The 144,179-nt window shown below is 41.7% G+C and overlaps 1 protein-coding gene and 1 pseudogene across 2 annotated transcripts; both read right to left on the bottom strand.

Moving 5' to 3' along the window:
* Positions 1–29,871: 29,871 nt before the first annotated feature.
* LOC147640196 (plasma membrane ATPase 4-like) lies at positions 29,872–34,542 on the bottom strand (annotated as a pseudogene). The gene is made up of 10 exons (XR_015269920.1): positions 34,497–34,542; positions 33,860–34,395; positions 33,700–33,759; positions 33,132–33,634; positions 32,730–32,930; positions 32,242–32,642; positions 31,690–31,809; positions 30,731–30,987; positions 30,449–30,638; positions 29,872–30,284 (listed from the first exon to the last, which is right to left on the bottom strand). The product of XR_015269920.1 is annotated as a plasma membrane ATPase 4-like (transcript).
* Positions 34,543–49,088: 14,546 nt separating this feature from the next.
* Positions 49,089–106,490, bottom strand: LOC147640195 (uncharacterized). The gene is made up of 8 exons (XM_086778244.1): positions 105,171–106,490; positions 67,217–69,086; positions 66,922–67,057; positions 66,734–66,837; positions 51,260–51,325; positions 50,021–50,110; positions 49,716–49,892; positions 49,089–49,607 (listed from the first exon to the last, which is right to left on the bottom strand). Exons 1-8 carry the CDS (start codon positions 105,956–105,958, stop codon positions 49,569–49,571), a joined length of 3,270 nt encoding a protein of 1,089 aa, XP_086634370.1. The 5' UTR covers positions 105,959–106,490; the 3' UTR covers positions 49,089–49,568.
* Positions 106,491–144,179: the final 37,689 nt, after the last annotated feature.

Genomic DNA, 144,179 nt, shown 5'->3' with positions numbered 1-144,179 from the left:
TAAGAGATATTTTTCTATCCAAAAATATTCAAAATCTGAATATTCTCTCTCTAGAATATTTTTCTCTCTCTAGGCTAAAACAGATAGAAACAAGGTCTTTATATTTCTGAAGAGGGTTGATTACAGGGGAAGATACTAGACATCAAAAAGGGGTTGGGGGAGGAATCTTACATTCTACCCCACTTAAAAAACGCGAGATGTCCTCATCTCGCAACTTGTGATAATTTCGCAAGATTCACGAATATGAGACTTAGAGAAAAATTTTAATCAAGATTAACCACCAAGAAACGTCTTAAAGAGAGCAAGATTCAAAATAAGAACAAGATTTAAACTTTATTCATTCTCGGAACTTATACAGTAAAGATAGAAGAACTCTTTACACTTCCATAAGCCCGTCCATCATATGATCACAAAAGCAGTCCTCACAAGCTGCACAAGTATAAGGTAACTCATCTATGGGAATGATTCTGTGGGTTATTGCTGCGCCTATCTCAGTGGTATGAGGTGTTCTAACAAAAGGACCTCTGAGAGGCAAGCCAAAAATGGGGTAAAGGCATATCTTCTCATGAGGAAGAAAACACGCCAGTAAGAAGACCCGCTCAGAAAACCCAGGATGCCTTGATCTCATGACGCAGTAGTATCGGGGACCCAAACCCAAGGCTTCAATAACCATGGCCAAGCGGACATTGTTGCGAAAGTGCTGCTGACCCCAGGGTGTTACCCTAGTTATGTCTTGATAGGTCCGCCATTTGGTCTGCGCTACAGAAGTTCCCAAGTGAGGGAAAAGTGAGCGCTCATACTGTTGTATAAAATCCTTCTTCACAGACTCACTTGCGTCTTGAAGGTGAGGAATCATTATGGATAAAACTAATTCTTGTTGCCAAGCCATGAAGGAGATTAGGAAGAAAGGAGATCGATGGGAGTAAGATTACTGTGAGCGACAAGTAAAAGTTACGACTTTTATAAAGGAAGGAGCTAGCGTAACTTAGAAGCCAACGGTAGCTTGCCACTGAAGTTTTACCGTCTTTCCATGATTTGGGTTTGGCACAATTTTCTATAGAAGGAAGAACTTTGAGATGAGGAGATAAAAGAAGTTCGTAAGTTAAATCACCTACTTTCTTTGTTCCACAATATCTGGGAGATAACTTCTTATACTTCCCAAGAGATAAAGAACTTCTTTTGGGTCATACTCGAGACCAAAACCTTGATATCCAAAACATCGATTCTCACTTCTAAACTCGTTGTTCTGAATCCTTAAAACAGGTGGGACTCTTGAGAAGTATTCAGGAAAAAGGTTCTTCCTTTTTTAAACAGAATCTTTCTTTTATTTTAGAGAGGGAATAATTATAAGATCAAAAAGGGAAATTCTTACTCCTGTATACCTCGAAGGCTGGGGGAGAATCTTACATTCTACCCCACTTAAAAAGTGCGAGATGTCCTCATCTCATAAAGTAGAGGACAACTCTTTTTCTTAAGATCCAATTTTATTCTGGGGTTCCTTATATTCTGGTCAACCCAACAGAATACTGGGATAAATATCCCTTAGAACTCATCATTAAATAACAATTCATTCAGATCATATCATTCATATCTTTAACATGATAAAGGTTCATTAGACCGAAAAATTTCCTTCTGAGCATTCCTCCACGGGAATTTCAGACAAGTAAGTTCTCAATTTGTCATCCCTTAACTTGATCTAACGGTCAAGTGTTAACAGTAGCAATTTGACAACACAATCCACTAATCTCATAGTGATTTGCTGAATCATTTTCATCATTTATCATTACAGGGACTCGTCCCAATCATCCACCTTGTGGTTTCGCTCAGCTTATTACATTTCAATCCATTTTCAGGGATCATCATTTTTCAATCAGAATCCAAATCAATTCATCGGTTTCCAAACAGAACTAAAAATCATATCAACCACATTCGAAATCATCATCTGGATAGCATTAACGCTTATAATTTCAAGTCTTAGATTTACTCGTATATACTGTCAGTAAAGAGCTGCAGTTATACTCTCGGTATATACGGTAGTCACGGCCCTTGGAATTATAAGGTAAATACCATCATGTCTAGGCCTCAAGCAAGTCAGGGATTCTATATAATTGCGGTACTTCCATCTGAAGACCCAATTACCAAATTATGAATTTCAGTTTGAATATCAAATTGTATGAATTATATCACACAATTACAACCTTTTTGTGTTTTTTGATAAATTTCTGACCTATTTGTCTTCTCAGTTGATCTTTATTAACCAAAGGCTCTGATACCAACTGTGAGATCCCTGTTCCCACCGCGCAACGGATTCGGGGTACTAGCAGCGGAAGTAGCACTTCTTGCGCGAGGCAGGGTCCCACACTCGGGGCCTCGTCCAACGGATATCCGGACAAAAGACTAATCCGTCGGTTTTTCCAAAACCAGACCCGGAAAAACTTCCCTTATCCGGAAAGCACGGGCGATTCCACCAGGATAATTTTTACTCTAACGTAGTCAAAACTCTTACTGATCAAACAGATCCGATTGCATCTATAAAGATACTTGGTCAGATCAAGGAAGAAACTTGCACTTGGATCATTGGGATCAACGCTTTTTTCCCCACCAAGGAGGCACAGCCGTTGATTCCTATCCATAGAACAATTACTATCCGGGATTTACTTTATCTATCGTAATAACAGAAATTGAGTCTCGATTTACGGATCCATCAGTCCAGCCTAACCCCATCCGATCCCATGGGTTAGCCAACCGCCCAACCACTGTAGTGATGGGATCCAATTTGGAATTTGGTTAGGTTTTGTCCCGGGTACCAAGGAAAAGAGTTCCAAGGCCCCCTAGCCGGAATTTCATGCAAACATAAAACTAGCCACACCACTTACACACCCAATATGAAAATTGCCTTTTTCTTAGCATCAGCTAACTTTAAAACAATCCTTTAATGAAACCATAGTACCACTGATCACAATCTCCCAATTTATCCAGTTGATTCATAATTTTCCATCATTCCTTCATCAGAGTATCTATGGCATCATTGGCAACTAGAACGCTCACCACCTGTCCACACAGGGGCCGTTTCAATAGTTCCTAGCCCATAATACTCAACAATATAATCACTTATCAAGATGGACTCTCGTTGAAGATCAGCAAGATCAACCAACAGATCCATATAAAAGAGCCATGGACTCATCCGTTGAGGACCAGCAAGGTCAGTCAACCAGATCCATGCCCGGTTCCAGAAAACAACTCTTACTCCTTGTTCCAATATCTTCCTCGACGCACGCGTGGGTATCCTGGGCGACCCAGAGCCCGAGCACCGTATGGTCAGCACCCTCTAGGATCCTTCGCAGGTGACCTAGCGCTTCACTCATAGGCCGCTTCCTTGGTCCCTCATCCACCGTACCGGAAGCTCACCATTTTAATCGAACCGAGGCTGGTCAAGACCTCGGCCGACCTTGCTACGCGAGACGTCCTCCATTGACTCTCCGTCAGCAGTTGCAACTTTATCAGTTAGGTCTCCACGACCTTAATCACAAGACGGTCAAAATGCTTTCCCAGCATTCTTGACATAAAACAGCCATTTACAAACAGCATTTACAAACAGTTTACAAATACAATTTCTATATTAACTCTCATTTTTCCACATTATCCCTCATGCAATCCACATTACTTATTCCACATTTCATTTATATGTGTACTCATCCAATCATATCATTTTCCATCTCTTCACTTCAGATTCCTTCACATCACATATCATATATTCACATCCATATCCACATCCATACATCCACATCCACATCCACATTCACATCCATACATCCACATCTACATGCTTATCTCCATTTTCACATCCTCATTTATACATTCACATCCCATATCCACATTCATACATACACATCCATATCCACATCCATACATACATCCACATCCACATTCCACATTCACATCTATACATCCACATCTACATCCACATTCACATACATCCACATCCACATTTCCATTCACATCTATACATCCACATCCATTCACATCTATACATCCACATCTACATCCACATTTACATCTATGCATATACATCTTCATGCATATATCCATTTTCATGTTCATACATCCACACTCCCATCTCCATATCCACACATCCACATACATACATCCATTTTCACATTCCCATTTATATAACCCCATATACCTTCACATCTAATCTTTTACATCACATCCATTCTCGCCCTATCACAACCCATATACATCTTATCCTATCACATACACTTCTTACCTCATCCCCCCATACACATCTTAATTCATCTTATCACATCCTAACTTATTTCATAAGCATCTTATCACCTCTTATCACACCTCTTATCACATCCTATCACTTTCCATACGCATCTTATCAATTCTTATCACATCTCATACACCTCTTATCACATCTTATCACATTTCATATCTTTTTTTTTTTAAAAGAGAATTCTTTTATTTGATATAAGATTTCTCTACACATTTATTTATACATAAATTCCATTTAAGGAGACTAACACTTTCGAAATTAAATTCAATCTTTTATGCATCTTCTTATGCATGATTTCAATTTGGTAGGGAATTATACTTTTAGAATAAAAGAATTTCTCTTATGCATCTAAGTTAAGCATAAAATCTATTTATGAGGAAAATCATACTTTTAGTATAAAAAGAATATCTTTTATGCATACCTATATGCATGAAATCCAATATGATAAAAGTAACACTTTTGATATAAAAATTTTTCCTTTATGCATACTTCTATGCATGAAAATTAAAAATGATAAAAGTAACACTTTTGATATAAAAATTTTCCTTTATGCATACTTCTATGCATGAAAATTAAAAATGATAAAAGTAACACTTTTGATATAAAAAATTTCTTTTATGCATACTTTTATGTATGAAATAAAAATGATAAAAGTAACACTTTTGATATAAAAATTTATCCATTATGCATACTTCTATGCATGAAAATAAAAATGGTAAAAATAACACTTTTGATATAAAAATTTATCCTTTATGTATAATATTAAAATTCAATTTCTCCATGATTATAATGAAATTCTTTCAATTAATCTAGGATGATGATTCCTAGAATATGGTAGGAAGTCCTCTTTTTATTCTTTGAATGAAAATTTTTTATGCATAATTTTTATAAAAATTTTGCCATAGCTCCGCTGCTATGACTGATAAATCTCAATTTTTCTAAGGGATAAAGCTTATCATTAAGGAAATAATTAAAATGATTCTCTAATTGGATCCTTAATCCATAATGGATTGAATCATCAATATACATAAACTAAAAGCATAAGAAAAAGCCATTAATTTGGCCTCAAGCATAGCTTAATCTTGGGTTAAGGAAAAGCTTTATGAAAAGCTTGATTTGGATTGAGAATGGGTCATGAGTATGACCATTTCTTGAGTGAGAGAGAGAATTTACATAAGAATCATTAGAATTTAAACATAAATGAAAATTAACTTCAATAGCATTTATTAAATTATGTAACTCTTCACTACTATTCAAACTTCAATAGCATTTAAAAAAAAAACCATACCAATTAAACTTCTCAAGCTTGAGAGGGGTTGAGAAGAGAGAAACATTGAGAAATTATAGAAAGATGAATATTCACTAATTACCTTACAACTTGCTTGATTCTTTGTTCACGGTAGAGGCCCCCAACCAATCAATTGGTTAAGTATGTTGATGGAGCCACTAATGGGGATTGAAGAAAGAGGGAGGCTCCAAAAACTAGTGAATTATTAAATGAATTCACAGTTCTTGGCTTAGGTGGAGTAGAGTAACGATGCATAAACACTAACTATTTTTCAACAAGGGGGAGGCTTCTATTTATAGGAAAAATTGAGCTCCTAACCAAACAAACTGATTCTAGAATTTTCTAAATCAGTTTGGTCAATATTTGACCATTTTTAGGTCAGTTAAGCTAACTTTTTGGAACTAGACTTGAATGAGGAGAGAGGAGAGATGAAATATCTCAATTTTTATGAGTTTAAAACTCATTCAAGCATGTGAAATATGCACCTCCTTTAAAGAACTCCCCTTCCTTACATATGTGTCATAATGGAATCATTTTAATATTGCTCATAGTTTTTTTTTACTAATAAACCTTGTACATTTTCAACTCTTCATCTTATGTGAAATATGCACCTCCTTTAAAGAATTCCCCTTCCTTACATATGTGTCATAATGGAATCATTTTAATATTGCTCATAGGTTTTTACTAATAAACCTTGTACATTTTCAACTCTTCATCTTATGTGAAATATGCACCTCCTTTAAAGAATTCCCCAATGGCATCATTTTAATATTGCTCATAGTTTTTTACTAATAAACCTTGTACATTTTCAACTCTTCATCTTATGTGAGCATTTACTCATTTTTGGATACCCAAAATATCTCATATTTTTAATATTGCTCATAGTTTTTTACTAATAAACCTTGTACATTTTCAACTCTTCACCTTATGTGAGCATTTACTCATTTTTGGGTATCTTCTTTTTTACAAATTTGGATTTATCTCTTCCCTACACATGGATTGATGCTATTGGTCCATAGGAACCTTAATTGGACCATAGTCTAAAGATTTCTGAAAATCTAGACCCTTAGACTAAGGTTCTTTATACCTATTTCTAATTAATTCCAATTGCACATTGGAAAATTCTTTTTGAATTTCTATTTCAGGGGAACTCATCTGAATTATAAGAGATATTTTTCTATCCAAAAATATTCAAAATCTGAATATTCTCTCTCTAGAATATTTTTCTCTCTCTAGGCTAAAACAGATAGAAACAAGGTCTTTATATTTCTGAAGAGGGTTGATTACAGGGGAAGATACTAGACATCAAAAAGGGGTTGGGGGAGGAATCTTACAAAAATTCATTTATGCATCACTTTATGTATAAAAATTAATATTGATGGAAGTAACACTTTTATAATAAAATTATTTCCAATATGCATCTTTCTATGCATAAAATCAAATTTGAGGAGAATATCACTTTTGAAATAAAAATAAATTTCTTTATGCACCTTTCTATGCATAAAATCAATTTTGATGAAAGTAACACTTTTATAATAAAAAAATTCTTTTATGCATCACTTTATGCATAAAAATCAATATTGGTGAAAGTAACACTTTTTTAATTAAAAAAATTCTTTTATGCATCACTTTATGTATAAAAATTAATATTGATGAAAGTAACACTTTTATAATAATTCTTTTATGCATCACTTTATGCATAAAAATCAATATTGATGAAAGTAACACTTTTAAAATAAAAATATTTCCAATATGTATCTATGCATAGAAATTAATTCTAATGAAAATAACGCTTTTATAATAAAAATATTTCCAATATGCATCTTTCTATGCATAGAATGAAAATAACACTTTTAGAATACACAAACGGAGGTGATTACTCTTTTTGAATAACATAAAGATAAAACTTATTTCCACAAAATTTAAGAAAATTTTGCCATAACCTCCTTTGTATGGCTGACCATTTCTCAATTTTTACATTCTAAATCTACTTAGAATTTACCCCAAGATGACTTTAGCACTCTAATGTAATCAATTCTCATTTTTTTAAGAGTAAACAATATGAAAAGTGTAACTCTATTTATTTGATTACACATCTTGGATAAAGAAGGGCTGAATTCACAATGAAGAGAAGGGGGAAGCCTTTCCATCAAGGCATAACATCCAATTTCAAATTAAAAGAAGCAAGAAATCTAAAAACCATAGAATAGAATTTAAAAAAAAAGAAGAATTTCTAACTAACATGGAGTTTTGTGAGCTTTCCTTTGGCTTGAGAGATTGAGGGTTCTACTCTTGCTTGGATCAAGAGTGGCACCGATTCTTTGTAGAGGAAATACTCAAAAACAACTGAATTATCAATGAATTCAATGTTTTTGGCTCTGGGGAGGAGTAGAGTAACAGTGCATAGAACACTATTAACCTTTTACAAGGGGGGATGCTTCCATTTATAGGAAAAAGTGAGCCTTTAACCAAGCAAACTGATTCTAGAATTTTCCAGATCAGTTTGGTCACTTTTTGACCATTTTTAGTTGAGTTTAGCTTACTTTTTTGGATCTAGATGAAACAAGAGAGAGGAGAGATGAAAATATCTCATTATTTGTGAGTTTAAAACTCATCCACACATGTGAAATAGGCGCCTCCTTCATGAGGGGAATATCAAAATGGACTCTCCGTTGAAGATCAGCAAGATCAACCAACGGATCCATATAAAAGGGCTATGGACTTATCCGTTGAGGACCAGCAAGGTCAATCAATCAGATCCATACCCAAATTTAGAAAACAACTCTTAGTCCTTGTTCCAATATCTTCCACGACGTACGTGTAGGTATCTTCGGCGACCCAAAGCCTGAGCACTAAATGGTTAGCACCCTCTAGGATCCTTCGCAGGTCACCTAACGCTTCACTCATAGGCCGCTTCCTTGGTCCCTTATCCACCGTATCGAAAGCTCACCATTTAAATCGAACCAATGCTGGTCAAGCCCTCCAACCTTGCTACACGAGACATCCTCCGTTAACTCTCTGTCAGCTGTTGCAACTTTATCAACTAGGTCTCCAGGACCCTAATCACAAGATGGTCAAAATGCTTCCCCATCATATTTGACATAAAACAGTCATTTAAAAACATGCCATAAATACAATTTCTATAACGAACTCTCGTCTTTCCACATTAATCAACATTACTTAGTCCACATTCATTTCATATAAATTCCCATTCTCATCCAATCACATCAGTTTCCATCTCATCACTTCTTTCCTCAAATATCCTCATCCACTCATCCACTCGCATTTACCCATATCCACATCTCATGTGACATCACATTCATTCACATCTCATCCATTCATATTTACCCGATTCGCATCACATGACATCACATTCATTCACATCCGGATTCACATGACATCACATCCATTCTCATCCATATCATTCATTCCATCCCAATTCATATGACATCACATCCATTCACATCCCATATCATTCATTCACATCCCGATTCACATGACATCACATCCATTCACATCCCATATCATTCATTCACGTCTCGATTCACATGACATCACATCCATTCACATCTCGATTCACATGACATCACATCCATTCACATCCCGATTCACATGACATCAAAGTATTTTTCTAAATTGGTCACACCTTCTTTCCTTAAAAGAGTTTGTTCTTGGTCAAAGTTTGATTCAAGGTTCGAGTCTGATAAGGTTTTTCGTGAACTAACTTCCTCGGAAAGGCTTGATAATCCAGTTACTATTTTATCGAATTTCTTTATTTGAATATTCACTTAATTGATTTCCAAATTAATTACAAATTCCAATGAGGAATAAATTTATCATTTATCTGAATATTTCAATCTCGATACATCTCCTACATTTTCTTTTTACAATCTCGATGAATATAAAACGATAGAAATCTCTTTCTTTTAATAAAAAAAATCCTTTATGCATCTTTCTATGCATAAAATCAAAATTAATGAGAATAACACTTTTGAGATAGAAACAAATTCTTTTATGCATCTTTCGATGCATAAAATAAAAATTAATGAGAATAACACTTTTGAATTTAAAATAAATTCCTTTATGCATCTTTCTATGCATAATATTAAAATTAATGAGAATAACTCTTTTGAAATAAAAAATAAATTTCTTAATGCATCTTTTTGTGCATAAAATCAAAATTAATGAGAATAACACTTTTATAATAAAAAAAATTCTTTTATGCATCACTTTATGCATAAAAATCAATATTAGTGAAAGTAACACTTTTATGATAAAAATTCATTTATGCATCACTTTATGTATAAAAATTAATATTGATGAAAGTAACACTTTTATATTTCCAGTATGCATCTTTCTATGCATAAAATCAAATTTGAGGAGAATACCACTTTTGAAATAAAAATAAAATTCTTTATGCATCTTTCTATGCATAAAATCAATTTTGATGAAAGTAACACTTTTATAATAAAAAAATTCTTTTATGCATCACTTTATGCATAAAAATCAATATTGGTGAAAGTAACACTTTTATAATAATAAAAAATCTTTTATGCATCACTTTATGTATAAAAATTAATATTGATGAAAGTAACACTTTTATAATAAAAAATTTCTTTTATGCATCACTTTATGCATAAAAATCAATCTTGATGAAAGTAACACTTTTAAAATAAAAATATTTTCAATATGCATCTTTCTATGCAAAGAAATTAGTTCTAATGAAAATAATGCTTTTATAATAAAAATATTTCCAATATGCATCTTTCTATGCATAGAATGAAAATAACACTTTTAGAATACGCAAACGGAGGTGATTACTCTTTTTGACTAACATAAAGATAAAACTTATTTCCACAAAATTTAAGAAAATTTTACCATAACCTCCTTTGTATGGCTGACCATTTCTCAATTTTTACATTCTAAATCTACTTAGAATTTACCCCAAGATGACTTTAACACTCTAATCTAATCAATCCTCATTTTTTTAAGAGTAAACAATATGAAAAGTGTAACTCTATTTATTTGATTACACATCTTGGATAAAGAAGGGCTGAATTCACAATGAAGAGAAGGGGGAAGCCTTTCCATCAAGGCATAACATCCAATTTCAAATTAAAAGAAGCAAGAAATTAGAAAACCATAGAATAGAATTAAAAAAAAGAAGAATTTCTAACTCACATGGAGTTTTGTGAGCTTTCCTTTGGCTTGAGGGATTGAGGGTTCTACTCTTGCTTGGATCAAGAGTGGCACCAATTCTTTATAGAGAAAATAGTCAAAAACAAGTGAATGAATTCAATGTTTTTGGCTCTGGGAATGAGTAGAGTAACAGTGCATAAAACACTATTAACCTTTTACAAGGGGGGAGGCTTCTATTTATACGAAAAAGTGAGCCTCTAACCAAGCAAACTGATTCTAGAATTTTCCAAATCAGTTTGGTCACTTTTTGACCATTTTTAGGTCAGTTTAGCTTACTTTTTGGATATAGTTGAAATAAGAGAGAGGAGAGATAAAAATATCTCATTATTTGTGAGTTTAAAACTCATCCACACATGTGAAATAGGTGCCTCCCTCATGAGGGAAATTCCCCACACTGAGGTGTAAAAAATGCATCATTTTCTCTAAATATCTCTTCTTTTTTAACTAATAACCTTGTCCTTAGTTAACTCTTCATCTTATGTGAGTATTTACTCATTTTTGGGGGATTTTTCTTTTATTTTTCAATTTATCTCCTCCCTACATTTTGATTAATCTTATTGATCCATAGGAACCTTAATCAAAAATTTTGAAAAAATCTCAACCCTTAGGCTAAGGCCTTTTGAACAGATTATAATTTATTTCTAATGCACCTTTTGAAATTCTTTTTGAACTTCTATTTTGGAGGAATTTATTTTAATAAGAAGAGATATTTTTCCATCCAAAAATATCTAAAAATTGAATAATCTCTCTCTATAATAATTTCTCTCTCTAAGTCAAAATAGGTAGAAACAAGATCTTTTATTATTCTGAAGAGGGGATTGATTGCAGGAGAAGATACTGGACATCTTGAGGGGCTGGGGGAGGAATATTACATCCTACCCCACTTAAAAAACGCGAGATGTCCTCATCTCGCAGGAGGTGGAGCATCTAAAAAACGCAAGATGTCCTCATCTCGCAGGTGGAGCATCTAAAAAACGCGAGATGTCCTCATCTCGCAGGTGGAGCATGATCTCTTTCATCTTCTTCTTCTTCTTGAATCACTTCCAACGTTACTGCCTTGAAAGTGGACACCGATTTGGGAACAACTCTCTTTGACTTCCCTATTCTGAGGTAGAGGTCTTGCATTACTTTGGATTGAATTTGCGGGTTGGTTAGAGGGTCTACCTCTGGGATTCCCCTGATTTTGGTGGATAGAAACCTGATTACTTTGGAAGGAAGGAGCTGGAGTCTAGAATCTTAATCCTTATTTTCCTGCCCTGAAAAGCTTGATCCAAAAGGAGTTGGGCAATCCATACTGCAATGTCCAAATCCTTGATAGTTATAGCATTTCACTCCCTTATTCAAGGGTGGAACCTCTGAAGTTGAATTCCAGGGGATTGAGTTTCGGGAAAAGGATATTTCTTTCATTCTAGAACTTCCCATATCCTGGGCTTGACCTTGATATCTCTTAGGTGGTGGAAGGTTGGAATCACCTTTTGGAACTAAAAACCTTTTGAAAGGTGATGGTACTGACTTTGGTGGGACCTTGACATCAAAGGCCTTGGAGAAATCCTTCGCCATCCGCACTGCTTCAGCCATGGAAACTGGCTTCGCGTTCTTCACAAAAATATTCAAAGGTTTGTTCAGTCCCCGAATGAACCTGGCCATCAGCTGTTCTTCATTCAGCAGTGGCGAGTATTTGAGGAGGAGAGCAAACGCTTGGTGATATACTTCAATAGTTCTGCTCCCCTGGGTTAGCTCTAAGAATTTGCTCATCTCTATTTCCAAAAAGCGGGAGGACTGAACGTCGTCCTTAGGTAAATTTTGAGATCATTCCATGTCTGTGGATATGGTCCTCACTTTGTTGTCTCATTTGCCCTCTCAATACTTAGTTTTTTACTCCTCTTTGATTACCAGTGGCACGCTCAACACCCATCACATGGGAGGAGCTTGTGCCTATGGTCTCGAACCAGGAAGAGCGTTTTACAAACTTTGCGCAGGAGGGCGGAGGTTCTAAGGCCTTGACTGGCCAGTGATGATTGAAAGGCCATAACAACAACAACAATAAGGGCAAAGGGAAGTCTTCATCAGAGAAGCCTTTGAGAAGAAGCCCGACTCAGACCGTGATAAATTGAAGGTCGTGTGGACCTGTTATGATTGTGGTGAGAAAGGCCACTATTGGAGAAAATGTCCTAAGTGGAGTACCAGGAAAAGTGCTGATTCTTCAGCTTCAGCTGTGCAAAGACTCCAGCCTTTGTGCACTTGGAGATTTTCGACAGAGATGCTTCATCTTCTTTGAGTGGGGAGGCAATTGGTTTCAGGGATACTTGGGAGTGGCTTCTCGATAGTGGTGCTTCTAGGCACATGACTCCTTCTCAAGAGTTTTTACAGGATCTTAAACGGCAGTCAGATCGCGTTTTCATTGGCGACAATTCACTATACCGATTCACAGTGAGGGCAGGATAGAGATCATTCCTGATGGCAAATGGGGGAAGCATTCCTCTCGTGTTCTTTACGTCCCCGCACTTGGTTTTCATCTATTGTCAGTGCATGAGGTTTGTAAGACTGGCTTCCGGGTGGAGTTTGAGGAGCATTCTGTTGCTCTACGGGACAAAGAAACAGGCCAGGTTGTATGGGAAGGCGGAGTGGAGAACGGTATCTACAAACTCTTAGCACTCTCTTCTCTGACAGACACTCAGATCAGTGACTTGTGGGGCCACTTGAATGTGGGGCCACTTGAATGTGGATGCATTGCGGCGGGCTTTCCGAGACCAATTGGTGGATGGCTTGCCAGATGTTGGCAGCAGGTAGGGACGTTGTAGTTCTTACATTCATGGTAAACAACACAGGGAATCTTTTTCGAAGCAAGCTTCTAGGCAGGCTTCGAAACCTTTGGAGTTGGTACACATTGACTTATGTGGACCTATGTAGACCCCCCCATCCTTGGGAGGTGCTTTGTACTTTATGCTACCTGTTGATGATTGTAGGAGATTAACATGGGTTTATTTCCTTTCCTAGAAGGACCAAGCTTTTGCTCGGTTCAAGGAGTGGCATGTTATGGTGGAGGAGTCTGGATTGCAGCTAAAGACTCTTCAGGCTGACAAAGGAGGATAGTTCTCTTCTAATGCGTTTGTGCAGTTTTGCGCGGAACATGGCATCAAGCAGGAGCTAGTCAATACAGGTTCACCTTCAAAGAATGGAGTGGTTGAGTGAAAGAACCGGACTATGGTGGAGATGGTGAGGACGATGCTAGAGCATCGTGATCTTCCTCGTCCACTTTGGGGAGAGGCTGTGGCTACGGCTGTCCACATCCTCAACTGATCTCCGACGACTTCAGTACCAAAGATGACTCCATATGAGGCTTATTTTGGCAGGAAACCAGATGTCTCCCATTTTTGTGTGTTTGGGAGTGATGCCTTTGTTCACATTCCAAAAGAAGCAGAGAGGGAAGCTTGACTTGAGGTCCCGGAAGCTTGTATTTGTGGGATATGATTCTCTTTCCAAAGGCTATAGGTTGTATGACCCGGAGCGAAACGAGGTTGTTGTCAGCAAAGAAGTTGTCTTTGATGAGCATGTTCCAGCTTCCACTGTTGATGAGCTGCCACTTCTTGGAGACCCAAATGAGTCTGAGGATGATTCCCAGTCTATTGTTCCGACTAGACAGTCTTAGTCAGTTGTAGAAGTTGAGCCCACGGTTGGAGATGAGCCCCAGTAGAGCAGCAAGAGGCTCCGTGTTCTGTTTGAGTACCAAGGTGGTTGTTAGACACCCTTCGGGAGTTAGGTGTTATGGAGCTTCCCTTCGAGTGGACCAGAGAGGACGGACCTCGAAGATTGCACAGAGTTCGTGACAAAAGTCATTCAGTGGAGCTCTTACAGGTAAACTATGATTTGATGTCTCGTATCGTTCGGGACAAAGAGCTCTTTCTCAGGAGACTTGGAGGAAAGCCATGTAAGTGGAACTGGATGCCATAGAGAAGAATAAAACTTGGGAGTTGGTTCCGAGGCTGTCAAAACGGTTAGTGATTGGTGTCAAGTGGGTCTTTAAGACCAAGTATACTTGTGGCTAAGGGTTATGCTCAGCGGCTTGGCATCGACTATGAGGATACCTTTGCACAGACAGCAAGGATGAACACGATTCAGACCATTCTTGCCCTTGCCTCTTCTTAGCAGTGGCCCGTATATCATACGGATGTAAAATCCGCATTCCTTAACGGCGACTTGCAGAGGAGGAGGTATATGTTGAGCAGCCTCCAGGCTTTGAGGTTCTAAGATCGAAGGGGATGGTTTACAGGTTGCGGAAGGCCTTGTATGGTCTTAAGCAGGCTCCCAGGGCTTGGAATCAGAAGATTGATTCCTTTTTTCTACGGACAAGATTTCAGAGATCAGTTGTAGATCCTAACTTGTATCTCTTTCGGGAACGTGGTTTGTCACGTTGATTATCCTTTATGTGGATGATCTCATTCTCACTGGCGGTCATGTGGAGCACATAACAGTGAACCTTGTTAAAGGAGAGATAACTGACTTAGGCTTACTCCATTTCTTCTTGGGATTGGAGATTTGGCAGACCCAGAGGGGGTTCTTTTTCTCTCAGTAGCGGTATGTTCATGAGTTGCTTGAGGCCTTTGGGATGGAGAATTGCAAGCCTATTACTTCATCGATGGACCCAAACACGAAGCTTACAGTGAATGATCCTTGTGAGCCAGTTGATGCCTCTATGTACCGGAAGCTGGTTGGTTCATTGATTTGGTTGCTGAACACTAGATTGGACTTGAGCTTTCCTGTGGGGCTGTTGAGCTCATTCAAGCAGCTGCCTTTGAAGACTCATTGGGACACAGGATTGTGGATCTTGCGGTATCTGTAGGGTATGAAGAATCTTGGACCCTTCTGACACTAGAGGGGGATGGATAAATGGAGTCACACTCCAAGGTTTTAGTGACTCGGATTGGGGAGGAGATCCAGACACGAGGAGATCTACATCAGGCTATGGTTTTACCCTCGGCTCAGGAGCTATTTCATGGAGCAGCAAGAGGCAGCCAACTATTGCCTTGTCGTCTATAGAGGTAAAGTACTGGGCTGCTTGTGGTGCTCCTTGTGAGATTGTGTGGTCGCGGAGGTTGCTTGGCAAGATTGGGTTTCCACAGAAGGAACCCACGGTCATCCAATGCGATAACTTGAGTTGTATTGCTATTACTCGGGGTCTAGTCTTCCATCCCCGGACCAAGCACATAGAGATACAATATCACTTTGTTCGTGAGAAGATTTTGGCTGGAGACATCTTGCTTGTTTATTGTTTGTATTTTTCCCTTTTATTTTTGGTCATGGGGCAGTAGTATGCTGTTGACTATTTTCAGATCTGGCCGACTGATGTGTGCTGGCCGACTGATGTGTTTTGACTGACTAGCCTTTTTTAGGCAGTCGTGGACATATAGGTGTATAGGTGCTGTCGGCTGCTTTTAGGCTGGCCGACCAGCACTAAGGGGTGATATAAATATCACCCCTTCCCCCCACACCTTTTTATATTGGATCTATTCTATATAGCAGAGTTTATATAGCTTCTCTCTCCCTCTCTCATCTGTGTTTTTCTCTCTACAGCAATTGTCTCTCATTTCTGACACCTCAATGGGTGTCAAGCAGTCTCATGGATAATGACAACATGGCCACTCACTATTTTCTATAGAATGGTCAGCAATGGCTTGATGAATACCACACTGTTAGTCAAAAAAGCCTCCACCACAATTGCCACTAAATGATATTGTTGTGCCAAAAAATTTGTACATATGGGCAGCTCAGTTGTACATGGTGGTATTACTAACAGGAACACCACCTTGATAGCGTTTCCGATAGCAAAGTATAGCAATGCTCAAGGTCAGTAGGAAATGTGTTGGGCTGTGCAAAGTAGAGTGACACTTCGGGTCAACAAGGAGATGCACTGTGGTTAGGATTCATGTTGCCGAGTACAGAGAATAAGGTAGAGCAACGAAGTTCTCTTAACCCTCAAGAAACCAAGCTGGGAGCTAACGGCAGAACCAAAACCCATCAAACCTGCCTCAGCTTGAGAACACAACCTCAATTTCTCAGCCAATTAATTGTTTACAATTTAGCCTTTTTTTCCTGGGAAAAAGATCCTTCTATTAGTTAATGAAAAACAGCCACAAAGGCCTAGATACAACCACGAAGGGCTAGATACAAACTCGCCTCATATACGGGGCAGGAATCACATGGGAAGAGACCCTTCTCCTCTGGCTGGTCGCTCTGTGAGGAGAAGGCTATCTCATAGGGGGGGAAACAACCACCCAGGTGGTCTGTAGTGTCAAGTGGGGACACCAACTCTATTTGTGAGAAAAGGGCCAGGCCTCCAGAGCCTCAAGAAAGCTTCCTGCCCGCTCTGCTGCATGCGGTCATAACCTCCTTGAAGCTTCCTCCACTGACCATGGATGGTATGAATGATGTCGATTCAAATGCTTCCAATGGACTCAGCATGCGGAGTATGGGTACCCTCGATGGCCTTGCTACATCTAGCTCACCAAATGTGCCAAGCTGCAATGCTAAATCTCCCATCTCTGGCATGAGCCTACCCCATGTAATGATCTGGTGGGTCGAGCCTGTCCATAGTGAAGATGTAGAGAATCTGCTGCCAGATCTACTAAGCCTTCGGGCAATTACAAAGACAATGTCGCTGAGACTCCTGAGTGTGGCCACACTGTGGGCAAGGTCCCAACCTACCTCCAACTGCCCAAGTGCCAACCACCAAGTTCTCATGAGAGGCATAGATAGTAACATAAAAACTTGCACTTATCTTCAAACCTTTTACCCTTGAAGTATACATCAACCTGAAAAACCTTATAAAACTCATCTTGCAAAGGGACGAAGACTCCTCTCGTTAAGCATGCTGCACTATATAATTAGCGACCTAGAAAGAGGGTGATCTTTCTAGGCCGGAAATTGTCCCATAGCCTCTTCCAGAAATCTGAAAGGAAACACGGTGAGAGGCCCTGTGATTACCAATGTGCAGCTGCTAGCTCTACTACTGGGGTGCCTTCAATCTCTGGCATCTGGATCTTGCAGCCTAGGTGTGCAGTATATGCAAAGAAGGGGGCATCCAGAGCCTCCTCCCAATCAGCGGCCCAAGTCCACTCCCTTGGGTTCCACTGGGGAGGCGCGTGAGAGGTTGACACTCCCATATCCATAGTCACCAGAATCTCTCCCTGGCCACCTTGGCCGACGGTGGGTCTATGTGCCACTCCCATGCTCGAAAGCCAATCATCGTCACTCTTTGCAAGGTGCAGCCCCTAAAGTCCTCTATGGGAAGCTCGGATCTTTCAAGTCTGCCATGAGATCCAATAGAAAAAGTGAGCAGACCACTTTCCCTTTCTACTTCGTGGACCGCCACAAGAATATCATGTCTGGTAAACACACCTAGCCACACTGTGGGGGGGCCGGGTTTGGGATAGCAGGTTTGGGATAGGAGCTAGCCGCTCGTGAGGGATAGCTGAGTCGATGTCGATGTGCTGAGCTTCTCTCTACCCCCAGATCCCTGTCAGGCCTCTCCTGCACCTCGGGGGTAACTGTCTGTGTGCGATCCAATCTCCAAGAGACTTGGTTAGCCCCATGCTCAAGGCACCCCATGATACATGTGGTTGGGTCCCCAACATGTGGCCACTGGGTAAACGGATCAGGGGGTTCCAGACCAAAGGCTGCCCGAAGCCGCTCCTTTGAGGCTGTCGGGGCGATCTGTCTAAGGGCCATGGCCTGAGATGATCCCAAGCTTGAAGTAAGTTGGCTGCAAATCTATCCTCAAAATCTAGACTAAAACTACGGGCCTACATTTATGTGAAAATCCATCTGGTACTTTGCGGCCAAGGGCCGCCAAGACTCGGGGTGTGGGTTGAAATCCGGGCCAATAAGAAATCCTTCTAGGGCTCACCACCAGGGAGGAGTCCTCTAACAATCAGCTTGCCTAGCAGGGCATGGCTCTGAATAGCAGGGTCAATGAGGCCTGGCCCCCCTCTACGACGTGGTTGAATGATTACTCCCCATGCCACCTTGGCCCTGGCTAGCCTCCTGTCTCACTGCCGGCTCATAAGAAGTTTCGAATCAATCGTTGTACTTGGCCAATACATGCCCAAGAGAAGGCCCACCACAAAGTGATGTACCACATGGTGCCAAGCAATACCTAGTTCGCCACCACTACTCTACTTGCTAGGGAGAGCCTTGCAGAACTCCCCAGTATAAAAGCTTCTTCCAAATACTCAAAAGGAGCGGGGTGAGCTTGCTGCTCTCGGGAGAGATATCAATGCCCACCTCACAACCAAGATAGCGAATTGGAGCATCCCTCGGGATCCACTAAAAAGCCTCAACTGGGCGCCAAGTCGGGGCGGGTGCTGAGCCTACCCAAATATCACACAACTGGTGCTAGTTAATCTGTGCTCTTGATGCACGGCATAAAATCTCAATTGCCTCTGCGAATCTCTGGAGATTCCCCACATCTCCTGAAAGGAAGGCTGCTTTGTCATCTCTGCAAACTTTGAGTCAAGCAGTTCCTTCCTGTGTGCAAAGGGGAAGACACAATCCTTGAAGCCTGGTCTCCTGGGTTGAGAGAAAACTACTCATGGCCTCCATGACGAATAGGAAGAGGTAAGGTGCCAAAGGACAGCCCCGCCGAACTGAGCGGGAAAGAGGGAATCTGTCGCCACGAGCTCCCTGAATGAGAACCTAGCTGTGTGATGTTGAGTAAAGTCCTGGGACTCCATGAACCCACTCCATGGGGAATCCCATCCAGCTCATTGTGCCTTTCAGAAAGCTCCAATGCACCCTATCATAAGCTTTCTCAAAGTCTAGGAGTAGCACTATGAGGTCCTGCTGCCGCATCGTGGGGGCCAAAGCTGTCACCTCCCAGAAGGTGAAAATGTTGTCTAGAATGCTCCGATCCTAAATAAAGCCGATATGAGTGTCATGAATCAAGTCTGGGAGAAAGGGCTGAAGTCTCTTGCTGATGGCCTTGGCCAAGATCTTATGGGCAGTCCCTAGAAGAGTGATGGGTCTGCATTGCCGGATCTCCGATCTGTCACCACCCTTCTTGGGAATCAACAAGTGAGTCAAGCCCTTTGAGAGCCTCTCTAGCATGGCACTTGTGAGCATAATCTCATTGAAGGCAGCTCGAAGGCCGCCTTCCATGAGGTCCCAGTGGTGAAGAAAGAAAGAGACTAGAAGCCCGCCCCCGGGCATTTGCCCCTTGGTAATGCTGTCATCGCCTCTGCCAACTCCTTTGCTGTGAATGGAGTCAGTAAGAAGGACCGAATAGAGGGAGGAACCACCTCTCTCGTGTGTCGCCAGACCCTCTTGCATGCATCCATCACTTGTGGGGATAACAGGGCACTTGTGAGAAGATAACGGGGCACTTGTGAGAAGAGAACGGAAGAAATCAGTGGTGATGGCTTTCACATGGGGGGGTCGTCAGAAACAATAGCTCCATCTTGGCCATGCAGTCTCGAATACCATCTCTCCTATGACTCTGTCCCCAGCCTAGGCCTAGAATGAAGCTTTGGCATGGTATCTGTACTCCACCCTCCTCTCGTCTCCATGTGGGTGGCAGCAAGCTGACTCTCAATCCATGGGTTATTTGGGGAATTAAGTCAATATTAGCCTGTAATTTGGGAAAAATCTCACATTTTGGGAATCAATTACTCCATAAAGTTTTGGACATATCTTAAACATACTAACTCCAAATTTGTCGGAGATCATAGATTTAGATTCTACTCTTCAAGATCTTTCCAATGATATGTCACATGAGGGGGTTTTGACAAACTTTTTTTCCCAGTATGAAAGGGGTATGGTGGACTCCAAGATGTCTGAATATTTGGAAAGTACAAGCTTTGGGAATGGGGGATTATCCTAGAATACAAAGGACCACACTCCTGAAATTTAGGAGAGTTGCTATTTTTGGCCCGCCTCTGATGGAAATTCTGTTCGCGTCATTACATCTGGAATTGAGCAGATACCAAGAGTTGGCAAAGTATTTTTAGAGATAAAGTTTATGGAAGGACCCATCTCTTAGATTGGGACATGTGGCAAGAAAGTGGACCAAAGTGAGACAAGTGGCCTGCAACTTGTTAGAAAATGGATCAAAGTGATACAAGTGGCCTCACACTTGTCACTTTAGCTATTGTGTGGCTCTTCACTTGTGATTGTAGCCTTCTCTTGCCATTTTAGCTCATGGGAAGCCCAAATCTATAAATTGGAGCCCTCTCTCTTCATTAAGAGATGCTCTCTTGCTACACACTAGCCTCTACCATCGTTATAGGCTGCCCTAATGATGGCTACTCTCTCTCTTGAAGGCTGCCCATGATGGCTGCCCTAATGATGGCTACTCTCTTTCTCTCTCTCTTGAAGGCTGCCCATGAAGAATACCAGCTTTTGGGGATTGTTTTGGAGGCTTCCATCGTGAAGAAATACTAAAGGCAAGGGTAATCATTTATTATGATTTCTAGCCATTGTACTTGTTGTACCAGCCTTTGTATCTATTGTACTAGCCATTGTACTGGCTGTACCAGTCCTTGTACTTGTTATACTTGCTGTACCACCTATTGTACCGGCTGTGTTATGGCATTTGTATATGGATAATCCGGCATCTCCCATGGGGAGAGTAAGGCCCTCAAAGCTTGTACATGATATTATTTCTCCTTGGGTAATAAAATACTCCAAGGGGGGGTCGGCCCATTCTGGCCTCTATGTGGTGTCACATGTGCAAGATCCATTTTCAGCATTCATGGATGTTTTGTCCAGCTTTTATGTTTTATGCAAAGTGATGATGGATGTGTTAAGGCTATGGCCATGTTTAAGTGTTTTAATATGCATTGATGGTATCAACAAGTGTGTCAAAGGCCCTAGTCCCCAGGCGGCACTGCGAGTTACATTAGTATCAGAGCATAGGCTTTCTTGGAAGCGGAGGCTTCCTTCTATCAATAAGGAAGAGAAAAGATCTCAAGTGGGGACCACACTTACCATCATTGCTATAAAGCATGGGCAGCCGCTTCATAGGTTATGAAGCAAGAGCATGAGCATGAGTAGCAGGCGGCTTGTTGATCTAAGGATTTATGAATTCACAAAATTTATCTTGGAAGTATGGAGTTGGCTTTATGTGCACACGTTTAGCACTCTTTCCATATGGATATTGTGGATTATCTTGGAAGTATGGAGTTGGCTTTATGTGCACACGTTTAGCACTCTTTCCATATGGATATTGTGGATTATATTATCAAGCTTGCAGGCAAGCTGTATGGAGATATATCTCGGGATATCTTAAGGATATGGTGAGGAGATACTCCTTTTGGCTTCATGACCAACCTGGCAAAGAAAAGCTAAGTATACTTTGAGTTTGCAAAGTTGGTGCTTTGGCTATTTACTACGAAGTATTTTTTATGTTCACTAACCCTTGTATAGCCATGCAAGGAGAAAGGTGGTGTTGTTTGCCTTGAGATGGTTTCAGGGAAACATTGTTTATGGCTCCCTTTATTGGGATGGATTATATCTATGGAGATTTCTTTCTTGGACGGTATTTATATAGATATTTACCTTCACAAGCAATTTCTATGGACGAATCTGTCCTAGTTTATAGAGAAGAAATCTTTGGTTATCTCATGGATATGATGCTTTTGTGGATAAAGTCCACCTCTACTCCAAGGTGTGTTGTTAGCACAGAGTATGTGGTAAGAGTTATGGTATATAGGTCGATGGATTCCTGGACTTCTTTTCTAGGAATTTGGATCCATGCTCAGGTTTATGGATTATGTTTATGACTCCCTTTTACTGGGATGGATTATTCTTTTTGGCTCCCTTTATTTGGGATGCATTGGACTTATTGTAGGCATATGCTCACTTATGGTAGTGCTATATGTGAACAGGGCTTAACCAAGGGCACTTTTTCCCATGTGGTTTTTCCCCTTAGACATCAAGTGTGAAAGGACACTCTAACATATAATATTTTGTACTTCTATATTATATGGATGTGGCACACATGCAAGGGTTGACTTGCATTTTGTGGATACCACACTTTTGGCTCTCTCTCTCTCTCTCTCTCTCTCTCTCTCTCTCTCTCTCATTTCTGTGTGTGAGCTTCTCTACCCTGCACCTAACCCTAATGTGCAGGTTTGTGTGTGTGTGTGAGTGTGTGAGTCCAACATCCAACATTTGGTATCGGAGGTAGGAGCTAGTCCTGGAAATCTGCTGGAAGAAATCCTACGAAATTCCGTCGAAAACTGGCATTCCGTTCGTCGCCTATGTTCTTCCGTCGCTCAACGCTGTGTTTTTCCGTCGCTGTCGTCTGTGGTTTTCGTTCGCCAGTTCCGTCTGCTCCACCTTCCGGCCACCAGGAACGGGCGGCACTAGTGGGGAGCCCACCACCGTCGCCCAACTACCGCCCTGTCCAGCCGGCGGCTTTACTACCCATAGCGGCGCCGCCGCCCAATAATGCTCCGTTCTGACCGTCGACCATGTCCAACGTCTCTGTTCCAGTCGCCGTCTGCTCCCGACTGCCGGCCGCCGTCATCCGTTCCTGTTTCGTTCCCATGGCGCCTGCGCCATTCGAGCCGGCACGTCCAGCATCCACTCGCGGCCACCCTCCCTACGCCTCCGTCTGCGCCGTCCCGGTGGGTCCAGCCCGACACAAGCGCCAGGAGCCTTCGCCTGAAAGGTCCATCGCCTGTCTTCACCGCCAGCGCTTTGTCACCCGTATTCGCCGCCAGATACCCCAGCGACTAGCTCGACAACTGCCCTGGTGCAGCTAGCCTACGACTGCCGCCTACGCCTATGCCATCAGGTCCGTGAGCTTTAGCCCCAGCTCCCCATCGGCTGCCCCCACAGCCATCCGCCGCCCTGCAACGACTCCCTCCAATGCCTCCACCTGCAATGACTCTCTTCAATGACTCGTCCCGACTGTGCTTCCATAATACATCTTCCCGGCTCTGCATCATTGCTGCCCAATTACCTTTGTTTCAGCTAACAGAAAAAATAAACAAAGAAAACAAAATAAGGTTTGCAGGCAGATTTTGCCAGGAAGATCTGAAAGCTTGCAGGTGGTACAGGATCCAGGCAAATTTGGGAGATTTCTCAATTTCAGGACAAATTGATAAAATTGGGCATGTGGCTTTGCCTCCAATTTGGGGGTTTTTGAAATTGAGGTCAAAATCAGCAAATTGAACCTCTTACATTTGCAGAAATTTTGGGCTTCTGTGGAAATTGGCCAATTAGATACACATTGAAGCGATTGCAGTGCATAAAAATTGGGGATTTTCTGATTGGAGCATGTAATTGGGCATTACAGCTGCGATTTGTCGCGCATGTATACACATTGTGTGTAATTGGACAATTTGGTGTAGGTTTACACTTGCTTTGGTTTGCAGGCATACATTTGCATAGTACATTTAGTTGCCTGGCAGTGCACATTGGTGCTTGCTTTGCTTGCAGATATATTTTGTTGACATGACATAGAATGCTACAGATGTATTTGGTGTGCTCACCCAGGAGGACAAGGTGGATGGATCTAACTACTCCCTCTGGAGTTTCATGATGTAGCCAAAGGGCTTTGGGGCATCGTGTGTTGTGATGACACATGCCCACTTACCATACAGCCAGCCACGCCTCAAAGGGGAGGTCCTCAAAGAGCTCCTGATGTAGATCCTGCTCCCACACAAGAGCAGAAGAGATGGGACTCTAGAGATGCACAGGCCATGTCATTGATAGCCTTTTCAGTGAAAAGGACTATTATTCCGCACATTCGTTCATGCAAGACATCGAAGCTTGCATGGGACACAGGTACGCAACGAGGCAAGAGTTGCCTACTTAAAGAGGCAATTGGATCTTCTTTCTATGGATGAGGGTGACTCCATGGCAGATCATCTCACCAAAGTGAAAGATTTGCAGGAAGAATTGCTCAACATTGATGAGGTTATCCTAGACAGACAGATGGTCACCAACACTCTTCATTCTTTACCGCCTTCCTACTTGGGCTTTCACACCTCTCTCAACCTCTCAATGAGAGGAGGTGCTCTATTTATTTGATTACACATCTTGGATAAAGAAGGGCTGAATTCACAATGAAGAGAAGGGGGAAGCCTTTCCATCAAGGCATAACATCCAATTTCAAATTAAAAGAAGCAAGAAATCAGAAAACCATAGAGAATAGAATTTAAAAAAAGAGGAATTTCTAACTTACATGGAGTTTTGTGAGCTTTCCTTTGGCTTGAGGGATCCAAATTAAAAGAAGCAAGAAATCAGAAAACCATAGAGAATAGAATTTAAAAAAAGAGGAATTTCTAACTTACATGGAGTTTTGTGAGCTTTCCTTTGGCTTGAGGGATTGAGGGTTCTACTCTTGCTTGGATCAAGAGTGGCACCAATTCTTTGTAGAGGAAATACTCAAAAACAAGTGAATGAATTCAATGTTTTTGGCTCAGGGGAGGAGTAGAGTAACAGTGCATAAAACACTATTAACCTTTTACAAGGGGGGAGGCTTCTATTTATAGGAAAAAGTGAGCCTCTAAGCAAGCAAACCGATTCTAGAATTTTCCAGATCAGTTTGGTCACTTTTTGACCATTTTTAGGTCAGTTTAGCTTACTTTTTGGATCTAGTTGAAACAGGAGAGAGGAGAGATGAAAATATCTCATTATTTGTGAGTTTAAAACTCATCCACACATGTGAAATAGGCGCCTCCTTCATGAGGGAAATTCCCCACACTGAGGTGCATCATTTCCTCTAAATATCTCTTCTTTTTTAACTAATACCCTTGTCCTTAGTCAACTCTTCATCTTATGTGAGTATTTACTCATTTTTGTGAGATTTTTCTTTTATTTTTCAATTTATCTCCTCCCTACATTCGGATTAATCTTATTGATCCATAGGAACCTTAATCTAAAATTTTCAGAAAATCTGGACCCTTAGGCTAAGGCCTTTTGAACAGATTTTAATTTATTTCTAAAGCCCCTTCTGAAATTCTTTTTGAATTTCTGTATTTCAGGGGAATTTATTTTAATAAGAAGAGATATTTTCTATCCAAAAATACATAAAATATAAATAACCTTTCTCTAGAACATTTTTTCTCTCTAAGCCAAAATAGGTAGAAACAAGATCTTTTATTATTCTGAAGAGGGGATTGATTACAGGGGAAGATACTGAACATCTTGAGGGGCTGGGGGAGGAATCTTACATCCTACCCCACTTAAAAAACACGAGATGTCCTCATCTCACAGGTGGAGTATGATCTCTTTTATCTTCTTCTTCTTCTTCAATCACTTCCAGTGTTACTGCCTTGGAAGTGGACAGCCGATTTCGGAACAACTCTCTTTGACTTCCCTATTTTGAGGTAGAGGTCTTGCATTACTTTGGATTGAATTTGCGGGTTGGTTTGAGGGTCTACCCCACTGGGATTCCCCTGATTTTGGCAGATAGAAACCTGATTACTCTGGAAGGAAGGAGCTGGAGTCTGGAATCTTGATCCCTGATTTGCCTGCTGCCCTGAAAACCTTGATTCAAAAGGAGTTGGGCAATCCATACTGCGATGTCCAAATCCTTGATAGTTATAGCATTTCACTCCCTTGTTCAAGGGTGGAACCTCTGAAGTTGAATTCCAGGGGATTGAGTTTCGAGAAAAGGACATTTCTTCCATTCTAGAGGTTCCCATATCTTGGGATTGACCCTGCTATCTCTTAGGCGGTGGAAGGTTGGAATCACCTTCTGGAACTTCCCATAGCTTGGGCTTGACCCTGCTATCTCTTAGGCGATGGAAGGTTGGAATCACCTTCTGGAACTAAAAACCTTTTGAAAGGTGATGGTGCTGGCTTTGGTGGGACCTTGACATCAAAGGCCTTGGAGAAATCCTTCGCCATCCGCACTGCTTCGGCCATGGAAAACTGGCTTGGCGTTCTTCACCAAAATATTCAAAGGTTCGTTCAGTCCCCGAATGAATGTGGCCATCGGCTGTTCTTCATTCAGTGGTGTGGTTATTGTTGAGTTACAGTCCTTGTCTCCTCATTTGAACCTTGTCTATTTTTACCATTGAGTGGAATTATAATATGCCAACCATCCTCTCCCCTAGGAAATAGAAGAACGTATAACAAAGGCATATGTGAGTGGTTTGACCAAAACATTAAAAACAAGGAGATAAAGGAAGGAGATCTTATGCTTGTGTATGGGGTCTATTGTGAGAAGAAAGAACTCAAGTACACCAAAAAAGCACCATATAGGGTTTGTGAAGTTACACTGCAAGATACTATATGTGTTGAGACCCTTGATGGAGTTGAAATTGTGGGTTTTCATAAATGTAGTAAATTCAGAAAATACTATGATCCCCTCACAAAAGAAGCCTTGCATGCTTCCCATAACCATGACAAAAAAACCACCAAGAAACATGCTACATTAAATAAAATCCAAGCCCAAAAGGAGGCATGAGCAAGACAGACCCAACTTCAACAAGGTCGAGAAGCAAACCTCAGACCTACTATAAAAGTGTATATTGGAGAGGTATTGGATGATAAGGAAGAGTAAATTCCACCTCTTAGGAAACCCATTGAGTTACCTAGCCCTTACGGTAAATATTTCTACAATGCCATGCTTGACAGAGGTGCTAGTCACAATTTACTGTCTTTTGCTTGCATGAAATAAATTTGGTAAGCCTCAACTTGAAATGTCTAACCTGAGGGTAGACAGCATAAGAACCAAGAATACCAAAGTGCTTGAGTTGCTTAAAACTATCATCTATGGTGATAATGGGCACTTGATTGGTAGCTTTTTGGTCATGCCTATAGGAACATTAAAGAGCATGTTGTCTTGGGATGAGCATGGATGGGGTCGAGCAGCTCTACTCGGGTTTGTACTTTAAAGAAGCAAAGAATCTTGTCATCCCACACAAAAGCCGAGACTCCTCCAGCCATGGGTCTAGATAATGCATAGACCATGTTCAAATGAGGAGCACCTGACCAATGACTTCCATCAAATATATTGTACCAAAGAATATTATTATTTGTATAGAAGTAATACACTACATCCTTGTACACCACTGCTGTTGGCTCTCCATCCACCACATGCGGACTACTTTCAGGAATTGTGCCATTCTTCCATGTCTCTCCCTTCTTCTCCCAAATCGAATATGCAAGTCTATTATTAGAACTTCCACCCTGACCTGCAAAACATCATCTTCATCACATCTCTCTCAAGGAAAAATGTTTTATTTTCAAAAAAATGCCTCATTTTTATTTTATCTTAAATTGATCTATTAACAATTCTATTCTTGTTCATAGAGATGCAATAGAACTAGATATATTTGTCACATTCCTTTGTGCATGGGGTTTGATTGTTGGACAATCTGACTTCATATTGTGACATGCTTGGGTCAATTATAATAAGGTAAATCATGAAATCAAACCCTTCCTTAATGTGCATTTAAAAGGAAATGTGAGTATTATATTTAAAATGGCAGGTATAATGTATTTAATGGACAAACATGGCAATGCAACCAGCTGGTGTCAACAACAAGCTTCATAACAGGAAGCCCATCTGCAGTGCTTTTCAAGAACTTGATTCACGCGTTTATTACCAAGGATTTGGAGCGACTGAGAATGTGATGATGGAGAGTGTGTTCAATCCAGCAACAGAAACGTGGGTTCAAGATGGAAGGCAAGTGCCGAACACGCAGCGCATGTCAAAGGGTCCATCCACAAAGGTGGTGGATGGAAAACTCGACTTGTTCCACCAAGATGAGAGCGAGGGGAAGCTTTATGTGAATGTGAGTGGCGATGGCAAGGAATGGGGAGAGGATACACTGCTGGAGGATGTGAATCTGACTATGGGGCCAACATCAACAACTTTCAATAATGAGCTCTATTTCTTTTGCTAGAGAGGGGAACTATGGTAACGTGACAAATGGGGAACTATGGTACAGAAAATTGGAGCTAGCGCAAGGAGGAGGAGGAAGTCTTGAAGGGGAGGGTCCACAAGGAGAGCCATCACTAGGTTATAGTGAAGGCTACAAAGGGTATAGGGATTTCGCCGAGGATGCACGTCGTTCGCTCTGGTGTACATAACAAAGTTGCCTCTTCTTTTTAATGTGTATGCAGATGAAACTAGGATGTGCATGCAGTATACTGACCCAAGCTTTATCCATCTTCATTTCCCCACTATGTTCTTTGTTGAAGGGACTTATGATGAAAGGGTTGTCAGCAATAACACAAGGCACTTTTGTTCATTCTCTATATAGTTAAAAAAAAGCATTCACTAGATAATTTCCTAGATATAAATGAACATATCTAGGAAAAGTGCAAACTAGAGAAAATGAAACACTTTCCTAGATAGCTAACTAGGAAATACAATTCATGGATTTTTCTATATAGGAAAATTTATTTATATAGTAAAAATTTCCTATATATGTACATAGGAAAAATTTTCCTATATATGTAAATTTATCTATGTAGAGAAATCCATGCTTTGTATTATCTAGGTAGCCTATCTAGGAAACTGTTTCATTTTCCCTAGTTTGCACTTTTCCTAGATATCCTTATTTGATCTAGGAAATTATATAGTGAATCCATTGTATCTATGTCTAGAGAATGCTTATTAGCTTATCCTATAGATAGGTTATGCAAGTGAATGAAAGGTGGGGTGCCCAATTAAGTGAGGTTTTCTTACTGAAGGTAGAAGCAACCATGCTAACACGATTTAAATGTTCATTCATAGCTGGTACTGTATGTTAAACTCTGTAAGAGATCAATGGTAATGAGCTGTCATGACTGTGGTCATGTTGTGCCGAATGTGAAGAAAGTTATCAACGCTCTTATCATGCTAGAGGCTAAGGGCATTTAGCATCCATCATGCCCATAGCTTGATTGAGTTATCCACACAATGGCTTACAGTCTATAGATAGACAAAAATGTATCCAAAACAACGTAGGAGACAGACTCCATCTTTCCATGTGTCAAAAAACAAGGCAGAAAAGATGACAGGTGTAAGCTTAGAAAAAAACAAGGTAGAAAAGATGGTAGCTGTAAGCTTAGAAAAAGGAAGTAACATACCTTTCCCCATCCTGCTAAGAATTTTGTCTGCATGTCCAAAGCACCGAAAAAATGCCATATGAAATTTAGAGGTCAGAAAAACTCATAAACTAGAGAGGAATTAATAAAAGCATAAGCGAGAATACAACTCAACTTCAAGGTCAAGCCAACATGAAAAACCCTTTAGTGAATGAGCGAAATCCATGGCAAATCAAACCACATATGAGCTTATGTAGAAGTGAATCAAGCTGCCAAGTTGTAAGCCAAGATGTGGTGTAGGATTAGCAAGTGTCATTACAGTGGGAAGTAATATTTTCTCCAAGCTGAAACATGTAGTGCCCATCTTTGTCATCTTCACACCAAGGAGGGGATTGAGTCCTAGGCAACTCCGTTCACATAGGCATTCAGAGGAGCAGGACTGGACCTTGCTAGAGCAAAAGTGCCCCCTTCGTCATGCCTTTCATGCTCCGTAAAATGATGCCCACTGTTGGGAATAGGCTCGGCCTACACAAACCATCCAACGTCCATGTTCCACCATCATAAACATACTCTTTTATAATGAGACCCTTAACCATGAACAAATCAATACCAGCATATTTAATGTTGATTAAAACAAGCCATCGAGAGACATGCCTACTATTGATCTACAGCAACAAACCAAATCCCACCTTCTTCATAACATGGGGCATTCAAAGATCTGTCTTAGGACCAAAATGGTGCCCAAAAGTACTCGTGATCAGTATAGCACAATCAAAATCCCTTGTCTATAATTTGCCTCTTCATTGGGCTTGGCTAGCGCGGCTTGTGTTTGTTGGAATGTCAGATGCATTGACATGGCCTGATGCTGGAGGTTCCCACCTACAACATATCCAATCTAATCAAGAAAATGAATCGTTGAGAATTTTACAAAAAAAATTGAAGACTGCAAATTACAAGGTTCAAATACGCACAAAAAGAAGTCACAGTTGTTGGATGAACATCGATAAAAGCATCTCCCACAGTTCCTTTCTTTCTGTGCTATAAGCAAGGAGCATACTTGCTGACAGTGGCACATCACTGAGCCTTTACATACTAATGATGCATCACAGTTATCAAAAGATCATACATGTTGATGAGGTCAATGTGATGACTTGACTGACCCTGTATCTCCCAGTTTCACATAGTTCAATCAGCTCCTTTAGAATGGAGTTACCACCTCCGACACAACCTGCATGCAAAACATGAGTTAACAAACACAAGTCACACATCTAAAATGTTACAGGAACACATACAAGGTTATTTTCCCAAAAACCTCTCTTCTAGGTGCAAATGATTCTTGAATGGTTCTGGTCTTATTATACAGCTAAACCTTCAATACACTACTTTTCAACGGGTTTTTGGCCATCAATTTTTTTTTAAAGAATGTAACTTTATCAGCACATCTGTAAAGTTCTTTGTGTGAACCATTTTCCACCAATAACATGGGCCCAGATGTTAAATGGGTTTCATGACATGTAGCATAATAATCTAGACATGTGGATATTAATAAAGCCTCTGAACATGGAAGGCAGATCTGGGCACAAGGCAACTCCTTTGAGGCTTGGCAAGTAGAAGGGAATGGGCTGCCTGGCTTCCTCATTCCCCAAACCAGATTGGTTGGCTACAATTGTTGCAGCCCAACCAGCGAGGTCAGTTGGCCAGCCCCCTCTGCTACTCATTCTCACTCTTATTCAACATAGCCCCCTTACTCTCAATGGGTCTTGCTCGTAGACCACCTATGAAAGCCCTTGGATCCCTCCTCTTAAACCTGGGAGTTGAAGGCATGCTGACTTTGGTCAACAAGCCAGACTGCTCCTTCTTGTGGTACACACAAGACATGATGTATTAAAGAAAAAACACAACAAAAGGACCCTAGTAGAGAGGGTTTTACCTTTAAATGATGAGTAGGATCATGTTGCAGGCCGACTGAACCACTCTCATGCTACCATTGCCAGGAAACTCAGCATGATCTCCGTCTGCCCATAGCCGTAATTTGGTGCTTTGAACTCCTCTATTCCAAGAAATGGCGGCAACCGCCGGGACGAAGGAAATGTTTAGTTTTTTTTTATGCCAGGTACTATTTTTAAAAAATAGGCATTTTCTATCTACTAAACGACAGGAATTTGCTGCTCTTATTTAAGCAAAATCCGGACCTAACTGTTGTGTCAGTTCCATTGGTGGATGTATGTATGCAGGGCAAGTATGTATGGACATATGCATCTATCTACATGTATGAAAGGGCATATGCATGCATGTATGTATGACTTTGTATGTACTGGCATGTGCGTGCATGCATGCATATAGTATGTATGTTTGTCTATGTATTTAGGTATGTGTGCATGCATGCATATCCGTATGTATGTATGTATGCATGCATGCTCTAAGAGCACACAACTGTAAACATTGGAAACAAGCGCTTGCTTCACCTAAAGAAGTATCTTACCTGTGCGAGAGTCTCGGAGACTGCCATGTGCCATGTACTCATAGACAAGCATTTGATCCCCTTCTGACCAAACTGAGACAAGATTCTTGTGATGTACACGCGAGAGTGTGGTGAGAGTTGCACGTTTCCCATGCGAACCTGTATTACCCTCAGATGTTGGGGCAGTTTTCCAATAAGAAATTGAGGGACAAGCACTCGGATCTTTAGCCCATTTCTGCGTGTTCTATTCCCTAGCCATGCATCACTATGATAATACCAACAAAAAAACAACCATTATTATCAAATCTGAATGCAGTTCGTTTGTCCACAGGATTGAAAGGAAGGAAGTGAACTTCCTGAATGCCTTGCCCAGCTTCTTTTGGATCAGCAAGCATACTTACAATAGCTTTGTCTATAGCATCCTGCTCCAGATCACACAAGTTATGGTAGTTACATATTAAGGAAAGATTAATGTTGATCAGCATATACTGCACTCCCATCCATCTCACCTGATTTTCAAGAGGGGAAGCCTGAGCTGCAGTCAAAGCTGCAGTCAAGAGGACAAGCTCTTTGTTTGCTTTGGGCGAAACAACTTCAATAAGGTTTCTATCCACTATCAGCTCATTGAGAGTAAGAGTACCTGTCTTGTTAGAGCAGAGAATGTCCATTCCAGCAAGCTCCTCAATTGCAGTCATGCGCTTTACAACAGCCTATTAGCATCACAGCGAGATGAGCTAACAGCAGTTGAACTTTCTACACTTTGACTGTTGTCATGCTTTTTACTCTTTCAGCAATTGACTGTACAAGTAATGCATGATGCTACCCCTGCGCTCTGCAGAGAGGTTTAAAGTGCTCTGTCATGCGCACAAGGAAGTGCTCTATTAAAAAAAGGAGACAAACACATATATTACCTGGTTGGAGCTAAGAGCATGGGAGCCAATGGTCATGGTGACAGAAAGCACAGTGGGCATGGCTATGGGGATTCCACCGATAAGCAAGATGACCAGGTTTTCAACGCCCATGTGGTAAGGAGTGTGCTGAGTGAACATCACAATGGACTCACCCATGATGCCCATTAGGATGATAAAGAAGCAGAAGTTTCCAATTTTCCTCAAAACCTCCTGAAAGTGGCCAGGATTCTGTGTGGTGTCAGTAAGGTGGCATGAATGCCCCATGAGAGTGAATTTTCCAGTGGCGATAACAAGGGCGTCTATCTGTCCCTGCTTCACAACAACAGAGCCACAAAAGGCCTCATGGCCGGGATGCTTCGTTTTGCTGGAAGGCTCTCTCCTGTCATGGCGGACTCATCAAGCAGCAAAGGATCACCATCTAGCAGCCTACAATCGGCTGGCACAATGTCACCAAGCTTGATGGCGACAATGTCTCCGGGTACGACGATGGCAGCCTCCACCTCCTGGGGCGTGCAACAGAAGGCATGCTTATACAGTGAGGGGAATGGAGTGAATTCAATTTACAGACCTGTGTTTGCTTCTCATTGGGAAAACACACGCTCTGAAAACAAACAGTAGCACTAAACCTCTTTTAATTTGTCTTAATCTCTACCTGATATAGTGGCCATCTCACAGGACACGAGCACAGGCAGCGAGGCACTTCTTCATGATCTCATCCGTGGCCTTGCCCGCGTGACGCTCCTCAAGGTAGGAGATAGTGGCATTGACAAAGAGGAGGAAGACGATTCCGACAAAGTCTTGCCAATCGGTGTGGTTGCCGTTGTCCAGCACGATGGTGACGACGGCAGCCATCTCCATGACCCATTAATATGCTGCTTAATTTGTGTAGGTTCTCCTGCTATTGAGCTGGTGAATACCTCGTTTCTGTGCTTCTCTACTTGATTTAAGAGATCTTGATAGTTCGATCCATGAACATTTATAATGTTGCAAGCCTCTGCTTGTTTCTCCTCTCCCTTTGCATCTTGCATTAGAATGGAGAAATCAATGCAAGGGCAAGAGGTATATGGTGATGATACAGAGTGCTTCTCCTCATGGCTTTTAATTATTGGGCTTGAGTACTTGTAGGCTTCACGCTGATGCACTTGACCTTGATTCTGCTTGCTGCTTTTGCTTTCACCGAATCTTTGGGGTTCTGGTATGACCTTCTGCTTCTTGATCGCCCTTTTAGAAGACCCAATTTCTCTGCAGCCGTTCGCATCCTCCTCTTTTAATTCAAAAATCGAGCTCTCACAAAGAGACCAGGTTTCATTGAAATGCACGAGCTTGTAGAGGCGATGAAATATGACAGGGACTGGAAGAACTTACGAAGCTCGCTCTCCTGCTTGATCTCCTCCAGCTTGTTTGGCCCCATCTGCTGCTGCAGCCTACGCGCCGCGTCCACTGAAGTCAGCCCTGCTTTTGTACAGTCCAGGGTGAAACACCTCCTCCATAGCCACGCTCTTCAGCATGTCACCAGCAACAGAGTGCGCATCCTGGTTCTTACCGTTAACTAAGATTAGCCGAAAGTTAGGGTTTTTTTCATTATTTTTAATAAAAAATTTACACCACACACCCTCTCTCTCTCTCTCTCTCTCTCTCTCTCTCTCTAACCTCTCTCTCTTATCAACACACTTTTTTTTTTTTGTAAAATGAAGAAATTATATTATGAAACATCCAGTGCTCAAGAAAAGAGCCTATGCCCTATCCATCAGAAACAATAAAAGAAAAGCTGAATACAAGAAACATCCAAATCTTCCTCATGTAAGGCATCATATAAGGACTGCCGCAATGAGGCTCGCAAGAACTCATAAGGGTGCTGAAGGGGTGAATTCAGATATGCATGATTTCGCTATAGGCAGAGGGTCCATAAGGCCCAGTATCTGATCCAATGGAAGAAAAGAGAATACTGTGACAAAGAAGCTGATAATCTGCCAAACATCCAGAAAAACCTGTAGAACTTGTGTGCAGGAAATCTGAGAGATAAAAAATAGGAGATCTTGTCCAGAAGGTCTCTGGAATATGAACAAAACCACAATAAATACGGAATACTCTCAGTAGTATGATGACATCTTGGACAAAGAGGAGAGGCAATCCTTCTTTGAGCCAATTTCACTCCCACTGGAAAAATACCAACAATGCATCTCCAAAGAAAGAGTCTCTGCTTCAATGGCATTTTCAACTTCCATATCAATGTCAATTTTCCTTTCCACCAAGCTAAAGACTTATTCAGATGCCAAAGAGAATTAGCATGATGAGCAATCCATGGAAGAGGTAATATCAATCGATAAGCCTGTATGGAAGTCAATAGATGCAAAGGCTGAGAGGATAATCTTGGACTTGAAGACTGAAGATGCCAATCTTGAAGCCTGTCTCTTACATCCACCATATAGGTCTATGATGCATCCCAAGATTGTATTATTGGCATGATGTCGGAAAAGAGAGAATATGCCCTTGAGTATCTACCACGTCGTCAATGAACCGGATGCCCAACTTCATAAGATTGTAAGCTCTGATTGGTTGTTGTACAGCAAGGGGAGAGTAAAAAACAGCACTCCAATGTAGGCTTTCCATTCGAAGCGAGAAAGCTATAGAAGCAGGATGGGGATACCATTTGATGCGAGAGAGCACTTTCTTCCAATCCTAAATCAAGGAAGTAGAAAATGGACAACCAGGGATTTTACCTTGAAATTTGCCAAGTATCTAACCACACAAAATTGCCAACATGATAGACCAAGGCTGCTCTTGTTGAAAAAAGGTTTTGAGCATAGTGATCTTTCTTGCCAACACATGAAATTTGATGTTTATAATATTCAAACCATCATGCATTCTTGGTGAGCAAAGCAGGTCCATTTTGAGCAACCTTAAAGCTTTTTTATGAAGCGTAGTTTTCCAAAAAATCTCCATGGCTTGAGCAAAGCAGTTAAAGCTTTTTTATGAAGCTTAGTTTTCCAAAAAATCTCCATTGTGGTGAGATGAAGACAAGGGCTTTGATGGGTGCAAGTAGTGTAGAAGAGGGTGAGTGGTGATATGGGGATGCCAAAGAGTTTGGATGGGCCATCATCAATGGCTAATCATGGCTATAGCTCATGCACGTGAAGGGATGTGTGCACGTGACGACCCTTCAACCATCATCCATCTCGGTGCCTATAGGTGAAGCTTTCGGTTGCCTACACGTGAAGCTCTCTCTTAATTGTAAGTAAAGCTTTGTGGATCACATATATGTGTCTCTTAATGTTGATGGTGAGCACAACAGCCTATATTATATCTAGATGTTCAGACCTTTATGGTCTTTGTATTTGGTTCTTTGGTCTCAAAGGGTCCTTTTTTTTGTGTGTTGTTTATATGGAAGATGAGTGAATTCGATGATGGCCTTACCTCTAGCCTATGCTAAGAGTGATATTGATACACCACCATATACGTTAGTGGAGGTGTAAAACAAAATAAAGGAGTAAAAAGTGTTGTAATTAAAGATACTAAAATTTAAATATAGCTCATATTATATAATTCATATAGCTCACAAGATAGATTATCAAATTGATATTGGAGCATACTATTGATCTTTTTGGAAGCTATAAGTATGATAGCTCATAAGAGCTCTATATATAACTAGTCTTATGTGAAATCTTCCAATCCCTAAATATTAGATCAAAAGAGGTAATGTTTTAGGTATGATCATACAATATCTTAATATTAATCATCTTAGGCCTTAAATCATGAGCCTAATAAATAATCTTACATTGATATGATTAGAATTCTAGAATATAAATATGTTGATTGTTTGAACCACTCAAATCAAATGACAAATTCAACTTGTGACCATGGCCATCAAAACACTTGGCGATATTTCATTCATGTGGAGTCTATTTAACATTTGCATCAACAGACTTTGCAAACTCAGCCCATGCAACCCTATACTTTCCTATGTCAACAGTAGTAAAGGGGGCTGTTGTGCTATTCTCATAAACAAAACCACGAGCGAAGGCAATCGAAAGCTCATGATTGATGGGCTCTCGGTGGTACACCTTATAATGCAAGGTCACCATTTTTTAATAGAGGTGAGGATTTAAATCCCAAGAATACTGATAGCCAATCTTTGACTAGTATGTTTGCATCCATCAATTGCCTCGGGTTGGCCCCTTCATCAAAGCAAAGCCCATGCTCGGTATGAAAATCGTGCTTTTGTGTGACAATATCGCCTTAGCATGGAAAGCTCAAGAAATGGAGGTACCCAAAACAAGACGAGCCTGATTTAGATGCCATTTGTTGTGATCACCCTCTCCGAGATAACCTGGAAGCGCATGAGGGCTCATGTTGCTGAAACAAGGAGAGCATGAATGGATATAGAACATGCAATAAATCAAACCCTTAGCTAGACCACTAGAAAGTGCCAAAGCCATAGAGAAATATTCACAAGTTCTATCCATATTTGGCATGATATCTTTACTTTAAGACTCAAGTCTTTAAATATAATTCTATTTCCTAGCAAGTTCCTTGCTTCTCTAACTTGTCACTTGCATATGTATTTTTGTAAGGTTTGACTTGGGTAGCATAATAACGTTTTTTTGAATGCTAAAAACTTCTTCTCATCTAAGTGACATGGAGTCACTAATTACAATTGGGGGCAAAAAAATTTCACTATTAGAGCTATAGCTGCACTGGTTTTGGCGAATTAATTTATCATGGCTATAGTTACACTAGTGTAGGGCTAGTGTCTATCTCTTGCTCTCCTATCTTGGCATCACCTATGTCAATGCTAAAGATTCCTAGTTTTGAGAGTGGGTTGGTGATTGGTTTAGATGACATAAGAAACATTGTATCTCCACAAAGTAGCAATCTCACGAGTGGGACACTGGCATCACTCTCTCAATGTTGCTCTCACAGCTAGTATACCTAAGACTAGGAGAAAATCTGTTGTGTGGGTACATTCCTAGGGAACTTAGCTTTGATCATCTCAAAATGTTATAAGCACTAGGACCAGGCTAAGTTCGATAAGCCCTTCTCAACCCTTATGTGATCCTATGGACTCATAGAGGAAGTCTTACGGATCTTATGATCTCATTAGATCTCTCAAAAGATTTTATGAAATTATATGAGATCTTAAGAAAGATCATGAACTCATGTATATGGTATTATGAGATCTTAAGAGGTTTTACAGGCTACCCTTTGAAAGCTATGTAGGTAAATTCTATCAAAACACTCACTCTTTCTCACCATTCCCATGCAAAATGTTATTTCCCATTGTTTCACAATATCAACACAAATCTTTTGTCCTATTTGTATATATTTTAACTTAGTGCAAGCTTAATATGGTTTCCCAATTTTGTTTTCAATTAATTAATTTGAAGTGGTGTGAGAGGTAGCCTTAGAGATCCTTAGAGATAAAATCTTGACATGTGGATGACTGGAGGTTCGAAGCTCTAGAGGTTTTTGTATTCTGGAAAGTTCGGAGAGAGGCTTTAAATACGCTATGTGTAGTATTTTCTCATTGGGCAATGACCTAGTGAAAGAGAGAGAAAGGCTATTGTATACGTTGTTGTTTTTTTAAAATTTGCATTCTAAGAGACGTTTAACACAAAGTGAGAAAAAGAGATGGACATGAATACACTAAGAGGGGGAGAGAGGGAGATGTTTTAGCTAAGGTGTAAAACCTTACTATAATAATTAATTAGTGCTGCGACACATTAGAGAGAGATAATAATCTAAGATTTTGGATTACGTATGAGAGGGAGAGAGAGAGAATATCTGTCTGTTTGATGAGGAGAGAGAAAACCTTAGTTTCTAAGGTAGATGGCCGTTTAGCTTGAATATGGGCATGCTAGTATTGGTAAAATCATTCTCTTACTTTTTGATATAAGATGAGAGGACATACCTACATTTTCACGTATGTTACATTGAGTTTTTTGTTTCTTTTTGTGTGTGTGTGTGTGTGTGTGTGAGAGAGAGAGAGAGAGAGAGAGAGAGAAAGAGAGAGAGAGAGAGGAGATTTTAAGTATTTCAATTTGTATAATAATATTGATGCTTGAATATTAAGTATAAAAGTTTCAAAGTAACCAATTTTTTCAAAATAACCAATTTTTTTAAATAACTATTTACTCATTTGTGGTTCAATTCTCCACATAGGCAATCCATTCTCTATATAGGAAATTGTATTATCTAGATTATAATAGCCTATATTTCTTATTCATTCTCTATATAGGAAATTGAATTACCTAGATATTGGCCCATATTGTGTACATAGTACATTGAATTACCTAGATATTGGCTCATACTCTCTATATAGGAAATTTAATTACCTAGATATTGGCACATATTTCCTATATAAGAAATTGAATTTCCTATATAAGAAATTGAATTACCTAGATATAAGCCCATATTTCCTACATATAGAGGATTGAGTGAATGGGGAATACGATTGTCTAGATATATATAGGAAATTTCCATCAAAGTAACCAGGAAATCTCTCAAAATTTCCTATATATGGTGAAGTTCACTATATAGGGAACCACCAAAAGTTCCTTGTGTAATCCTAGCCACCCTCCATGTCCAGTGTCCCAAACCAAACTAATCCCAGGTGTATGAACAAACTTATAACAAGGCTTGTATACCCAATTACAAATCTCTCTCTCTCTCCCTCTCTCTAACACACTCATAGAGACACAATATTTCTTCTCTTTCTCTCTCTCTCTCTCTCTCTCTCTCTCTCTCACACACACACACACACACACACACACTCACTCACTCAGACACAATATTTCATCTCTTTATTTCTCTCTCTACAATCACTCACTCTTGAAGAGACTTCTCTCTCTTTCTCATGGAACAGTATTGATCATAACAATAATTCAATATTGCACACTTAACATACTTTGTGTGTGTGTGTGTGTTTCTAGTCATTCACACACACCACACTCAACATTACATAGAAGGAAGAGAGAGAGAGAGAGAGAGAGAGAGTTTCTTGTCATGCACACACCATACTCAACATTAAGTAGAAGGAAGAGAGAGAGAGAGAGAGAGAGAGAGAGAGAGATTGAACCACTTGTGGTTCAATGCTAATCAACATGCTTCCCTAGTTTATGAATTGCAAGAAAAATTTGATACAAGCATGTTTGTGTGTGTGTGTGTATGTGAGTGAGAGAGCTCCATATTTCATAGTGAGAGTGGTGGGTGAGTGGCTAATTTATTGTCCAAGTGCTAATTTAATAATGTAAATTTTTATTGTTAGCATGTATTGTTGAATCTGGTTTCATGAGTTAGTACTAACCATTTTGTATTGGTTCCACGAGTGACTACTAATCTTAATCAATTTGTGTTGAGTGGCTAATGTTGATACATGAACAGGTACACCTTTGCTTGGGTTAATGATTGGAATCATGTCTTTACCGTTGCGGGGAGGAGCAGGGGGCGGGAGGGCGGAGGATAAACCGACTCTAGGACTTCTCAGGCTTGTTCTCCATTCGTTGAAGTCCAACGTGTTTGAGAGTTTGGGTTGGACCCTAGAACGCTCTAACCATCAGGATATACAGAGTCCATTGGGTTTGAGAGCTTGTTGATATTATCACCCAAGCCTACGTACTCTGCTTAACAAAAATCTTTATATTCACACATACACGAATTACTACGATAAAGACTTTATGCAATGAATGATTGGTATCTTATAGGCTTTATATAGCAATAACTGTGTCGCTTTTCATTGGCAGGTATAATGTATTTGATGGACAAACATGCATGGCAAGGCAACCAGCTGGTGTCAACACATCTGCAGTGCTGTTCAACAACTTGATTCACGTTTATTATCAAGGATTTGGAGCGAATGAGAATGTGATGATGGAGAATGTGTTCAATCCAGCAACAGAAACGTGGGTTCAAGATGGAAGGCAAGTGCACACTTTTAGTTAAACTTGCATTTCCTTTTTAAATGAACATTAAAGAAAGGTTTCGTTTCATCATTTTCCTTATTACAATTGACCCAAGAATGTCACAATATGAAGTCAGATTGTCGAAGGATCAAACCCCATGCACAAAGGAACGTGAAATAGATAAATTTAAGATAAAAATAAAAATGAGAGGTTTTTTTTTTAAAGTAAAAACGTTTTTCCTTGAGAGAGATGTGATGAAGATGATGTTATGCAGGTCAGAGTTCAAGTTCTAATTTTAATAATAGACTTGGGTATTCAATTTGGGAGGAGGAGGGGAGAATGGCACAATTCCTGCAAATAGTCCGCATGTGGTGGATGGAGAGCCAACAGCAGCAGTGGTGTACAAGGATGTAGTGTATTGCTTTTATAACAACTAGTGATATATTTGATGGAAGTCATTGGTCAGGTGCTATTCATTATCTACACCCATGGCTGGAGGAGTCTCGGCTTTTGTGTGGAATGACAAGATTCATTGCTTCTTTAGAGTACAAAGCCCAGTAGCTGCGCGATCCATGCTTCATTACAAGGACTTTGACATTTCTCAAGATATATGGAGTCCAGAAGTTGTCCTTCCCACCGCCTCTCCACCAGACCTGGTGCAATTCTTAATCACCTTCTCATTGGCTCACGATCTAATTTCATCCAGTAGTGAGTGCATGAGGCTATACACACCTAGCCTCCCTAAATAAAGACACCATGCACATTCCACCCTCACTTGATTAACCTCAATTGTGAGAGAGAGAGAGAGAGAGAGAGCCCTATAGATTTAGGATATGGGACTATTTAAGACCATTGTGGAGCAAGTTTAAGTGGAGAGAATTGAAGATGTGGAACGTGCACAATAGAGAATTCAAACTAGATAAATTTTTGGGAGTGAGAGAACTCTTGGATAATGTTTTGCACAAATATTCTATCAACGATGGTTGCATTGAAATTTTACATGGCCTTGTAAAGTTTAATTTTGATTTTAATTGGTGCTCAATGCTTCTAGCACATGTGGTATCAAAGCTAATAGCCCATTCGCTAAGGTGTTAAAAGCTTCCACGGTTAACCATTTAGGATGAGGCTCCAATAATGCATCGATACGGATATGAAGCACTAGACAAGAAATTGAAAGACATTATGCAAAGTAATACAATGTTTGGTGGGAAAGTTATGCGCTTTTGTGATGACTTTAGGCAAATCTTACCGGCTGTGCCAAAGGAATCGCATGAGGATATTGATGATGCAACGTTATGCCGGTCACATATTTAGAGATATGTGAATATTTTAAAGCTCACCCAAAACATGCGGGTTAGACAGAGTGCTTATGATTGTACACAACAAGAATTTGTCAAATGGACATTACAAATTGGAGATGGCTCTATAGGCCATCCAAACAATGAAGACAGAGTGGTAATTCCACCACGAATGTTGATCCATGAAAACTCCGTTTTGAGTCTGGTAGAATGGGTATACAAAGATCTTCAGAGAGTGCAGGATTATGCATGCTTATTTAGAGACCGTGCTATTCTTACACCACGAAATCTAGATGTTGATGAGGTCAATAAACTAGCCTTGAGTGCATTGCCCAGTCTTGAAAGAGAATACCTCAGTGCAGTTTCAATTGTTTCTTTTGAGAATCAGGTAATATTGTATCCAATTGTGTACTTGAACAGTTTGAACTTGAGTGGTGGTTATCCTTCTCACCACTTGCTTCTAAAGATTAATGCTCCCATCATGCTACTCCATAATTTGGATCCTCGACGGGGACTTTGTAATGGTACAAAATTGATATGCGAGTAATTTCACTCAAAGGTGATAGAAAGGTACAAACATTGGAGAGGGGGTCGTTAATTATAGAATAAAATTCATACCTACTATGCTTCAATTGCCTTTTGACATGAGTTAATGTCTCAGCCTCTTCCTATGTCCTCCTCTTGCATCAACTACATAGTAGTATGGATAAAGCTTTATGGAGTCTTCTACAATGTGTGAAACATTATCCAGATCAACCTCATATTGTGGGTAATCAAATGGTTTCTCCAAACCTATTTGATTTAGCGGTGTAATCCTTGGGGGTGGAGGTTGAAGCTCCGAAAGTAGGGGAGGTACTGACACATTTGTTGCATTGTAAATCCCCTGTGCAATGGGTTGTTGTGCCATTTACTCAACAATGGGTTGTGGGCATGATGGCTTGTGGCTCTAGTAGATCTTGTAAAGCCAATTACTAAGGTATGGGAGCAGTAGCGTGGGCTTGAAGATGAGTATGGCACTATGAGGCTTCATGACCATAACGTCCAAAAAAAGTATAATTTCCATTGTATCTCGCCCTTATGACTAGACACCACTAGTGCTTTGCCATTGTTGATAGATAAAACATAATTGAAGATCTCCTTGGGTATATATGCACGTTTTCTAGAGACTTATTGGCTTGCATTCCCTCTTGGAGTGCTTTCAAGAAGTCAGTGAAATTCATCTCCGCTAAAGTATTACCTTTATTAGTAAGGGGTTTGATAGTGGAGGTGCTATGACTAGTGACTTCAAAAACAAAAGATTTAGAATCTGACACTTTAGATCCCTTAACCATTAGATTATTTTACAATTCGATGACATTTGTTGTAACTTCATCCCATGTAGTGATCCCTCTAATGACTAAGACATTATAGATCGCTTCATGTTTAAGCCCATAGATAAATTTTTTACTAGTGGGCTCACAGGTGGGGTAAGCATCTCGGTCATCGTGGGTTGCTTGTCTTTGTATGTTTCAAATTGCATTATAGGACCTTTTGGAGGTGGGAAAATACTATTTTTTATCCTTTCATTCTCAATGATTCTATACATGCATTCGGTGATGCCCTACAAGCGTACTATACATGTATTCGGTGATGCCCTACAAGCGTTCTTCATCAAAGATTAATTGAATAATCTCTCCCCAACTAATACCATATACTTGTGAAGTCCCAAAGTCTATAACGGTTGTGGTATCATACTCCAAGTCCTCTATGAGAGAAGACAATGATCAAAATGACTGAAACATTCTAGTTTCTTTTAGAGGTAGATGGAAGGTTACCACTCACGTCTAGGCACTCACGTCTAGGCTATTAGGTACTACCTGTGCAACCTTGAGTAATGTAAACTAGCTTGGGGTAGATAGAGTTTCCTGGGCCTCTAATCATTGTTGGGATACATGCAAGGTCTCTTCCTGCTTAGTTCAATGTTCTACCATCGCGCATGAGTACTTGTGTAGGGTGGGTCAATGGTTAGTGTGGTAACAGGCACAACATGGAGAGGGATATCTAAATGAATGCCTCCTACCTACAACTTGGCGTTATTCGGGGTTTCCCTAGAATTCACCTCAATCCGTCCATCAATGGCTTTATATGAACTATGAGTCAGTTCAGGAGCTTTAGCAAAAGCCAAACCCTTAAAGTAGCTAGTCATGCAATTTTAAAAGCTATTGCTGGATTTGGCTAATGTGGCCACGTCCGCATTTACTCTCCATAGGTGTTGTGACCCCTCCACTGAATCGAGATCATATGAAGTGTACTTGAGAGAAGCTCTAGGTCCTTGTACAATGCTAAACTAAGTTCTCTAACCAAAGGTCTAAAACCTAGTGTAGGCGGGTATGTTTCTAGCTCAAAAGACACACTTTCTTCTAAATTAGCCTCTAATGCGTGATCGGACCGTGCATGTGATTTCAATTAGCCTTTCCAAATTCTTAGAAGACATTTCCCAAGGTTTGGTATTTTTATTTTTTTAAATAAAATTAAGTAATGCAAAAGAGTAGAGAAATAGAGCACTCTTTTACATAAGCGTAAAAGAATGAGAGACTAGGATTACAACTTGGCTTTTAAAGTTCTAAGGTTCACATCCTTTGCAACCACAACTAAAAATGAGGTCCTAGGCATCTTAGCCTACCTTAACAAGTATGAATGACTAGATAATTCCGATAAAATCAACATAAAATCTTATGGTGCACAGTTCATATACAATTGGTGATCACACACACACACAGTTCATATACAATTGGTGATCACACAACACACAATAATATAATACAAAATTGGAATCTACCGTGTCCGATGACTTTGGCCAAAATGGTATAAAATGATAAGGTCATTAGCGTTGCTATTTTTATTATGTCAAATGAGTTCTATATTTTTTTATGCCTATAATAATAAACACGAAGAATATTACCCACAATGTTTTGTTTTGTATTTCTATATAATTATATTTCTATATAGTTGTAATAATGAACATGAAGAATCTGATTTTTAAGCATCAAATTCTCTCTAAGAGCTCAAATTCCCTAACCATAAACTTAGTGACTTTTAGGGATCAAATTCTCTCTAAGAGCTCAAATTCCCTAACCATAAACTTAGTGACTTTTAGGGATCAGATTCTCTCTAAGAGCTCAAATTCCCTAACCACAAGTTTAGTGATTTTAGGTTCATCATGACATATACTACAATCTTGTTTATCAATTAGTGACAATGTAGAGCAAGACATCAAAGCTTTACATGAGCTTAAGAAAATTGAAGCATATCTGCACATCTAAATTGATACCAAGGTCCAATAAATAAGAATCTCGTAGACATATTTTATCTCCCAAGTAGCATGAGAGTACTAGAAGAATGCAGTTGGTATAACTTTCTACTTTTATGTTGGTATGCATATATCCTTGTAATTTATATAATCTACTCTTTTCATTCTATGACATAAATATGCATGATTACAGGATGATGATGATGTTGAAGATTGTGATGATGTTCACACTAAAGATACGCATCTTTCTCAATATGAGGTGATTTTAAAAACTTCCATGTATATTTTATAACATTAGTATGAGAGGTTTTGACTTTGAGAGAGTTGTGAATCCATTATTGATAATATGATGATGATGATATGTTTATATAAAGACACATTTTTCTAAATATGGCAGCATATGAAATGCTACATACTTTCCTTTCAGTCTGGGATTCAATTCTAAATATTTATAGATTTATTGATCCTTTAGATAAACAAGACAATGGAATCATCTGAATTAGGACCATATTGGAAATTGTTGGAAAGTATGGATGGGCATTTTGGCATCATCTTTCAATACAAGCTTTGCTTCTCACCATTTAGGCTCTATTGAATGCATTTGTAAGCCAATTGGTCAAGAGATATGAGCAATGAGGTCTCCATGCCATTTCTTGATTGTATGGGGATTATCATGATGATCATATGCAATCTTGTATGTTAAATTGGAGCATTAGGGAAACCCTAAGCAACATTTGGGGAATTCGAATCCATTTTCAACATTGCTTGGCAACTAAGGATTCCCATGGCTCAATTGGTGGTATTGGACTCCTTCCATGCATTGTCATATGAGTATGGAATAAAGGACTTTAAGGCACTAAAGGCTTCCCTTCAAGATATGGATTTACACTTACTTAAAGTCATTATTAAGATGCTCTCAATATTCTCAATTTAAGGATCAATCCAGATCTTCACTCTCTAAAGATATATTTTCTTTGAAGAGATTGATCCAATTTATTCATATCTATAATTTATCTTCCTAAGGTTAATCTAGGGTCTTGGACAAATCTTAGCTTTAATCTTACCCATGCATGTTCAACCACCTTCTCTTTTTCTCTCTCTAAAATCCTTGGCTATCCTTGTACCAATAATTTTTCTTGGAAAAGCAATCTAATTTGAAACTTAACAATCCCTAAATTCTTCTATTAAACTAGGGTAATTTCTTATCTTTCTATCAAATTTCTCTCTATATAAACTTAGCTCTACTTTCTCTCTCTACGCACGGGGGTATTCCTAAACTTACTATTTGAATTTAATCCTCTTAATTAAATCCCACCATCCTTAATTTAATCAAAAGCTTGCCTAAATTTGGGCCTACCTCACTTAAAACATCTAGATTACCCATTATCTAATATATGACTTGAATCTCCGACACATGGAAGACATTGTAGAAGGAAGGAGTACGTTGTGATTGATAGCACTTTGCTTGTGGAAGAGAGCATTGTGCTTGTGGAAGAGCAACAAAGGAAGCAGATAAAGGAGATAAACAAAGAGAAGGAATGATAAATCATGAGAGGTAGCTAGGTCATGCAGCCAAGAAATTTGGGGAAGACAACCCCGTTGCAGCCTTGGGCAGGAGAATCCAATTTTTTCCCGGCCAACGTGGCTATTTGCATGGCTATCGGTGCAATTTGCGGTCGCACAGATAGACATATCAAGGTCAGTGCCTTCACTGACATTGTTGCACCACTCTTTCACTACTTTCTCTCACTATTGTGTGGTTGTGCCTTCATGCTCTTGTAGTGCTACTTTTGAGTCCACTTTAACTTTGGAAGGTATGGGTTTTGAGTTGCATCACTGGGTGGTTTCCGAGTTGGCTACTTTTGAGTCCACTTCAACCCAAAGAGGTAAGATCTTAGCTAATGTTTGGAAGCTGTGGGCTTTGACTTGCATCACTGCTTATGGCATGGTTTAGACCACTTTAAGCCAAGAGGTAAGATACTTACAAGCATGATAAGCATCCTTAATAAGTCATTCCATCGGCTTTCTCTGCTTGTGAATGGAACAAAAGAGCTAGGTGGACCTAATTAACTAAGCAGTCCAAATATAGTATTCCTTTCATCCAAATATAATTTCAATAGTTTTCACAACTTTCCTTATAAAAATTCTATGTCGTAACTTGGCTTTTCTAATATGTATTGATTCAGATACTCTCATAAAACACACTTTAATTGCTTTTGACAAAGAGTTTGATTAACTATGAACCACAAATCTACAATCTCTGTGTTGAAGTTCCCATTGTGCAATCTTTCAAATTTTTTTATAGTTACAACATTTTTTTAAATTTCAAGGGTGACCAAAAAAAGCAGTGCAAGAAAGTTCACAGTAACTATCCATATATATTTCATTAAAATTGAATGGTTAAACTTATGCACAGGAGTATCCGCAAGTGGTTCATGTTCTAACTCGAAATTACCATTGCCATCAATTATTAGTTGCTATTTTTTCCCATTAGCATTTCCAAAAACACAGATTTTGGATAACCACAAATTTGAACTATTTATCAATGGTAGTGGCTTTTTTACCAAGGTTTCTAAAGTAATTTTCTTACAAGTTTTCTTAAATACAGCTGCTTCATAAGCAAATCACATACAAAAGCTTATTTTGCATAAATATCAATGACTCCTTTGATATACTTGCAATATGGTGATGTTCTTCTTTTGAATTGCACTTTTCTAATTATAAAATTGCATCCTTAATTTGCATTAAGGATCAATGACTCCTTTGATATACTTGCAATATGGTGATGTTCTTCCTTTGAATTGCACTTTTCTAATTATAAAATGTGATAAGAGTACGTGTACTCTTTCCATGTATAGCTTATAGGTTCTTTTGGTTTAGATATTTTTAAGTATAATACCTACCTTGTTATTTTCTTCTTCTAATCTATTAGTGTTTACTTCTATTTAATGCTTGATTCTTTATATTGTAGTTGACTTTTGATGCATATTAATTTGTTCACTTTTTGTTATGTATTACTATGTCAGGAGCGACAACTTTAGAGCAGACAGTTGATAGTAAAGAGGGGTTCTTTTTTACACCATGAGTGCTTCTCTAAGCTCGTCTTCATAATCCCTGTCGCTGTTCTTGCCAACAGATATAGTTATCTGATGAATAGATATCCCCCAGTATGAGACATTTTGAAGATAGCAAATAAAACCCTCACATCGAACTCAAGAGTGAAACATAGCGAAAAGGTCTTCAGGGAGTTACAAACTCTGCACAATGAATTTCATCCTACTGGTAGATTACCAAATAAGGCTGAAGAGTATAATCCATCCATTAGAGAAGCCAACAAGAAGGCCAAGAGGCTCCTGCACTTGTAGAGGAGGAAAGGCATAGCAAGCATTTGCTGGCAATCTAAAACCTTGCTATGTAACAAGCTTGACTTCCAAGACAGATTAGACTACCAACTGGAACAAACCAAATCATAAAAATTCTAAAATACAACTTTATTTCTTTGAGATTCTAAAGATGTTACCGACAAATGGAAGGAAACATCCCAACAAATGAGCCTTCGAGGCTGTTTGAATTAAACACTGTCGCAAGTGTGCGACATAGAACCACTTCTTCTTCTAACTGCAAGCATGGCCCGTAAATACCCCATCTGACAGCATTAACCGCACATGAAAGTTTCCCGCAGAACTAAAACTTTTACAAATAATTACTAGTGGAAACCTGTTGCATATGCACAAAACTGATGATGCTGTGGCATCCTGTGGCCATGTTCATCACCCCAAGTGCATTGCTCTTGTTAAGTGGCAAGACTGTATCACAGCAGCTCTCCCATCATCATGCCCTCAAGGTCTAATACTTTCATTCCCAGCACATCGAACCAATCTGCTACTAAATATAAAATAGAAGACCTTACAGCTTTGATCAATATAACCAATCCCCCCTGTACGTGCCTACATTAGAAGAGCTCCTCTGAATTGAACTTGTTCCAGGCCTCCTATAGAATGAAAGGAACTTGCTCAGAGACACGGCATGCCTATGCTCAGCTCAGTTGTAGCAGCTAAAGATCCAAACTCTCAAATTTGACTTGAAAGCTGTGGCTTACCTTTAAGAGATCAAACACCTTCTCAGCAATGTACTTCTGCTGAATTGTGGCACCTTTTTGTTGCACTTTATCTGGGTGGACACATAAGGTGGCCTTTCTATATACCTTTTTCACAGCAGCAGTAGTGATAAGATCTGTCAATGACACTGCTTGCCAACCACACTCTGGCCAAAGAACCTGCAACCAATGCAACAGGGTTGGCAATAAAGGAATCAGTCATCTCAGAAATCACATAAATAACTGCATCCAGTCTTCTTGTTTCTTTTATTTTTTACCTTCAAGGGTCATATAGAGTAGAAACATACATATTGAAGAGTTGAGAGCAATGCACGGAGGTTCCCTTCCTTGCCAGCCGCCCAGCGCTTGATTTCAGCATCAAGAACTTCCCCTGCCCTCTGTGCAGATTTAGCCCGACCAGTGCCCAAAAAACAGAAAATAGCTTTTATCAAATAAGGATCTATAAATGAATGAACAGCAATGGAGCTTGTCTGAGCACAGTAGCACACCTAGACATAGGCCTCTGGTTAATCTCGGAGGTATGTTACGGTGGTTTTTAGCAGTTTTTCACAGCAGGCAAAATTTTTAAATATTAAAATTAAATGAAAATTCAAGATTGAGTTTTCAATTACGTATTATGATCAAAGGAAGCCTTTCAGTGTGTACATGGACATGCAAATCAACATTTCACATACAGCTGATTTTGGCGATTCCGCCTGCGTTGGGTTGTGTACCGCATTCTGGTAATTTTAAGTATCCACATGACTAGTATCTGATAATTGTACACAAAGTTATACATGTTACAGATTGCATCCCTAACAGCAGATCTGAGAGGCTTGCCAAATCTACATGCAGCTCTTCCACAACTTCTATCTCCAAAATAGTATTTTTTCCTTTTCAGACACCTTAAATATGTAGCCCAAGGTTGCGACCCTCCACCCTTATCAAGCCTCTTCCCCCATTCCTCTCCCTTCTTGTCTAAGGCTCTTTCTCCATTTTCTATATAGAATCTATATAAATCCCCTCTAAAACCATGTTTTTGGTACCAAGTGATGAAGGTGTTTGCCTAGGACCAAGAGGTCCTGGGTTCAAACCCCCCGTTGGTGCTTCCTCGGTGGCATCGCCTATGGGCCGATAATTAAGCGCCTACGGGGGATGAAAAATCAGTAACTACGGTAGGATCTTGGGCTTAAGGCCAGTCGAAAAAAACACCATGTTTGGTAAACCATCCACTCTAGGTGGGGCCCCCATTGATGGCCACTAGCATATGTAACCGGAGTGGAAATCTTATCCAGAATTACTGAGAATATTCCCTTCAAAAAAAATTAATAGCCAAATTTTCTAAATTGTCTTTTTAAATAAGCGCTGCTATGGATGCATCAGTAGCCACCGGATGCGGCAACTTTTTAGCCAAGGAGTGTGGACTCGGCAGATGTTGTGAAGCCACATAAGTGATGAAGGCTCTCCAAAAAACACACACACACAGGAGAAACCTCTGAATTAATAACCATAGAACCCATTATTGAAAGTATAACAGGTTTCATTACATGTCTCTCTGCTTGCTCTCTTAGACTTTGCAAATCGCGTTGGTTCTTCTCATCCAAAGCCTTGGCCTGCATGTCCAACAATACAGACACAGTAAAAATCCCTTTTAACCTGCATGTTTTTTTTTGGGCACCGGTTGGGCTGCATCCTTGTTCATACAAGACAACATAATATCTCAAATAACACAGCCTATTTTATGCCAACTTTGTTATTATGAAATAGCTTCAAGCACTGGTGAAACTGAAACAACAAACTTCATCCACTTTTAACAAGAAGGATTAACAAGCCAAATTCAATGCTGACTAGCATGAGGCCTGAATCACCATCTTCAGCTATTAGCCTCCAGGTTGGGTAACTACAAAGTTTAAGAAAGAACGAATCTTGGACATTGAAACATAAGTAGCTTAGCCAGGGTGAGCATGATGGTTTTGGCCTTCGTGCTCGGCAACGATAGAGGTCAACCTTCCTAAAGAACATTAAGACAAGTAGCTTAGCATCTACAATATCACAGAGTAACTTGGTTGTAGTAATCAGCTCTAAAATTCATAACCTGATTGTGTATGTCAGACAGTTGGGAGCTACACGAAGAGGAGAGGGTTAAGCTAAGAATAGACTGAGTTGACTGTAGATAGCCCATCTACATGGTGGATCTATAAACAACATGCAAAGTCAAGGCAAATGTAGTCAAGCTTTACTTGAAGAATCTAACCAGTCTATAGAACTATGAAGTCATAAGCAATGTTTCCCCTAAGGAAACGTTCAAGATAGACTAAGCTAGTGCTCAGGGCACTGTACAGATGCCGCGTTTTGAACCTGCTTACTTAAATGGGTGGATTTACTGGTTAGCTGCAGTTTCAATTAGTGGTCTCCTTCAGTTCTCTAGTACCTTTGTCCTAGCGAATCATTAGCAACATCTCTCTCAGAGAAATATTCAGCATGGTACGAGACACCCCCCTTTCTCGTGCGCTGCCCGCCAGCCCCCTCCTGCCTTCGTCCCTCCCGCCCCTTCTCATTCCCCCCCACCGTGCGCTGCCCGCCAGCCTCCTGCCTTCGTCCCTCCCGCCCCTTCTCGTTCCCCGCCACCTCCTTCTGTCGTTGGGCCTAATCCAACACGGTAAGGGGAGCCCTAGGATTAGGGAAAGCACGCTGATACGGGTGGCTAAGGTAGATTATTAGTAAAACCATAGTTACTAGCTACTTATGACTAATTGGTTATGTATAGCAGCAGTAATCACTATATAAGTGACTTGTGGGTTTATTATTGTCATTGTTGATGACGGGTCTGAGCCTAGACCAAAGACTCCCACCATGGACTCGGCAGATGGGAGTGAGCCTTAGCCCTTGGCTCGAGGGTGGTTTGCAGTCACAAACCTACCTACAGTTGGGAGGTGAGCTAGCATGTTCCCCTTCTTTTTGTTACTAATCTTGTTGCTTGTGTTTAGGGAGATCTTGGAGAAATCTTACAGTTGGTGTTACAAGCCCCCTAATCAAGGAAGCAAAAAAAGCAACGTTTGCGTGTTTTTTTTTCAAGTCTTGCTCGTATGGTGAATCCCAGGTATTTCTCTCCACACTATATCTGTGTTTTGATCTTGATGAACGGTATGCTGTTTTTTCTGAATTTCATGTCACGCATGTTGCATGGTGTGGTAATGTGTGTATAGATCAATAGAGAGAAGGCCGCGTGTGAGAGGGTCGTATGCAAAAGAAGGACTTGCGTGTTTTGTAGTTATACACAAGTATGACTAGTTTTTCTGGAAAGAGCGTGCAACACAAAGGTGTGCCGTTTGCTTTTCATGGGCACACACGGGCTTTACTTTAAAAAAAGCATAATCAGACCCTCGTTTTAGCAATACGTTTTCTTAAAGGGGCTTTTTTTTTGCTTTTAAAAAAAGCATGCATGCTCAGATATTTTTAAGAACAAACTGTAGACGCTAAAACGGGAGGGGAAGTAGCTTTGCCAAATGCTATCTGAAGCTTCTTTGCTTCATAGTGGTAGTTCTGAGGATCTTCACATGTGCACATATATTTTGAGTTCCAGATTCACAGCAATTTCTGCTGATATTTGTTAGCATTCATGGTGGCAAGATGGAGCATGTGCAAAGAGAAAGATGGAGGTTCAAGCCATGACTAGTTGGTGCACAGAGATAGAGAGATAGAGACAATAAGGGGGAGATAGACATAGAGATAGAGATGAGATAGCAAACAAGAGAAGGATTGCAACTCGAATGCCCAACAAACCCCACTTCAGAGTGATGGAGGTGATGCCTGACAAACCTTCAGTGAAGAGTTGACTTGTGTTGAGTCACAACTGTATTAGTTAGCTTGTGTTTGAGCAAGCAAGTTCTAAAAGAGGCAGCTTGATCAGTTGTGTGTCAGCATAGGTCAGCTGAGGTTGTTAAAGTATTGGTCTAGTCTTGTTTAACAATTGTGAGGTCTAGGCTGACAATTAGAAGCAGCAACTTGAGAGTCAAGGAAGGTCTAAGGACCCGTGAGTGAAGAATTCTGCTTCAATTGAGATAGTTGGGTCAGTCAATACTGTTTCCAATAGCTGGGTTCGTCTCAGCCGATTCAATCACAAGGGTGTTAGAAGGGTGTCAGCAAGGAGTCCAAGAAAGTCCTGAGGGCATAAATATAAGGTTAGCTGATGCTGGAGGACAATAGAGGATCCTGGAGGACACATTTTGGAAGGAAGTGAGCGTCAGCGTTTCGTAGCACTTACTTTGTCAACATCTGATCTGTCTGTGGCAGCTGAGAGTATTTCTGGTTAGTTAGTAGTTAGCTGAGGTCGGCTGAAGTGTTATAAGGAAAGATCGGGGTTATTGGAGATATGAGCTGACCTGGGAGGACGTCTAAAAGAAGCAGTTGTATAGTTTGAAAAGTTTGGAGTGTGCTCTAGTGTATGCATGTGTCAGCTGGAGACCAAGGGATGTCAGCTGAGTGTACTGATGCCTTCATTTGGTGTTGTCTGCTGGTGTTGTGGTGCTAGGTGGTAGTTCCCTCCTCACGGTGGTGTGTTTCGGACGAGCTATAGTGGTAGGTCTCCCCGACACAATAATGTGAGACAAAAGAACACACTGATGCCAACACCTGAACTCTCACGTCAAGTTTGATATTGTTGGGATTCAGAGTCTCGTATGTGCATATCCATCTCTGTGTGTGTGTACTCATCATGTACGTGTACCCTTGTTTGAGTACCCACTTGTGTCTATGTGTTAACAGCCCCTAAAACAGCTAAGTGTGTTAGTGTGTGTGAACCCACCCTTAGGTGTGGATAAGTGCATGTGTCAGTGCCATGTGTCACTTGTCATGTAATTACTCACCGTCGCACGTGGAGGCCTCATCTTCTCACCCTCTCTTCAATATTTCAGATCTTGCAGCTACCCTCTCCTGGTCGATGATGGATCTCCTCCATAGACCCCACTCCTCCATAGACCCCACTCCTCCATAGATTCGGGATAGAATACATTATGATCATTCTTGTATACTTTATAGCATGCTCCCCTATTTGTTTTGTGCACTAGCTTCAGTTACTAGGTTTCTGGTTTCAGTTTCAGTTTTCCATGCTGCTAATATTCCATGGATACTTGTAATCATCTTTTGTCTCATAGGCCCATCAACCCTTTTGTAACACGCAAATATAACTCTCTCTCTTCTTCTTTTTTTCGTGAAATGGTGTTTTATATTATATGTAAAATGTACATCAGCCACATGGCTCACACAGAACCTATGGCCCCAAACAAAACCCCCACAAAAGATCCTCTAAAGGATCATGACCATGCAAACCTGTACACTAATAAGAAAGCCTCCTAGCCAAATAAGCATCCCAGATAAAAGCATCAAAGATGAGCCAGCCGAGCTGCCGTAGACCATAACGAAATAACATCTGCATCCAGTAGCTGAGCTGAGAGAAGAGAAGAAAACTGCCAAAGCAGCAAACCGCGGATACGTAGAATGTGCCTATGTATTCCAGACAAGGAATCAAAAATGAACCCATTCCGTGTAGTCCAAATATGCCAAAGTCCTGTCCATCTAAGGAAATGGAATATCACAAGGTGACTGTCTGAAGTAATGACTTGAGGACAAATCCCAAATATCCACTGATGAGCCGAAACAGTAGACCTCTCTACTGCCTCCCAAACGCGAGAGACAAAAGACCAAATCTGACGGGCCACTGGACAACTCATGAACAGATGCATAACTGTTTCAGTGCATGTCGTGCAGAAGAAGCAAGAGGCCAGTGTAATTTTACGACGGCTCAGCTGATCCCGTGTAGGTAACCCTCCCACCAACATCCTCCAAATGAAAACCTTACCTTGGTAAGGGAGTTTAGACTGCCAACCACGCATAAGAGTTTTCTGCCACCATGATTTAGACTTGTGCAATCCCCACACCTTATTGGCCTTGGCTGAAACCCAATCTTTCTCTGATACAAGCTTATGATAGACCTGGTTAGCTGAGAGTGATATCAAGTCACCAGATTTACATAGTGCCCAATCAAGCCAAGGCTGATCTGCAGATGGCCGAGGCAATGGAGTAAAAGGCTCAACTGCATGCATGATGTCAACCCATAGTGGCTGAAATGTCCGAGGAATCCTAAAGTGCTGCCGAATACGACGAAACGAATATGGCCTGTCACAACCAGGTATCACAGCATCTCGGATTCTAACCAAGCCTAGCCTGACCATGCGGTTGAGTCGTATGCGTGAAGCATCTCTGTCTGGCCAAACAATGACACGCGACTCCACAAATGTTTCGAACTGCAAAGAGTTCAAAAGTAGTCTTTCATGACCAGGATCCCACCGAGCCAACAGTAGAACTTCATGCCAAGAAAGGAGAATATGCGATAAAATGTGTAATGAGCGAATACGGACAGGATGAGCCGCATTCACAATGTCCCACCATGAAGCCTGCACACGTGTCCGCCCATGTGACAATCCCTCCAACTCAATCAAGTCACGAGCCATGAATACCCAAGGCTGCTCTTGCAAACACATATCCTGAAAAAGTGCCCACCTACGCGCCACCATATGTAAGCGGACATCCAGTAAAGCAGCCCCACCCATTCTTTTGGGCATCGTAATGTGATTCCAAGCTATCCATGTTTGACCCATAATATTTCCTTGCCTCTTCCACAGCATAAACCGAATGGGAGCAACCAAACGGATGAGAGATTTGTGCGTCCAAGGTAGCAAAGGCAAAAAATAGGAAATCATGCTAAGCATAGTAACCTGAGCTACCTTAACCCTCACATGCATAGGCCACCCTTGAGCTTTCCAATACACAAATTTATCGGAGATCCAAGCAGAAATCCAAGCAAGAAGCGCTTGGGGGTCCACATCCACACCCACACCGGATATCCAAGATGACGAACAATGTCTCCTGTATGCACCACACGGCCTTGCCACCCTAATGCCTCAAGATCAAATTCCGTGCATACAATGAGGGCTGATTTTGTTGAATTTATTTTCAGCCCAGAAGCCAATGCAAAATTATTCCAAGCTTCCATTGCTCGATCTATATTGGCTTTTTCAGCATTGAGAAACATAAAAGTGTCATCCGCAAGGGCTTGAGCAACCAATTGCTTGCCATGAGGGAGATGCAAACCAACCACTTCACCATGCGATGCCATAGCATCTAGGCGAGATAACATAGGATGAGTGGCAATGGCAAAGAAAAGAGGGCTAAGAGGACAGCCCTGCCGGAGAGAACGGGTGAGAGAAATACCATCCGAAAGTCCTCCATTGAGCATAATCCGCGTGATAGAGCCAGAGCCAAGTAAATGCACCAAATTAGCCATTTTGGGACCAAAGCCCATGGCTGTCATTAACTGAGAAAGGAAAGACCAGCTGACATGATCAAAAGCTTTTTCAAGATCCAGCTGCACCATCACAATCTCTTGCTTCTTTGCCTTGGCATAATCCACTCCAATTTGAACATTAAGAATATTATGCAAAATATTCCTGCCATGCACAAATCCATATTGATATGGATGAACAAGAGTAGGAAGCACCTTCTGCAAGCGATTGGCAAAAATCTTTGTAAAGATTTTATACATAATACCCATAAGTGAGATCGGGCGCCATTGAGCCAAAGAAGTAGGCGAAGGGACTTTGGGCAACAAACGAAGTATGCCCAACTTCCAATCGGCAAGCATATATCCCTCATCCCAAACCCTTTGACAAATAAGCGTCAAAGGCTCTGCAAGCTGATCAGCATATTTTCAGGGCTCTTTCCCATGGGAAGTTTGGAGAGAACAGCTTCCACTTCCCCTTGAGTAACAGGAGCATCAAGCTGAACCGCCACATCAAGGTCAACTTGATATCGTACTTCAGCAAACAATGACTCCCTTGCAGCCAGGACAGCCGGTGAGACATCCTCTCGAGGGGCATATAACTCTCTCTCTCTCTCTCTCTCTCTCTCTCTCTCTCTCTCTCTCTCTCTCTATAGTATGATGACAAATGCTAGGCCACACGCTCCCGTGTTAAGCATGAGGTACGGATTCAGCAAATCACGAAGCACCAAGCACAACGGATTTCTCAACGGCTCACCCAACGCAAGAAACGGGAGTTCTACGCTCGGAAAGAGGATGAGTTATACCAACTTTTCTTAGGGCCAAACTGCAAAGAGGCCTAGAGGAAACTCCGAGAACATCGACCTCCCACACTTATCACCTGCTCGGACACATGGCACTCCTATGCACGCTCCCTCTATCATATCCCCCATCAGCCACCCCTACCCCCACCACCTCCACCTTCTTCACAAAGGGCATGGTCCTCAAGGCCATTCGTAGACTACGCAATGGGCGAACCCAGGATCATTAGGGACTCACTGTCGAGTACATCTTGCATGCCGATGATACCCTGGCACCCCTACCAGCCTACATGTTCAATAGAGCCCTTTGTGAAGGATTTCTCACCCTCTTGATCCACCAACACCATCACCCCCATCCTCAAAGCCGGAGATCCACTTGATCCTAATAACTACATGACGATCATGATTGGCCACACATTGGCCAAACTCTATGGATCAGTGCTAGAGGCGGAGCTCAGTTCATTTGCAGAGAACCAGGGATGCAGAGCCTCAAGACATGCTGGCTTTCAAAGGAGCTACTCTACCCTTAACCGCATCTTCACCCTCCATGCCATCATCGAGGAGGGTAGAGCACGACATCAGAGGATTTACTGCTACTTCGTGGATTTCTGCAAAGCTTTTGATATTGTACTCCAAGCCCGCCTCCTACACCGTCTACAGGAGATAGGAGTCTCATCTTACATGGTTTGGAGCATCATCGCCCTCTATGAGTCCGTCACCAGACTAGTGAGAGCCCCAAGAGGTACATCACAGGACATTTCCAGCACTATTGGGGTGAAACAAGGCTGCCCTCTATCACCCACTCTTTTCGGCCTCTACATTGATGAGATCTTGAGCTTCATTGACAGATTAGGCAGGGCTGGTCCCACACTGGCAGGCATATTGATCTCTCTCTCTCTCTCATGTCGTGCTCATCGCCCACGCCCACCAGGATCCCGACCACGGCATCCTCACCATCGCCAAATCAGAGCCATTATTGCTCGGCATCGGAGGCGCCTACATCGCTTCTACAACCTCTCCATTCTAGACAACCCCATGGCGGAGATACTTGATCTAAGGAGAGGGCAACACTTCAACTGATCAGCATACATGGATCTACCCGATATACATTTTTCAGTATTTTCCAATATTTTCTACTCAGTATCATCTCGGAGTCTCACAGTTTTGTTCTTATAATTGTAGGACAATCAATTTATTGTACTTTTTAGTCTCATTTAGTTGTTCTCTTTGATGAGACCCCAACTTCAGATGTACTCTCAGTTTTGGTCTCATAGGCCACTATGGCCTCTTAGAGACGTTAATATATCATTTCATTTCTCTCTCTGCACACACTTAGCATGGATATCTTCCATCCTCCACAACTATTGTTCTATGCTAACTCTAGTACCAATAAATGGTATCAGAGCTAGGGGTAACTCACTCTAGGGTTTCTATAAGTACTCATCTTCGCCTTGCTAACGTCTGTCAACAACTACCCTCCACCAGTTCCACTCGCCACTCTGATGCTCACCTATTTGTCACCCCCCCAGACCTTCTCACCAATAAGCCAATCCCACTCACCAGTTCTATCGTTGTCCGACCACTTGGCTGAACCCACCATCAATAACTGCCTGTCATCTCCTTCTGCCTACGTCATCGTCACCTGTAGTAGCTAATGTCACCCACCTTCAATCACCAACACTTCTACTTGCTCAGCCACGTCAACCACTACCCTATGCCACCTCCGCTCCACACTGGCCAACTCATGCTGCACCGTTGTCTCAACCACTACCAACAACCACCTATAAGCTGAGCCCAACAAGTCCACATCAACATTTTCAAGGTTGAAGCTTCAACAAATTCAAAAATTGGGGCTTTTTAAAAACTTTGGTACAATTAACTAATTGAAGATTCTACAATCTCTACAATTTAGGGCTTTTCTGCAAATCAAATCTCCTCACCACAATTGAAGCCCTTGCACCAGGAGAATTCAAAATTAGGGCAAAAATTGCCTAATTGAAGCGTCTACAAATTTGGGGCCCCCGAGTCTAAAATGACTAATAAAGCATCAATTGCTTGGCGGCGCCGTCGTAAATGGCATCTTCATCGACATTTCACCAGCTTCAGAAGTTTCACAACTTCCATTCCCTATGTTTATGTGTGAGTGTCATGGGTCCTCTGGCCGGGTCATCCATTTGTAATAAGTGTTCATCATATACCTGGATGAATCCAGGAACATGCCCAAATTCACCTTTTAGGAACATGCTTGCTATATACTCATGGTAGTCAACCCACAAGACTATATAACTATCAACTCCAGTATGCATAGTATGGACTAGATACTACGACATCCCCACTAACGTCATCAATGCCCAATAAGTGTTCATCATGTATGTCAATTTTTATGTGTTTGTACCGCCTTGTGTTGCAAAAGGCTCCAATTTTTCTATTTATCCTTGTTTTTTGTCAAGGGGGGTAGTTTACAATGGCTGACATGTATCATGTGTGGCAAGCCCCTTATCAAGCCAAGCATGAGAATTTAGGTGTTGGCCACTATGATCTTTTAAATCATCTAGGCAATTGTGGACCCAAATCACCATAGATATGAAGGTTGATTCTTATAACACCAAATTTGACTCCAAAAGGAGGTTTGTTGGGATTCGGAGTCTCAAATATGTGTATCCGTCTCTATGTGTGTACCCATTGTGTACGTGTACCCCTGTTTGTGTACCCACTAGTGTCTGTGTGAACAGCCCCTAAAAGGGCTATGTGTGTTAGTGTGTTTGAACCCCACCTTAGGTGTGGATAACATAAGTGGCATGTGTCACTTGTCTAGTATATGTGTGATTCCCTTGAGTCAAAAGATAAGGCTTATAGCCTACAAAAGCATGTACTTGGTGTAAGCTTCGACAATTCATTCATATCAATAGAAGAGTCATTTGAGTCATGCACTCTCTCTCTCTCTCTCTCTCTCTCTCTCTCTCTCTCTCTCTCTATTAGAAGACCAACTAGCGGGGAAACCCTCGCATAGGGCCTGTTAAACATATGAACCAGAAGTGGAGCCAATACATCCCTCGCATGTGAGAAGTGCTCGGCAATCAGCCCATCATGATCTTGTGCTCTCCCATTCTGCATCCTGTCAATGGCATCTCTTACCATGCTCAAGTGGAAGGAGGAGGAGTGGGGGGGGGGGGCGAGAATCAGGAGGGTGGGGGAGAGGAGGTTATCCGGGGACATGATAAAGGGAGGTGGCGTATGCATACCATATGTCGAGTGAGGTGATCGTGGTCGGTGGACCACGATCCTCGAAGAGCCTCCACGCCTCCTTACCCAGAAATAACTCGTACAGCTCCTGCGCGAGGTGAGCTAGGTAGGCTCGCTTCTTCCTCCGTACGAGACAACGGATGATCTGTCATGCCTACTGGTGAGTGGTGGAGCCCAGAGTGACCTCCCATTGTAGGCGGGCAGGGGTTTCGCGACACTCTTGATCATACCAACTGTTCTGTGGAACAGTCCCTCCAGGTGGTCCGGGGGTGGCTCTGGTGCGAGGGAAAGTGGTTGCAGCGGATGTGTGAAGGGTGGCTACAAGCTGTGTGGTAAGCTCATCAAGTGGGATGTGTGGGTCGAGGTCGGAGAGGGTGCAGAAAATGTGGTCAGAGTAGACTGAAGAGGTATCGGTGTGGTAAGGCCAGTGGCTTGGCATGTGAGGAAGAAAGCTAAGTATGCATGATCAACTGCTTCAACATCAATTGGGCAGGCCGAAATGGTAAAATCTGAGATGAGGGGTATCAAGGAGAGAGAGCCCACCAAGTAGTCCACTGTACTAGCTCCATGACCAAAGTGGTAGGCTGTAGCAAGTGAAGGCGCTGGAGCCAGGCCACCGGGCGAGAGAAGAGAGAGAGACAGAGAGAGATCCGGTTTCATGACCATAGGTGGCACGTCGGCCCTCCCCTAGCCAAAGTGATAAGAGAGAGATTATGGAGATTATGCTTATGGGAGGGCCGACCATTGATGAGACTGCAATGGGATCCGACTCCCGAGCAAGTGGCAATGGATTATGGCATGATCCCTTCACCCCAGAGGATGCCCCCGACACCCCCTTTTTTGAGTATACAAAACCATTTGGACCGAAGGATTTAGATGCCAGAGGTTGATAGTACGCTAGCAGTAGAAGTACATTCACAACATCCCCGCGTATTTCCTTCGAGATTTTTGGAAATGGCTATGGGGGGACAGCTTTCGGCCACAGAAGATTACTCTTTCCTCTGGCAAATGGCAGCTCTGTGCATATGCGGAAACATCGAGAGGCTTTTCTACGGATCTGGTTGGCTACCCCCCCCAGCGAAATTGTATGAGTTAGCCTTCCTCCGGGAGCAGCCAGCGAGTGCCGAAGAGCCCCTCTCTATCGCCATCTCTTTTTTTTCGTCTCTCGTGATGGGTAACTTAGCCGTTTCGGCTGCATTTTGGTAACTAAAGGAAGGATCTTTTCTCTTCTTCTTTTGGGGTGGGGGGGGAAGGGGGGAAGTTTCCCTGTAGAACGTTCAAATCTCTGATAGTTCTATGGATTCTCAAAGAGGGAAGGTATTATATATATCCCCTAGGGAAAGAAATTACACAATCCACATAGGATAGGTAATTGTCTCTATGATGTCAGATTTTTCGATTCCTCGGGAGTTGGATTGAGGGATCATTGTATTCCTCACGATCCTGGTTCAAGTTTGGTCCATCTGTAGTTCCACTGAGTTAGTTGTAGGAACAATGGCTATAGATTTAGCCAATTCCTAGAAAGATATATGAGTACACTTTTTAGTCGCCTGCTTTTCATCAAAAGGGAAACCACGGAGGTGTTTGTCAATCAGTGAGCGCCGAGCGGTTTCTCCCTTCAATTTTGGACTTAGGCACCATAGCGCAGAGGAGAGATAAGTGGGTGATCATCAGGATTGAGGAGGGCCAGGTGGGCCTCCTCAATAGTTATGCCCCCAACAGGGCGTTGGGGCTGACGAATTTCTGGATGCAAGAGGAGTTCCCTCAGTTTGGTGCATGGGAGGGGACTTCAACATAGTAGAACTCTGCAGATAGACACAGAGAGGAGGGTTAGACGCTATCTCAGGGGCTGAGTACTCCGCCTCGGAGGAGTTGATTCTCACCAAGAGAGGACAGCACCTGCCAAAGTTTGGACGCCCCCACGGAAGCCTCCGTTTTTCTAGGTCAAATAGGAGGATGCATGGACTGAACCTTTCCAGCATTGATAGATTTTATGGGATGAGAGGACATGCAATAGGGGGATATGATAGGCATCATTGCAGGCCCCACAATATCTGACAATGCTCATCTCCTCCTTCACCGCGGCCTGAGCAACAGCAAAGTGTCCGCATTCCCAAGAGTTTGGTTCATAAAAACCAGATTGGCACGCAAATAGAGGAGATATGGGGCACTCTCACCTTCAGGCACAGATCATCAACAGCAAACCTGGATATGGGGCTTAGAGAGCTTGGATTGCTCTTACAGAAAGCAACCCAAGACAAACTCCTCGTTTTTCATGAGCAGGAGAGGAGCCTGCGCAGGAGCCTCACCTCCCTCTAGAGACTGCAGGAGCAGACCCCAGATAGCCCATGATTGGAGTCACGTGGAGACAGCCCGCATAGAGATACGCTTGATAGAGGAGAGGAGGAAGGAGTTCAAGTACCACACCCATGCATCCTTCTGGACACAGGCACACGACAAGGTCACGCGGAATTTCTATGAGATTACAAGCCCTCAATCTACCAATATGCCGTCCGCGAGTTGAGGAGTCCAGATGGCACCATTGAGTCAAATCCCCCTCAGCTGTGGGCCATTGCCACAGATTTCTACAGAGAGCTCCAGGTTTCTTCCAGGATAGGAACATCTTGGATAACATCTTCCCTTTTTTGGATGTGACCACCACGGCTTGCTTTCGACAAGAGGATATGGCAGTGCTGCTTTTGGACCTTGAGAAATCCTATGACAGAGTGGATTGGGCTTTCCTCGAGGGCACCATGCTTCGGATGGGATTCCCAGCCGGATGGATTCATGGAGTCTCACCACTTTATTCTGTCACCCAAGTCAGGTCCTCATTTAGAGGGTCAAAGGGGACAGGTTCCATTTTACCAGATCAGTCCGTCAGGGGGTGCCCCTCGCCCCCTTCCTCTTCCCCTGTGTTGCTGAGGTGATGGACTCTGTGTTTGCAGATGATGCCGCCACCTACCCTCAAGAGAACAAGGGAATCTTTAGAGTCTTTTCAGCAGATTCCCACGGCACCCCGGTCAGATATTTGGGATGTCACACGGGGATTAATATTTTGCTAGAGCAGCTTGCCCCTCATCTTCTGAGCATTCACAAGAAGCTCCTTTCCTGGAGCACTGCCCAGCTCTCCCACGTTGTCCTAGTGGTGATGGCCAACCAGGTGCTCTTGGCCACCATGTGGTACATTACCTCTTCTGGGCGTTCTCCCGGGCATGACTCAGACATGAGCAACAGCTGATCCGGAACTTTCTTTGGGCAGGGACACGGTCGTCCTGCGAGGGCCAAGGTGGCCTGGACGGTTCATGGTGGGTTTGTTCATCATTGATCTACCTTTACACAGCAAAGCCTTCTTGAGCAAGACAGTCATTCGAGGCCTTCAGCCAATGAGTTGTCATTCACAGCCATCGGGGTATGAATCTGAAGTTAGAACGGTATTTTTAATCGCTGAAGATGAGGCACAATGTTTTTACTTATGTAAGATATTGCCCCCTTCGTCAGAAAGTGAAAGCGTCTAATGGGAAGCAAGCAGGACTATTGTAGACCTTGCTTATTGCTGATGGACCCTCCCATTTTTCGACAAACTCGCCTCTTAATATTCATAAACGAAACCTCATGTTTAACCATTGTCGATAGGTTCAATTAGTTTGTGATGTTATCCCGTGTTGGTCTAATGTTACTAGCGAGGATGTCATTGAATTGTTAGTACAATTTTGGTATGCAATTTGTGGTCTTCTTGGCATTCATGTATGCTAATGAGAATCGGGGATTATTAATTGTGCACACACCATTTATCTTGCTTGGTGCTTGGGAAAATGTCATTGGGCATATGCATCGCATGGAATGGAACATGCAAGCAATGTAACATGACTCTAATACCACTAGCAACTCACCCCTAGACAAGGATCACAACAATGCACAGTGTCTAGCCTAAGAAGAAAAGGAGGAGAGGAAGGAGGGCGGTCGAGGTTTTGCAAGGCAGCAAACAGGAGTTGGTGAGCTTTTGCAGAGCAGAAGCTGTAAGATAAAGTCGATCCCCCTTCTCCTAAGGTGGTGAACCTTAATAGAAGGTGGGGACTCCAATGCATGCATTATCGGAGTGTAGTTGGGGTGGGCACCATGTATGGGGTGGTGGCCCCTCTCCCTTACCCTCAATGGTGAACACATGCACACACACACACACCTGGCCATGCAAAAATGCATATCCACCTCCTTTTACACATTCGAATGAGATACGCGCCCCTTATTTATTACATGTCTGCCCACCCATTTGAATGAACTGTGAACCTTCTAGCAATAGACTTTAACATAAAACGAAGGACCTTTCCTCTTGTTCGCATGAGCAATCCCGAGGGAAGAATACCAGCACCAAGGTCCGTGGGAGGTGATCCCAGGCATTCCCGGAACCCTATGGCCTTTTCACATAATGTATTTCGAATAATCCCCCAATCTCAATAGCTTGTACTTAACATCCTCGCCTCAGCCATGGAGAAGAGTCGCCCCCCCACCTCACCCACCCCCCCCCCCAAACTGGCCTTGGGCCCAAGATCCTCCCACAGTTATTGTATTTCACTGCCCGTAGGTGCTTCTTTATCTGCCGGTAGGAGATTCCGCCGAGAAAGCACCTTGCGGGGTTTTGATCCCAAGACCTCATGGTCCTAGACAAACACCTTTACCACTTGAGCTATCACCTCATTGGCTCACGGAGGAGTTAAGTTGAACTCTTTAGGAGTTTACTTAGAAACTAATAAGCATGGAGTTTATGTCTACAGGGTGACAGTTGGTTTCTCCTAGTGATGCTTTGCGACACTGTCCCTGATCTGGGGATCAGATGGCTGAAGAAGGCAGAGGAAGGGGCTTATAGGGCATATTATGCCCCCTTCTGCTGGTTGGCCAGCTGTATGACCAGCCACCAGACCCCTTTTTCAAGCCCATGACCCCTGGACAACCAGGCCAACCAGCACAAGGGGAGAGAGAAGACCTATAAATACCCCCCCAGAAAAAAACATTATTCATCATTCCAGAATCAGTCCATGCTTGAGTAAAAGCACATCCAGCAGAGCCCTGTGAGCAGTCACAAACACTGGAAATTTCACAGCAGACATATTTAGATGGAAAGTGAAAAACAGAACTAGATGACAAGTGACCAAAATCTGTAGTTCGTAATGCAAGCATAGTCAGTGAGGTAAAGAGTGAACATTCACTCATTGTACTTTCATATTCATATCAGTAAAGTAAAATACTTCCTTTTAAGCATCTTTTGCACTTTTATACTGAGTAACTGCTTCCACCAGACTCTCTGACAAGGCTCTAACTCTCTTAAAATGCTGCATCATATGCTGGCCAAGAACTTTATGTTGCATGTTATATACCTAGATGAATCCAGGAACATGCCCAAATTCATCTAGGTATCAAGATATGCTTCTACTACAGACCTTTATGTTGCAAGATATTTTTATTGCTCAGGTATCAAGATATGTTCCTATTACATATTCATGTCTGAGCCTCTAGCTACATCACATTTGAGGTTAAACCTAAAATATGAGTGACACATTGTTAGCAAAACCAACCCCCCACATATCCTAAAGCGCTATATTTGAGATGCATGAAAAGTAGACAGACAGCGTATCTGAGCAGAAACTTACAGCACGTTCAACAGTCCGTTGGTGCCGTTCCCATCTGGCTCTTCGCCGCTCAGCAGACTCTCCCTCGACTTCTTGGAACTCCCCAGAAGTTGACGCTGCTGCACCTGCACAAGTAATAGAAGGAGATGCCTCTGATTGGCAAATCAAGCTAGAATTCCATAAGTCTTCATATTGCATCATTATGTTACCGAAAAGTGATGTCCAGTCATCAGCTGAACTTGCTGGTGGTGCTACTTTTCTAGCACTAGGTGCTGCATTGGAGCTCCTCTGCAGTCCCTCGGTTGAAAAGCCTTTGTTCGACTGGCGTCCCTCAGAAGAGGCACCCTAGTTTGCCACAAGTTTCACATCAGATCTTAGTTCTCAAACCCTGTGCAGATAAAATTAACACCCTAGAGAAAACACCAGTGAGATCACATCCTCTCATCGCCATGGCAAACAAGAAAAAAGAGCCAAAAAAAAGAAATTGTGGGCTAATCCCCTTACTTTGGCTGGAGACCTCTGCCTTGGTGCACTACTAGGCCGAGAATTCGATGAAAAGAAGGCCTCAAGGTCATTCTCATTCCTTCGCTGCTGTTCTCTTGTGGCCGCAGCCCTTTCTGCTGCGGCTCTTTCCACCCTTTCCCGTGCTTCTGCTGCTGCCCTTTCAGCGGCTCTTTCTCGTGCCTCTGCATTCACTCTCTCCACAGCAGCTCGCTCGGCCCTGGCTCTGGCCTCATTTGCAGCTCTCTCGACAGCAGCCCTCTCTGCAGCCCTCTCTGCAGCCTTCTCTCTAGCCTCCGCAGCTGCCCTTTCGCGTGCCTCAGCAGTGGCTCTTTCAGCAGCAGCCCTCTCTCGAGCCTCTACTGCTGCCCTTTCACGTGCCTCCGCTGTGGCTCTTTCTACTGCAGCCCTCTCTCTAGCCTCAGCAGCTGCCCTTTCCCATGCCTCTGCTGTGACTCTTTCAACAGCAGACCTTTGTCTGGCCTCTGCAGCTGCTCTCTCTCGTGCCTCTGTTGTGGCTCGTTCAACAGCAACCCTCTCAGCTCTTTCACGAGCTTCTTGAGTAGCTCTTTCAACAGCTGCTCTCTCTCGTGCCTCTGTTGTGGCTCGTTCAACAGCAACCAATTCAGCTCTTTCACGAGCTTCTTGAGTAGCTCTTTCAACAGCTATTCTATCTTTCTCTCTTTCTCTCTCCCGCTCTCTTTCCTTCTCCTTTTCCCTATCCTTGAGATGCCTTTCTCTCGCTTCTTTTGCCCTCTCTTCTCTCTCTTCTCTCTCTCTATCTTCTCTCTCACGAATAGCTTTCGCCTCCCTCTCCTTCTCTTCTCTTTCACGAGCTCTCTCTTTTTCCTCTATTTCGCGAGCCCTGCCCTCCTCACTTTCTCTTGTTTCACTAGATTTCTCTTGGTCTTCCCTAACTCTTGAAGCTCTAGCCTCTCTTTCTCTTTCCTCTTTTTCTCTATCCTGTAGCTTAGATCTGGCCCTGTCCATGGCCTCTTGCATAGCTATTGCTGATGCTGAAACAGCCGCACTTCCCTTCATCATCTCTTCCTTTGAAATTGTAGCCGCCTTGTCTTTTTCCCCCTCCTTCCATGCTCTTGAAGCACCTGTTGCAAATTCTTCTAGTTCATCAAAAACACTGCCAGAATTATTGAGACTGGATTTATTACTATATTCAGAAGCTCCTCTTGATGATGAAAGCTTAGATGACCCAGGAGATACATGCCGAGCAGCAAAATCCTTAAATTTTGGCACTGCTTCTTGATTTGATTCTAGTTTTGAGTGAGCTGCCTTCCTTGTTGTATGACCCTGCTTTGAACCAAGCAATGGAGGCCGCCTTGATGGAGGTGCACCAGCAGTAGGCTCTGTCACTAATTTCACATCTTCCACTGAGATCCAAACTTCATCAACTTGCCTACTTTTAACAACCTTGGGCTTAGGGCTACTCGAATAAGTTCTTGTCCGGTCTTTTGCCTGGCTGTTGCTTGAGTAATTTATCCTCGAATGGTCCCCCTCTAAGACAGCAGGTTTAATCTGTGCTGCATTTAGAGTTGGACTACCTGCATCCTCCTCCTCTGAAGGATACCTCACTGCATTAACTGATTTGTGAGATGGAGATTGAGCTGTGGTACCATGTGGTGAAGTATTTCCAGATACAGCAATGTTTTCATCAATACCATTGTTTGAATAGGGTGGGCCTTGGCCACCTGAAGGTTGGGCTGGCACTTTGAAGGCATCTAAATTTGGGACAGAAGGAGTAGAGGTCCGAACAGCTGACTGTAGCACATCAAAAGGATCATCTGCCAACATCCCGTGGGGAACTTTGTCCAGCCCGGATGACTTGTGTTGAGCAGGCTTCCCATCTCCGGTGAGCCTGAAACATTAAAAACAAAGTACACCATTGGCACTCCAGCTGGCACACATTTTCAAGCACTTCTTTTGAGCTTCTTGCCCTCACATGCATACTAATTTCCGGGTATTGAACCGGTTAATGGAGGCATCTTGACATGTACCCAAGTTCAATGTGGTGCATTTGTGTACCAGGGGTTGGACCAGTTATTGAGTGCATCCTGTCCAACTTGTAGGCAAGTTCAATATGAGAAGATTAGAGTGCCCAATTTTTCTATTCTTTTTTCAGAAAGGAAACTTCTATTAAGTAGAATAAAATCATACAAAGGGAGATCAAAACCAGAAGGTAGGGAGATCTCAGCCAATCGGAGGCACTATGCTGCAATGAAAGCCCCGTAGGAGTGGAGGAGAAGAAAATACCGTGGTTCCACTCTCTCGTAAATCTACTGCAGTGTCTGCACAACTCTACAAGGTCCCATATGCGGGTCCAGATGGCCAACAGGGCGTGACTGATGCCCCATATACTGCAAATACACTGGAAGTCATAAACCTGAATACCCTTGAAGGCCTCTGAGGATCTGGCCTTCCAGATATGCCACGCCGTGATACTAGCAATAATCTACCACAAGTGTCGATACTCAGCGAAGGTGGTGTGTATCATGACTGAGGGATACCTTAAAGCAAACATCTCTGAGCTATGTCCCTACAGAAAAGTATAACAGGATCTGCTCCCCTGCCCTCAAAAAGTTGTTGGCCATAGGTCCTGATATATAACCAAGTCAAATGTGCCATATTGATTAGGGTCTTAGCTAGCTACTGAGGCATCATGTCGAGACTAAGGCTGGTTCGTGCATCCCACACTTTGATGCCACGTGGACATATCTATACAAGCAAGTGCAAGAATTTGGTCCCTTGTGAACCCCAGTCCGGGACGCATCAGCCAGGGTTCCACTCTAAGCGTCCAAAGTCACGTGTACAAGTCCCGTGCATGGTCTTGGTCACGTGTGCAAGTCCCGCACATGAAGCACTGCCAGTCCATACCGTGAGTCACCCTCTGGAATGATGACAGGTGTGTAGCTAGTTACCAGGCATCTGAGTAGTTGCACATAGAAGAAGGGGCAGCCCTTTGGGCTACCCCAAAAAAGGGTTGGAGACCCTTGCCTAAGAGAAGGGCCACCCTTATGGCCAAGAGGCCCATGGCCAATGCCCTACAGCCAACCCCATGGCTGGGCATGCTGTCGGCCAGGCCTGGAGGGCCTGGGCAGCAAGGCAGCCAGGCCTAGATGGCCTGGACAGCCTGTCAGCCAGCCTCACAGGCAGCCTAGTCAGTGTGGCCACAAGGCACAATGGCTGCCAAGCAGCCTGGACAGCAATAGGCAAATGCGGCATCCCCACCGACCAGCATAGAAAAGGCACTATAAAAGCATTGCCTAGAGTGTCTCTTGGGGATCTCATTATTCACAGAGTGCTGAAGGTAAGGGCCAAGAAAGAACAAAGGTGAAGATTGAAGGTCAAGAGTCAGATCATCTACAGGCTGAAAGTCTACAGCGAAGAGGAGACCTACAGATTTGCGTTATTATCTCATCATTCAATAAAGCAAATACACCATCTTGTAGGCATATGCTCACTTATGGTAGTGCTATGTGTGAACAGGGCTTAACCAAGGGCACTTTTTCCCATGTGGTTTTTCCCCTTGGATATCAAGTGTGAAAGGACACTCTACATATAATATTTTGTACTTCTATATTATATGGATGTGACACACATGCAAGGGTTGACTTGCATTTTGTGGCTACCACACTTTTGGCTCTCTCTCTCTCTCTCTCTCTCTCTCTCTCTCTCTCATTTCTGTGTGAGCTTCTCCATCCTGCACCTAACCCTAATGTGCAAGTTTGTGTGTGTGTGAGTGTGTGAGTCCAACACCAACAATTGGTATCAGAGCTGGGAGCTGCCTGTGGAGTTCTATCCCTGAAATTCTGCCGTCCAAAACTGTGAATTTCCGTCGCCTACGACATTCTGTCCGTCGCTTGCAAAAATCCGTCGACAGAGCTAGTCCGTCCGTCGCCTGCAGAAGTCCGCCCCTTCCGCCCAGCCCGGCCGGCGGCACTAGTGTAGCCACCAGCACTGCCACCGCCACCCAGACGCACCTCCTGTCGTCCGTCCCTGCTCCGTTCCAGCCACCACTGCTCCGCCACAGAGCCTCCGTCCGTTTTCGTCTCCGTCCCTGCTCTGTTCCGGCCACCGCTGCTCCGCCGCCCAGAGCCTCCACACGTGTCCAGCAACCGACTCCCGCCTGTTTTAGCCTCCAACGCCGTGCACATCCGTACTGCCCCTCCACGTGCAGGTACTTGTGCTCCAGGAAACTTAAATATTCAAATTGAGTAAACAAATAAAAGGGGGAAAAGCTTTGCAGGCACTCTACTCCAGATTCTCGCCAGGAAAATTTGCAAGTTGCAGGTGGTCCAAGGTTCAGGCAATTTGGGGGATTTCTCAATTTGAGGCCAAATTGAAAAATTGGACATGTTGCTTTGCTTGCAATTTGGGGGTTTTCCAAATTGAGGTCAAAATCAGCAAATTGAGCCTCTTTCAGTTGTAGAAATTTGGGGCTTCGGTGAAAATTGGCCAATTAACTGCACATTGAAGCGATTGGAGTGCATAAAATTTGGGGCTTTTCAGATTTCAATTTGCAGACAAACATTTGCACAGGACATTTGGTTGCCTGGCAATGCACATTGGCGCTTGGTTTGCTTGCAGGTATATTTTGTTGACATGGCTCAAAATGCTACAGATGTATTTGGTGTGCTCACCCAAGAGGACAAGTTGGATGGATCTAACTACTCCCTCTGGAGTTTCATGATCCGTAATTTGCTGGTAGCCAAAGGGCTTTGACGCATCGTGTGTGGTGATGACACACGCCCACTTACCATACACCCAGCCACGTCTCAAAGGGGAGATGCTCAAAGAGCTCTTGAAGTAGAACCTGTTGTCACCAATTGGCTGACCATTTGGTCCATCTCCAGTTTTTGCGTCTCGTTCACTTGAGGCCAGGCCGGTGTCTCGTGTGAAGAGGCCAGTATTTTGCTGACATGGACGGGAGCCACACTGGTGCCACCTGTGTTAGCAGGATGGTGTCGTATGGACGGGAGCCAGACCAGTGCCACCCGTGTATGACCTGGACTGTGTTCGACCCATGGGATTGTCACGCCATGGAAGAGCCAGTATTCGTGCCGTGTTTTGCCTATGGGACTGTCACACCATAGGGAGGAGACTCGTGCCTGAAACTGTGTCTTACCTATGGGACTATTACTCCATAGGAAGACCAGGTTTTTATGTTTTTATGTCGTGCCAGTTTTGTGCCGACAGATATTTTGTACTTGTTCCATGAACGGGAGATATGTCCATGTTACTATTTGCACATGCACACATATTTTGCATGTTTGAAACTGTTTTCGCATGACATGTATTTTTGTGTTTGCCTGCTTGACGTGTTACTTACTGAGCGGGGACGCCTGCCAATGAGTCGTGAAGTCTGCTCTGTATTCTGACGAGTTTTGGTGCATGTGAACAGGTGGTAAGTATGTCGCACATATTGTTTTAATGTTTCATATTCTAACCTTTTATTTTATAAGGTTAGGTGTTCACATTTATTTAAAAGTGGGCACCCACTTAGGGGCCAAGGTGGGGAGCCCCACTTTAAGTGAGTGTGGGGGTGGGCATGGTCACCTACCCACACTAGTCCCCCCACATGCATGCGTGGAATTCACTAGAGAAGACTACACCTTAATTTTTATAAAAAAGACTCTCTCCATCAAGCGTAGATCATCATCGCTTCCACCTTACGTGAGAACCGGCGAACATCTCTTCAGGCTGCGCACGTATTCTGATTCTGTGCGCCTTCATCTCCCTGTTCTTCTCATCACGTGCTACCGGTTGAGCCAAATCAAAGGCGGCTGTTTATGCTGCTGCTGGCTGCGCCTACTCTTCCTACAGGCGGCTGCTTCTATTCTCCTACAGGTGGGCTGCGCCTGTGTACAGCAGCCAGGCGTACTCCCTTCCAGGCGACTCTGAACTGCTGCGGCTGCTCCCACAGGCGACTGAATACCAGCAAGCTGCGTTGTCCTCCCCTCTGCGCTGGTGTTACCTGCAGGCTACTCACCCTCTACAGGCTGCGCCTGTTTTACCTGCAGGGCTGCCCACTATCTTCTTAATTGGCTGCCCTTTTCTCTTGCAGACAACTGTGTATATGTGTACACTCTCTTCATAACAGGCTGCTCCTCCACGCCATCTTCTCTCCACGCTGCAGCCAGGCATCTCCTCCTTTGCAAGTGGATGCTTCTTCTCTCACAGCAGGCGGTTGTGCCCTTTGTGGTGGTATTTGTCTTGATGGTTCTCCACGAGGTGATTGTGTCTTCATCAAGGTGATATATCTTCTAAAGCTACCACTCTATTTACTACTTTGAAAGAGGTGGCACATCTGCTCCACTGGCGGTCTACAAGGGGACTTTGCATCTCCCGGGTGGCTTCATCAAACCACGGGTATTGGTTCTCTATCAGCTATCCACAAGTAAGTGAATTTCAGATTTAAGTAAAGTATTTTGTATTTAAATCTGGTAAGGGATTCTCGACTCCCTATACGGCCAACACCCGTTCGGTGCCGGGTTGTCCAAGCTCTATTGGAGAACCTCGGTCCAAAGGTGCTGAGATCGGGAGAGCAAGGCGTTAGTACGAGAGCGCCTGTCTGTGCGTGGTCTCGGAACACCAGTGTGGCGCTCTCCGCGGAGGTCAGTGAAAGCACAGGACCGTAGAGATTGGACCACACTAGTGGTCGTTCTGCTTCGAGCTTCTACATCAAAATTCGACTTCGAGCCTATTTGTTTGGTACTGTTTTCATATGTACATGGACATCATCTGGTTCTTGGAACCCATGGAGCATTGTATTCATTAAATACTCCCAATAAATATATCATATATTGAGGGGGGGGTCGGCCCGTTCCGGCCCCAGTGCTGGTGTCCATCTTTCCATTTCAATTTCCAGTTGTATTAAGTTGTCCATTTCAAATTTGTGGTTTTGAAGTTGTGCTATCAAGCGTGTGGGTGTCCAACGGAGTCTTTCCCACTTGACGGGATCGGTTTCACCTGCCCCCACACAAGAGCAGAAGAGATGGGACTCTAGGGATGCACAGGCCATGTCATTGATAGCCCTTTCAGTGATCATTGATAGCCCTTTCAGTGAAAAGGACTATTGTTCCGCACATTCGTTCTTGCAAGACATCGAAGCTTGCATGGGACACATTGAAAGCAATGTATCAGGTACGCAACGAGGCAAGAGTTGCCTACTTGAAGAGGCAATGGGATCTTCTTTCTATGGATGAAGGTGATTCCATGGTAGATCATCTCACCAAAGTGAAAGATTTGCAAGAACAATTGCTCAACATTGATGAGGTTATCCCAGACAGACAGCTGGTCACCAATACTCTTCACTTTACCACCTTCCTACTTGGGCTTTCACACCTCTCTCAGCCTCTCTATGAGAGGAGGTGGTAATCCCGTCACTTTTGAAGAGTTGGTGGGTTTACTCTTGCAGGAAGAGCAAACAAGAGCAAACTTAGCGAGCAACCGTGGTGGAGACAAGGCATTTACAGCCAAGGATAAGGGTAAAGCAAAGAGCTTTGAGCATAAGGGACAACAGTCTAGAAAGGCTGGTCATGGACAGCCCTCTTCTGGTGGTGAAAAGTGCAAACAAGCCCAAAAAGAAGGGCAAATGTCACTACTACCATAAGCCTGGACACTACATCAGTGAATGTAGGAAGCGGATTGCAAAAGAGAAAAGAAAAGAAGCAGGCAATGCAGTAGCAGACTCTTCTGATGACAAAGCACAGCAATCAGCTAATGTAATTCAGGAAGAGTACACTTTTTTGGTCACCTGCACTAGTGACACACCTAGTGCTTCAGACAATGATATGTCTTGCATTGCATCTGACAGAAAGGATGTATCATGGTATTTTGATAGTGGTGCTTCGAGCCACATCACTTCATGCAAAGATGTATTTCAGCACTTGGTTTATGCTTCAAATGGCCGCACTGTATCATGTGCAGATCATACCACATATCCAGTAAAGGGAATTGGCAATGTCATACTTATTGCAGCCAATGGTGCCAATATACGTATGAAAAATGTATTGTATGTTCTAGGCATAAAGAAAAATCTGCTCTTTGTCTCAGCCATAAACGACCAAGGTTTAAAGGTTGAATTTGAAGATGGGAAGTGTTTGGTAAAAGACCCATCAAAGAGTTATGAAATAGTCACTTCTAGAACACAATACAAATGCTTGTATAAGCTGGACAGCTATGACAAGCGTACTTATGATGCAAATACAGTGGCTGCCCACACTCATGCTATGCATGATGCAGAGCTATGGCATGCTCGTTTTGGGCATGTAAATTTTCGGAGTTTGATGCTTTTACAGAAGCATCATATGGTTGATAATATGCCGCCTCTTGAGTCTCCACCAAGACATGTATGTGAGGGGTGTATTTTGGGAAAGATGCAACGAAAACCATTCCCCAAAGATAGAGCTATTAGAGCTGAAAGTAAATTACAGCTCATACATAGTGATGTATGTGGTCCAATGCGGACACCATCCATAGGGGGGCATCTTTACTTTGTCACATTCATTGATGACTACTCCAAGTTTGCTTGGGTTTACCTTTGAAAGCGAAAGCAGAGGTGTTTGCATGCTTTTGACACTTTGTAGCAATGGCTGAAAATATGTGTGGATGTAAAGTCCAAACACTCCGCTCAGATAGAGGTGGGGAATACATGTCAAATGCATTCAAGGATTATATGCTTCCAAAGGGCATCAAACACCAATGTACTGTGCCTTATACACCGCAGCAGAATGGTGTAGCTGAGAGGAAAAATAGATCTCATGGAGATGGCAAGATGCATGGTGAAAGCACAAAAGTTGCCTCACAATTTTTGGATGGAAGCTATAATGTGTGCAACTCATGTGTTGAACAGGTGTCCAACAAAAGCTTTGAAAACCATAACACCATTTGAGGCTTGGTATAGCCGAAAGCCAACAGTGGATTATATGTGTACATTTGGGTGTTTGGCATATGCACATGTGCCAGAACAACTCCGAACAAAGCTAGAGGACAAAGCAATGAAATGCATTTTTGTGGGCTACAGCAATGAGAGCAAAGGATACCGTCTTTATAATCCAACAACACGAAGGATTTTTGTCAGTAGAGATGTGGTATTTGCTGAAAATTCAGGACAGCCCATGTACAGCTTGTATAAAAGTAATGATACGGGCATACAGGACATGTTTGATGGACTATTACCCATTGCAATTAAGGGGGATTCAGATCAGCCAGCCCCTACACAAGAAAATCCTCATGTAGAACATGTGGAACAGCCAGCCATTCAGCCCCCTTCTATGGAAGAAGTGGAAGATCTTATCACGGAAGAGCAAACAGCCATAGACACAGCCAAGTCAATGCCAAGATGGTTGCTGAAAACTTTGCAAGAAAGCAAACTTGCAGCTCTGCTCACAGGTAGAACAAGGGCTAGTTCCAGCCATGCATTGAATATACATCGTGGGGAGTCTGCATTGATGGTCTCTTTGATTCAGAAGAGCCTTCTTCTTATGAAGAAGCACATGAGAATGAGCATTGGGTGCAAGCTATGCAAGCTGAAATCTCTTCTATCATGAAGAACAATACTTGGGATCTTGTGGAATTGCCTAAAGGCAAGCATGTCATTGGAACAAAGTGGGTGTACAAAGTCAAAAGGAAGTCTGATGGTACTATTGACAGGTACAAAGCAAGACTTGTGGCTAAAGGCTACTCCCAAAAAAAGGGAATAGATTATGAAGAGACTTTTGCTCCTACTTCGAGAATGACCACAATAAGATCAATGATTGCATTGGCTGCACATAAAGGATGGAGTGCATCAATTGGACATCAAAACTGCATTCTTAAATGGGGATTTACAGGAGGAAGTACATGTGAATCAGCCCATTGGTTTTGTAGTTCCTGGTGAGGAACATAAAGTATGCAGGTTACACAAAGCATTGTATGGGTTAAAGCAAGCTCCAAGAGCTTGGTATGATAAAATACATGCTCATCTAACCAGCCAAGGTTATGTGAATAGTCCAGCTGAAAGCACATTGTATGTGAAGAAAACCGATGCCGATATTCTCAAAGTCATCTTGTATGTAGATGACATGCTTACAGGTACTAGCAAAGCACAAATTTCAGATTTCAAAGCTGATTTGAAAGCTGAATTTGATATGTCAGATTTGGGGCCTTTACACTACTATCTCGGCATACAGTCTATGCATACAAATGATGGCATTGTTATGCAGCAAACTAAGTACATAAAAAGTTTGCTAAAAAGGTTTCACATGGATGAATGTAAGCCCATTTCTACTCCAGTAGAACCAGGTGTACGGCTTACTATGCATGATATTGGAGAGCCTTTTGAGGCCGGCATTTACAACCAGGCAGTGGGATGTCTCATTTACTTGTGTAACACGAGGCCAGACATATCTTTTGGGGTGTCTTTGTTGAGCAAATTCATGCACAGCCCAGGCACAAAGCATTGGCAAGAAGTCAAACGCATATTTAGTTATCTTCAGGGTACCCTGGATCTTGGTTTGTTCTATCCCAGGGGGGGCAGCTTGCAGCTTTATGCATACAATGATTCAGATTGGGCTGGTGATTACGATACCAGGCAATCCACCAGTGGGAATTGTTTTTTTCTTCGCAGTTCATGCATATCTTGGTTGAGTAAAAAGCAACCCACTGTTGCCACATCTACTTGTGAGGCTGAGTACAAGGCAATCTTCACAGCTACAGTAGATTGTGTATGGTTGAGGAGATTATTGGCTGATCTTCGTGAGTGTCAGCAAACACCCACCACCATTCTCACTGATAGCCAAGGTGCTATGGCCGTGGCACGAAACCCAGTATTTCATGCACGTACCAAGCACATTGAGATTCATTATCACTATGTCAGAGAGAGGTTACATGCAGGGGAGATCAGTTTATCTTACTGCCCTACACAGGATAATGTTGCAGATCTATTCACAAAGGCTTTACCTCAAGAAAAGTTTGAAGCTTTCCGCAAAGCTTTGGGCTTACTCTCATACAGAGAGTGATCTGCTACCTTGTACAGGTTCACACTTCCACTACAGGGGGGATTTATAGGCATATGCTCACTTATGGTAGTGCTATGTGTGAACAGGGCACCAAGGGCACTTTTTTCCATGTGGTTTTTCCCCTTGGATATCAAGTGTGAAAGGACACTCTACATATAATATTTTGTACTTCTATATTATATGGATGTGACACACATGCAAGGGTTGACTTGCATTTTGTGGCTACCACACTTTTGGCTCTCTCTCTCTCTCATTTCTGTGTGAGCTTCTCCATCCTGCACCTAACCCTAATGTGCAAGTTTGTGTGTGTGTGAGTGTGTGAGTCCAACACCAACACATGCTTGGTGGGGGCGGGTATTTAGGACCCAATCAGGTGTACTGTGCCTTATTCTCTTCTCTCTCTCTCTCTCTCTCTCTCTCTCTCTCTCTCTCTCTCTCTCTCTCTCTCTCTCTCTCTCTCTATATATATATATAGAGAGAGAGAGAGAGAGAGAGAGAGATCATCTTCTCCAGCTCACGGAGGATGGGTTTGTGATTAGACCCAGCTACATGGATACTCATCTTTCTCATGGGGTACGGTGTGCTATTGGTCAGATGCGCACATCCTCACACCAGCTAGAGATTGTATCATGTGCACAGTGTGTATCTACCGTGTGCTACACGCACGCAAGACTAGTTTCGAGGCTTGGGGAAGCTTGGAACTAGGCAGGCTGATTGACGAGCTGAGTTAGGATAAACTAACGGGCGGGCACCCAAGTATGGACGGGCGGGCGCCCAAGTGTGGACGCCTGATGACCGGCCAAGAGCCTATAAAAGGGTGGCCCAAGGTTAGTTATTGGCATATAGAGAGTCTCGCGAGGGCAGCTTTGTGGCGGTATGGGACGTCGCGAGGAGGAGATTGATCGGTACATCATCCTAGTTAGCTCAGCTTGTGGCTCGGTGGGGACAGCCGAGACTGTGGGCTCGCCCACGGCTGTCATGGTTGGGAGGTGAGTCAGGCGTGCACTCCCTTGCTTGTTTGTTTGTTCGTTTGTTTGCAGGATTCGAGTTTCGAACCAAGATCGATCACGAGGGGATCTGTGGGGATTTGACAGTGGTATCAGAGCATACCTCGTGAACAAGCAAGTCGGTAGGTAGAGAAGAAGAGGTCGAAGAAAGGTATGTGTTAAAAGCTTGCTGTTTTTTCTGTGCATACTGCAGATTTCAGATTCAGTATGTGTTTTTTCTTCATCAAAGACACCCATGTTGATGGGAGGTGATAGTCTAAGTAGGGTTGATTGCTTTGCAAAGAAGAGGCATGTTTGTTGTGCATACGCATAAACTGCAAGGAGAGAAACATTTTTTTTTTAAAAAAGCATGTTGCTTTTCGTTGAACGAACGAGCGAGAGAGCACGTGTGAGAAGGAGGCGTTGACGGCTTTGTACGCTGGCACGTTTGCAGGCGGTGGCTACTGGCGGGTTGAAGGCGCCCAAGGCTAGGCATGGCGGGCGCCCAGGCCACGTGGCCTTGTGGCCAGGCTAGCGCAGCTAGCCCAGGCGGCACCTAGGCCAAGCGGGTTGGTGCCCAGGCCAGGCCGGCGCCCAGGCCAGGCAAGGCGGGCTGATGCCCAGGCCACGCACAGCAGGCCGACGCCGCCCAGGCCACGTTTACTCAGGCTAGCGCTGGCAAATCCGGCGGTTCAGGTGGCCATGGTGACGTCTGCAGACAGCCAACCGGCGGCGGTCAATCCAGGAAGGGAAGCGAAAAAAAAAAAAAAAGAAAAGTACTCGTTTATTTTTGGGCTTTCGTTTTTTTTAGTTTAATTTTTTTTTATAAAAATTTAAAAGTCATCTCCTCTCCAAGGTTTAAAAGTGTTTTTTTTTAAGACCTTAGAATATATATATATTTATTTATTTATTTATTTATTTATTCAAGAAAAAAAACACAAAAGCAAAGGCAAAAGCCAAAGTTAGCTTTTGGGGGCTTTTAGTTTTTTGGGAAACCTTTATAAACCCCCTCAAGTGGGCTTCTTGCCACACATCTCTCAAGTTTTCAAGCTCTCAAGCTCTCAAGTTCACTCGCACTTTTGTTATGCAAAGATCGAATTTTCTCTCCACGTACCCTCTTCACGATGTCGACCCAAGAATCAGAGTTGGAGCCCCTTGTGGAACGCGAAGGCTTGCCGGCTACGGAAGGTATCGATGCCAATCTTTTTGACGATTTTGTGTCAAAATCAGATTTCCAAGAGTTCAAAGTAGCTCTCGAAGCTTCTTCGACGGAACGTCAGGCACAAATCGTAGCCCAGATGCAAGCTTTGTAGAACTCCATCGCTCTATTGACCACTACCCTCTCTACTTTCTCGGGTATGGATGCCTTGGCTTCAGCTTTACGCCCCAATATTACTCCGGAACCGTTCGGGGGCAAGCAAAAGCAGCGCACCAAGGAGATTGTGGACACGTGGCTACATAAGTGGCAAGTTCACTTTCAGTTTCATCCATATGATGATGGAAAGAAGATCCAATCAGCAGCAGGTTTTCTGTCCAGCAAAGCTTTGCTTTGGTGGAAGGAACTCAACCCTAAACCAACGACTTGGGCACAATTTGAAGACGTTTTCAAGAAAGAATTCCTCAAGAAAGAGGATGATTACGATGTTGTTGCCCGGTTTTCAGCTTTGACCATGACCTCGCAGCACCTCACTTATGAGGTCTACCTCCAGAAGTTTCGTGACTTGCAGATGAAAGCTACAAAGATGGATCCCACTACTCTTTTGGAGTTTTTCGTAGTAGCTGGTTTACCAGACTCGTACCGATTACAAGTTAAAAATAACAATTGTAAAACTTTGGACGAGGCCATTCATTCAGCTCGTATCTATGATGATACGATGGTCTCTTCCAAGTCGAAACCCGTTACCGAGCAAGGGAACAAGCATAAAAGAAAGTTCTCCGCACCTATGGCTAACACGACAGAAGGAAAGTCTTCAGACCAACCTTCGAAGAATTCAAGTTCAACACCAGCGAAGAAGAAACGACTCCTTAGGGCTTCAAAGCTCAAGAAGGAAGGACGTTGTTTTATCTGCGAAGAAAAAGGACACATGCGTAACGAGTGCCCAAAGCAAAAGGGTACCAAGACAAACGCAGGACCCAAGCCAAAGGCAGCTAACCAGTTGTTTTTGACAGGTACGTCAATTACTGTACTCTCTCGCCCTAAAACAACTTTGAATTTGAGTTCCTCAGATCATCCTCAATCTGATGGCCAGACTGAAAGAGTGAATCAAATTTTGGAGGATATGCTTCGAGCATATGTATCCGAAAGACAGAGTTCATGGGAGGATTATCTTCCTATGTTAGAATTTGCTTATAACAGTACTAAGCATACGAGTACAAGGTTTAGTCCTTTCATGCTTATGTATGGTTTTCAACCAAGATCACCTGTTACAATAGGATTCTCAGGACTTCAGCATGATGCAGCACGTAATTTTTTGCAAGATATGCAGGAAATGTTACAAGTTGCAAAGGAATCTATTAGAAGTGCTCAAGACCGAGACAGGTTTTATTCTAATAGACATCGTTCACCTAGAGAGTTCTCTGAAGGAACGATGGTGTATTTGCGAGTTCCGAAAGATTCCGAGACTTTACGGACAGGTAGATCTCTGAAATTATCCCCTAGATACTGTGGACCATTTCGTGTTACACGACGAATTGGTTCAATTGCATATGAATTGGATTTGCCTTCTCATGTGAAAGTTCATCCTATATTTCATGTCAGTAGACTTAAGGAAGTACTGGGTGGAGCAGATCACTTAGTTACTCCTCAAGAAATTATAGATGTCGAGGACATGACATTTGTTCCGCACGAACCTGAAAAGATTCTTGGATTTCGTGAAAGAAGATTGCGTAATACGCTTATCACGGAATACAAGATCAAGTGGAAGGATCGTGTTTAGGAGGACGCTACATGGGAGACATTGACTACTCTTCAGAGAGATTACCCTGGCTTTTTAGTGAGCTCAGGAGTGAGCTCTTAGAGGAAGGGGAGTATGTCATGTGCACAGTGTGTATCTACCGTGTGCTACACACACGCAAGACTAGTTTCGAGGCTTAGGGAAGCTTGGAACTAGGCAGGCTGATTGACGAGCTGAGTTAGGGATAAACTAACGGGCGGGCACCCAAGTATGGACGGACGGGCGCCCAAGTGTGGACGCCTGATGACCGGCCAAGAGCCTATAAAAGGGTGGCCAAGATTAGTTATTGGGATATAGAGAGTCTCGCGAGTTTGTGAGAGCTCTATGGTCTTGGAGCCTGGATCTGGTGCAAACGTGCACCTGCTTTACGCAGCCGAGGCCAGCAAACAGTCTCGAGGCCCGCGAGGGCAACTTCGTGGTGGTATGGGACGTCGCGAGGAGGAGATTGGTCGGTACGTCATCCTAGTTAGCTCAGCTCGTGGCTCGGTGGGAGCCAAGACTGTGGGCTCGCCCACGGCTGTCATGGTTGGGAGGTGAGTCAGGCCTACACCCCCTTGCTTGTTTGTTTGTTCGTTTGTTTGCACGATTCGAGTTTCGAACCAAGATCGATCACGAGGGGATCCGTGGGGATTTGACAGATTGAGACTGGCAAATTCAAAGGAGTACCAGCTGAGGCCAGGATTTGTCAGCTATGCCAGATGGAGCCAAAGACAGAGTTACATTACATATGTCACTGTCCAGTATATTATGAGATATGAGGCCGTTTTCACTGCCTGTTCAGAGAGGGTTTCGGACCACTTTCTAGAGTCATGAGATACCAGGATTAGAGATGCCTCGGATTATACTTGCTGGAGCTGCGTAGACATAGAGAGAGTCTCTTGAGAGGGAGGGGATCAGAGAGGGAGAGACACCTACAGAGGCAGATTACAAACTTCTTTCGACCAGAGATTGAGCAGTCAATGGCCAGCAGGCATTGCAGCTAGCCCTGGAGTATAGCCGCACCAGAGGTACACTGATTGATCGGGCTATAGATTCTGGGAAGAGGTGGAGAGAATCAAGCAAAAGAGGTGGAGTGAATCAAGGAGAGATCAGTGGGATTAGATGCTTGGATGTAAACTCTATAAATTGAGGCATTGGGCTAATGAGAATTTGTTGGTTTTTTATTATCCATGCCTACATTAAGCTATCAGTTAAATGCTCACTAATCACGTCTTAATTATCATCTAATCTCTTTTCTAATGATGTTGATTCTAGCATTTAATCTACCATAGCTCATCACATTGCTGCAAATTTAACATGGTATCAGAGCCTAGCTTAGAATCCATCAAATTTATGAGCCTATTATCTTGCTAATCACCTAGTTAATCAAGATTAGTAGATAATCAAGTTTTTACCTCTTTTCTTCAAGAGCTTCTGTACCCCCGGTGGAGGGGCTTGATCTCCCTCCAGGCTTAACAATAGGCTTCAAGCCTTTAACCACACATAGCCATACCCCTTGTGCTTCAGCCCATCTAAACAAAACGCCAAAACGCCATTGCATGCTACCAATTTTCGCTAAAAAGCCAGCGCCATTTTTCTGAAGAGAAATGGAGATCTTGTCTGCACCAGATACAATGGCTCTAATTCCTCTTGGCCCTAGGGGTTTTCAAGGGTTCTCTACAAGCTGGTTAAGACAGTTTTTTATTTCATCAAGTCCACAGTGAGATCCAAGCTCTCCATCAAAACTGCACATGACTTTGGTAAAACAAAGATTAAGCATTCAATGTTTGGTCAAATCTTGTGTTTCTTGGCTTAATCTTCTAGTAGACTAATTGCTATTGATGGCTTTGAAAGGAGTTGAGCTCATTTGAACTCTAAGGCCTCAGATCTGGACTCCTCGCATGCTCTGTTTTCTGCACACAAAACAGAGGATTATTTTGCTAATCAATGATTAATCAGTACTAAACACTGTATTTTCGTGTAATTGAGGGTTCAAATTAACCATTGGATATCTGATACAGATTACAATTCGGAGATAGTTTGATACTCCAACCATTCAGTACAGATTTGTTACCCTTGGTTTAAAGTAATTTCTGGTGAATTTATGCTGATAAATCTGTTGTAATCATCACCTAAACACCTGATTGAGTTGTAAAAGGGTAGACATTGCCCTTGAATCTTGAAATTGGATGAAGAGGTAAGACCCCCTTCACATCATCATGAGCACGGCACAAGAGATAGCCAAATTTAATGGGGAACAGTTTTATACATGGCAAACAAAAACCATGTATCTGCTCATGAGGAAAAATCTGTGGAGGCTAGTTGAGAGAAGAGATGAATGCCCAGAGGTGAGTGGGGAAAATGAGTGGAAGAGCAGGAATGAGAAAGCACTAGGACTTATCGCACTCAGTTTAAATGATGAAATCATTCATCACATCATAGGGATACAATGGGCAAAAGATGCATGGGATGAACTCCATAAATTATTTGGCACTCAAGCAAAAAATTCAAAGATAAATCTGTTAATGCAATTCTACAAACTGGATATGAAGGAAAGTGAACCTTTAATCACACACTTGAACAGATATAAAAGCATTAAGCAACAACTGGTAGCGATTGGCAAAAAGGTAGAAGATGATGAGGCACTAGCAGTGCTTCTGAAGAGTGTGGACTATCATGGCCCTGTGAAAATGGAACAACACAAGTGTGGGCATGGTGGTTGCTGAGCAAAAATATTAAAATATTCGCTTTTGGGGTGCCCGGACAAATGAGAATGATGTGTGGACACTTCAGATGTGAAAGGAGACAAAAACATTAATGTTTTTAATGTTTTATAGAAGGTTGCCCCTAGGCCTTAGTGGCCCCTAGGGAACTTTAATGATTATTAAAGTTGGGGCCCTAGGATAAGTTTGGAGAGGGGGCAACTCCACTTTTGGGAGTTGCATGCCTCTCTCACTTCACTCTCTCTCTCTTGCTTTTGGGAGGCGTGTAACAAACGTGCATGTTGCAAGCGTGGAGAGCAGGAGGAAGCAAATCGACTCGTTTTGCTGCTGATTTCTGTGCAAAACAGGCCGTACAATCCAGCCGTACAGCTCTGTATGGACAGGCTGCTGCAAGTACATCTACTGGTACAGGCTGCGCACAGGTACAGAGTTGCTGCTGTTCTGCAGGTACATCTACTGGTACAGGCTGCGCACAGGTACAGAGCTTCTGCGCACAGGTACAGTTGTACGGACAGCTGTGCGGACAGAGCAGGAGCTGGCGGCGCTGGACAGTGCAGGTGCTGGCGGTGCTGGACAGATCTCGTATTGGCGGCGCTGACTGGCTGAGCAGGTACAATCGGGTACAGAGACTGGTTTCAGGCAGCACAGGCAGGTACAGTGCCACGTGGACTGCTGGTACAAACTGTACGGACAAGTACAGTTCTGATTTTCTGGTCTGTACAGACAAGTACAGCACTCCCAGTTGCAAGCAAAGCTTTTCCAGAGCTTGGTTGGTGCAATAGTCAAGTGGTTGCAGGGGAAACAGTACAGACAATCGTTGTCAAGTGCAAACTGGTACGAACTGCTCCACGGGTGTAGAACCACGTGCTAACTTGGTAAGCTCTGAGCTCGTTCATCTGTCTTTCTTTCCATTGGCTTATGTCTGCTGCAGATTTGTGCTACCTGGCCCCTTGTGAGAGGAGGGGTATGGCAGATTGAAAAGGGTGGAAACAGAGATTGGGATAGTGAATGTATGTTTGTGCTGAGTTGTGGAGTCATGTGCATGAGATATGCCAAATGTATGCTCAAGGCTGTCCTGCTGAATGGTCTTGGCTGATCAAAGGGAAGCACAGAGTGTTGCTTTGAGACACAGATCTGTGTGTGTGAATCCTCTGTGCTAAGAGGTATTGTGGGCTGCCAGATTGGACATACAGGTGTATCCTCTTGGCTGGTTTTGTTGTACTCAGCCTTACATATTTTTGAAATTGAATAAAGAAATACCGCAAAGGGCGCCAAGCTTTGGGGCCAACAGGTGTCGTTTTATTTTCAGATTTGGGGCACTCTAGCTCCAATCATAATTGTTTTATATCTGGACTACAAGTGGAAGGGTGACTGCTAGTCTACCGCACTTTGGTTTCTACCAGAGGCCGGTTTCAAGGTTCCGTCGCCGGGACCAATCATCAACTTTCTAAAGGGGGTGAGCTCGTGGTTGACTCGAGGAAAGTCATCGCTGAAAAATTCAGCAAACATGTCTGATACAGAGGATGAATACTTTTATCATGAAGAGGAAGAGCAAGAGACCTCTCCTGAGAGAAATGCATCTGAGGATATTTTTGCAGGAGAACAGGCTGCAGATGATGAGCATTATGAGGATGTAACACAGCCAGAAGATGTACTTGGTAAAGAGGATGATGATGCTCGGTTTAAAGACCGTTTGGCTAGTGTTATGGATGTGTTTATGCAGCTCACACAAAGTGAGAAGTTTGCTGAATTTATGAGATCCCCTACAGAGCCCGAAAAGAAGAAGAAGAAGATCCGTTCTAAGAACCTTCCTCAAGGTCATAGTGGTGCCATCCCACAGGATCCATCTTTTGGCCAGTTTCCGAACATGCAGCATGCTTATGGTGCTAACTCTCAGAGTTCCTTCTTTGGACAGCCATCTATTCCTCAGCAGACTATGCATCCAGGTGATTTTGGTGGTGGCTCGGTGTTCCAATCTATGACTGGGGGTTATCCTCAGGGAGGCATGGGTATGCCAGGGCCTTTTGGAGCAAATTTTCAGCCTGGTATGCAGGGAAATATGTATGGTGGTATGTAGTCCGGTATGCAAGGAAATATGTTTGGGGGCATGCAACCTAGAATGCAAGCAAATATGTATGGTGGTATGCAGCCAGGTATGCATAATGGTATGTTTGGAAACATGGTTGGAATGTATGGCATGCCAGGTGTGGGAATGGGTAATGTTGACCCTATGATGGGCATGAATGTTGGGGGCAGCAATCTTGCGAAGCCACTTCCATATGATAATCTAACGCCTATGGGTAAGGCGAAAGATTATAAGGAAGGGGGAGCTGCTGTGACGTTTGATACATTCAGTGGAGCCAAAGATAAACTAAAAGCACTCACCTTTTTACAGCAGTTTGATGCTGCTTTTTCTGGTGGGAATTACACAGAGTCCTCTAAGGTGAGGAAAGCTGCCACTTTTCTCAAGGGCAATGCTTTGCAGTGGTGGTCTACTCTTCTTTTGCAGGGCATAGCATGAAGGCCTATGCACTGTTAGGGTTAGGGTTTAGAGATGCTGCAAACAGGCGTGGAGAGCAACAGAGAGAGAACACGACTTCTGTGTATTCAGATGATTAAAATGTGAAGTACAATAGCCACATAATAAGTGACCTAAAGAGATGTGTTCACATGTCCGGCCATAAAATGTGCCGGGTGGACCAAAACACCTATAAACTGCTTATAAGTGAAACTAAGCTAAACTGGGGGAAAAAACCTCCACTAACTGAAGTAAAAAGTGCCCCAATAATCTACTGATGATCACTAGCACTCCTCTGGGTGCATACACAGCATAAAACCCAACAAACCCCCCTGGAGTGATATGTGATCACTGTACATCATCCACCAAAAGGAAACAAATTCAAAGCAGTGCGGAATGCTTCGAATTTCGGACGTGGTAATGCCTTGGTGAAGATGTCTGCCACATTCTGATCTGTAGGACAGTAGATCAGACTGATATCTCCTGCCTGGAGTCTCTCCCGAACAAAATGATAGTGAATCTCAATGTGTTTCGTGCGAGCATGAAACACAGGATTCCTGGCCACAGCAATGGCACTCTGACTATCAGTATAGATAGGTGTAGGCTCCTCCACTGAAATATCCATATCAGTCATGAGACGACGCAGCCAAACACACTCAACAGTAGTAGTGTAGGCTGCTCTGTACTCTGCCTCACAAGACGAAGTGGCCACTGTGGTCTGTTTCTTGCTTAGCCAAGAAATGCATGAAGAGCCAAGGAAGAAACAATTTCCACTAGTGGAATGTCTGGTATCATAATCACCAGCCCAATCTGAATCACTATAAGCGTATAACTACATGTCACCCCCCTCAGGATAAAGCAATCCAAGAGACAAGGTACCCTGCAAATAACGGAATACACGCTTCACAGCTTGCCAATGTGACAACTTCGGGCTGTGCATGAATCTGCTCAACTGAGAGACTGCATACTGAATATCTGGCCTTGTATTACACAAGTAAATAAGGCACCCAACAGCCTGAGCATATGTAGTGGCATCAAAGGAAATACTGTCATCTTGTAGTGACAGTTTCATCCCAGGCTCCATAGGAGTACTAATAGGCTTGCAATCCTGAAATTTAAACTTCTCCAGAAGTTTAGCAACATACCGAGATTGCAACAACCCAATGCCTCTGTTATCCTGCACAAACTGTATGCCCAAATAGTAGTGTACAAGCCCCAAGTCAGACATGTCAAATGTCTGTTGCAGTATCTCTTTAAAAGCTGCAATTTTGTCATCATTTGATCCCATGAGCAAGAGATCATCTACATAAAGACTAATGACCAGCAGATCTGTCTCTTCTTTCTTTACATACAGAGTGGCTTCTGATGGACTGTTCACAAATCCCTGAGTGAGTAGTAAAGCATCTATTTTTGCATACCAAGCTCGTGGAGCTTGTTTCAAACCATACAAGGCCTTTTTCAGCCTGCATACTTTCCCCTCATGACCATGTTCTGCAAAACCCATGGGCTGATATACATAAACTTCCTCCTCGAGGTCCCCATGTAGGAATGCAGTCTTTATGTCCAACTGGTGAACAACCCAACCACGATGTGTAGCCAATGCAATGACACACCTAAGTGTCGACATACGGGATGTAGGAGCAAATGTCTCCTCATAATCAATGCCCTTCTTCTGTGCATAGCTCTTTGCAACTAGACGGGCTTTGTACCTGTCAATGGATCTATCTGCATGTCTTTTCAACTTATAGACCCACTTAGTACCAATTGCTTTCTTGCCTTTGGGCAGATCAACCAAATCCCATGTTTGATTCCTTTCAATAGAATCAAGCTCATCCTGCATGGCTTTGTTCCAATGCACATTGTCTCGTGCATCCACAAATGAATCAGGCTCATCATCATCCTGTAAACTGGCTGCCATAACCAGATTCAAATCCATGATGTCTGCATGCTCATTGGTCCGTGTCTCCCTACGAGTACGACCAGCAAGAGGACCCTCTAAATGGCTGTCCTGTAATGTCCTCAAATACCATCTAGGTATGTGTCTGACCTGTGGTGCCTGCTGCCCCATATTTGGTTCAGCTTTTGGCTCAATTTGCTGCTGAATTTCTGCACCACCTTCATCATTTGCTGGCTGTCCTGTAACCTCATGAGTTGGATCACCAACTGTGGAATGAAACTCCATAGGTAGTAGACCTTCAAACACATCATTTTTAGCCTCATTTGCATTATAACCAGCCATGGATATTCTGATTTTTCATCAAAAATCACATCCCGACTAGTGAATATCTTCCTGGATAGTGGGTCATATAACCGGTAGCCCTTGCTCTCACGGCTATACCCAACAAAAATGCATTTTGTGGCTTTATCATCCAACTTCCTCCTCAACTCTTTGGGTATGTGTGCATATGCAAGACACCCAAAGATACGAAAATGTGATACAGAAGGCTTGCGGCCATGCCAAGCCTCAAAAGGAGTAATGGAAACCAGTGCCTTTGTGGGACATCGATTCAAAATATGACAAGCACACATGACAGCTTCCACCCAAAAGATATGTGGTAGCCTCTTTGCTTTTAGCATACATCTGGCCATCTCCACGAGTGACCGATTCTTCCTTTCTGCGACCCCATTCTGCTGTGGAGTATAAGGAGTAGTATACTGATGTTTTATACCTCTACTCCCAAGAAAGGAATTCAACATGTGTGACATATATTCCCCCCCTCGGTCAGAACGGAGAGTCTTAACCTTGCATCCTGACTCTGTCTCAGCAAGTGCTACAAAGGCCAAAAATGCATCATATACCTGTGATTTCTGTGTCAAAGGATAGACCCAGCATATACGAGAGAAGTTATCAATAAATGTTGCAAAATAGAAGCAACCACCTAATAACTTCGTCTGCATGGGACCACAAAGATCACTGTGTATAAGCTGCAACTTTGCAGTTGCTCGTAGAGCCTGATCACGTGGGAAGGAAAACCTATGCATTTTTCCCAAAATACATCCTTCACAAATGTGATCTGGAGGCTTCTCCATGAGAGATAGATCTGTAAACATGTTATGTCGCTGCATAAGCATAAGACTACCAAAATTTACATGCCCCATGCGAGCATGCCATAACTCCGCATCAACCATAGCTGGAGTAAGAGTGAATGCATTATAAGCAGACTGATCCACTGGCTGAAATGCATCCATCTGATAAAGTCCATGACATAATGTACCAGTAAGCATCAAGGTCAAAGCATTAGCTTTGTCTCTGACCATGCATTTATCATCATCAAAGTGGACTTGCATACCACATTGTGCTAAAGAAGAAATGGACAACAAATTCTTCTTTATCCCTGGTACATATAAGGCATCTGTAAGGCGGAGAATGGAGCCATCAATGGATGTGAGCTGAATCTCCCTAATGCAACGAACTGGATATGAAGCATTGTTGGCACACTGAACAGTTTTGCCAACAGGGGCAGGGCCAACATGACAAAACAAATCCCTGCGAGATGTGATATGCTTTGAGGCACCACTATCAAAATACCAAGTACATGCATGCTCTGTCATACTGAGTGCCTGTGAAGACCAAGAGGCATCATAGCTGCATGTATAAAAACAGTAATCCCTGTCCTCAACAAAAGAAGCAATCTCTGGAGGAGCTTTAGAAGCATCATTAACAGACATCCCAGCTTCCTTTGCCTTTTCTTTGGCAATCCTCTTCCTACATTCAGTGATGTAGTGACCTGGCTTCTTACAGTAATGACATTTGCCCTTCTTCTTGGGCTGTCCATCACCTTTCTTGGTATCCTAAGATGAACCACCATCACCTGAATTCTGATTTGAACTCTTTGGCTGAGTTTTTCCTTTCCCCTTTTGACCTGTAGTAAATGCTTGTTCAGCACTTGTGTTCATATTCATATTCTTCCTCATTTGCTCTTCTTGTAGCAAGAGAGCAACAAGTTCCTGATACTTAAGGGGTTCAACAGCATTCCTCATGCTGAGGTTCAAAGAGGTATGAAAAGCCAAGTAAGATCTTGGCAAAGAGTGCAAGATGGTGGACACAAGCTGTGTCTCAAGAATAATCTCATCCACATTGATGAGTTGCTCTCTCAAATCCTGCAGCTTGTTTAAGTGGCTAGACATATCATCTCCTTCATTCATTTTCTGATTTTCGAGCTCTCTTTTCAAAAATGAGATCTCAGCCTCATTACGAGCAACATACATCTGCTCCAAAGTCACCCATGCATTCTGTGAAGAGCCAACTGAACGAATATGAGGTATAATAGACCTCTGTACTGACAATGCAATGAGTGACAAAGCTTGTGCATCCCTGGCATCCCATGTCTTCTGAGCATTTGTTCTTTGAACAAGCAATGGCTGCCCTGGAGCCTGTACCTGTTGTCCTCGTCCACGAGCACCCCCTTGGGGAGGAGTCTCTGGAGCCAATGGACCTGGACGTGGTTCATCACCACTAACAAAATCCCAAAGACCTTTTGCCACAAGCACATTTTTCAGCATAAAACTCCCAAGGAATAGTTCGTGCCGTCTAATTTGTCTTCCTTAGACAAATATGTGAATACATCACTCTGCTGTTGATTTCCCATTATGCCTACGCACAATGTTGTACCTGTGTATCAAAAAACCCAATAGCAAGAACCCTGAAAACAACTGTACTCCACTGAATACAGTTCACCCAAATATGCCTGCACCTTCAATCCTCTGAATGTGCAGTTCAATGCACCAATGACTGAGTAGAGCAGCAAAGAATGGCTTACACAGTGCCAAAATGCCCCAAAAATATCCAAAATTACTGCACCCAATACCTTGCAAGAAACCTGTGGATTTCTTTGCAAGAAAGTCTGCCTGTAGTGCCTGTAGATTTTCACAAAGAAAATAAAAATACCCAGTATTCAAAACTTGTAATGCTTACCACAATGTGATGTTCTGAGTAGGTTGTGGTAGTTGTAGGTAGTTGTAGTGCAAAGTACAGTTGACTGTACTGTGCAGGTAAATTCCACCAAATGAACAAGTGCAGGTACAGTCGACTGATGCTGTACGGAAGTGGTGCTGAAGCAAGTACTGTACGGAACAGAAGGCGGCTGCAGACAGATTTTCGTAGCAGGTACTATGCAGGTACGTTTACTGTACTGAGCACAGTACGGAGCAGGTCGACCAAGTACAGCTGGTTACTTCGTATGTTGGTGCAGTCGACTGTATGCAGGCAGGCAGGTACAGTACGATGGGCGCTGACAGGTGCAGTCGGCGCTGACAGGTACAGCAAGTGCTGAAGACGGCACAGACAATGTACGGGAAGGTACAGTACGACACCAGATGAATGCGGTGCTGACAGGTACGGAAGCTGCAGTACGGTACTGATGGCTGCTGCCGACAAACTGGTACGGACAGGTACTGATGTACGGGCTGGACAGAACTTGAAGGCGGCAGTGTATGGGCAGTGCAAGAACATGCCTACAATGCTCTGATACCAAATGAAGGCCTATGCACTGTTAGGGTTAGGGTTTAGAGATGCTACAAACAGGCGTGGAGAGCAACAGAGAGAGAACACGACTTCTGTGTATTCAGATGATTAAAATGTGAAGTACAATAGCCACATAATAAGTGACCTAAAGAGATGTGTTCACATGTCCGGCCATAAAATGTGCCGGGTGGACCAAAACACCTATAAACTGCTTATAAGTGAAACTAAGCTAAACTGGGGGAAAAAACCTCCACTAACTGAAGTAAAAAGTGCCCCAGTAATCTACTGATGATCACTAGCACTCCTCTGGGTGCATACACAGCATAAAACCCAACATAGCACCCACTACTTGGGTACAATTTAAACAAGTCTTCTCTTCCGTATGGCTCACATCTACATTTGAGGTGGATGTTATGACTGCATGGCACAAGTTGGATGCTTCAAAATGTGAAAATTTGGAAGATTATAACAAGAAGTTTTGGGAAGCTTTACTCCCAGTGACTTCTTACCGTGCAGTGCCTTTGTCTGAGCAAGTAGAGAAGTATTGTTGTGGGCTGCCCAAAGAGGTGCGAGATTATTGTATCAAGACTGGAGTAACGAACATGTCACAGATGATAGAGAATGCTATGACAGCTAATGCGTTACTCACTGGAGGATCATCTGGGTTTAAAGGAAGTAAGAACTTGAGCAAGAAAGCTGAAAAATCTGGGCATGCTTCTTGTGATGCTAAAGGGTCTTCAGAGACGAGGTATAAGAAGTTGCCAATGCCCAAGAGAACTTCTGAGGAAAGACGGGCTTTGAGAGATGCTCCGAAATGTTTTTACTGTACTGAAGAGGGGCATATGTCATTCAATTGTCCCAAGAGAAAGTCCCAAAAGGACTCTGACAATAAAGGAGAGCCCAAGTCAAAGAAACCAAAACCTTCTGCAGGGTTAGTTCCTGATCTTGTGGGGGAACAGCCAGGTGGTGAAGAGACAGAGTTGTGCAGGGCATGGGGCAAAGTGAGAGATCAGAATGCTTTGATATTCTTTGACACAGGCGCTAGAGCCAACTTCATTTCACCAGATTTGGCTGGCCGATTGGGAATTCGTGCAGAGGAGATGGGGCCGTTATATGAGGCTAACATGGCTTGTCCAAGGTATGCAGAACCCGTTACTCCTATCATTGGGAAGCTCAGGCTTCATTTGCAGGTTTATGTGGACAGCGAAGAGTTTTTCATCATGCCTCTGGATGACTGTGATGTTTTGTTGGGTATGCCATGGTGCCACAGAGTACATGCGGTGGTGGACACATACAATAGGAAAATCACTCTGACTCATAGAGAGAAAGAACATGTTTTGGATGTAAAACTTAAAGAGGAATCTGTTCCTATTGTATCCGCTTCGGCAATTTCATCAGTAATGAAAAAGCATCTTTCCGCGTACTTTATTTACGTAAAGGATGCACAAGATGATGAGTCTAAGTCTAATTTGTCTATGTTAGATAAGGACAGGACTGATTTCTTATGTGGGTCCCAAGATTGTTTTTCCGAGTCATTGCCAAGAGAACTTCCTCCTGAGAGGCCAGAAGATCATGCCATTGATCTAATTCCTGGTAGTACTCCACCGAATAGACCGCCGTACCGTGTTAGTGCAGCCCAACAGGAAGAGATTATGAGTCAGGTGCAGGAGCTTTTGAATAAAGGGTTGAGACAGCCTAGCTCATCACCCTTTTGCTCACCTGTACTCTTAGTGCAAAAGAAGGATGGTTCTTGGCACATGTGTATTGATTACAGGGCGCTGAACAAGAATACCATCAAGAATCGGTTTCCCATAACGAGGATCGATGACATTTTGGACCGCTTACAGGGCTCCACAGTCTTTAGTCGCATTGACTTGAAAAGCGGGTATCATCAGATACGTATTAGAACCGAGGATGTGCATAAGACAGCATTCCGAACCTTGTTTGGGTTGTATGAGTTCTTGGTTATGCCCTTTGGTTTGACAAATGCACCTGCCACATTTAACAGAATGATGGACAGGATTTTCAGGCCTCATAGAGCGTTTGTGGGCACATTCATTGATGATATGATTGTGCATTCACAAACTGAGGAAGAGCATAGAAGGCATTTGGCCATTGTGTTTGCAGAACTCAGGAACCATAGGCTGGTTGTTAATGGCAAGAAGAGTGAGTTCTTTTTGCAAGAGATACATTTCTTGGGGCATATTGTGTCTAAGCATGGAGTCCGTATGGATCCAGCAAAGGTGAAAGCAATTCTTAATTGGCCAGATTTGAGGACCGTGCATGATGTACGCAGCTTTTTGGGATTGTTCCTATTACAGGCGGTACATACGGTACTTTGCTGAAATTGCTTCGCCTCTTCATGCCTTAACAAAGAAGGCAACTCCGTTTAGATGGGCTGATCGAGAAATTACAGCATTCAAAAAGCTCAAAGAAAAGCTTACTTCGGATCCAGTATTGGTGTTACCGGACCTCCAAAAGGCTTTTGTTGTCCAGTGTGATGCATGCGGAAGTAGCATTGGGGCAGTTCTCATGCAAGAGGGACATGTGATAGCCTATGAGAGTAGAATATTGCAGGATGCCGAGAAGCATTTACAGGTTTATGAGAAAGAGATGTTGGATGTCATTCATGCTCTTTCTACATGGAAACACTACTTGCTTGGAGCTGATTTCACTGTGCAGACAGATCATCAGACCTTGCGTTATTTCCTCACGCAAACTAAGCTTTCAGAGAAGCATATGCGTTGGGCAAACTTTTTGTCTATGTTTCACTTTCAGATTGTGCATGTGGAAGGCAAAAAAAATATAGTGGCAGATGCTTTGTCATGCAAGCCATAGGTCTCCGCAGTTTCACTTGCTTATCATCATGAGCTTGATGAAATGAAAGAGCAGTATGCCCATGATGAGGACTTTGAAAGGTTGTTTGATCAAATGTCTGAGGGTCAGCGGCATGAGCATTACACTCTCAGAGATGGATTTTTATTGATGCATGGCAGACTGAGTGTTACCAGGCGATTGCGACTCAAGGTTATGATTGAAAGTCATGCTCCACTGTATGCAGGTCATAGAGGTATTGATGCCACGGTAAAAGCAGTGGAGACTTTCTTTTATTGGCCAACCTTGAGAAGAGATGTTGATGCCTTTGTGAGACAATGCATCATATGTCAGAAGGTACAATTTGACCGTCAAAAGACACCAGGGTTATTACAGCCTTTACCTATTCCAGACAGACCTTGGGAGAGCATTGCCATGGATTTTATATTTGATCTTCCACGGACACAAACGGGCAATGATGGCATTTGGACTATCATATGCAGGTTCAGTAAGCAGGCTCATTTCATTCCCGTGCGTAAGACGATCAAAGTGGATCATATGGTGAAGTTGTTCATGGCGAACATCTTCAAGTATCATGGCTTGCCAACGTCTATCATTAGTGACCGTGATCCACGGATGACGAGTTTATTCTGGAGAGGGTTGTTTGACAACATGGGTACAACTCTCAAGTTTTCATCATCATTTCATCCACAAACAGATGGTCAGTCAGAAGAGGCTAACTCTACAGTGTTGGATCTTCTTAAGTGTTATGTGTCAAAGCACAAGCAACAATGGGAAAAGTATCTTCCTTTAGTGGAGTTTGCATATAACAACACTGTTCATACCTCGACAGGCAAGGCGCCTTTTGAGATTGTGGAAGGAGGGAAGAAGGTACCACCCATTTTGCATACAAAGGATAAGATCTTTGAGGCTGATCAGTATGTGGAAAACATGGATGAAGCTTATCGGAGAGTTAAGTTGGCACTCCAAAAAACTCAGCAGAAGCAAAAGAAAGCTGCAGACCGTCACAGACGTGCTTTAGAGTTTGCATTCGGTGATTGGGTTCTTTTGCGCTTTGAAAAGGCTAGACTCAAGAAGATGAAGGGTAAAGAGCGCTTATTCCCTAAGTAGAGCATGCGTTATTATGGGCCTTTTCAGGTATTGGAAAAGCTTGGTAAGGTAGCCTATCGTTTGAAGCTACCAGATCACTGGAGGATTCACAATGCTTTTCACGTGAGTCTCCTTAGACCTTTCCGTGGGGATGTGCCTGAGGATGTATCAGATGAGGCTCAGCCGGAAGTTCAGGAACTTGATGAGGTTCTTATTCCAGAGCAGATACTGGCACATAAGGAAAGAAAGGTACGAGGTAAAGTTTCCCGTCGCTACCTTGTGAAGTTCAAGAACTATTCACCGATGGATGCAAAGTGGATGGAGGAAGGTGACTTAACAGATTCACCTCAGGTTTTGCAGCTTTCTCTCGATGCCTTTGAGTTAGAGCCGACTCTTGTTGTGGCTCATTCAGGTTCAGCAAAGCATGGGTCTGGAGCATTGCCTGATGCTCAAGAGGGGGGTAGCACCTCCACTCCCTTGATACAGACAGGCTCAGATGACATCTAGAGGTCGCTTGGTGCAGTTTTTATCTCACCCGAAGGTACTGATGGCTGACAGTACATCTGTTTATGGCACTTCTATGATATATGTGTACTAGTCACATGGGATGTTGTGGTTGTGTATGGTTCACAGTGGTATACAACTTGGACTACTACTACGCCATTGGTTTGCAGTGAATGTTGATACATGTGCATGGCTTAGAGAGATTGGGACGCTGATCTTGCCATATTGTATATTTCACTTTGGATATTTTGCTGTATCACCAGAATGCAATCGAGGACGCTTGCCATTTTTCAAGAGGGGGGGTATGTCATGGCCCTGTGAAAATGGAACAACACAAGTGTGGGCATGGTGGTTGCTGAGCAAAAATATTAAAATATTCGCTTTTGGGGTGCCCGGACAAATGAGAATGATGTGTGAACACTTCAGATGTGAAAGGAGACAAAAACATTAATGTTTTATTGAAGGTTGCCCCTAGGCCTTAGTGGCCCCTAGGGAACTTTAATGATTATTAAAGTTGGGGCCCTAGGATAAGTTTGGAGAGGGGGCAACTCCACTTTTGGGAGTTGCATGCCTCTCTCACTTCACTCTCTCTCTTGCTTTTGGGAGGCGTGTAACAAACGTGCATGTTGCAAGCGTGGAGAGCAGGAGGAAGCAAATCGACTGGTTTTGCTGCTGATTTCTGTGCAAAACAGGCCGTACAATCCAGCCGTACAGCTCTGTACGGACAGAGCTGCTGCAGGTACATCTACTGGTACAGGCTACGCACAGGTACAGAGCTTCTGCTGCAGGTACATCTACTGGTACAAGCTGCGCACAGGTACAGAGCTTCTGCTTCTGCAGGTACAGCTGTACGGACAGAGCAGGAGCTGGCGGCGCTGGACAGAACTCGTACTGGCGGCACTGACTGGCTGAGCAGGTACATTCGGGTACAGAGACTGGTTTCAGGCAGCACAGGCAGGTACAGTGCCACGTGGACTGCTGGTACAGACTGTACGGACAGGTACAGTTTTGATTTTCTGGTCTGTACAGACAAGTACAGCACTCCCAGTTGCAGGCAGAGCTTTTCCAGAGCTTGGTTGGTGCGATAGTCAAGTGGTTGCAGGGGAAACAGTACAGACAGTCGTTGGCAAGTGCAAACTGGTACGAACTGCTCCACGGGTGCAGAACCACGTGCTGACTTGGTAAGCTCTGAGCTTGTTCATCTGTCTTTCTTTCCATTGGCTTATGTCTGCTGTCTGCAGATTTGTGCTATCTAGCCCCTTGTGAGAGGAGGGGTATGGCAGATTGAAAAGGGTGGAAACAGAGATTGGGACAGTGAATGTATGTTTGTGCTGAGTTGTGGAATCATGTGCATGAGATATGCCGGATGTATGCTCAAGGCTGTCCTGCTAAATGGTCTTGGCTAATCAGAGGGAAGCACAGAGTGTTGCTTTGAGACACAGATCTGTGTGTGTGTGAATCCTCTGTGCTAAGAGGTATTGTGGGCTACCAGATTGGACATTCAGGTGCATCCTCTTGGCTGGTTTTGTTGTACTTAGCCTTACATATTTTTGAAATTGAATAAAGAAATACCGCAAGGGGCGCCAAGCTTTGGGGCCAACAGGTGTCGTTTTATTTTCAGATTTGGAGCACTCTAGCTCCAATCATAATTGTTTTATATCTGGACTACAAGTGGAAGGGTGACTGCTAGTCTACCGCACTTTGGTTTCTACCAAAGGCCGGTTTCAGTGGACAAAGGTGAATATGAAAACATTGTAGCAACATTAAAGAATATACCTGAATTGAAGCTGCACGAGATAGCAGGAGCTCTACTAGAGCAAGAGACCAGAGTCAAAGAGAAGAAATGGCTGGACTCAAAAACTGGAGAAGAAAAAGCATTCTTCACCCGAGGAGGATTCTCTAGAGGACGAGGACAAGGACGACGACAAGGACGAGAACGAGGAAGAGGCAGAGTAGGAGGAAGGACCTTCACTTGCCACAACTGTGGAAAGCCAAGACACATGGCAAGAGACTGCTACAGCAAACCCAGTGGAGAAGGAACAACATCGGCAAACTTCATGGAGGCTCCCAAGGAAGTGGAGTCAGATCATCTTTTCTGAGAGAGAGAGAGAGAGAGAGAGAGAGAGAGAGAAACCCCACAACCCAATGTAACCTGTCCCAACAGAGTAAAACCACCTCTGAGCCACCGATGATGTAGACCATGTGGTAGATGTATGTGTGAGCACTTTAGTCAAGGTCACGGACACTTGTAGTAGCCTTGGACACATAGAGAGAGAGTGTGTCAAGGACTATGAGTTTAGGGACTTGAGGCACTGGTCGTGGACTACCAAGTAAGAGGGAAACTTGGTATAGGGTCCAGGTGTGCTAGGAGTATTCACTTGAGGGGAGGTGTTGAAATATACAAGTGAATAGGATGTGTGCGGGAACAAGCCTTTAGCAAGAGGCTGTAAAAGAGAATCTGTAAATGAGTGAGAAGCTGTGAAAAGGTGAGAAGTATCTACTGGGAGAGAATAAAGGGTAGCATGAGAAGATTTAGGAGGTGTGGAGATATTCTGGGAAGAGGCGGAGAGAATCAAGCAAAAGAGGTGGAGTGAATCAAGGAGAGATCAGTGGGATTAGATGCTTGGATGTAAACTCTACAAATTGAGGCATTGGCCTAATGAGAATTTGTTGGTTTTTGATTATCCATGCCTACATTAAGCTATCAGTTAATTGCTCACTAATCACGTCTTAATTATCGTCTAATCTCCTTTCTAATGATGTTGATTCTAGCATTTGATCCACCATAGCTCATCACATTGCTGCAAATTTAACAGGACCTAGAGTCCTACACATATAGCAGTGCCACTCCATAGTAGTCCGTACTATGAATCACCCTCTGGAATGATGACAAGTGTTCCAGGTGATCAGCTTGTAGCCAGTTACCACGCATCTAAGTAGTTGCATATAGACGAAGGGACAACCCTTTGGGCTACCCCAAAAAAGGGTAGGAGACCCTTGCCTAAGAGAAGGGTGTCAGAATACACAGCGGAGATGATGACCAGATCTGGGAACACGAGCAAACGCAATGCAAAAAACAACAACACAAGAGAGAGAGAGAGAGAGATAGAGGCATTAACTCTGCTCTATATACACAAGGAAGATCCCGAAATGATACAACTTGACAAGGGGGCTATGGGGCCATTTTATATGGCCCCAATACTGCAGTCGGCCTGCTCATAGGCAGCCGACAGTACCTGTAGAACTCCACAACCAGCAACAAAACACCAGTCGGCCAGCTGAGCACTGTCGGCCAGCAACTGTGAAGTCCACGACCTGTCAAATACAGTCGGCCACCTCCAGCAAGTAGACTGATGCAGTCGGCTAACAAATGGGTCCTCTTGCCACCACAGTGCTGCCCCCCAAGCCACAGAAAAAATGGAAAAAATATGGGAAAAAATACGGGGAGTGAGGAAAAATGAGAAAACACCTACAAGGGCGGGCACACCCACAACAAAGGCCCTAGTGTCAACATAAAGACAGGAGATGACTTCTAACACCCCCTCTCAGCTCCTAGCTATGAAACCAACCACAGGGAGCTGGGTTGCCACCTGAGCAAATCCTGAGATAGCGACTTCGTGAAAAGGTCCACCATACTGTCCTCCGTCGAACAGAACTCTAGCAAGATGTCATCAGCAACGATCTGTTTACGAACAAAGTGCCTCTGGATCACCACGGGTTCCTCCAATGGAAGCCCAATCCTGCAATGCAACCTCTGCATCTGCACCACCTCACAAGCAGCATCACAAGCAGCTCGGTACTCTGCCTCTATCGACGACAAGGCAAAAGATGATTGCCTCTTACTGCTCCATAAAACTACTCCTGGGCCTGAAGTAGATCTCCTCGTGTCCAGATCTCCTCTCCAAACTGAGTCACTCCAACCGTGGAGTCGGACTCCATCAATCAATTCCCCTCTTGTGTAAAAGAGTCCATGATCCTTCACATGTCGCAGAAACCACAAGATACGCAATCCTGCCTCCCAAAGAGTCATCTGCAACCATGAGCTCAACTGCCTCATCAGGAAGCTCCCGTCCAATCTGGTGTCCATCAACCAGATCAATGAACCATTTTGCTTCCGAGCCAAAGAGGCATCACACTGCTCACAAGGATCAACACCTGTTTACGGTGCAAAGCCTAGTCCTAGAAACCTGCTGAAGACCACGCAAGGCCTTCTGAAACCTGTCAACCACCCCCTCTGAATCCGGAACCACAAAGCCTGGAGAATGCACCTCCGTCTGCAAGTAATGAACTACCACCTGCCTGGCTTTCCGAAAGGTCCCCGTGGAAAGAACATCCTCATCTACAGGAGTTTCTTTGTCCCGAATACTACGAGACATCAGAGCATAAGTTACCTCTTCAACTTCCTCTAACTGACGAACACAAGAACCACCAACATCAGTACTGGAACGTTCCTGCCAACTGCTGCCATCAATTGGCAAGCTATCCACCATCTGGTCCCGAAAAGCCTGCACCTGCAGCGTATCCACACTTAAGTGGCCATTACCAGACTGCCACTCATCACAAACTTGAGGACTTGGGAGAGAGAGTGCTGAAAGCTTGTAAACTCCATTCTCCACTCCGCCTTCCCAAACCACCTGGCATGTTGCTTTGTCCCGGAGAGCAACAAAATGCTCATCAAACTCCACCCGTACGCCAGTCTTGCAAACCTGATCCACTGACAACAGATGAAAACCAAGTGACGGGACATACAACACCTGGGAGGAATGCTTTCTCCCTCTGCCATCGGGAACTATCTCCATCCTGCCCTCACTGTGAACTGGGATAGTGGATGTATCCCCAGTAAGAATGTGACCAGAATACCTGCAGAGATCCTGTAAATCTGAACGGGAAGGAGTCATGTGCCTGGAAGCACCACTGTCTAGAATCCACTCCCGAGTATCCGTTGCGGAGAATCCTCCAACCTCCTCCCTGCCTGAAGAAAATGAAACATCGGTGTCCATCACCTCTAGGTGCACAAAAGCCGGAGTCTTCATGATTGCTGCCGAAGAATCTTCACCTTTCTCGGTCTTCCGCTTGGGACACTACCTCCAATAGTGGCCTTTCTCGCCACAATCATTACAGGTCCTCTCTGCCTTTAGTTTCTCGCAGTCAACGACGGACTTCTTCTCATAAGACTTCTCCGATGAAGCCTTCCCTTTGCCTGTGTTACGGCCTTTCGACCGTTGGCCAGTTAAGGCCTCCGAATCTCCACCTTGAGGAGGGTTCGTGAATCGTTCCTCCTAGTCCAAGACCATGGTCACAAGCTCCTCCCACGTGATGGTGCGGAGCCTGCCCCACTGGTAATCAAAGACGAGTAAAATGTTGAGTACTGAGAGGGCAAATGCGACAGCAACGTTATGGCCATGTCCTCTGACGATATCTCCTTCCCAGCCTGAAGAACTTCCTGCTGAAGAGCCTGCAGCTTGTTAATATGCTCCCGCATCGTCAACAACTTTGCAGGGCTCATAACCCGCATCTGTACTTCCAAGAAAATCCTCTTCATGGGCGATACCCTGTTGTAAAGAGAAGCCAAATGCTGCCATATACCTCTGGCCACAACATCACATGCTTTACATGATTGATTACTTGCGGTGTGCAGTTGAGGAAGATAAACGAACGGACCCTGGCGTTGACACGATCCCACATCTGTGCCTGTGCCTCTCGGTCCTTTCAGATCGACGGTAACTCCCCTTTCTCTACCATATGCTGTAGTTGTTCCCGTCCAACCGACAGTCCACTGGAACGTGGAGTGTAGGGATCTTCACATGCCTCTCGGCCATTTCTAACAGATTTGCCATTGCGGGGATGTACTCTGAAAAAGGGTGAGTGGGTGGGAACAAAGAAGAACTTACACCTGCAAACAAGTGGCTGTCCACCAAATCAGCCTGTCGTCCTCTTGCTTCTCCTCTTCCCAAACAAAGAAGAACTTACACCTGCAAGTGACTCTCCAACAAATCAGCCCATCGTCCTCTTGCTTCTCCTCTTCCCAAACAGTCCCGTACAGTCCATCAATCAGCAACACAACAGTCCCCCTCTTGCTCACACAAATCCCAAGAACTATTAAGAGCCTATGGCTCTCATACCATGTCAAAATACGCAACGGAGATGATGACCAGATCTGGGAACACGAGCAAACGCAATGCAGAAAACAACAGCACAAGAGAGAGAGAGAGAGAGAGAGAGAGAGAGAGAGAGAGGCGTGTAACTCTGCTCTATATACACAAGGAAGATCCCGGAATGATACAACTTGACAAGGGGGTTATGGGGCCATTTTATATGGCCCCAATACTGCAGTCGGCCTGCTCATAAGCAGCCGACAGGACCTGTAGAACTCCACGACCAGCAACAAAACACCAGTCAGCCAGCTGAGCACTGTCGGCCAGCAACTGTGAAGTCCACGACCTGTCAAATACAGTCGGCCACCTCCAGCAAAGTAGACTGATGCAGTCGGCTAACAAATGGGTCCTCCTGCCACCACAGTGCTGCCCCCCAAGCCACAGAAAAAATGGGAAAAATATGGGGAAAAGTACGGGGAGTGAAGAAAAATGAGAAAACACCTACAAGGGCGGGCACACTCACAACAAAGGCCCTGGTGTCAACATAAAGACAGGAGATGACTTCTAACAAAGGGGTATCCCTTGTGGGCCACCCTTAGGGCCAAAAGGCCATGGCCAATGCCCTACAGCCAACCCCATGGCTGGGCATGCTGTCAGCCATGCCTGTAGGGCCTGGGCAGCAAGGCGGCCAGGCCTAGATGGCCTGGACAGCCTGTCGTCCAGCCTCACAGGCAGCCTAGGCAGTGTGGCTGAGGCACAATGGCTGCCAAGCAGCCTGGAGCAATAGGCAAAGGCAGCCAGTCAACAACAGCAAAAAGACGCCTATTTAAAAGCATTAAATCAGGTCATTGAGAGATCATAAACAGGCTGACCCCTGTATATATCCACCGACCAACATAGAAAAGGCACTATAAAAGCATTGCCTAGAGTGCCTTTGGGGATCTCATTATTCACAAAGTGCTGAAGTATTCAAGGACCAGGACAGCCAAGGGAATTCCCAAGCAAAGGTGAAGATTGAAGGTCAAGAGTCAGATCATCTCAGGCTGAAAGTCTACAGCCAACAGGAGACATACAGATTTGTGTTATTTTCTCATCATTCAATAAAGCAAATACACCATCCTTGCTGGGCCCCACTGAGGGTATTTGGGACCCAATCGGGTGTACTATGCCTTATTCTCTCTCTCTCTCTGTCTCTCTCTCTCTCTCTCTCTCTCTCTCTCTCTCTCTTCCACTACATTGTGCAATCGTCTGGAACAGAGGTGCTGAATATTCGTTATCCGAAGTATAATCCTATCTGTAAGCTTCCGCATGTAACACAGCGACTCCCTAACCGTGCCCCCCATCAGGGATGGACTGCAATCTTGTATGCCCAACTCTCCACCCCTGTCACATAGGCGAGGACTGTTGTATATCCAACCGAACCAAGTTCCATACGGGGCTTTCTTGTGCAGGGTGGTGAACAATTAACATCATAAAACACGGGCAAGTTCAATAAGAGTAATTTCCAAATTGGTGGTAATCCAAGTTCCAACTGATGTACTTGCCACTTGGGCCTGTTATATTGCAAGCTTGGGGGAAAATCTTTCTTGTGCAGGGTGGTGAACAATTAACATCATAAAACACAGCCAAGTTCAATAAGGGTAAATTTCAAAATGGTGATAATCCAACTGAAGTACTTGGGCCTGTTATATTGCAAGCTTGGGGGAAAATTCAGGATTTGCATTCAATTATCCAAAAACTTGAGCCAATTTGATAGCTGTTTGGGCACAAAAGCAAACAAACTTGCATTACATACCGAGGCTTAATTGGCTCGCTACCACCGAATCCAGGAAGCAGCTCATCAAAGTCGCCCATGGCTGTTGTTGATTGTATACCAGAGTCAAAAGCAGCTCGTTGTGAACTTGATGAGCTATCTCTGGACTCCACGCTCTCAGAAACCCCAAATAAATCTTCAAGAACACCAGGGCTGGTCCCAACTGTAGAACCCCCACTGAAGACATCATCGTAGATGACATTGCCACTCCTAATCCCTTGCATGCCCCCAAAGACATCATCGCCATACAGGGGAGCATCAAAAACCGGCAAAGAGGAAGCTTTGGTGGAAGAAGATGATGTTGCCATTGATGATGATGATGGCTTGACTGACATTCTGAAAATGTCATCATAGGTCTGTGATGATGCTGATAATGTGGTCTGCTGCATTGTGGTTGTCGTCGCTGGGAAGTATAATGGTGAGGCAAACTTTGGTGGGCCTCCGAAGACATCATCATACATGACAGGCAGGTCGGAAGCTGCAGATCCCAAAGTGTTTCGGCTGGAGGATGCTGATTTTATCCCATTTGATGATCCAAAGAAGAGATCTTCTTGCGGGGTTTCACCCAAGATGGGGTTGGAGCTTCTGCTGTTGCGATTGAAGCCATTCTTCGGCTTGCCTGCAGAAGTATTCCCAGAAATGGAACCTGGAGATGAAGACGGCGATAATGACGATAATAGCACTGAAGATTTCGCAGCAGACATAGGGGCCGATTTGCCCTGGGCCTTCAGACCATAGTCCCGCTGCAAAATATTCGCAAAATCATCCATGGCCGCAACCAGACCGTCAGGAAAACCTGTGTACAGATCAGAATGAGGGCTAATGATGCATTTCCCGGAGCTCAATGACTATGGTGCATCGGATCGCGATCAGTTTCTCTGTGCATCCCTCAACAGATCGCAACCTCCGTGTGCTTCGATGGGGAGAAAGAACATCGATTGAGATATTAAAGTACATTTTGGAGTTCCAATCAAGGCGGGTAAAAGCTCCTGGCTACGGCGCACGGAGCTCCACTGCCAGAGAACGGAGGAGGCGAGGAAGACGGGTTAACTGGACCCTTCCCGATGGTTACAGTAACCCAACTACTCTCTATACTCGAGTGTGGTGTGCAGTGCTCGAGTGTGGTGTGCAGTGTACACCCCTTCCTCGGCATACCTTCGGTTACAATGCAAGTTAAATTGCTTTCATTTTGTGGGCTAGCTCCTTGAGGCTAGCTGGTGGCATGCACTAGCAACCTTTGAAATCAAAGGATGGAAACCTTGTCCAAGTTGCCATGGAAAGCTTGAAGCCGCCCCATAATTTGGTGGGTGCAAACCAGATCTTGCTTTTGGAATCATACAATCTCTCTCTCTCTCTCTCTCTCTCTCTCTCTCTCTCTCTCTCTCTCGTAATAGAAGATATATTACCAAAAATTACTTTACAAATGGCCACATGGCCGTCATCTGATGTACTAGCTCGGAGTACCCTCATCCAATATATAGCCGTCATTCTCCACCAAATGAGCTAACCGCAAGAAAGAGACTTGCCACACTAGTAGCCCTTTTATACGACCTATGTGAGCTGTCATACCAACATTTCATCCTGTTCAATCAATTGCTTGGTTTAAAAAAAAGGGAGAAGTAAAGAAAAACAAAAAATGTCAAAAAGAGAAGGTAGCAAGAAGATAGTTGCAACTATTAAAAAAAAAGGCTTCATGTTTGTGCCCTTTCATTTCTTCATATCATTATGGAGTTATGCATGCATTGCTTGCTTCGCTTGAACCCCTCTTCTCTTCATACTTACATGAGTAAAAATATTTACCCTTGGAAATGCTAGAAAGTTGCCACTAGTTTTGCTTGTTGAAACCCACTTAAAGTAGAAAGAGTTAGAAAACCACTCGTTAAAAACAACAAGCATGGATGCATCTTAGAAGAAGAACTTCTTATGTTACATCCTTTTCATGCATTGCATCGTGGTATAGTTAATACCTCATGGGTTGTATGAAGCATGATTTAGGCTAGCAATTGGCTTTTGGGGAGTCTCATAAAATTGGGGTCTTTATTGTTCATGGAGCTTTTATACATAAGTGGCATGCTCATAATTGAGTATTGATCCATTAGTGTAGAACTGGTCTAGATCTTGGGGTAGATAATGTGTTGAGTATGCTCATAATTGAGTATTGATCCATTAGTGGCATTCTCATAGTTAAGTATTGATCCATTAGTGGCATCCTCATAGTTAAGTATTGATCCATTAGTCTAGAATTGGTCCTCGTAGTTAAGTATTGATCCATTAGTGTGTAAGTCTAGAACTGGTCTAGATCTTGGGGTGGATAATGTGTTTAAAATTAATGCCCCACCTAGCTTGAGCATCAACCACCTCATGTATATAAGAGCCTTATTATGAGAGATAGCCTTCTTTCAGCAACTTAAACAGTCCATCACCTCGGTATAAACATTGATTAGTAGCTTATTGGATGGGTTGTGGATGGCTTACTAAGGCTTTAGCTCTTTGTTACATAGATTATGTGCTTTTATAAGTAAGCATTCCCATATCATGAAGCTAGATGGGTTGTAGATGGCTTTCTAAGGTTTTAGCTCTTTGTTACATAGACAATGTGCTATGTGCTTTTATAAGTCAACATTCCCACATCATGCCACGCATAGGGTAGGAATAAATCACCTTAAAACACAGTATCTTGAATTAAAAGACTTAAACTAATGTTTAGACCATTGAGGATTAGTCCCACTACAATATTATGAGCATAGATTTCTTATGATTTTCATTATTTCCACATCAACATGAAAAGGCTCGCATATAGTCTTCATCTAAGCAAATTGAGTCTAGCCATTGAAGCTCCCCTTGTATGAGCATACAAATGCACATTGTAAGTTTTAACTTGGTATCAAAGCTTTAGCTTAGTACAAGTTACTAAACCCAATAAAAATGGAAATATTAGGACCCCACCCACCACTGTTTATGTAATGATGGAGAAAAGAAAGAAAGAAAGATTGCACTCATAATGGAGTACCACATGCACTCATGATGGAGTACCACATGCACTCAAGGGAGTACCACCATAGCCATGGAAGCATGGAGCTCCAAGAAGTATAATTTCATTAGTAAAAGTGTGTTATGTCCCTAGTTACTGTAAGATTCCTCCCCAGCCTCTCAAAATGTCCAGTATCTTTCCCTGTAATCAAATCCCTCTCCAGATATATAAAAGATCTTGTTTCTACCTTTTTTGGCTTAGAGAGAGAAAATATTCTAGAGAGAGATTATTCAGATTTTAGATATTTTTGGATATAAAAATATCTCTTCTTATTAAAATAAATTCCCCCGAAACAGAAGTTCAAAAAGATTTTCAGAAGGTGCATTAGAAATCAATTATAATCTGTTCAAAAGGCCTTATCCTAGGGGTCCAGTTTTTTTGAAAATTTTAAATTAAGGTTTTGAGTGGCCAATCAGATTCATCCAAATGTGTGGAGGAGATAAATAAAAGAAATAAAGAAAATCCCCCCAAAAATGAGTAAATACTCACATAAGATGAAGAGCATAACATGAAGAGTGGACTAAGGACCAAAGGAAATACTAAAAAAATGAATTTTTGACACCTTAGAGTGGGGATTCCCCCTCATGAAGGAGGTGCCTATTTCAGATGTGGTGGAGTTTTAAATTCCCAAAAATTGAGATATTTCATCTCTCCTCTCTCCTAATTCAAGTCTAGTTCCAAAAAGTAAGCTAAACTGACCCAAAAATAGTCAAAAATTGACCAAACTGATATGGAAAATTCTAGAATTAGTTTGCTTGGTTAGAAGCTCACTTTTTTGTATAAATAGAAGCATCCCCCTTTGTTGAAGCTTAATAGTGTTTTATGCACTGTTACTCTACTCCTCCCTAGAGCCAAAAACTGTGAATTTATTAATAATTCATTAGTTTTTGACCATTCTCTCTTCTAAAGAATTGGTGGCCACTCTTGTTGCAAACAAGAGTAGATCCCTCAAACCATCAAGCCAAAGGAAAGCTCCCAGAAATTCATGTAAGTTAGAAATCCTACTTTTTCTTTATTCTTTTAATGGTTTTCTAAGTTTTGTTATCTTTAAAATGATAAATTGATGCTATGCCTTGTTGGAAAGGCTTTCCCTCTCTCTTCATTCTTAAATTCAGCCTTTCTTTATCCTAGTTAAGTAATCAAATTGTTAGAATTAAACTTTTCATGTTGTTTCTCTTTTAAAAGTGAAATTTGATTAGTTTAGAATGCTTTAAACCATTTGGGGATAATTTTTAAGTAATTTAACGTTAGAAAAATTTTAAAAATGGTCAGCCATACAAAGGAGGTTATGGCAAAATTTTCTTAAATTTTGTGAAATAAGTTTTAAGTTTTATTATTCAAAAAGAGTAATCCCCATCGTTTGTGTATTCTAAAAGTGTTATTTTCATTCTAGGCATAGAAAAATGCATAGTAGAAATATTTTTATTATAAAAGTGTTATTTCCATTAAAATTAAATTCTATGCATAGAATGATGCATATTGATTATTTTATAAAAGAGTGATTTTTATTAGATTTAAATTCTATGCATAGAAAGATGCATATTGATTATTATTTTTAATTATAAAAGAGTGATTTTTATTAGATTTAAATTCTATGCATAGAAAGATGCATATTGATTATTATTTTTTATTATAAAAGAGTGATTTTCATTAGATTTAAATTCTATGCATAGAAAGATGCATATTGATTATTTTATAAAAGAGTGATTTTCATTAGATTTAAATTATATGCATAGAAAGATGCATATTGATTATTATTTTTTATTATAAAAGAGTGATTTTCATTATATTTAAATTCTACGCATAGAAAGATGCATATTGATTATTTTTTTAATTATAAAAGAGTGATTTTCATTAGATTTAAATTCTATGCATAGAAAGATGCATATTGATTATTATTATTTTATTATAAAAGAGTGATTTTCATTAGATTTAAATTCTATACATAGAAAGATGTATATTGGATTAAAAAATTTATTATAAAAGTGTTACTTTCATCAATATTGATTTTTATGCATAAAAGATTTTTTTTATTATAAAAGTATTACTTTCATCAATATTGCTTTTTATGCATAAAAGATTTTATTTTTATTTTGCAAAAGTGTTGCTTTCACCAATATTGATTTTTATGCATAAAAGAATTTTTTTTATTGTAAAAGTGTTCCTTTCATCAAAATTGATTTTTTAATGCATAAATAGCTTCATAAAAGGATTTTTCTTTTATATAAAAGTGTTATTTCCATAGAAGTTGGATTTTATGCATAAATAGATGCATACAGAATTTTTATATCAAAATAAGAGTTCTCTTTAATCCTATGTTTAAATCCCATGAATATTGAAAAATGAATAAGTAAATACTCAGTGAAGGAAAATTATATTGTTTCATATTCTCTAGGATGGTAATGAGAAAATTCAGAAAACTATCAAAGTCAGAATTTTAGATAAATGATTAATTTATTCCTCATAGGAATTCGTGACTAGTTTTGAATTGAGTTAAGCAAAATACTCAATGAATGAAATTCAGTAAAGTAGTAATTGAAAGATAGTTCAAGGAGAACCTTTCCAGACTCAAACCCTGAATCAGACTATGACCAAGACATAACTCCTTCGTCAATTTCAAGAAAAGACGATGTGACCAGTTCAGTAATCTACACTCAAATCACCCACTGAAATCTGAAACTAAGTTGAGATCTTTGATTTTGATCTGAGGATTCGAGGAATTCTGCTTGGGAATCCAGACCTATGATCTAGAAGTCTTGGGATACGGAATTAAGATATACTCATTGTATTTAAAAGAAAATCAAAACTGAAAACTTGCATAGAAACCCTATTTTCTTAAAGGACTGTCTTACGCGAGAATGCTGGAGGGAGCATTTGGTATATGTGTTTTCTAAGGGAAGTTCGGTTGCAACAGCTGGCGGGGAGTGTTCAAAGGATAACTCACGCGACAAAAACCTTCCCAGGTCTTGACCAGCATGGGTATGATGTAAAATGGTGTGCTTCTAGTACGATGGGCGAGGGCCGACGAAGCTGTCCCTGAGTGAAGTGCCAGGACACCTAAGGAGGATCCTAGAGGGTTCTGACCAGGCGATGCACAGGCTCGCGGTGCTTAGAACACCCATGCGTATGTCGTGGAAGATATATATATATATATATGATGACAAGAAACTTATTGTAATCTGTTATACTGGATCTTGTTTTGCTGACCTGCTGTTCTCAACGGAGAGTCCAGATTGATTCAGTTTTGTGAGAAACAAGGATTGAATGGAAATTTTGAGTTATGACATCTGTAACCAATAATTGTTTGTCAATGGATTGTTTTATAAATTAAAGTTTAAAGAGGAGTGTGTGCGTATCTGTATTCTAAAGCAAAAGTTAAGAAATTATGAGTGGGTGAGTACTTGTCTGGTTCTACCAATTCCAGTGGTTGGGCGGTGGCTAACCCATGGGCCGGCTAGAATCAGTAGAGTTTTAATAATAAAATTGATTAAGAGGAATACGCTTAGAGCTCGAATAGTTAAATAATAACTTGAGGACTTCTCAAATGAATAGATCAACGGCTGTGCCTGATTCAATTAAAAAAAAAGCGTTGATTCCTTCAAGTTAAGTCTGTAATAGTTTCCCTTCTATCTGGTTTATTCAGATGAAGGTCAGTTCAGTATCTTGATCTCGTTTAAAAAATTCGTTAAGAAATTCAAAATGGTGGAATCGTCCCCGTTTTTCGAGCATGGAAAATTTTCCCGATTTCGGTATTCGGAATGACCACCAGCTTAGTCTCGTGCCTGGATATTCGAGGGCGAGGCCCCGAGTGGGAAACCCTGCCCCGTGCAAGAGGGAGCTGCCTCCGCTTGCCAGCAATCGGGAATCCGGTGCACGGAGGGGGCAGTGGGATCCCACAGTTGGTATCAGAGCGCTATTGTAAATTTACGTAACAGCATCAGAAATTGCTTAAAATTTTAAAGTAAATTTGGGAAATAATGTTTTCGCTTCTTAAATTTATGTTGAATGAACTTCTCATAAATTGAATTGGAAATTTATAGATGGCACCTCATCAACTCTACTACAACCAGAGTAAGCAGAGTGAGACTCGCACGTCATTTTGAGAGTCTTTACTTTCCTGATCCTCTTGAGTGACGTCGGTATATGTGGTTCTCTGGAGGACGATGTATTAATGTCAGTATCAGTCAGTGTCAGTATCAGTCAGTGTCAGAGGCTCAGGCAAAATATTTCCTTAGCCATGATTCTTATAAGGCTAGGGTTTGTTCAGCATGTACAACTCTTTGATCATTCACCCAAGAACTTCAGAATTTCATGCCGAGTTTTTAGGCTTCTTAGCCGCTTTATCCCTAGAAGTAGAATTACAGCACCTCTTTTTGTAATGAATCGTGTGTACCATGGCATGCCTCCTTCGCAGTTTTGCTTCTTTATGCGTATACGATTGAGGCAGTGATTTTGGGAGAGTCGTGATGCTCTATGTATATATCGAAAACCTTTGATAATAAATGATGTTTTGTAAAAAAATTCTAAATTGTTTTCATGATTGTGAATATGGTTAATAAAATTATCAGAGTAAATCTTGTTTCATGATGCATGGTGAAATAATTATCTGTTTAAAGAATAAATCATAAAAATTAAATAATCATAAATCTGTGTTGTCAAAGTTAAGTTGACGAAAATCTTGTTTTGTCAGAGTCATGAGGCGCGCGCGGCCTGTGCAAGGCAACCGGATCCGCTAACCGATGAGACGAAGAGTTAGATCCGGATGTTCAAAAAGCCCTACAGAGATCCCAACCTGGTCTTTTCAAGGGTGAAGGGGAGCAGTTAGGTGAAGTAGTGGAAAAGTGGATTGAGGCAATGGAGGAATACTTTGATGTAACTGGCTTCAATGAGAGAAGCAAGATGGCTCTCGCTAGGTTAAAGATTGTGGAAATGGCCAAGGTCGCTTCTTGGAAGAATCACTGCGAGACTAACCGTCTCGACTGGAATACCCAGACCTGGACCGATCTTAAAGCTTACCTTAGAAAGAGGTTTTGTCCTACGGGCTTCCTTGAAACTAAAATGAATGAGTTCTTGGAACTAAAGTAGGATAGCTAGACAATTGAAGAGTACCATCAAGCTTTTGCCCTTCTCCTCAAATATTCCTCGCAATTCGATGAAGAGCAGCTGATGGCCAGATTCATTCGATGAAGAGCAGCTGATGGCCAGATTCATTCGAGGAATGAACGAGCCATTGGACACCTTAGTAAAGAATGCCAAACTTGTCTCAATGGCCGAAGCAGTAAGAATGGCAAGGGACTTTGCTAAAGCCTTTGTTGTTAAGGTCCCGCCACCAAATCCTACACCCTCTAACTTTAAAAGATTCCAAACCCTCTAACTTTAAAAGATTCCAAACCCCGAGAAGTACTTCAAACTTTCCTCCCCCAAAGAGGCAATAAGGCCCAATTCAGAATCAGGATACTGGGAGATTCAGAAGTGAAGGAAGACTTTTCCCACAGAACACTTTCTCAGGAGCCCCACCTCTTTCAAGAATTCAGAGGGATGAGCTCAGAAGTAAGAACCGGTGTTTTGGATGCTAGGGTTTTGGTCACCAGCTGAACCGACTCATTTTGAAATCAACTACCGCCCAGGCATAGAAAATGTGGTAGCAGATGCCCTCAGCAGAAAAGCCTCCTTACTTGCAATTACTGTAGTGTCAAATCCTTTGATTATTGAAGCAAGTGAGAAGATCATGCAAGATAGATTCTTTGGCCCTATTGCTACCCTACTTTCATGCACGAAAGCAAAACTCCACAGGAGTTGAACCAAGTTCAAGGGTACAGCCTGGATGATGGAATTATGTATTATAATCGCAGACTATGCATTCCCAAATGATGAGGGAACTAAGGGTCAAATTCTGAATGAAGCCCATGACAGCCTTATTGCAGGACATCCAGGTTTCATCAAAACCTACATGTCTCTGTGAAGAAAAGCTTCTTTTGGCCTGGTCTAAAAAAGGATATGTTTAATCATGTACGTCAATGTCTGACCTATCAGAAAGTCAAGGCCGAGAGCTATGCGGCATATTCTTCTCTCTCATCAATGCTCGCGCAATCTCAGCAATGTGCATGTTTTTCCACTCAGTAACTCCATTTTGCTGCGGAGTGTATCTGCATGTAAACTGTCTCCGAATACCATTCTTCTTCAAAAATTTAGAGAACTCATTAGAGAAGTACTCTCCTTCTTGAACTTGTGTAAAAGTCCTGTTGCTCTGAACTGTTTTTGTTTTGTGAAGACTGTTGGTCTTCACCCAAGCTCTTTTCTTCTATAATCAACATAGACACCAAATCTGTGAAATCGGGAATGTTTTCCCAAGTCTAAATAGACGTCTTGAACGCCTTGTATTGTGGCCCGAGACCACGTAGACAGACTTCCACCTTATCATCATTATCTACTAAAACACCAATAGATGCAAGGGATTCCACAATACCCTTGATCTTCAATGCATAGTCATTCATAGACACACTGGTTTTCTCCATAGTATGAAGTTCATTCTTCAACTGTATCTTTCGTGCCTTGGTATTCGTTTCATAGAGTTTTACCAAGGTGTCCCATGCCTCCTTAGGGGACTTGGCATCCTGTATGTGCCCAATCATGGTGTCCTGTATACTGATAGAGAGCCAATACATAACTTTTCTGGCTACTTGGTTCCAATCCTTGAACTCTTTCACATCTGCAGAGTAATCGGATTGATCTCCGGTATTTCCGGTGCCTCTTCATGCTCACCTTCTATGTAGTCCCAATAACCCTTTCCCATCAGGAAATTTGTCAACTTGAACCTCCAAGCATGGAAGTTGTTCTTGTCAAGCTTCTCATCAACAATCTAGTTTATGCCATCATTGACATCTTGCCAGACACACAAATTTACCAGAAACAACACTCTGGTTTGTCCTGCACAAACTGCTGTATTTTCTGCAACGGTACTGTACTACACTCAAATGTCACAACCACCCAGTGACCTCAATGTGCATACATATTGTTGACCTCCTTGCAGCACACACAATGTCTACACAACCAATGTGTCTTCCTGCAGTTCTTAAAATAGAGTTCTGCAAAGAATCGTGACTTACCCGCAGTGCTCGAAAACGCCTACTTTTTTTATGAAAAACGGAGGTCCTAATGCGCAATGGCAATTGTTGACCTCCTTGCAGCACACACAATGTCTGCACAACCAATGTGTCTTCCTGCAATTCTTAAAATAGAGTTCTGCAGAGAATCGTGACTTATGCGCAGTGCTTAAAAATTTCTGAAAAAACGGAGGTCCTAACGCGCCCGAAACGGGTTTTCGGCCCAAAAATTTTTATCCGATAGGATGTTATAGTTGCCCTACAGCTTTACTCCCACGAAGAAAGCTTCTCAATCAGAGATCATTTGCCGGTGCCTCTCGTAGCAGAGCTCCTGAGACAAGGGTGTAGTCGCCAACACAAATAGGGAAGAGTAGTTGAAGCTCTTACCCTCGTACCACTTCCTGTGCTTCTCTTGCTTGCAGCTCAGCCCTTAGCATGAACTAGGCTCTGATACCATGAAAAGATGCAGGGGAGAAGAGAGCTTGAGCTCACAAACACACACACTCACAAACCCTAAAAGAGAACACACAAGGTGAGAGGCTGAAAATCTTCTTCACACAACACTCAACACACCGTATACATAGATAAGAGTACACACAATATGAAAAGGTACTCAACCAAATACATACTAGGGTTCTCTATAGTGTGAACCCAACTAAATGAGCTGGCGCTATAACTATGCCAGTCTCTAGAATGTCTGTCACATAGCCTGTCATCCCACTGGCCGCATATCACCCATGATCTTACCAACCATGCGAGTGATGTAAGTGTGGGGCCTATCCCCCAGGCGACGGGTCATCAGTGTCCACCGCCTCACTAGATGAGCTCGATATCTCAACAGATAGTTCCTCTCAGCAACTTTCTTCTTCCAATGCATTAGATTTCTAACCCCTTTTAGTCACTTGTTACTAAGCTTAATCTTGGCTCTTCTTATGCCAAGCTTAGGCAAGCTCTTGCTTGCTCCAAGGCCATGAAAACGTAGCAATCACAAAAAAAAAACACTATGGAAACACAGCAAAAGAAAACACAGCCATGGAAACCCTTATAATCCACACTTAAGCTTGCAATGCTTAAACCAAGCTTAATGCATTAGAGGCTAAGGAAATGCAACAACGTGGCTGAACAACTCCCCACGACCATGCACAGAAAAATGCACAAAAAATGCAGCAACCTAAGTACCTTATTGTCCAGCTTATGCTTTGGTAATGCTTAAGCCAAGCTTAAGCAATGTTAAGCTTGCATTAATGGCATTGAAAAACGATTAACGCAACACAAATCAGCTCTGCAATCAAAGGGAGAATGGCCACGAATCATCACATCCTAACTAATCTAAGCTTACACAAGCTTCTCATGTTGGAATGTGGTGAAATTAGCCTCCAATTTGAAGTCCAATTGAAACATACCCATATTCTATTCTATGTTCTAACACAAAATTTCTCAAATCTTACAAAAAAATCACTCATACTTCAGAAAACAAAGAGATTTTCAATAAACCATATTCGTTTACAGATCCAAAGTAACAATAATATTTGTCTCAATACAAAAATCTCAAAATTAGAGAGAGAATCACCAACAAAAGATCTAGCCGATAGGGTCTTTCTCCGACACCCGTCCACCCAACCACCACTTTGGACGTCACGGCTATCCCGGGTATGCCTCTAGTAAATCTCGTCCACTCTGGGTTCTACCAAATGGCTCCCAGAGGGCATAAATCATAATCTCTATTTGGCGTTCGCTGTCTAAGGACGTCCGGCTCGAATCTCAAAATCTCTCTCTCTCTCTCTCTCTCTCTCTCTCTCTCTCTCTCTCTCTCTCTCTCTCTCTCTCTCTCTCTATCCTGCACAGAAAATCCTCAAGGCTATGGAAGAAGCCGCAAGAATTAGTAGATTATCATGCACGAAATCGTCAAAAGATACAAAATCTCTTCTAAAAACATACATTCGAACCAAATTAAAGAAGAAACGTTAAAAAAAAAAACACTAGAAAGTGGTGTCGGATTCGTTTTGCGAATACTGGCCACCCCATGCAGAATCTCCCAATTATTCAAACACGGACTTTATTCTTCCTGTCATGAACTAACTTTCTTTAACTCGTCTCTCAGACAAATAAAGTTATCTACACCCTCATGCAAGGCCGTTACTAAAAATTAAGGGTCAATTTGGTATCCGAGCCTCGTTTCAGGCGCTCGTTGTGGTTATATTTATTATGTAAAGTCCCATATAAGTTTCCTTTAGGCTAAACAACTCACTATGACCCTCTTATACATTATCTAACATGGTTAAGTATAGAATAGAAATCGCATACAAATAACACCACAAAACATGTATAAAAAGTCTCAAAATTGACCCAAAATTGAGATATCTAAATTACTAGATTTGTGACCAAACTTAATCTTTTATGTCCTCTAAGTATTTCCTACTTTTCAACATTAAATATGGATGCTAAAACTCATCGAGTCAAATGGAACCAAAAATACGTACATATGAGTACGTTACATTCTCCCCCGGTGAAAAAAAGAGCATTGTCTCAGCGCATGATTTGAGAATAGTGAGTCCTCATATGATCCTCAGACAACCAAGTGGCATCTTCAACTGGATATGTCTTCCATTTTATTAAGAGATTGACTATGTTCCGATGTCTAAGCTTCTTAAACCTGTGATCCAAAATTATCTTTGGTTCTATCTTGCCCACTTCTTCCACTTTTGTACTATCACCCAATATGTGATTTGGATTAGCCACATACTTCTTCAAAAAGCTAATGTGAAATACATTATATGCTTTAACTCCTTTTGGAAGTTGTAGGTGATAAGATTTTGTTTCAATCTTCTTAAGTATCTTGAAAGGTCGTGTATATCTAGGTGCTAATTTCTTAAACTTTCCAAGTCTTAAAGAACTCTTCTTTGGTTTCACCTTTAAGAATACCATTTCACCTTCATTGAATTCTCTTGGCTTTGTTCTCTTGTCTGCATAACTCTTTTGACGACTTTAACTCTTATGCATTCCCTTATGTCTCTTGTGTGCATCTCCATTTCATCAAGCATTTGTTTACTTATCTCAACCTTCCCAATAGGATCATACCATAATACAGGTGACATGCAATCTTGCCCATATAATGCTTTGAATGGAGACATTCCAATAGTAGACTGTGGACTACTATTGTATGCATATTCCACCATATGTAAGTATTCATCCCAGTTTCCAGGTTTATCCATGCAATACATTCTTAACATGTCCTCCAAGATTTGATTCACTCTTTCTGTTTGCCCATCCCTTTAAGGAATATATGCAGTACTCATGTCAAGTGATGTCTCAACAGCTTTAAAGAATGCATTCCAAAAATTTGAAGGGAATCGAGAATATGGATCTAATACTATACTTTTAGGCATACCATGTAACTTGAAGATATTCTTCACAAATACATTTGCCACATCCATAACGGTATATGAACTCTTGATAGGTAAGAAATGAGCGGCTTTTGTAAGCCTATCTACTACCACAAAAATGCTATCATAACCTTCTTTAGTCCTTGGTAGCCCAGTAATAAAGTCCATTGATATACATTGCCATTTCATCTCTGGCACATCCAATGGTAACATAGAGCCTGGTTTCTTTACATGCTCAGCTTTCACCTGTTGGCATTTTAGACATTTTGCCACATAATCCCTTATATAAGCTTTCATTCTGGCCAAAAGAAACTCTTTCTAGCCTTAGTGTATGTCTTCTAAAATCTTGGGTGTTATACTATGGAAATATTATGAAGGTCATGCATCAATTTCCTCTTAATCTCCACAACATCAGGTATGCATAACCTTTTCTTATAATATAATATTCCATCAATTACTTCATACATTGCAAATGCATCTATTTCCTCTGGTGACCTATATTTCTTTGTCAAACTCGCAAAAGCTGTTTTGAAGAAAGAATCTCTTGGGATCTCACTCTTTAACCTTTCTCCCAAACTATTATGTATGACAGTGATTGCACTCACTAAAGCAACTTCTGGTTTTTTGCTCAATGCATTGGTGACTTTGTTTTCTTGTCCTGGTCTATAAATGATTTCAAATCATATTCCTATAAAAATTCTATCCACCTTCTTTGCTTTGCATTTAATTCCTCTTGGCTAAACAAATGCCCTCAAAGTAGATTGATCAGTTTGCAGCTGAAACTTAACTCCAAGGAGATAATGTCTCCATACACGCAATGCATGCACAATAACCAATAATTCCAAATTATATGTTGAATAATTCCTCTCATGAGGTTTCAGCTTACATGACTCAAATGCAACACCGGCGGATGGCCATCTTGTATCAAAACCCCACCAAGCGCTATAAGACTAGCATCCGTTTACAACCAAGAAGGTTTTCCCAAGCTCAAGCAATTCAAGCACAGGGGCTGTAGTCAATGCATACTTAAAAATCTAAAAACTTTATTCACATTGTACAGTCCAGAGATGAATCTTCTACCCTTCTTCAAAATGTCCGTCATCATAGGACTTACTTTATTAGAAAACTCAAAAATGAAGATTCGGTGAAAACCTACAACCATTCTTGGCAATGGGTACTTATTCTTGATCGTTAGCTTATTAAGCCCCCTGTAATCAACACACAGTCGCATAGTCCCATCCTTCTTTTTTACAAAGAGAACAGAAGAACCCCATGGCGACACACTAGGCCTAATAAATCCCTGCTCAAGCAATTTTTGCAATTGCATTTTTAGCTCTGCACTTTCTTCTAGAGATAAACGATAAGGAGCTCTACATACAGGTTTTGCACCAGGTATGAGCTCTATTTCATGATCTATAAATCTATTCAGAGGCAATTCAGTCAAATCATTACGAAATAAATTCTGAAATTCTTGAAGCATAGGATGATCATCACCTTTTTTCTGTTCCTTAAGACTTTCTGGCATCAATTCCATGGCATATACATGACAACCTTTTCTTGCTGCTTTAACAAACTGTATAGCAGACATCATTCTAAATTCTACATCACATCTTTGACCCTGTAAGTAATAATCTTTACCGTCATCTCCAATTATGCAAACCCACTTCACATGACACATTATTCTAGCCTTTCTCGGCACAACCAATCCATCCCTAAAATGGCATAATACCTTCCTAAAGGCAACACGTGGAAATTTGCTTTTGACTTGAGGTCACCTGTGTCGAAAGGCATATTCTTGACATAATCCTTACATGTCTTTTGGCTTTCCCAAAGTAAGCTCTACCATAAGCTTCTTTTGACAAAATTTAGTTATTCTTAATTGTTTTGTCACGTGGGGTGATAGAAAACTATGGGTGCTTCCCGAGTCAATCAACACTTGAAAAACATTATTCGCGATCTTGATATGAATTTTTATGATTGAAGCTCGATTTTCAGCCTTACCTACATGAACATCAACACTGACATGTGCATATTCTTCAATCTCCTCAGCCACAGTTGTAGCAACATTTCCTTTTGCTCCACGAGCATTGTCATTACTTGAAAATCCACGTACATTCTCTTGCACATTTTGTCTTGTTTTCTGATCCTATGTAATTATTCCCTCACGTTCCTCACGTGATGCTGCTTTGTTTTTGCACTCATAAGTTCTATGACCCCTTTGTAAAGAACGAAAACATAAGCCTTCACGTCACGCCTTTTCTACCATATCTGGGGACAAATATGTGTGAAAGGCTGATTACCATTCTTCTTCTCGCCAGTCTGCATTCTCCTATTCTGCATAAAATTCCCTTCTCATCATAAAGCAGATCTGATCTCTTTCTTTTATTTCCAAAACTTTTCATAAAGCAGATCTGATCTCTTTCTTTTATTTCCAAAACTTTCTTCATTCTTTCCCATCTGTTCATATGTCAAGGCACGTAGCATAACATCTTGGACTGTAGTTGGCTTGTTACCCTTAACCAGAAATTTGATTTGCCTGTTAAGCCATTCACAAATCGGGAGGCTCTTGCCTTTTCTGTTAATGAGGGTGAATATTTCTGCAAGTCTCAAAATTTATCATGATATTCTGCAATAGTAAGTGCCCTCTGTTCCAAGTTTAAAAATTCATTCATTTTCTCCATATGGTATTCTGGTGGGGACAGTAATGCTGAATCATATGCCTTTTTATTAGAGGGCCACGTGATGTCCTCATTCCATAAGTCCCTTCTGCGCATAATAGACTTCTACCATAATTTTGCAGAACCTTTAAAAAGAAGTACTGCTGTCTTTGCCTTAGCTTCCTCATCATTGAAGTTATATGTTTGAAAATGATCTTCAAGCTACTCAATCCATGCTTCTGCTTCTTCACTATTCTTTCCCTTCCATTAAAGGTTGGTAGTGACCTTTTCTTTGTAACTTGTTTGAGGGCAAAATCATTTACATGTCCCGATGTTAATCCTGTGCCCATAGCAGTTTTCATGGCCTGCACTGTATCCTGCAAGTCCTTCATAGCTCGATGAACTTAAAGGTCTAAACCTACCTGTGTAGCAACTCTTGGGGTTGAGGGATTATAGGAATTTCACTAGGTTCTTCTTGCTGCTCATCAAAATTTCTTGCTCGACGTTCTCGTTGACCTTGTCTATCATCAAAATTTAGACGATCGTCCATCTCCCCATCTTCTCGGTCATCTCTGTCTTCTTCATTCAAATTCATAGAAGCTCGAGCGCACATGACTCTCATTCTTTCCTCCAATTCTTGGTTCCTATCAATAAGTCTGATAACTTCTTCTGGAGTTACACCCACATGCAATAATCCTTGTAAAAGCTACTCTTCTTGCCCCGGATTGACTCTATTGAATCTGTTTGAGATGCAGTCATCTTGTTACTGTACAGCAAAATTGCAAAACAATTCTCAAGAGAAAGAAATTCCTGGCTGTATCACAGAAATTGAAAATAATAATAGCCATCCAAGACTTGCAATATCGGCAATTAAGTGTGGATTGCCCAACCTAGGCTTTGATACCAACTGAAACGTTCCCATATTCTATTTTATGTTCTAACACAATATTTCCCAAATCTTATAGTAAAATCACTCATACTTCAGAAAACGAAGAGATTTTCTATAAACCATATTCGTTTATAAATCCAAAGTAACAATAATATTCGTTAATACAAAAATCTCAAAATGAGAGAGAGAATCACCAACAAAAGATCTAGCTGATAGGGCCTTTCTCCGACGCCCATCCACTTAACCACCACTCTGGATGTCGCGGCTATCCTGGGTATGCCTCTAGTAAATCTCGTCCACTCTGGGTTCTACCAAATGGGTCCGAGAGGGCATAAATCACAATCTCTATCTAGCGTTTCCTATCTAAGGACGGCCAGCCTGAATCTCAAAATCTCTCTCTCTCTCTCTCTATCCTGCATAGAAAATCCTTAAGGCTCTGGAAGAAGCCCAAAAAAATAGCCCATGAGAATTAGTAGATTATCATGCACGAAATTGTCGAAGATAGAAAATCTCTTCTAAAAACATGCATTCGAACCAAATTAGAGAAGATACATGTTTAAAAAAACACTAGAAAGTGGCGTCGGATTCGTTTCGCGAATATTGGCCACCCTATACGAAATCTCCCGATTATCCAAAAATGGACTTTATTCGTCTTGTGATGAACTAACTTTCTTTAATTCATCTCTTTGAGAAACAAAGTTATCTACACCCTCATGCGAGGCCGTTACTAAAAATTAAGGGTCAATTTGGTGTCCGAGTGTCCCGATTCGGGCGCTCATTTGCGGTTATATTTATTATGTAAACCCCCATTATGAGTTTCCTTTAGGATAAACCACTCACTATGACCCCCTCTTATACATTATCTAACATGGGTAAGTATAGAATAGAAATCACATACAATAACACCACAAAACATGCATAAAAAGTCCCAAAATTGATCAAAAATTGACATATCTAAATTACTAAATTTATGACTAAACTTAATCTTTTATGTCCTCTAAGTATTTCCTACTTTTCAAAATTAAATATAGATGCTAAAAATTGCCGAGTCAAATGGGCCCAAAAATACGTACATATGAGTACGTTACATTCTCCCTGGGTAAAAAAAAAAGAGCGTTGTCCTCAGCACATGAATTGAGAATAGTGAGTCCTCATATGATCCTTGGACAACCAAGTGGCATCTTCAACTGGATATGTCTTCCATTTTATTAAGAGATCGACTATGTCCCGATGTCTAACCTTCCTAACCCTATGATCCAAAATTGTCTTTGGTTCTATCTCAAAATTGCCCACTTCTTCCACTTTTGTGGTGTCACCCAATATGTGTTTTGGATCAGCCACATACTTCTTCAATAAGCTAATGTGAAATACATTATGTGCTTTAACTCCTTCTGGAAGTTGTAGGCGATAAGCTTGTGTTCTAATCTTCTTAAGTGTCTTGAAAGGTCCTCCATATCTAGGTGCTAATTACTTAAACTTCCCAAGTCTTAAAGAACTCTTCTTTGCTTTCACCTTTAAGAATACCATTTCACCTTCATTGAATTATCTTGGCTTTGTTCTCTTGCCTGCATAACTCTTTTGATGACTTTAAGCAACTCATGCATTCCCTTATGTCTCTTGTCAGCATCTTCGTTTCATCAAGCATCTGTTTACTTATCTCAACCTTCCCAATAGGATTATACCATAATACAGTGACATGCAATCTTGCCCATATAATGCTTTGAATGGAGACATTTCAATATAGTAGACTGTGGACTACTATTGTATGCATATTCCACTATATGTAAGTATTCATCCCACTCTCCAAGTTTATCCATGCAATACATTCTTAACATGTCCTCCAAGATTTGATTCACTCTTTTTGTTTGCCCATCACTTTGAGGATGATATGTAGTACTCATATCAAGTGATGTCCCAACAGCGTTAAAGAATGCCTGCCAAAAATTTGAAGTGAATCGAGAATCTCAATCCGATACTATACTTTTAGGCATACCATGTAACTTGAAGATATTCTTCACAAATACACTTGCCACATCCATAGCGGTATGGTAGCCCAGTAATAAAGTCCATGGTAGCCCAGTAATAAAGTCCATTGATATACATTGCCATTTCATCTCTGGCAAATCCAATGGTAACATAGAGCCTGGTTTCTTTACATGCTCGGTTTTCACTTGTTGGCATTTTAGACATTTCGCCACATAATCCCTTATATAAGTTTTCATTCCTGGCTAAACGAAACTCTTTCTAGCCTTAGTGTATGTCTTCTGAAATCCTGGATGTCTTGCTATGGAAAGATCATGAAGGTCGTACATCAACTTGCTCTTGATCTCCACAACATCAGGTATGCATAACCTTTTCTCATAATATGATATTCCATCAATTACTTTATACTTTGCAAATGCATCTATTTCCTCTTGTGACCTATAATTCTTTGTCAAACTCACAAAAGCTCTTTTGAAGAAATAATGTCTTGGGATCTCACTCTTTACATGTTCTCCCAAACTATTATGTATGACAGTGATTGCACTCACTAAAGCAACTTCTGGTTTTCTGCTCAATGCATTGGCCACTTGTTTTCTTGTTCTGGTCTATAAATGATTTCAAAATCATATTCCTGCAAAAATTCTATTCACCTTCTTTGCTTTGCATTTAATTCCTCTTGGCTAAAAGAATACCTCAAAGCAGATTGATCAGTTTGCAACAACTGAAACTTAACTCCAAGGAGATAATGTCTCCATACTCCCAATGCATGCACAATAGCCAATAATTCCAAATTATATGCTGAATAATTCCTCTCATGAAGCTTACATGACTCAAATGCAATCGGATGCCCATCTTGCATCAAAACCCCACCAAGCGCTATAAGACTAGCATTCGTTTTACAACCAAGAAGGTTTTTCCAAGCTCAAGCAGTTTAGGCACACAGGGGCTGTAGTCAATGCATGCTTAAAAACCTAAAAACTCTACTCACATTGTACAGTCGAGATGAATATTCTACCCTTCTTCAGAAGGTCCATCATAGGACTTGCTTTATGAGAAAACTCAAGAATGAAGACTCGGTAAAAACCTGCAAGTCCCAAAAATCCACGAACTTCTCTAACAGAAATGGGAGTTGGCCATTCTACAATGGTTGCAATCTTCTTGGGATCCATTGAAATACCTTCTTTAGATATAATGTGTTCCAAGTACTCCACCTTGTCTTTAAAGAATTCACATTTGGACCTCTTTGCATACAACTTATGCTCTAGCAATATGTGAAGTTCTTCATGCTTTTCTTTACTTTTGGAAAAGACCAATATGTCATTCAAAAATACCATTACAAAGTCATCCAAGTTCTCCTAGAAAATGCGATTCATCACACACTGAAAAGTAGTGGGTGCATATGTTAATCCAAATGGCATCACAACAAATTCATAATGCCCAAAACGTGTTCTGAATGTAGTCTTTGCTATATCATGTTCTCTGATGCAAATCTGATGATAACCAGACCACAGATCAATTTTAGAAAATATGCAACTCCCTGCGAGCTGATCAAAAAGCTCCCCCATTCTTGGCAATGGGTACTTATTCTTGATCGTTAACTTATTGAGCCCCCTATAATCAACACACACAGCCACATAGTCCCATCCTTCTTTTTTACAAAGAGAATAGGAGTACTAGGCCTAATAAATCCATGCTCAAGCAATTTTTGCAATTGCATTTTCAGCTTTGCACTTTCTTCCGAAGATAAAAGATAAGGAGCTCTACATACAGGTTCTGCACCAGGTATGAGCTCTATTTCATGATGTGCAAATCTATTCAGAGGCAATTCAGTCAAATCATTATGAAATAAATTGTGAAATTCTTGAAGCATAGGACGATCATCACCCTTTTTTTGTTAAGACTTTTTGGCATCAATTCCATGGCATATACATGACAACCTTTTCTTGCTGCTTTAACAAACTGTATAGCAGACATCATTCTAAATTCTACATCACATCTTTGACCCTGTAAGTAATAATCTTTACCGTCATCTCCAATCATGCAAGCCCGCTTCTCATAACACATTATTCTAGCCTTTCTCGGCACAACCAATCCATCCCTAAAATGGCATAATACCTTCCTAAAGGCAACACGTGGAAATTTGCTTTTGACTTGAGGTCACCTGTGTCGAAAGGCATATTCTTGACATAATCCTTACATGTCTGTTGCTTTTTCAAAGCAAGCTGTACAATAAGCTTCTTTTGACAAAATTTAGTTATTCCTAACTGTTTTGTCACGTGGGGTGATAGAAAACTATGGGTGCTTCTCGAGTTAAGCAACACTTGAAAAACATCATTTGTAATCTTGATAGGAATTTTTATAATTGAAGCTTGGTTTTCAGCCTTACCTGCATGAACAATAGCATTGACATGTACATATTCTTCATTCTCCTCGGCCAGAGTTTGCAACAGCTTTTCCTTTTGCTCCACGAGCATTGTCATTACTTGAAAATCCACATACATTCTCCTATACATTTTGTCTTTTTTTCAGTCCTTTGTAATTATTACTCACGTTCCTCACCTGATGTTGGTTTGTTTTTGCACTCATAAGTGACCCCTTTGTAAACAATGAAAATATAAGCCTTCATGTCGCGCCTTTTCTACCATCTCTGGGGACAAATATGTGAAAGGCTGATTACCATTCTTCTTCTCACCAGTCTGCATTCTCCTATTCTGCATAAAATTCCCCTTCTCATCATAAAACGGATTTGATCTCTTTTTTTAATTTCCAAAACTTTCTTCATTCTTTCCCATCTGTTCATATGTCATGGCATGAAGCATAGCATCTTGGACTGTAGTTGGCTAGTTACCCTTTACCAGAAATTTGATTTGCCTATTTAAGCCATTCACAAATCGGGAGGCTCTTTCCTTTTCTATTAACGAGGGTGAATATTTCTGCAAGTCTCAAAATGTATCATGATATTCTACAACAGTAAGTGCCCTCTGTTCCAAGTTTAAAAATTCATTCATTTTCTCTATATGGTATTTTGGTAGATAGTAATGCTGAATCATATGCCTTTTTATTAGAGGCCACGTGATGTCCTCATTCCGTAAGTCCTTGCTGCGCATAATAGACTTCCACCATAATTTTGCAGAACCTTCAAAAAGAAGTACTGCTGTCTTTGCCTTAGCTTCCTCATTGAAGTTACATGTTCGAAAATAATCTTCAAGCTACTCAATCCACGCTTTTGCTTCTTCACTTCTCTTCCCCTTTCCATTAAAGGTTGGTAGTGACCTTTTCTTTGTAACTTGTTTGAGGGCAAATCATCTACATGTCCCGATTTAAATCTTGTGCCCATAGCAGTTTTCATGGCTTGCACTGTATCCTGCAACTCCTTAATAGCTCGATGAGCTGAAAGGTCGAAAACCAACATGTGCATCAACTCTTGGTTGAGGTCTTTCACCAGGTTCTTTTTGCTGCTCTCATCATAATTTCTTGCTCCTTGCCATTCTTGTTGACCCTCTCTATCATCAAAATTTAGACGATCGTCCATCTCCCCATCTTTTCGGTCATCTCTGTCTTCTTCATTCAAATTCATGGAAACTCGAGCACGCATGACTCTCATTCTTTCCTCCAATTCTTGATTCCTGTCAATAAGTCTGATAACTTCCTCTAGAGTTACACCCACACGTAATAATCCTTGTAAGCTCCTCTTCTTGCCTCGGATTGACTATTGAATTTGTTTGATGTGCAGCCATATTGTGACTGTACAACAAAATTGCAAAACAATTCTCAAGAGAAAGAAATTCCTTGCTGTATCACAAAAGTCGAAAATAATATTAGTCATCCAAGACCTGCAATATCTATAATCAAGTGTGGATTGCCCAACCTAGGCTATGATACCAACTGAAACGTACCCATATTCTATTCTATGTTCTAACATAAAATTTCTCAAATCTTACAGAAAAATCACTCATACTTCAGAAAATGAAGAGATTTTCAATAAACCATATTCATTGAGAAATCCAAATTAACAATAATATTCGTTAATACGAAAATCTCAAAATCAGAGAGAGAATCACCAACAAAAGATCTAGCCAATAGGGCCTTTCTCCAATGCCCGTCCACCCAACCCCCACTCTAGACGTCCGCGGCTATCCTGGGTATGCCTCTAGTAAATCTCGTCTACTCTGGGTTCTACCAAATGGCTCCTAGAGGGCATAAATCACAATCTCTATCCTGGGTATGCCTCTAGTAAATCTCGTCTACTCTGGGTTCTACCAAATGGCTCCTAGAGGGCATAAATCACAATCTCTATCCGGCGTTCCCTGTCTAAGGACGGCTGGCCTGAATCTCAAAATCTTTGTCTCTCTCTATCCTGTAAAGAAAATCCTCAAGGCTCTAGAAGAAGTCCCAAAAATAACATCCCACGAGAATTAGTAGATTATCATGCACGAAATCGTCAAAGATATAAAATCTCTTCTAAAACATGCATTGGAACCAAATTAAAGAAGATATGTGTTAGATTCATTTTGTGAATACCGGCCATGCCATGCGAATCTCCCAATTATCCGAACATGGACTTTATTCGTCTTGTAATGAACTAACTTTCTTTAATTTGTCTCTCTGACCAATAAAGTTATCTACACCCTCATGCGAGGCCGTTACTAAAAATTAAGGGTCAATTTGGTGTTTGGGCCCTGTTTCGGGAGCTCGTTGTAGTTATATTTATTATGTAGATCCCCATATAATTTTCCTTTAGGCTAAACCACTCCCTATGACCCTCTTATACATTATCTAACATGGTTAAGTATAGAATAGAAATCGCATACAAATAACACTACAAAACATGCATAAGAAGTTCGAAAATTGACCTAAAATCGACATCTTTTTGACCAAATTTAATCTTTTATGTCCTCTAAGTATTTCCTACTTTTCAACATTAAATATAGATGCTAAAAAACATTAGGAGAAATTTGGACTCATTTTTGGGCCCTCTAAGAAGTGCCAAGTCATCATTCTATTGAAAAAAGGGAGCTTATGGATAACTCTACTCTTCGTACCTCAAAACTATATCATGTAGCCTATCATTGGAAAGATCTCAATGAGATGATTCTAATGCACTAAACTCCAACAAATTTGGACTTCATATGCTCAAGTTATGGCCATCCCACCAAAAAGTATTCTCAAAAGTTCCATTAACGGAAGCCTCATCATCATTGGTCCTCATGGAATATTCCCTAGAATCTCCAAAGGCTTAAAAGGCCCAAAATTGAGTCCAAGTTTCCCCTAATGTGCTGAGTCAAATTGACCCAAAAATACGTACATATGAGTACGTTACATTCTCCCCGGGTAAAAAAAAAAAGAGCGTTGTCCTCAGTGCATGAACTGAGAATAGTGAGTCCTCAGATGATCCTCGCACACGCAAGTGGCATCTTAAACTTGATATGTCTTCCATTTTATTAAGAGATCGACTATGTCCCGATGTCTAAGCTTCTTAACCCTGCGATCCAAAATTGTCTCTGGTCCCTTCTCAAAATTACCCACTTCTTCCACTTTTGTACTGTCACCAAATATGTGATTTGGATCAGTCACGTACTTCTTCAATAAGCTAATGTGAAATACATTATGTGCTTTAACTCCTTTTGGAAGTTATAGGCGATAAGCTTGTGTTCCAATCTTCTTCAGTATCTTGAAAGGTCCTGCATATCTAGGTGCTAATTTCTTAAACTTCCCAAGTCTTAAAGAACTTTTCTTTGGTTTCACCTTTAAGAATACCATTTCACCTTCATTGAATTCTCTTGGCTTTGTTCTCTTGTCTGCATAACTCTTTTGACGACTTTGAGCAACTCTTATGCATTCCCTTATGTCTCTTGTCTGCATCTCCATTTCATCAAGCATCTGTTTACTTATCTCAACCTTCCCAACAGGATCATACCATAATACGGGTGACATGCAATCTTGCCCATATAATTCTTTGAATGGAGACATTCAAATAGTAGAATGTGGACTACTATTGTATGCATATTCCACCATATATAAGTATTCATCCCACTTTCGAGGTTTATCCATGCAATAAATTCTTAACATGTCCTCCAAGATTTGATTCACTCTTTTTGTTTGCCCATTACTTTGAGGATGATATGTAGTACTCATATCAAGTGATGTCCCAACAGCTTTAAAGAATGCCTACCAAAAATTTGAAGTGAATCAAGAATCTTGATTCGATAGTATACTTTTAAGCATACCATGTAAGATATTCTTCACAAATACATTTACTCTTGATAGTATAGGCAAGAAATGAGCGGCTTTTGCAAGCCTATCTACCACCACAAAAATGCTGTCATAACCTCCTTTAGTCCATGGTAGCCCACTAATAAAGTCCATTGATATACATTGCCATTTCATCTTTGGCACATCCCAATAGAGGCTGGTTTCTTTACATGTTCATCTTTCACCTGTTGGCATTTTAGACATTTCACTACATAATCCCTTACATAAGCTTTCATTCCTGGCCAAAAGAAACTCCTTCTAGCCTTAGTGTATGTCTTTTGAAATCGTGGATGTCCTGCTATGTGGAAATATCATGAAGGTCATGCATCAACTTGCTCTTGATCTCCACAACATCAGGTATGAATAACCTTTTCTCATAATATAATATTCCATCAATTACTTCATACTTTGCAAATGCATCTGTTTCCTCTTGTGACCTATATTTCTTTGTCAAACTCACAAAAGCTATTTTGAAGAAAGAATGTCTTGGGATCTCACTCTTTACCTGTTCTCCTTAACTATTATTTATGTATGATTGTGATTGCACTCACTAAAGCAACTTCTGGTTTTCTTCTTAATGCATCGCCCACTTTGTTTTCTTGTCCTGGTCTATAAATGATTTCAAAATCATATTCCTGCAAAAATTATATTCACCTTCTTTGCTTTGCATTCAATTCCGCTTGGCTAAAAAAAATCCTCAAAGGAGATCGATCAGTTTGCAAAGCTATACATACAGGGTTGTGCACCAGGTATGAGCTCTATTTCATGATCTGCAAATTTATACGGAGGCAATTCAGTCAAATGCGTAAAAACTAAAGAAGGTTATGCACAAATTTTCTAGATGAATTATGGAAATGATTATAAATATAACTCATTTAGATAAAAATGGATTATTAGGTGTGCATAAATATTTTATGTTAAAAGAGGAATTTCCATGATAATTCATTTTCAGAAAATAGAAAATAAGTTTGATAACTTTGCATAAATGTAATTATGTTTATATTTAAGCTTAGGTTAATACATAAACTAATACATATGTTAAAAGTGTAATTTTAACCATTTTCATTTCATAGAAAATGTGAGAAAGTTATGGCAAAATTTCATCATTAGGAAATATAGGTTTTTGCATAAATTAAATTTTATGCTAAAAGTGAACTTTTGAGTATTCTCATTTCATAGTAAATGCGGGGAAACTATAGCAAAATTTTATCAATAGAAAACGAAGGTTTTTGCAGCATAAATTAAATTTTATGCTAAAAGTGAACATTTGAGTATTCTCATTTCATAGTAAATGTGAGGAACGATGTAAAAGGATATGTAATGAGATGAGGAAAGATGGGAATTTCGCTTGGAAATTGTATTTGTATGTGAAACCTTTTTTAAAAGATTGTTTTATGTCAAGAATGCCGGGGAAGCATTTTGATTATCTTGTGGAATGAGGTCGTGGGGACCTAAGTGAAAAAGTTGCAACAGTTGACGGAGAGTCAATGAAGGACGTCTTGTGTGGCAAGGTCGATTGAGGTCTGGACCAGCCTTGGTTCGATTAAAATGGTGAGCTTCCGGTAACGGTGGATGAGGGACCAAGGAAGCGGCCTATGATTGAAGCGTTCGGTGACCTGCGAAGAAGCCTAGAGGGTGCTGACCATACGGTGCTCGGGCTGCTTTGCATCGCCCCCAGGATACCCACGCATGCGACGAGGAAGAAAAATGAGTTGGAGCTATTTTCTGAACACGGGCATGGATCTGATTGATTGGCCTTGCTGGTCTTCAATGGATGAGTTCATGGCTCTTTTACATGGATCTTGTTGGTTGATCTTGCTGATCTCCAACTGAGAGTCCATATGGATTTTATGTGATTATATTCCTAGTAGGTACTATGGGCTAGGAACTATTGAAAAGGCCCCTGAGAGCCTTCTGGTTGCTGATGACATAGGTACGCTGAGGAAGAAATGACTGAAATTTGGATTTTATAGATGGAAAGTAGAAAATTGGAACTAGAAATGGAATACTGAGGATTATGATGGAAACACTGTGGTTTTACTGCAATGTTGTTTTGAAAATAGTTGAATCAGAGAAAAGGCAATTTCATATTGGGTGTGTAAGTGGCTGTCTATTTAATTTTTGCATGAGAGCTGGCTAGGGGGCCTGGGAACTTTTTTCCCTGGTACCCGTTGGGACAAAACATAACCAAATTTTTATAATGGATCCTATCAATACAATGGTTGGGGACAGTTGGCTAACCCACGATATTGGATAAGGTTAGGCTGGACTGATGGATTTCTATAATTAAAATTCAATTCTGTTCAAGTTACGATAGTTGAAGTAAGTCACAGGATAATCCTTGTTCTATGGAAAAAGAATCAACGGATGTGCCTCTTTTGATGAGGAAAAAAGCGTTGATCTCTATGAACCAAGTGCAAGTTCCTCCTTTGATTCGGCCATGTGACCTGCGGTTCGGTCGAAATACAAAGGCTAGTTAAGGCCCTTGACTATGTTAGAAGATTTTCTCCTGGAGGAATTGTCTATGCTTCTTGGGCGAGGGAAGTTCTTTTTTCCAGGTTCGGTTTGGATGAGCCGACGGATTAGTCTCTTGTCTGGACATTCGTGGGCGAGGCCTAGAGTGAGAAACTCTGCCGTGCGCAAAAGGTTGCTACTTCCGCTACTAGCACTCCAGAATTCGACACTCAGAGGGGACAGTGATCTCTCAAGCATGTCCAAGGTATCACACATGATAATGATATAGGGCATATAATCATTGTAGTTCAATAGAGGTTTCCTACATACCCTACATAAGTGTGGCCCGTGAGACCACTTATCGGACTAGTAGCTCATCAAATTTTTCTTGTGCTTTTACAAGTCAGACAAAAATTGCATACATAATTATTAATGCGATTTTCCATAATTTGCATACATAATTATTAATGTGATTTTAAGTCTTTTCCAAAACCCCTTTTTGCCTGGTGGCCATTTCCTTTGTCTCTTGCCAAAAGCTTTCAAGGTGTAAACCCCTTTTTTCCCTATGGCCAGTTCCTTTAATTCCTTGGCTGTCAAGATTTTAGGCTAAATTTTTTTTTGATAGCATTAGGATACACCTACAATTCAAACCTTATAAACAAAGACCAACCTCGTCATGACTTGTGGGTTAAGTGTTCCATGAGATGACATCCTTAGGTGAAATGTCTTTAAACACCTCTATGTATGAGCAAGTATCAATATGCATCATGCTACCAATAGAGTGGTCTCCTTGAGCCCCTTTCTTGAAATCTCTTAACATGTGTTTCATGATTCTTATTTAGCTCTTATGCTACTAGAAGCCTTTGAGGCTTGGGTTACAAATGTAGAAATTGCAAGATTCCATCATTTTACAAGGTTCTAAATAATTCAAAACCTCCTTACCATGTCCATTTTTGCAATCCTAAATCTATTACGGCCCATGGGACAATGCTTGAAAGTGGTAGCTTATCAAACACTTCACATACTTCTAGTAGGGGGTCCACACTAGCATATGTATTTAGTATTGTGTTGGCTTGCATGTAACTATCTTTCACGCTCCCTTTTGATAGCTCCAAGAAGTATTCCTTAGCCCTAGTTTGCGATCCTTATGCTACCACAACCTTTCAACTTCAAGCATTTGTGACTACCCCAAGAAATAGGTGCTCTCTTATTTCAAGATAGGTTAGTGCTTCCTCACGCGAATGACAATTTCCATGTTAGGCATAGAATTATGAGGGAATACATCCTTGCACTTTCACAAGTAGGCCACAACTAATGTACATATCAAAAAATATGCTGCTAGCAACTAATCACTCTCTAATAACCCTCTTATGCCAACATAGGCATGCATGCATCTCTTAACCCTTGTTTGCATCTTCTATGTTGCAAGAAGACTTTAAGCTCTAAAACAAGGTTACAACCCTTGGAAAGGCACCATGACATTGCATCTATCTACAATAGTCAAATGCTTATTTACTATGTCTATGTTTGGTATGCCTTGTGCATGATGCATTTTTAAAGACTATACCTCTGATAAAAACACATGTCTTGCAATTTCACAATGTATCGACAGGCCTCTTGTGTGTAACTCTAAGTTTCCAAAATAATTCAAGTTGGTATACAAGTGCCATCATTAATGCACATGCCATTGACTTGAATCTCTATGAAACACTTTAAGGCTTACATAGAAAGTCCATGTGCAACATATTTTGATATGAATACATTCCATGAGATTACATCTGAGGTGATTGTAACATACCTTTGAGATTAGCCAAGATATAATTAAAGATAATATTATGTTTTGGATGCTACAGATTTCAATAATGAATTTCAGTAGCTTTTCAATAGTTTTTTCAGCAGGCAAAAATTCAAAGTGTTAAAATTAAGTGAAAATTTAAGTTTGAGTTTTTAACTAGTTAGTATGCTGAAAGGAAGACTTTAAGTGTGTAGATGGACATGCAAATCAAAATTTGATAAAAAAGTAAAACGTGGGCTATTTTTGGAGTAGTCGACTTTCACATACAGCTGATTTTGGCAATTCCACCCACGATGGATTATAGACCGCACACATTCTCTTAATTTTAAGTATCCACATAACTAGTTTCTGATAAATGTGCATGAAGTTATACCTGTTGTTGCAGGTTGTAGCCCTGACAACAACAGATCTGACTGTTCGTAAATCCTCAAAAGATTTATAGCCTTTGCACACTGTGAGTAACATGCGTAAGTAATATTTCTCACCTGCACTCGGATAACATTATACATACGTCCGATCATATTTTTCCTTTTCCTTTAGTCCATGAACGAAGAGTCGAATTCCATACCCACTTGCAAGGAAAATCAACATATAGCAAGCTATTTGCATATGTATACAATTGATTAGGTGTTGTGAACCATTCGGTGAGAGATGTTCTTTGGTTTTTGTCACAACTAATCACATCATGCAAATCATCCTGGTCATTGAATATCACATTATTGTGCATTAGGAGATGAACATGCAACCTTTGTATATCAGGCTTTTCATCATGCAAATCATATTGATATATGCACTAGCATGCCTTTGACGTTGACATGTACCGTGCATCTAGATACTGACTAACCTCAGCCTAAGGGTCTACATTTTCAGAAATTTTTGGATTATGGTCCAATTAAGGTTCCAATGGGCCCATTTGGATTATGGTCTAATTAAGGTTCCAATAGGCCCATTTGGATTAATCCAAGTATTGGGATGAGATAAATCCAAAAGAATAAAAGAAAATATCCAAAAATGAGTAAATGCTCACATAAGATGAAGAGTTGACTGAGTACAAGGTTTATTAGTTAAAAATTATGAGATATTACTAAAAAAATGAGATATTTTGGAATAATGATGCATTTTTGACACCTTGGTAAGGAGAGGGGGACTCTTGAGGTAGGCACCTTTTTCACATGTGTGGAAGGGTTTTTAATTCAAAAAAATTGTGATATTTTTATCTCTCCTCTCTCTTGGATCAAACCAAATAAAAAAGGGAGCCAAACTGGTCCAAATCTAATTGAGTCAAACTGAACTTGAAAAATTCTAGAAGCTAGTTGGACTTGGTTAGTGGTCTCCCACACCTATAAATAGACCGTTAGTCTTTTGTAAAAAAATATTAGAGCTATACCATGCCAATATTATATTAAAATAATCATATTTTTTATTATCCCTTAAATTTTCCTCTCTTAGGAGCTTGGAGCTCTCTCTCTCTCTCTACAACAACTCTTGGAGTTGCTCTTCTCCTCTTGGTGGACCAATTGATTGGTCGGGGGCTTCACTGCTAATAGAGGATTAAGTCAAACTTGGAGGTAAAATCAAATTTTATGGTTTTTTCCAATTTATCTCAATGACTTTCTTCTTCTCAATCCCTCTCAAGCTTGAGAAGCTTTCTAAATAATTGTTTTAATTCAAATCAAGCTTTTCCTTAAAGTCTTAATGCTGAATTAAGAGAAAGTTAATCTTTATGCTTATTTGTAATGCTTTCTTTAAATAAATCTCTCTCTCTCTCTCTCTCTCTCTCTCTCTCTCTCTCTCTCTAAATGAATAGCCATCTTTATGGTTAAATCCCTTGAAAAAGGATGCTTCTCAATGATAGTCTCTTAATTCAAAGCTAAACTCTAGGCTTAATAAGCTAGAGATTAAGAAAATGGTATTTTTATGATTTTGTGTTAACAAAATAATGGTTATTTCTTTTAGATTATTTATAAGTAGTTAAAAACTACTTTGAATGATTCTAAATGAGAAATAGATTATCCTATCAATTTGGGAAAGGAGAAATAATGGAACTAGCTTAATCTAGTGGGATAATCATAATTAAGTTTATGATTATGGTTAAAATTATGATTTAAATTCATAGTTTGATTTTAAGCATAAAAGAGGAACTACTATCATATTTTCATTACAAGTTTTTATTCTTTAGATTTTTTTTTGAGAATTATAAGTAATAGCAGTGAAGCTATGGCAAAATTTTTAGAAAATAATACATATCTTATTTTTATGCATAATGCTAAAAGAGGACTTCCTACCATATTCTAGGATCAGACATCCTATGCAAAAAGAATGATTTTCATTATATTCATGAGAAATATTTTTTTGTAATTATGCATAATTAATTGATTATGAGAAAAGAGTAAATTTTGGTAAATTTATTTTTATACAAAAAGAGGAATTTCCATGATATTTGAGATCCAAGTAATTAAATGGTAAAAGAGAAATTTTTGGTAAATTTATTTTATGCAAAAAGAGGAATTCCCATGATAATTGCGATACAAGAAATTAAATGGTAAAAGAGGAATTTTTGGCCTAATTCAAATTATGAGCATTTATCAAAAGTGGAATTTTGAGTATTAGTATTTTTATTGGGGAATATGGGTAGAATTGATTTTCGTAAATCCCATGAATCTTTTACTCTAAAAGAAGAATATATTTTAATTGAGAAATTTGAGAAAGAATATGAAAATATCCATTGAGAAAAGTTGGATAATTCTTATTCAGAAAAGGGAATCTAGAATCCCTGGGAGGATCGAGGATCCAATGAGTAAACGGAAGTTTAGAATTAGTTCTATGAAGCTTAAGGAATGAAAATACAATATGTAAATGAATGAGATGTGATGTGATGTAAAAGGATGTGGATGTAAATGTGATAAGATGTGAATGTGATGAGATGTGAGTGGATGTGATGAGATGTGATATGATGTAAATGGGAGTGGATGTGGATGTGAATGTGATAAGATGTGAATGTGATGAGATGTGAATGTGATGAGATGTGAGTGGATGTGATGAAATGTGGATGAGATGTGAATGGATGTGGATGTGAATGTGATAAGATGTGGATGTGAATGTGATAAGATGTGAGGAGATGTGAGTGGATGTGGATGAGATGTGATGTAAATGGATGTGGATGTGAATGTGATGAGATGTGATGATATGTGAATGGGAGTGATGTGATGTAAATGGATGAGAATGATATGTGAAGTGATAGATGTGCATGTGAGTGAATGGATGAGAATGATATGTGAAGTGATAGATGTGCATGTGAGTGAATGGATGGATGTGGATAGATGTGAATGTGATAGATGTGCATGTGAGTGAATGGATGAGAATGATATGTGAAGTGATAGATGTGCATGTGAGTGAATGGATGGATGTGGATAGATGTGCATGTGAGTGAATGGATGGATGTGCATGTGCATGTGATGTAAATGGATGAGAATGATATGTGAAGTGATAGATGTGCATGTGAGTGAATGGATGAGAATGATATGTGAAGTGATAGATGTGCATGTGAGTGAATGGATGGATGTGGATAGATGTGAATGTGAATGAATGGATGGATGGATGTGAATGTGAATGAATGGATGGATGTGGATAGATGTGCATGTGAATGAATGGATGGATGTGGATGAATGTGATGAGATGTGATGAGATATGGATAGATGTGGATGTGATGTAATGTGGATGGAATGAATGAGATGTGATGTGGACGTGATGTGATGTGGATGGATGTGGACGTGATGTAATGTGGATGGAATGAATGAGATGTGATGTGGATAGATGTGGACGTGATGTAATGTGGATGGAATGAATGTAACGTGATATGGATGGAATGAATGTGATGTGATAATGGTAGATGTGAATGGATGAGATGTGATGTGAATGGATGTGATGTGGATATGGGTAGATGTGAATGGATGAGATGTGATGAGGATGGATATGATGTGATGTGATGTGATGAGGATCTGAATAGATGTAATTGGATGTAATATGGATGAATGTGATGTGATATGGATAGATGTGATGAGTTATAATATGATATGATTGGATGAGAATGTGATGAGTTATAATATGATATGATTGGATGAGAATGTGATGAGGATCTGAATAGATGTAATTGGATGTGATGTGGATGAATGTGATGTGATATGGATAGATGTGATGAGATGTAATATGATATGATTGGATGAGAATGGATGAAGGATGATGGGAATAGATATGACTGGATGTGGAATAAGCAAAGTGATTTGATTTGGAAGAATGTGGAATAACGAGAAATGACGTGGAACAATGTGGAAAGATAAGAGTTCGTTAGAAATTGTATCTACGACTTGTTTTTAAATGACTGTTTTATGTCAAGAATGCTGGGGAAGCATTTTGACCATCTTGTGAATGAGATCGTGGAGACCTAAGTGATAAAGTTGCAACAATTGAACGGAGAGTCAATGGAGGATATCTCGCATAGCAAGGTTGGCCGAGGTCTTGACTTGATTTAAATGGTGAGCTTCCAGTACGATGGATGAGGGAACAAGGAAGCGGACTATGAGTGAAGCGCTAGGTGACCTGCGAAGGATCCTAGAGGGTGCTGACCATACGGTGCTTTGGCTCTTTGTTGCTAAAGATAGCCATGCGTGCGTCGAGGAAGAAAAAGGAACAAGGTGTTAGAGTTGTTTTCTGAACTTGGGCATGGATCTGGTTGATTGTCCTTGTTGTTGGTCCTCCAACGGATGAGTCCATGGCTCTTTTATATGGATCTGTTGGTTGATCTTGCTGATCTTCAATGGAGAGTCCATTTGGATTTTCTTATGTGACTATATTGCCAGGTACTATGAGCTAGGAACTATTGAAAAGGCCCCTGAGTGAACAGGGGGTGAGCGTTCTGGTTGCCAATGATGCCATAGGTACACTGATGAAGGAATGATTGGAAATTAGAATTCAAGCTGGATATTTTGGAGGATTATGATCAGTGATACTATGGTTTCATTAAAAGATTGTTTTAAAGACAGCTGAATCTGTGAAACAGGCAATTTCACAGCTGAATCTGTGAAACAGGCAATTTCATATTGGGTGTGTAAGTGGTGTGACTATCTTGAAGTTTGCTTGAAGTGCCAGCTAGGGGTCCTGGGAACTCTTTTCCCTGGTACCCGGGACAAAACATAACCAAATTTCTAAATGGATCCTATCACTATAGTGGTTGGGTAGTTGGCTAACCCATGGGATTGTATGGGATTAGGCTGGACTGATGGATCCCTAAAATGAGACTCAATTCTGTTATGTTACGATAGATGAAGTAAATCCTGGATAGTCTTCCTTCTATGGAAAAGAATCAATGGCTGTGCCTCTTGATGAGGAAAAAAAGTTGGTCTCTATGATCCTAGTGCAAGTCTCTTCCTTGATCTGACCATGTGACTTACGAGTTCGGTCGGATCAGTTTGATTAGTTAAGGCTCTTGACTACGTTAGAATAAAAATATCATGGAGGAATCGCCTATGTTTGCTGGGCGAGGGAAGTTTTTTCGGTTCGGTTTTGGAATAACCGAGGGATGAGTCTCTTGTCTAGATATCCGTGGTGGTGGGCGAGGCCCTGAGTGAGGTTCTGCCCTGTGCAAGAAGTGCTACTTCCGCTGCTAGCACCCTAGAATTCATTGCATGGAGGGGGCAGGGATCTTTCACTCCTTTACAAGGAGTTGATTATAGGTCACTTGATCCTCTGAGTGCTTTATTGCCTGGCATCTACCAGAATGGTTCCCCCCTTTCTTCTGAACCTTTTTTTTTGCGTAAATCATGGCTCTAATTCTATGGCCTAGTGTATGGATTCACTCAATTTTCCTTTTACTTTTGATGATGTTTTTGCTAGCTAACAATTAATGGGGTGAACCTCTTTTGAATGACTAGCAGAGGATACAGGTCAGTGTGTTCTATTAGCCACATGACATAAACATGCAGGGTATATTAGTCTATCCACTATGGGACTATTCTACCATCTACTTGTTTTATATTCTTTGATTAGAGGATATTTACAGGGTACATGATTGGCTGAAGTATATGGTGCATGATCACTACCTATATATATGAACAAAAAATTGGTTGTCAACTTGGAATTTGACAGATAAACATAGGGATTAACTACTAAAATTTAACCTTAAAACATGTTGAAAACTTCATTTATCACAAGACTGTTTGGGTTCTTGAACCTTTTGTTCAACTGTGGATATGTTATTAAATGTAGATAAAAAACACGCGTGCGCGCGCACACACACACACACACACACACACACATTAGAGAGTTTCTCATTTTCTCATTTGTCCCACCTAGCACACACACACTCAAACATGTGTGCATAGACCCACACACACATATATAATATTATATTATGTGCACGTGTGTGTGAGAGAGAGAACACACACACATATACACACACATATACACACACATACATACATACATACGTATATATGTATATCTCTCTGTGTGTGTATGTATTTATAGGCATGTTTATATAAATAGGTCTATATGTATGCCTGAAAAGATGCAGGGGAGAAGAGAGCTTGAGCTCTTGCAAGCACATACACACACACAAACCCTAGAAGAGAGCACACAAGGTGAGAGGCTGAAAATTCTTCTTCTTCTCCCACAACAAAAGAGGTCTACAAAGAAGATCAAGTAACTAACACACAAAATAGAGTATATACAAGCGATTCATAATGTGAACACGCTATGAGTGGGTAGATGTGGACTAGTCGGTGTAGTCCAGCTGTAGAATCTCTGGGGAAGATATGTCGGTGCCAGCTACCAAACCCGCCAGTGATATAAATGTCGACGAACGGTTATACAGGTGCTTCGTGAGTGTCAGCTCATGTTGAGCTTGACATCTCCACACTTCCCCTCAAGCTCAACTCCAACTCATGAACTCCAAGCATATCTCAAAATCTACGGAGCTTCTCAGCTCCCAAGGCCTTCGTGAAGATGTCAGCAACCTTATTCTATGGTGGCTGACGTAGGCCAAGTCGATGTCGCTTTGCCAAGACTCTTTCCCTGATGAAGTGGTAATGTACCTCAATGTGTTTCATCTGCGCATGGAAAACTAGATTCCTGGCCAACTGTATATTGCTAAGATTATCACAATATATGACAATCTTTCTCTCTCCATATGTAACCCCAAATCAGGTAGCTTGCGTAACCAAGCTACCTCACATGCTGCCATTGCAGCTCCTCTGTATACTCGATAAGGCAAGTGTTGGCTGCTTCTTTTTACTCCATGTCACAACAACAACACTCCCCAATGAAAACATAAATCCACCTGTAGATCTCCTGTCTAAGATACTACATGCCCAATCTATATTTGTGTATCCATATAGCTCTAATGGTACACCTGCTGCATAAAACAATGCATAATCAATAGTGGACCTCAAATACCGAAGTGTGCATCGCACACTGTCAAGATGTGGTTTGCATGGAACCTGCATAAACTAGCTCTCTAAGCCAATAGTGTAGCTCAAATCTAGCCTACTGATTGTGACATAGATCAAACTCCCCACAATCTTCCTGTACATAGTGGGATCCTCCAACACATAACCTGCGATTGGCTTACAATCAACCATCCCATACTTGGCAAACATGTCCAAATGCATACTGTCTCTGTGTGATAGCCAAATACCCTCAGATGTGTGGATGATCTCAATTCCCAAAAAATAGCGAAGATCTCCCAAATCCTTCCTCTCAAACTTCAGTTTGAGAAGACTCGTCATATGCTCAATATCATCCAAGTTGTCAACCCCAACAATAAGATCATCTACATAAATGGTGATGATCACAATACCCTTATCACTCTTGCACACATATAAAGAGTGATCTGCATCTTCCATATGAAAACCAATAGTGACAAGATACTCAGCAATCTTATCATGCCATGCTCGTGGAGCTTGCTTCAGCCCCCATACAAGACCTTACAAAGCTTACACACATACTCTGGGTGACCTGTATCCTCAGTACCTGGTCTGATCCATATACACCTCTTCTTGCAAGTCACCATGCAAGAAAACATTTTTGACATCCATCTGATGTAAAAACTAGCCTTTAGCTGTAGCCACCGCAATCACAACTCTCACAGTTGCCATCTTTGCAACTGGGGCAAATGTCTCCTCATAATCAATCCCATGTGTCTGCGCATATCCTTTGGCTACCAATCTAGATTGTTATGTTTCACCTTATACACCCACTTACAGCCAATAGCTTTCTTGCCTTTAGGTAATGGCACCAAATCCCAAGTCTCATTTCCATACAATGCATCCATCTCCTCATCCATAGCTTTCTCTCACAGCACACATTTCCAATAGCCTCATCAAAACATGTGGGTTCTACAGCCTTCACAACTTTTGCAATATATGCATAGTGATGTGCCACATAACCATCATAAGTCAACCTCTGCACATGATTTTTGACTCTTCCAGATCTTCGTAACTTTGCATTCATGGCTTCCATAGCCTTCTTCACACCAGGTGTTCTTTGCTGGAATCCCAAGCTCCTCATCAAGGCTTATCTGTGAGCCACTAGAATCTCCATCAACAAGAGAATGCCTTGCAGATATTCATTCACATCTATTTGATTCTCATCACATCTATTCACCTCACATCTCATCACATTTATTCACCAAGGGGCTCAACCACTTTCTCATTACCTTTATGTGATGTACCAACTATATTTTTAGGACATGTATTATGACGCAGCCTGCCACTCCATGGTCTATCAATAGAACCACTGGATGAGGACTCTCTTGGTCCACTCAATGACTGTGATTGCTGACTTGCATTATGTGCAACCACTTGCATCAGTCCCAACTGTAAGATCCCTGTTCCCACCGAGCAACGGATTCAGGATACTGGCAGCGGAAGTAGCACTTCTCGCGCGGGACAGGGGTCCCACATTCGGGGCCTCACCCACGGATATCCGGATAAGAGACTAATCCGTCGATTGTTCCAAAACCGAACCCGGAAAAACTTCCTTTATCGGAAAGCACGGGCGATTCCACCAGGATAACTTTTTACTCTAACGTAGTCAAGATCATTTCTGATCAAGCTGATCCAATTGCATCTACAAGATACTTGATCAGATCAAGGAAGAAACTTGCACTTGGATCATTGGGATCAACGCTTTTTTCCCCATTCAAGAGGCACAGCCGTTGATTCCTATCCATAGAACAATTACTGTCCGGGATTTACTTTATCTATCGTAATAACAAAAGTTGAGCTCACGGATCCATCAGTCCCCAGCCTAACCCCATCCGATCCCATGGGTTAGCCGCCCAACCACTGTAGTGATGGGATCCAATTAGGAATTTGGTTAGGTTTTGTCCCGGGTACCAAGGAAAAGAGTTCCAAGGCCCCCTAGCCAGAAGTTCATGCAAATATAAAA

This window comes from Cibotium barometz, chromosome 3 (assembly GCF_041138505.1).
Source record: "Cibotium barometz isolate CiBa-2024 chromosome 3, ASM4113850v1, whole genome shotgun sequence".
In the NCBI taxonomy this organism is placed as follows: domain Eukaryota; kingdom Viridiplantae; phylum Streptophyta; class Polypodiopsida; order Cyatheales; family Cibotiaceae; genus Cibotium; species Cibotium barometz.
This window is presented reverse-complemented; position numbering and strand designations above follow the sequence as displayed.

Bases quoted from the DNA above. Each gene is read 5' to 3' on its own strand.
- LOC147640195 (XM_086778244.1), bottom strand. From the start codon at position 105,958: ATGGATGATTTTGCGAATATTTTGCAGCGGGACTATGGTCTGAAGGCC. The intron at 69,087-105,170 runs GTATGTAATGCA...TTAATGTTTCAG, and splicing joins AGCGAGCCAATTAAGCCTCG to GCTCACCGGAGATGGGAAGC. The intron at 66,838-66,921 runs GTAACATAATGA...TTACTTGTGCAG, and splicing joins TGACTGGACATCACTTTTCG to GTGCAGCAGCGTCAACTTCT.